Here is a 107830-nt window from a genome sequence, read left to right on the forward strand (position 1 = left end):
CGCTTTTCTGTACTTCGTTTTAACTTTCTGAGCGTATTTTTAATCCAAACATATCATATCTTATATGTTTTTGGAATCAGGAACCGACAAGGAATAAGATGAAATTGTTTTTAAATCGATTTCGGAAATTTAATTTTGATCATAATTTTTTATATTTTTAATTTTCAGAGCTTGTTTTTAATCCAAATATAACATATTCATATGTTTTTGGAATCAGGAAATGATGTAAAATAAGATGAACGTAAATTTGGATCGTTTTATATATAAAAAAATTATTACAATTTTCAGATTTTTAATGACCAAAGTCATTAATTAATGTTTTAGCCACCAAGCTGAAATGCAATACCGAAGATTGCTTTATAAAAACTGATTTCAATCAATTTGATTGAAAAATGAAGGTGTGACAGTGCCGCCTCAACTTTTACAAAAAGCCGGATATGACGTCAAAAGTATTTATCGAAAAAAAGAAAAAAACGTCCGGGGATATCATTCCCAGGAACTCTCATGTCAAATTTTATAAAGATCGGTCCAGTAGTTCGGTCTGAATCGCTCTACACACACACGCACAGACACAGACACAGACACAGACACACACACACACACACACACCACGACCCTCGTCTCGATTCCCCCTCTATGTTAAAACATTTAGTCAAAACTTGACTAAATGTAAAAACGATCGGGTTGGAAGAAGTGGCAGTTACTATTTGTGCTGGAAACGCAGACAAACAATGCAATGCTGGAAATAGTAAACCCGGAAAGTCTAAAAAAAAAAAAACCCGACCCATTTAGAATACAATAATTTTCACAGAGAATAAACACAAGTTGACGAGAGTTAGGAGCCTGTGTAGGACTGTCTGTCTTCAGAAGTCTTGCTTGTTTTTGTTTGTAACAAAACAAACCAACAAAATCAAGTCAAACAAGTAGTGGATAAATGGATACTGTCTTTGATTTCCTGTCTTCTTTTTTTCTTTCTTTCTCTCTTTTCAAACATTTGCTCCACTTTCTTTTTACATTTAGTCTTGAAGTTTAGACTAAATGTTTTAACATAGAGGGGGAATCGAGACGAGGGTCGTGGTGTATGTGTGTGTGTGTGTGTGTGTGTGTGTGTAGAGCGATTGAGAGTAAACTACTGGACCGATCTTTATGAAATTTTTCATGAGAGTTCCTGGGTATGATATCCCCAGACGTGTTTTTCAGTTTTTCGATAAATGTCTTTGATGACGTCATATCCGGCATTTTGTAAAAGTTGAGGCGGCACTGTCACACCCTCATTTTTCAATCTAATTTATTGAAATTTTGGCCAAGCATTCTTCGGCAAAGGCCGGACTTTGGTATTGCATTTCAGCTTGGAGGCTTAAAAATTAATTAATGACTTTGGTAATTAAAAATCTGAAAATTGTAATTAAAATTATATTTTTTATAAAACGATCAAAAATTACGTTTATCTTATTCTTTATCATTTTCTGATTCCAAAAACATATAATTATGTTATATTCGGATTAAAAACAAGCTCTGAAAATTAAAAATATAAAAAATTATGATTAAAATTAAATTTCCGAAATTGATTTAAAAACAATTTCATCTTATTCCTTGTCCGTTCCTGATTCCAAAAACATATATCTATATGTTTGGATTAAAAACACACTCAGAAAGTTAAAAAGAATAGAGATATAGAAAAGCGTGCTATATATCCTCCTCAGCGCAACCGCTACCGCGCTTTTCTGGATTGTTAATTTCACTGCCTTTGCCACGAGCGGTGGACAGACAATGCTGCGAGTGTACAGTCTTACGGAAAAAATGCAATGCGTTCAGTTTCATTCTGTGAGTTCGACTGAGCTTGACTAAATGTTGTATTTTTGCCTTGCGCGACTTGTTTTATCCTTCTTTTCAAAAGAAATAAGAAAGTCAGTAAAACAATAAAATTAAACTGACAGAAGGTTGATGTTAGCCTGCAGAATTAACAATAATTAATGGCTCCATTTTTGTGTCACATGTAGAGTAGAATACTTACTTACTTACTTACTGCCTTTCACGCCTGGTGGCGTGTAGGGCAGCGACAAAGGACCACATCAGTGTTGTTTTCCTTTGTCGCTGTTTCTGTAACTCACTCGGTTTTACCAGTTAGAGTTGTTGGCCCTAAGCTGAACCCCCAACCTGGAGGACCAGGGTACACATTTTAGTCTGGCCTCTACCTCACGCGGATCTGTTCGGCATGGTTGGACCTACCAGGGACACGAGGTCCCCGCCGACATAGCTCCGGAGGTTGTCAAGGCACACAAGCCCCCACACCACGATCAAGGTAAGTGCACCAGGTGGGGGTAGAGTAGAATGTACGCTGTTTAACACTCACTGCACACACAAACACACTGACACACACACACACCACCACCAACATCTTACTCATGTGTTTACCGATTTATTCCTCAATAAGCAATTTGTAAACATGATAAAAGATTAATATGTACATTCATGACATACACCAAATACAAAATGATGCATCACTTCTAATCTAGGTCATTTAATAGCATAAACATGAAATGCTGCTACAATGCAGAAAGTGACCCCCCCCCCAAAAAAAAAAAAGGGAATAAAAAAGGACAAAAGAACAGAAAAAAGAGAAACAGTATATTAACAGAATAACAAGAGTAATTCACAATAAAACCACACATATCCTCCAAAATATTGCATTGTATTTTAAACTAGAATCTCCTTACCTTATTTGGCGTTTAACGTCGTTTTCAACCACGAAGGTTATATCGCGACGGGGAAAGGGGGGAGATGGGATAGAGCCACTTGTCAATTGTTTCTTGTTCACAAAAGCACTAATCAAAAATTTGCTCCAGGGGCTTGCAACGTAGTACAATATACAGTGAAGTCCGGCTGTAGTGATAGACCCATATAGTGATAGTCCGGCTGTAGTAATAGAATTTCTGGGTCCCGGTCCCAGTTGTTCATGTTCTTTGTTAACTTAGTCCGGTTGTAGTGATATTTTTCAGTCCTGATATAGTGACAGTCCGCTTGTAGTGATACTATTTTCAAGTCCCGGGGAAGCTAAAGTCCGGCTGTAGTGATAATGTTCGAGAGTAATCTCCCTTTACCAAAATGACGAGCAAAAGCCAGCCACGCACTGTGCTTACCCTGAAGCGGAAAATTGATCTGACAATTTTTCATTTCACCCTTATTTCTAAGTGGCCCTTCTCTCTCTCTCTCTCTAAAACACACACACACGCACGCACGCACGCACGCACGCACGCACACACACACACACACACTAACACACACACACACACACACACACACACACCGGCTGTTGAACTGCCAGGACGGGGGTAGGTTAACACAGGACATTTGCAAGCCTGACAAAGACGACAGAAGAAACGTCACAAAACGAAATCAATAGTGGTTCCAAAATCACCTTGTTACTGCCTTGAGGCTAGTTTACCAAATGTGCCGCGGCATGTAGCAATAAAAGCTTTGAAGATATCACTACAACTACAAGCGATTGGCTGGATGTAGTGATAAAACCTACAAAAATATCACTATAACCGGACGTCCGGATGTAGTGATAAAACCTACAAAAATATCACTATAACCGGACGTCCGGATGTAGTGATAAAACCTACAAAAATATCACTATAACCGGACGTCCGGATGTAGTGATAAAACCTACAAAAATATCACTATAACCGGACGTCCTGGTGTAATGATAGTCCGGATGTAGTGATAAACAAATTTGGTCCCGAGGGCTATCACTACATCCGGACTTCACTGTATTACCTTACTGGGAGAATGCAAGTTTCCAGTACAAAGGACTTAACATTTCTTACATACTGCTTGACTAAAATCTTTACAAATATTGACTATATTCTATACAAGAAACACTTAACAAGGGTAAAAGGATAAACAGAATCCGTTAGTCGCCTCTTACGACATGCTGGGGAGCATCAGGTAAATTCTTCCCCCTAACCCGCGGGGGGATTTTAAACTAGAATCAAAACAAAGCGCTTTGATGATCATTCAATGATTTGGTAAAACATGTTCTAGCTCAGTACAAACCAGGGGGTGAGGTTGGAGTGGGAGGGGGGGGGGGAATGGGGCTGTGGGTGTAGCAGAAAGGAGGGAATACTATGACTGATTGCACACAATTTAACAAATCTAGAAGAAGAAAAAAATGTATATGAAGATAAACTGCAATCAATGATGTACACAAAATGAAAATGCCACCATTATACTCAAATATTGAACAAAATCATATCATGAGATGTTAAAAAATATGTTCTTTACAAAAACCTCCATTAGAAACAACAAACAAATCATAGCATCAACATTGATCATCGAATATGAAAGTTTTTAAAAAATTATTAAAAGAAAGGAACAATTCACTAGCATGAAAAAGAGGCAAATGTACCCAAAATTGCAATTATAAAACAATTTAAACAAAAGTTTAATCAAATTTGGATCTGAACTTATTTACTTCAGAATTGTTTATCTCTGGTAACTGTCATTCCCAGCCGTATGTGCTCATAAGTCTCTGCAATAAACACAGGGATGGCCAAATCGTCCACCCGGTCGCCAGGGGCGAGTACAAATTCTGCCGGGCTAGAAGAAACCGCCTGGCAAATCGCCCGGCTGACTAGTGAAAATTCTGGTCAAATGCAACACTTCTGGTTGTTACATCAAGTTTCAAAGCAATATAAACAATGCAGATGCAGCAACTGTGGTATGTATTGGGCCAGCGAAATTTCTGGCGGGCTAGTCAATTTTTTGAAATTATTCGCCTGGCTGGCGAGTTTAAATTGTAAGAATTGGCCATCCCTGTAAACACTGTACAAATGTGCTGTATTAAATGAGTGATAAGATGTTTGGAGTGAAGGTGTGTGTATACTACGCTGTGATTTTCATGGGATGTAATCTTGTGTACGAGCCAAAAGACACATTTCTGTACGTTTCACATTCAGATAATAAAGTTGTACAGCTGAAACCCCCTTTTAAGACCTGCTTTTTTTCAGATATTCTGTTCATAACCTCTGTAAATTTACCTCCATTTTAAGACTCCCTCCTTTCTTTCTTTATTTGGTGTTTAACGTCGTTTTCAACCACGAAGGTTATATCGCGACGGGGAAAGGGGGGGAGATGGGATAGAGCCACTTGTTAATTGTTTCTTGTTCACAAAAGCACTAATCAAAAATTTGCCCCAGGGGCTTACTGGGAGAATGCAAGTTTCCAGTACAAAGGACTTAACATTTCTTACATACTGCTTACTCCCTCCTTTTTAAGACCTGATTTTATCAGATTTTTGGAGGTCTTAAAAGGGGGGTTCCAGTGTATTGAACGGAATTGGATTGCATTGATAGAGCAGTGGAAAGAAAAGTTTTTCCTGGGGAAAAAGGCCATTTATTTTCCAGGAGTACTGTATACAATCCATAGTTAACGGATCACACTCTGTTTAACTGAAATGTACAAAAAAAGCACACATGTATATAATACTTAGCACTGCTGAACAGATCAAAGTAGAAATACACTCATATTAATTGCATACATTTTCAAATAAAAAAAGTTCAAATAAAGCACACTAGTATATATAAGCATTGCTGAACAGATCAAAGTAGAAATACACTCACATTAATCGCATACATTTTTAAAATAAAAAATGTTCAAATAAAGCACACAAGAATATAATACTCAGCACTGCTGAACAGATCAAAGTAGAAATACATTCACATTAATTGTATACATATTAAAATAAAAAATGTAATTCAGATTTTAGTCTTCAGTCTTTGAAGAAATACATGCTTGCTGCAGACCTGTGCACACTCAAAACGCTCATCAGTAGTAAACAAACCAAATTTCAGTAGTTTTTGAGTCACTTGAGAAAAAGTGACTCTATGTAATCGGTCAGTGTTAGTCTGTCCGGCCGGCCGTCCGTCCGTCCGTCCGGCCGGCCGTCCGTCCGTCCGTCCGGCCGGCCGTCCGTAGACACCACCTTAACCAGGCATGAAAACTGAAAAAAAAAAAATACTGAAAAAAAAATTCGAAGGCGCATAGCGCCAAGTTTTGCAGGCGCGTAGCGCCAAGTTTCGCAGGCGCGAAGCGCCAAGACTTCTAGGGGGGTCCGGGGGCATGCTCCCCCGGAAAATTTTTTTTTCAAGGGTGCAATTTGGTGCAATCTGGGGCTATCTGAGCCTTAAAATTGGATTCAAACATGGCCCCAAAACTATTTTACTATAACTGTGACTAGGAGGGGGAAAAAAAAAAAAAAAAAAAAAAAAAAAAAATTAAAAAAAAAAAAAAAAAAAAGGAAAAATACGGAAATTAAAAAAAAAATACGGTTTATTTTTTTCAAAAATACGGAAAATACGGAAAATACGGAGAATTTTCATGCCTGCTTAACGTTGGACTTTTCTCGGAAACTATCAAAGCGATCCGGCTCATATTTTGTTTAGTCGTGACCTCCAATGACCTCTACACTTTAACGATGGTTTCTTTGACCTTTTTCAAGGTCACAGGTCAGCGTCAAAGGAAAAATTAGACATTTTATATCTTTGACAAAGTTCATCGGATGTGATTGAAACTTTGTAGGATTATTCTTTACATCAAAGTATTTACATCTGTAGCCTTTTACGAACGTTATCAGAAAAACAAGGGAGATAACTAGCCTTTTCTGTTCGGCAACACACAACTTAACGTTGGGCTTTTCTCGGAAACTATAAAAGTGACCGGGCTCAAATTTTATGTGAACGTGACTCCCAGTGACCTCTACACTTTGACGTCTGCTTTGGTGACCTTTGACCTTTTTCAAGGTCACAGGTATGTCTTGAAGGAAAAAAATTGAAATATCATATCTCTGAAACTATTCATCGGATTTGATTCAAACTTTATAGGATTATTCTTTACATCAAATTATTTACATCTGTATTGTGTTGTGAATAGCAATTTCTTCCTGTCCATCTGATGCCTCATATAATATTCAGAACTGCGAAAGTGACTCGATCGAGCGTTTGCTCTTCTTGTTAAAATGTTTCAGTAGTAAGCTGTAAGCGTATTGGTCTCCTTTGCGTGATTTTACGATCTCCAGGTTGTCTTGAGAATAACTGGACTTCCAGCACTGTTGTGCCGTTTTCTTCTTCTTTGGTGACAGAGCTGGTGTCTCCTCTTCACTATGTGAATCTCGCACTATTTTTTCTTTTCCATGTTTCACTTCAATCACAGATTGCCACGAAGACGCTGGACGAACTAAGTCTAAGAACAAAGACTCAATGCTGAGAACACGCGCGCTTCCAGTAAATCGAAAAACGTCTTTTCAGCGCAACGGCCAACTAATTGGTCAAAACATCTTAAAACAGAAAAAAAGTAAAAAAACATTTTTTGTTGAATAAAACATCGGAATTTCGGAATTTTAATTAAAAATCCGTAGCACCGTATTCTGCATTATAAAAATCGGAGAAATTACGGAGAAACCGTAGATGTGCACAGGTCTGTTGCTGCAAATGCTCACACACACACAACCTACTTTCGAAGGCAATGAGCAAACTCACCCCCAAGTTGTCTTCATCCTCTGAAGACAACTGGCTTGTTTGCACGGCAATAAGCAAGCACAACTTGAATTTCTGTCTTCACCTGTATGTTTTTCAAACAGCAAAAACCTTTACTGCTATCTCTTTGAAAATCACCAGTTATAGTTTATAGAACAAAAAAGGTCAGTGTTCAGTCTTCAAACAAATAGATGCTCCCTTTGTGTCAACATCCTTTGGGGTGAGCAGAAAGTTGCAAAACTGCAGATTCCATTTCTCAGTCTTGTAAAAATGCTTCACCAGGATCAAGAAAAAATCTATTAACACTCTGTGACTTGCATGGGGACAAAGCTTGTGTCGACACCAGTTGCAGGACTGAAGTTAAGTTCAGGGTCTTTTGAATGTGAAATTCTGTCCCCAACAGTATAAAGCAATTCACAGTCACATGGTCTTTTGAACATGAAATTCTGTTCCCAACATTAAAGCAATTGCTCTTTTGAACGTGAAATTCTCTCCACAATAGAAGCAATTCACAGTCACATGGGGACAAACTTTGTCTCCGACTCCTTGGGAAAGAGCAGGAAGTTGCGGAACTGCAGGTTCCAGTTCTCAGTCTTGTGGAAATGCTCCACCAGGTGGGTGAAAGTCCTGGGGAACATCTTGTAGCTGACGCCGTCGATGACCCCGAGCCCCCCGACGGCATTGATACTGTTGACGCACACCCAGGGTCTGTTGTTCAGCATTTCCATGCTGGCGCCATAGTGCCGGAAGAAGTGCAGGCTGAGGACATTAGGGACGCTGTAGAAAAAGATGTGCAGTCGTTGCGCCAGGGAGTAGATGTTGGGAATGCCGATGAGCTGCTTGGTGATCTCGCCCCAGTTGATGTACAGCTTGTCCTTCAGCTGAAACATTACAATGTGTTGTTGTTAATTTTTGTACTTTATTTCTGTGTGTGTGTGTGTGTGTGTGTGTGTGTGTGTGTGTGTGTGTGTGTGTGTGTGTGTGTGTGTGTGTGTATGTGTGTTTGTGTGTGTGTGTGTGAAAGGTTAATATGCAAACATATTGCTTTGGGTATCGTTTTTCTTTTTTTCTTATTATAAAATATAATTCCCACAAATACATGTAATTTTTCTTTTTTCTTTTTAAATAAAAGAGAAAATATTAGTTCTTTAAACACAGGGAGTCTTAAAATTATACCATGAAGAGAAAATCTGAGGAGGGGCTGGGGGTGGGGCCAGCAAATCTAACAAAGGGTAAAAAAACTAAAAAGGATGTTCAATTGTATCCTAATAAAAGTGACCACGCTACCTGTTAAAGCAACATTCCAGTGCTACCCCCCCCCCTCCCCCCAACCAGAATTACGGTGGAACCCCCATTTAAACCCTCCAATTTTGTTTTCTTCTTCTTCTGCGTTCGTGGGCTGAAACTCCCACGTACACTCGTGTTTTTTTGCACGAGTGGAATTTTACGTGTATGACTGTTTTTTACCCCGCCATTTAGGCAGCCATATGCCGTTTTCGGGGGAAGCATGCTGGGTATTTTCGTGTTTCTATAACCCACCGAACTCTGACATGGATAATAATAATAATGAAGTGTATTTATATTGCGCCTATCCCTCACAAAACACAAAAATATTTCGTGCGCACTTGGTCTTGTGCTTGCGTGTACACACGGGGGTGTTCGGACACCGAGGAGAGTCTGCACACAAAGTTGACTCTGAGAAAAATATCTCTCGCCGAACGTGGGGACGAACTCACGCTGACAGCAGCCAACTGGATACAAATCCAGCGCGCTACCGACTGAGCTACATCCCCGCCCAGACCATCCGATTTAAGACTTCTCCCTTTTTAAGACCTGATTTTTTCAGATGTTTTTAAGTCTTAAAAGAGGGGTTCCACTGTACCTTGAAGCAGCTGAAAGTGAATGGTTGTTGGTTCTCTACGATGCCGGTAGTAAGAGTCCCGGTGAGGATCAGTTCGTGAGTGTTGGCCTTGCAACCGATCCAGCCAGAGATGGCAGCGGGGTCCAGTTCCAGAAAACCCAAACCTGTCTTCAGACAGTGGTTCTTATCCTTGAAATGCTTGGGCAGCAAGGCGCCTTCAAAAACATTATAGGGCTGCGGGATTTTCTCCCCATCAGGCTGGGACCCCCCAACCTCCCTGACTGTTTTGCGCTTGACTATGTCCACTCCCCCCTGCACATTGGGGCTACAGACGAAGAAGGTGCTGCTTTTGGTGCTGGCTGCTTCACTGTGTTCAAAGTCAGTGGGCTTGTACTTTCGCAGGTACAGTGAGCAGGCATCGGCGGGGGCGGAGAAGCGGTCCGTGTAGCGATGTGATTTGATGTACTTGGCCCCCATGATGTTCATGTACTTGGCTCCGTCCTCCACCTGTTCTGTGGCAGTCACCACCCTTTCAAACAGCCTGGAGCGGTGCTGACGGCTATAGTCCTGGCTCTCTGTGAGGGGCGGCTGGGTGCCGGCCAGTCTCCTCTCCTCTACCCCCTTGAGCTGGTTCTGCCAGTGGAAGCTCTTGGCCCAGGCCTTCATCACCTGAATAAAAAAACAAGTCGCGTAACGCGAAAATACAACATTTAGTCAAGTAGCTGTCGAACTCACAGAATGAAACTGAACGCAATGCAACGCAGCAAGACCGTATACTCGTAGCATCGTCAGTCCACCGCTTACGGGATAGGCAGTGAAATTGACAAGAAGAGCGGGGTAGTAGTTGCGCTGGGAAGGATAGCACGCTTTTCTGTACCTCTCTTCATTTTAATCCAAACATATCATATCTATATGTTTTTGGAATCAGGAACCGACAAGGAATAAGATGAAAGTGTTTTTAAATTGATTTGGAAAATTTAATTCTGATAATAATTTTTATATATTTAATTTTCAGAGCTTGTTTTTAATCCGAATATAACATATTTATATGTTTTTGGAATCAGCAAATGATGGAGAATAAGATAAAGGTAAATGTGGATCGTTTAATAAAATTTTTTTTTTTTTTACAATTTTCAGATTTTTAATGACCAAAGTCATTAATTAATTTTTAAGCCACCACGCTGAAATGCAATACCGAAGTCCGGGCTTTGTCGAACATTACCCGACCAAAATTTCAACCAATTTGGTTGAAAAATGAGGGCGTGACAGTGCCGCCTCAACTTTCACGAAAAGCCGGATATGACGTCATCAAAGACATTTATCAAAAAAAAAGAAAAAAATGTCTGGGGATTTCATACCCAGGAACTCTCATGTCAAATTTCATAAAGATCGGTCCAGTAGTTTAGTCTGAATCGCTCTACACACACACACAGACACACACACACACGCACATACACCACGACCCTCGTCTCGATTCCCCCCTCTACGTTAAAACATTTAGTCAAAACTTGACTAAATGTAACAAGAAAGGTAAGTTGTTGGAACAGTTGTTATTGACAAAAAAATACGTTACAGTCACAAATATATCGACCCAACGGTCTTTTAAGTGCATAGACAAACAATAGGTACACAAAAACTTCATCACCTGAATAAAAAAACAAGAAAGGTAAGTTTGTTACAGTGGAACCTCCCCTTTTAAGACCTCCAAAAATCGGACAAAATCAGGTCTTAAAAAGGAGAGAGTCTTAAAATGGGGGTAAATTTACAGAGGTTATGGAATAGAAAGTCTAAGAAAACAGGGTCTTAAAAGGGAGGAAGTCTTAAATTGGGGGGTCTTAAAAAGGGGGTTCCACTGTATTGACAAAACAATATGTTACAGTCACAAATATATCGACCCAACAGTCTTTTAAGTCCACAGACAAATAATTAGTACACAAAAACTTCACATCACCTGGTCGAGATTCAGCGTCTGGCCGTTCTGCAGCACGTGGCGCGCAAGGGATGAAGGCTTGGGGCAGATGTGGCCAATACGGTGCAGGATGATGTCGCTCTGTCGAATCACGCGCCTCACAAGGCATTTCTTCTCGTAGGAAAAGAAGGACAGGAGCTCGGCACTGATCATGAAGGCGCGGGTATCGGTGAGGTGGATTCGGCCGGAGGCGAGAAAGGATGCTTCGGCGTACGTGGCCTTGACCAGCCAGTTAGCAGGGCCTTGGTGCGTGAGGGTGGATCTCTTCAAGTTCTGCCGCATCAGGCCCAGGTCCTGCAGCTGCCCGATATTCATGTACAGCGTGCCGCCGCTGGCGAAGGTGAAGAGAAAGTTGGTGCCGATGACCGCCTGCCCCACGTGTCTCAGGATGCTGAGGTTGCTGCGATTGCTGAAGCTGCTCTGCATGATGGAGTGAGGCTCTAACACGCTGCTCTTAGCGTCGTCCGGACACGAGCAGGAATGTTGGTAGTCCTCCAGTTTGAAGAACACTTCTTCACCATCATCGTCATCATCCTCTCCATCCTCGTCTTCCTCCTCTTCTACTTCCTCTTCTTGTTTGATTTCACTTTCAAGTTTTATCTGAGGGACACTGCCAGTCTCCTCCTCCTCTTGTTCAACACGTGTCACAATACCAGCATCAACTCTTTCCATTCTTGCAGGATCTTCCCTGCTGCCAGAAGCGTGACTGTAAGGCGTCTGGTCAGAAGCAGCAGTGACGGGCAGAGTGGACAAGTACTCGTCTGCTTCAGTCACCTCCTGCTTGATGCTGTGAAGGCCCAGCAGATCAGCATCCACCTCTTCAAGCTTCTCCTGCTTGATCTGACTGACCTCAATGTTGCCCAACACATCTTGTGACTCCTGAGGACACCCAAGGTTATGGCCAACATGGCCAAGGTCGTTTGTTGGGAGCACTGTACCAAAGCTTCCACCAGCATTTCCAAGGTCGTGCCCCGAATGCCAAAGGTTATGAGTCACCTGAGCCGGGTCAAGGCTGCCTTCCGCACATTCCTGGTCAGTAACGTCAGTTTCCGTGTTATTCTTCTCTTGCTTAATGCTTCTGTCTAAGGCAGGCAACGTGTCTTCATCCATCCCTTCTTCTGCTCTCTCTGCACTGCTGGTTTTGTTCCTGTGCATTTGCTTCACTTGTGCGGCTGGGTTTTCAGCTCTCTGTGAAGATTCCTGTAACGTTTGCTTCAGGTTTGAAAAATAATCTTCTGCCTGATGGTTCTGAGCTATCTCGTGACCTTGACAGTCTTGACCTTGAGTTTCTTCGTTTGAAATGTCATCCTCGCCCTCAGAACTGGACTCAACAAGGTCAATAACTTCCTGCTCCTTTTCTTTGACATCTTCTAAGACCTGCACATCATCTTCCTCTGTGCCACCTGTCCACTTTTCTTCATCGTCTTCCGTGCCGTCCTGGCTTCCAGTAGCTTTGCCTTCACTCCAGCTTTCATCCTGTTCCTCATCAGTTCTTTCCTCCTCCTCTTCCTCCTCTTCTTCCTCCTCCTCCACCTCATCTGACGACTCAGACTTCCAGTCTTCCCCTTCTTCGTCTGTGTGATCCAAAGACATGTCCATGATCTCCTCATTGTCGCTTTCTTCCTTTGGGGCGACCACAACCTCTTTTTCCTCTGACTCAAAGTCTTCGTACAACGTTGGCTCCAGTGGCTCATCCTCCGCAGGGCATTTGTGGGGCCAGTGTTTGATGTAGAACTTTGCGCTCGCAAAAGGTTTGAACTCGGGCTGAGACGTGCCAAGTTCAACGTACATCTTGCGAAGGTAAGCCAGATTGATCAGAAGAATGCGTTGTTTTTTGGCGGGGGGTAAACTTTCCATCTCGCCTCTGATCTTTAAACTGCTTCTGGTCACCCTGATTGTGGGTCCTGTTTTTGAATTAGTGACCTTGCTGTCCCTGCCCTCACGCATCTTCTCCTTTTGCGCTTTTTCGTTACTTCTGATGGAAAGCCTGGCTCGAGTGATCATAGCGTCCCTAGCAGCAGAATCCGGCATTCTCTTCCCTCCTTGGGACACGCAGACGATAACATCAGCGTTCGGCAACATGCTTTTCAAGAAGTTTAACTCAAGGCTCAACATGTAGCAAAAGTCAATTCCGGCTCGGGCCGAAGCCAGGAGATCCTCCAGATCCTTGTCGCCGCTAGGAGGTAGCAATTCCCTCTGGGAAAGTTCCTCCAGGCTTGCGAAGAATCCGTTGTTCCGTTTCCAGCAGTGAAGCGGCTCTTTTGTGTCCATGAACTCCATGCGAGTGATGTGGGAGAAAGCAGTCCGATTGAACTTCAGTGACCTGAAACACAAATAGAGAATACTACATGGCTTGCTGTGTTGTACCAGATTTACACGAGTTGTTTTTTTAAATATTGAACTGCGAGCGAAAGCGAGCTGTTCACTATTTGAAAAAGCAACGAGTGTAAATCTGGTATGACACAGCAAGCCATGTAGTATTCTGTTTATCCCCGAGTACGCTAGTACAAGGGTCCAGCAGACTTTAATTGTGTGTCTGTGTGTGTGTCTCGACTTAACAGCTTATTGCTGGGAAACTACTGGGCACAGTTCGTTCAAAAGTTGATACACTAACTTGATAATAGGTCCGATTGATCGTATTAAAACTTCATAATGTTACTTGGGACCTAAATGCGAAATAAACCACAACAAGAACGACTTGGCGGTGGGAGGAATTCGCGGTGCAACAGCCAGCCAGGCAGTCTGATAGAACGGTGCAAGGTCTTGGCAAACCAAGACTATGCCATACTCGTAGCAAAGCCGCCGAATGGTACCGTAAACCAAGAATAGTGACGTAAGAAAATAGAATGTCGTCTTTTGATTTGGAACGTGACGTGTTTTAGAATGGAGATGTGGTAGTGTGTGTGTGTGTGTGTGTGTGTGTGTGTGTGTGTGTGTTTGTCTGTGAGAGAGAGAGAGAGGGAGAGAGAGAAGGAGTGAGGGAGAGAGAGTGTGTGTGTTGTGTGTGTGTGTGTGTGTGTGTGTGTGTGTGTGTGTGTGTGTGTGTGTGTGTGAATGTCTGAAGAGTACTCGGGTCCAGCGCGAGCGTTTTTTATCCTACATACTGTACTTACGTGTATTTTACTGAAAATGTCTTGCAGACGAGGCAGCTAAATTGAAGACGCTTGTTTTGGAACCGCCTTCGATCTCTTTTTAAAGCCTCGTGCAATCTATTACGTCAAAGCAAAGAAACGTCACTCTGAAAGTGTGGCGTGACGTGTTAGTTCTAAAGATTCATCGAGGGTAATTAGCGAGCGCAATTTTTTTTTCTATAATGACGTTTGTCTCGGTGACTTTGGCATCATAAGCAGTGGAAAAACAGGTCCCTGCCAGACTTGCTTGACATGACCTCATTTACATGATATACACACGTGTGATTTGAACGATTATTATCTCACGGGTGTCTCTCACGTATGTAGGATAATACAATTTACTACAGTGGAACCCCCCTTTTAAGACCTCAAAACATCTGAGAAAATCAGGTCTTAAAAAGGAGGGAGTCTTAAAACGGAGGTAAATTTATAGAGTATGAACAGAAAATCTGAGAAAACACGGCTTTAAAAAGGAGGTAGTCTTAAATTGGGTGGTCTTAAATGGGGGGGGGGGTTCCACTGCATAGTCCAGTGCAACATATTAACATGTAACTGAAAGCAGAATACAGTACAGTACAATTTTTTAAAAACACATGACTAGGTGCATGACTGAACAAACTTTCCAATTCCTTAACCTGCACCTGTAACGTTGATCATACAGTTTTGAAAAAAATAGTTTAAGCAATGATATAAAATAATACAATTATAAGAATCGTTATTTAGAAAGGGGTCCTCTTTTTGCCAATCTTAACTACACTTAAACATACTTTGAGTAGGCTCTGCTAAAATTCTTTCCCATTGAAAACATGTGTTTTAACGATACAGTGGAACCCCACTTTAAGACTCCTTCCTTTTTAAGACCCTTAAAGGGGGGTTCTACTGTATCATTTTCGTAACACGTTTAGGTTTGATACAGAAACAGCATATATCTTTAGACTAACACATGTCCTCTTCGAAAGTGCATGAAAGACAAAGAATGCACATTCAACGCATGTATTTCTTCCGGTCTATGTGAGACATAAAGTACTGCCTACCTCTGTTTAACTTCAGGATTGAGCTCACAGGAGCAGAAAGGTTCTGCAATGTCTTGAAGTTGGAAAGTCTGGATCAACGATATCAGTGCGTCACGAAGAGATGGGGTTAGCCCGTGGTACTCTATGGACGTACCCGCCCCTCCATCGCACAGCCTTATCTGCTCGTGTCTCTGAAAAGCAAAAAATAAATAAATTAATTAAATAAATTAAAAAATAAATAATTAAAAAAAACCACTGCAGCTTTTGCATCACGGTCAACAAAAGAGTTTGCTTCAAAACAACAGAATCTGGAACAACAAAACAGGCTGCTTTATTATTACAACACTACACTTTCTCCAAAGACATAGTACAGCTGCCCAAATGGTAGGGTGACTGAAAGCGGTCGTACTGCTAAGCTTCCCATTTAGATGACAAAGTCACCTACTCTGTAACAAGTAGACCCGTGTGTGTTAAGCACAAAAACACTCAATATCCAACAACAAAGATAGCACTCAGCAAGCACAAGCACTCACTCCACACAGTAACAAATGAAACAAACAAGAAAGAAATAAACCCATACATACAACAAGGCATGTTTACGGCGGAAGAAAGCATGCATCAGACTAGCAATGTGTATCTTACTACATCTGATATGTTTCCTCTGTTTTTGGCTCACGTAAGTGTAGCCTATGCGATCGTAACTTTGTCTGTCTGTGCGTGCGTGCGTATGTGCGTGCGTGCGTGCGTGTGTATGTCTGTGGTAGAAACTCTAACATTTGAAGACGTCACATTACATTGACGTCACATTATGACGTAAGAGGGTTAGACGCCACGCGAAGAAAGTACTGAAAGTCTCGGTCATTATTATTTTGAGCGGGCCGAGACTAGTTGGCAGTCGTGTCCCTGTAAGTACGCTACATGCAGACAGACAGATCTAGATCTAGTGTCTCGCTTTCTTGCACAGTTTCACCTATGCGCTTTCTGTCTCTGTCTCTGTGTGTCTGTCTGTGTGTGTGTGTGTGTGTGTGTGTGTGTGTGTGTGTGTGTGTGTGTGTGTGTGTGTGTGTCTGTGTGTCTGTGTCTCTGTGTCTGTGTGTCTGTGTGTTACTGTTTGTCGATTTCTTACGTGAGCCTTGATGGCTTCGCCTCTTGTTGATATTGTGACTGATAATTGTGGATATCACAGCCACAAATCTAACGATAACTAATATTGTAATTTCTTACACTAGCAATCTACACCTTTCCATACCTGCCTGTTGCCAGTGGATCCCAGGTGTACGCGGGTGAGCGTCTTGACCACTTTCCCAACACAGTCATTGCAGTTGGGTAGACGCTTCTTGGGCAAGTTGCTGCCTGTTGGGGGTGTCACCTGTATGAGTGAAGAAACATTTGATTCAACAGTCAGGAGTGAAACATCAGGGATAGCCAAATCGTCTGCCCGATAGCCAGGGGCGAGTAAAAAATCTGTCGGGCTAGTAGAAACCGCCTGGCAACTCGCCCGGCCGGCCAGTGAACATTCTGGTCCAATGCAACACTTTTGGTTGTAATATCAAGTTTCAAAGCCATTTAAACACTGCAGATGCAGCAATTGTGGTACGTATCGGGCCTGCGAAATTTCTGGCGGGCTAGTAACTTTCTTGAATTTACTCACCCGGTTGGCGAGTTAACATTTTGAGATTTGGTCATCCCTGAACATACAACTGAAACATACAGTTTAATCAAGGGAAATAATTTGTGAACACTTTGGTACGGCGAACACTTCTTTGGCACAGAGGGCACTCGCTTGTGTGAACAGAAAAATGCATACATTTTAATTTTTAATGAATTAGCTGAAAGTCTGAAATGACTGAAACTGAAAGTGAAACATACAAATCATACAAGTGGCATCAATTTCTGAACTCAGGGACTGCTGTGAAGAAAATGATTGATCATCATCAATCCAGTGGAACCACCAAAAAACTCCATCCTTGCTTTCAAATACAGTGGAACCCCCCTTTTAAGACCCCCCAATTTAAAGCTCCCTCCTTTTTAAGACCTTGTTCTCTCAGACTTTTTGTTCATAACATCTGTAAAATTACACCCATTTTAAGACTCCCTTCTTTTTACATTTAGTCAAGTTTTGACTAAATGTTTTAACATAGAGGGGGAATCGAGACGAGGGTCGTGGTGTGTGTGTGTGTGTGTGTGTGTGTGTGTGTGTGTGTGTGTGTGTGTGTGTGTGTGTGTGTGTGTCTGTGCGTGTGTGTGTAGAGCGATTCAGACTAAACTACTGGACCGATCTTTATGAAATTTTACATGAGAGTTCCTGGGTATGAAATCCCCAGATGATTTTTTCATTTTTTCGATAAATGTCTTTTATGACGTCATATCCGGCTTTTTGTAAAAGTTGAGGCCTTCACACCTTCATTTTTCAATCAAATTGATTGAAATTTTGGCCAAGCAATCTTCGACGAAGGCCGGACTTCGGTATTGCATTTCAGCATGGAGGCTTAAAAATTAATCAATGACTTTGGTCATTAAAAATCTGAAAATTGTAATTAACATTCTTTTTTTATAAAACGATCCAAAATTACTTTTATTTTATTCTTCATCATGTTCTGATTCCAAAAAAATATAAATATGTTATATTCGGATTAAAAACAAGCTCTGAAAATTAAAAATATAAAAATTATGATTAAAATTAAATTTCCGAAATCGTTTTAAAAACAATTTCATCTTATTCCTTGTCGGTTCCTGATTCCAAAAACATATAGATATGATATGTTTGGATTAAAAACACGCTCAGAAAGTTAAAACGAAGAGAGGTACAGTAAAGCGTGCTATGCAGCACAGCGCAACCGCTACCGCGCAGAACAGGCTCGTCACTTTCACTGCCTTTTGCACTAGCGGCGGACTACGGTCATTGTGAAAAAATGTAGTGCGTTCAGTTTCATTCTGTGAGTTCCACAGCTTGACTAAATGTAGTAATTTCGCCTTACGCGACTTGTTAAGACCTGATTTTCTCAGATTTGTCGAGGTCTTACAAGGGGGTTTCCATTGTATAAAATTTCTGTTCAACAACATATGATTAGCATTGCCACATCGCCCAGAGTCAACTGAGGACACAGTGAAAAGGCACTTTTTTTTCACTTTGAGTGAAAAATAATTGGCATAATTGATGTTTGTGAGTCACATACTATGTATCAAATAAAAAAGGAATCAATAAAGAAATGATTCAAAAACAAAGTTTACTGTATGAAATTAATAAAAGATGTGTTTTGGAATATTTTGAGTGTGAAAGTGCGTGTTCGTCTTCACTGCCTCTCGCGGCCATTTTCGCGTCGCTCTTAGCAGACGACCAGTTCATTTCAAACTGTTCGGAATACCGTAATTTTCATTGGAGGGCTGTGATATTTTGCAACCAATCAGAGAAAGCCTTACATCTTTCCCATACAAAACAAGAAGAGCAAACGCTCGATCGAGTCACTTTCGCAGTTCTGAATATTATATGAGGCATCAGATGGACAGGAAGAAATTGCTATTCACAACACAATGAGTCACGTTCACATAAAATTTGAGCCCGGTCACTTTTATAGTTTCCGAGAAAAGCCCAACGTTAAGTTGTGTGTTGCCGAACAGAAAAGGCTAGTTATCTCCCTTGTTTTTCTGATAACGTTCGTAAAAGGCTACAGATGTAAATACTTTGATGTAAAGAATAATCCTACAAAGTTTCAATCACATCCGATGAACTTTGTCAAAGATATAAAATGTCTAATTTTTCCTTTGACGCTGACCTGTGACCTTGAAAAAGGTCAAAGGTCAACGAAACCATCGTTAAAGTGTAGAGGTCATTGGAGGTCACGACTAAACAAAATATGAGCCCGATCGCTTTGATAGTTTCCGAGAAAAGTCCAACGTTAAGGTGGTGTCTACGGACGGCCGGCCGGATGGCCGGCCGGCCGGACGGCCGGCCGGCCGGACAGACTAACACTGACCGATTACATAGAGTCACTTTTTCTCAAGTGACTCAAAAACGCGAACCACCGGAAGCTACATCTCCGTCAGCATGTCGGTGAATATTACTCGTGTGAGTTTCACTAAAATTTGGTCTGAAAACTTCCATCGGCATACACGGTTAAAATGCAGTTTATAAAACATTAACTTCCGTTTCATTTAAGCCAAAAATCAAAAGAATCGAGCGAGAAATGACTTATTCCCAATGATTATGCTGCGCAAAACTGGACCCGAAAAATGCGAAACTCGGTCGATCAAAAGCCTGAAGAGGTTGCGATCTCGGCTCGCTCAAAGCAAAGTGATTTCGAACTAAAATGACCATATGAACTACTGCACCAATTTAAAAAAAACAAATTGCTATGTGCTTAGAATGTTAATCTCTTTAAAATGGTGTGTTTCTTGTCATTCAACCATTAATTTCAAAATGTCATGTGTCATTGCTAATATGATTAACCCTGTTGAAAAGCTCGCTCCAATTTATTAAGACCTTATAGTTTTAGCTGTTTAAAAAGGAGAGCAAAAGTGCATCTTCTTCTTCTTCTGCGTTTATGGGCTGAATCTCCCAACCCATGTACATCGTGTATACGAGTGTATTTTTACGCTATTTAGGCAGCCATACGCCACTTTCGGAGGAAGCATGCTAAAAACTAAAGGGGGGAGTTTACGTCCTCTCAGAAACTATTTCTTTTTGGGACAAAGGAAGCATGCTGGGTATTTTAGTGTTTTTATAACCCACCGAACTCTGACATGGATTACAGGATCTTTTCCGTGCCCACTTGGTCTTGTGCTTGCGTGTACACACAAAGGGGGATAAGGCACTAGCAGGTCTGCACAAAAGTTGACCTGTGAGATCAAAAAAATCTCCACCCTGAACCCACCGGGCGGCAGCGGCCGGGATTAAAAGTGTATCTAACCTGCAGGGTCCAAGCGCAGTGATGGCCCAGTTTCTGGGTGTAGAAGAGGGAGTTGGCATAAGGGAACCAGCGCCCGCTCTGCCAGCCGACTACCATTGAGCAGCTCAGCATCTTGTACATGGAGTGCAGGCCGAAAGGGGTGATCATCACCTTGGTCCAGGCGGGCGAAACCTTCCTCACGTAGCTGTCCACGTACAGCTGCTCCAGAAAACTTGGTCGGCGCATCTGTTCAAAGAACAAGTGAAAGTGCTTCTTCCTTCACAGAACAAAACAAGTCGCGTAAGGCGAAAATATAACATTTAGTCAAGTAGCTGTCGAAATCACAGAATGAAACTGAACGCAATGCAACGCAGCAAGACCGTATACTCGTAGCATCGTCAGTCCACCGCTCATGGCAAAGGCAGTGAAATTGACAAGAAGAGCCGGGTAGTAGTTGCGCTGCATAGCACGCTTTTCTGTACCTCTCTTCGTTTTAACTTTCTGAGCGTGTTTTCAATCCAAACATATCATATCTATATGTTTTTGGAATCTGGAACCGACAAGGAATAAGATGAAAGTGTTTTTAAATTGATTTCGAAAATTTAATTTTGATCATAATTTTTATATTTTTAATTTTCAGAGCTTGTTTTTAATCCAAATATAACATATGTATATGTTTTTGGAATCAGAAAATGATGGAAAATAAGATGAACGTAAATTTGGATCGTTTTAAAAAAAAAATATTTTTTTTTACAATTTTCAGATTTTTAATGACCAAAGTCATTAATTAATTTTTAAGCCACCAAGCTGAAATGCAATACCGAAGTCCGGGCTTCGTCGGAGATTACTTGACCAAAATTTCAACCAATTTGGTTGAAAAATGAGAGCGTGACAGTGCCGCCTCAACTTTCACGAAAAGCCGGATATGACGTCATCAAAGACATTTATCAAAAAAATGAAAAAAACGTCTGAGGATATCATACCCAGGAACTCTCATGTGAAATTTCATAAAGATCGGTCCAGTAGTTTAGTCTGAATCGCTCTACACACACACACAGACAGACACACACACACACACATACACCACGACCCTCGTCTCGATTCCCCCCTCTGTTAAAACATTTAGTTAAAACTTGACTAAATGTAAAAAGAGAGTGCTTCTATCTTCACAGAACAGAAAATGCAAAAACGCCGACAACGACACAGTGATAAATAAGCTGCACTGTGAATGATTTTAAAATGAAAAGCAGACACTGGACACCAAATTTCTTCCTTCCGAAAACATACGCACTCAAGAAACAGATCTCTTTAAAACTTAAAGTGCATAAAAAAACCAGCGGAGTAATCTTTGGAGAAAAAAACCCACAGTATCCGTAGAACCCCCCATTTAAGACTCCATCCATTTCATTTAAGGCCAGGTTTTCTCCATTTTTTCTTCAGAACCTATGTCTATTTACCCCCATTTTAAGACCCCCTCCTTTTCAAGACACGATTATTAAGAAAATATTTTTTGTGAGGTCTTAAAAAGGGATGGAGGGGGGTGGGGGGGAGATATGCAGTACCTCTTTGGTGATGAGTTTCCATTCAGATCTACTGAAGAGATAGTTTTTCTCTGCTGTGAAAATGGGCAGCATTTTTTTGGATTCGACTTCAGCCAGGTACACGTACAGCTTGCCGCTCTTAGCGAAGCTGAACAGGGGTATCTTCATGAAGTGTAGCAACCCCAGGCCGGCCATCTGAACTGACTGGAAAAAATGCAAAGGAAATGTTCGCATTTAAAGATGATAGTAGCAAAAACTGACATAGTATGAATTCATAAGTTGATGAATTCACATTCATACCCTACTGATAATGACGGCAAGTAAACTAAACATTTCACCCCTTTTAAATAAATCATGTCAAAAAACAACAACTGACTGGAAAAAATGCAAAGGAAATGTTTGCATTTAGAGATGATGGGAGCACAAACTGACAATATGAATTCATAAGTTCATGAAATCATACCCTACAAATAATGACGGCAAGTAAACTAAACATGTCACTCCTTTTAAATAAATCAGGTACAAAAAAAAACAACAGATAACTGCACCAAAAATGTCACCAGGAAAACTGGCAATTGAGAAAGTACATAAATGATAAAAGCGACAATTATGAGCAAAATACATACAGTGGAACCTCCCTTTTAAGACCCCCCCCCCCCCCCCCAATTTAAGACTTCCTCCCTTTTAAGACCTCAGGTTATTGCATTTTTTCTTTCATAACTGCTGTAAATTTACCCCCATTTTAAGACTCCCTCCTTTTCTCAGTTTTTGGAGGTTTCTTCTTCTCGTTTGGTTTAAAAAAAAAAAAAAGTCCATGGCCGAAATCGGAGGTGCAGGACCCATGCAGTGCCTAACTGCTGCCCCGCGTATTAAACGCTTTTGGAGGTCTTTAAAGTGGGGTTCCACTGTATTACAAATATCCCACTTACAGAGTCAAGGCTTTGCCCTGGCTTATGGACCTCCCTCCAGGCTCCTGCCTCTTCCAATTCAAAGGCCGACTGTTCTTCGCACAGGCACCCTTTGTAAATTACATCCTTTATGTCCAACGCCTCTTTCATGTTGTGCCTCACTTTCAGGCTAGCTTTCTCCCCCGCTTCCTCCCCCTCTCCACGTTTCGCAACTTTCCGCCACAGTTTACGCAGTATGTTTGGATGACAACTATAGCTCTCCTTTCTTGATGTAAAGGGACAGTTGGAAGATGCGCCTTCTGCTTCGCCATCTTCAGCTGGTTCCTCAACCGGCGTGTCTGGTTTCTTCGCCCATTTCCTGGATTTTCGGTCCTTTGCCTCCCCTCTCCTGCGTATTAATATTGCCTTCATCTTTTTCTCCGTTGCCTCTTGTTTTTTGTCTGTTGCTGCTTGCTTTTTGTCTGTTGGCTTTTTGTTGTTGTCTGTAGCCTCTTGTTTTTCATCTGAAGCCTCTTGTTTTTCGTCTGTTGCCTCCTGTTTTTCATCTGTTGCTTCTTGCGTTTCGTCTGTCCCCTCTTGTGTCTTATTGGTGGTTTTGCCCTTAAAGTGATTGGGCATCCACTTGGAGCGGATGTCACCGGTAGGTTCCAAAGAGACGAGATTTTTGGGCATCTTGGCCGCAGCCAATGGTCGTTCACTCGGTGTCCATATCCCCTTGTCCCTTATTTGGCCTCTTTGTGGTATAACCTTTTTTGCCTGTCGTCTTTTGAATCCGCTGGAGTCCTCCTCCGCGATGTCCATGTAGATTTCTGTGTTGTTGCTCGCTTTGAGTTTGGCAGGATTGAATCCTTTCGACTCCAGGAACTGAATTACCTGGTCTGTAGGGATCCTCACCTGCACAGCAAAGAATATTTAATTGTTCAGTATTCTCCAGGAATCCGCCTTAATGTTCTGGTAAAAAACAAACACACATGTTCTCTGTCAGACCCAAACATGCGTAAAGAGTCAATCAGATAGATCAAAACACATCGACTTTGGGGCAAACTAATACATGTATACATGGGGCAAACTAATACATGTATACATACATGTATCAAACTGATATCAAAACTGAAATATGTATTACTGAGCACTTTGCGGTATCTAGTGACATATTACCAATTACGTACTGATTTGAATTAAGCTGCTAGGCAAAAGCAAGCAGTCGATATATTTTGCATGATGAAGACTGATAACCGATGATACTGTAGTTCCACAATACCTCCTCAAACAGCAGTCCTATACATCCTTTTACTTCTTCTTCTTCTTCGTTCATGGGCGTAGACTCCCATGTTCACTCATGATTTTAGCACGAGTGGATTTTTACGTGTATGATCGTTTTACCCCGAGCCATTCAGGCAGCATACACCGATTTCGGGAGGCATGCTGGGTATTTTCGTGTTTCTATAACCAACCGAACTCTGACATGGATTACAGGATCTTTTCCGTGCGCACTTGGTCTTGTGCTTGCGTGTACACACGAAGGGGGTTAAGTCACTAGCAAGTCTGCACATAAGTTGACCTGGGAGATCGGAAAAATCTTCACTCTTAAGCCACCAGGCGGCAGCGACCGGGATTCGAACTCGACCTCCCGATTAGGAGGCCAATGTGTTACCACCATGCCACTGCGCCCGTCTACATCCCTTTAGTACTTTACTGTTACTGTTACATAAATCCTTCACTGAAAAATCCTAGACACACATCCTCCTCAAATACACACACTAAAACATGTCTCAAAAACAGACAATTCTTGAAGAAAAGCAACTCTTGTTTGATTAATAAAAGAGGACAAGTTGCCCCCCTTTGAAACAGTACGGCAAACATACGTTGCTGATCAGTGAAGGCAAGCGTTCATGACATAATATAGTGAGCTCAGTATGTTAGTTACTACGATGCTCAAATTATGCTCAGTGTAGCTTAATTACTGTACGCCGTGATTATTTCCTGCATTGACAAGTGGCCGTGTGTACTTGCATCAGTTTCAAAAGAGCGCAAATCTTTCACAATCACATGCGATAAAAATCATGCAAGATTTATTTTGACACAGAATTTGTTTATCATTACAAAATCCTCACCTGATCTTGCTGAACTCCCATAGTTGACACATAACCTACATTCATTATCTTATGTGAATCCTTGCTCACAGAAGCTGGCTGCTTATGTCCTGAAGGAACGTAGCCAGAAAACCCCTTGGAATCATACTCCAGAAGAAGGGCTTTCTTCTTCAAGGCATCCGCTGTTTCGGGCTGTGTTTGAGACAGGTCTTGTGTATGTGTATTATCAGCTGGAATGGCACCATCTGCCTTTGCAAGAGTAGTAGGTGTGACCGGGTAAAATGTTGCCAGTTGTCCTGTGGCTTTGATCAAACACACAGGGTATGGATTTGCAGTTGCATTTGTTTCTCCATCCGTTTTTTTGGCGACTTTTGCCGAGTTTGTATCGGCGTTGTCTTCCTCGTGACTTCGTTTCCCTATCCCTACAGAAGTGCCGTTCTCGTCTGAAGGTGCCGGGCCCTGCACAAAGTTCTGTTCAAAGAACACTGGCTCTGTTTTAACATCTAGTAATCCTGTGCTTCCCCGACTCCTTCTATCAACATGGCCAGAGCTTGTGGATGGCTCACCTGGGTTATCTGGTTCTTCTTCTAGCCTTTGCTTCTGCTGGACTTTTCCAGTTCCATGTCTACCAGTTATCTTTTGGCTGGAAGGAGTGAGACTGCCTCGCGAGATCCGATTTGAAGAGTCCAGTCCAGGCGGATATGACTTTGCTGGTACTTCCCACAAAACTTGCCAGTTACCCGCCAAGTTTTCTTCAGCATCTTCAGGTTCTTGCTTTACCTCAGCGTCTCTAGTTCCTGGTGCTTCATTTTCAGAACTGTTGTCTTCAAGTTCTTGTTTAATCTTTACCCCTGGTTCAGCCATCTTCAGGTTAGAATCTTCTCACTGCTTCTGATCACAGATTTGTTTTCATAAAGTCATTGACACTGGCTTCTTTCTTGATGGATGTGTTTTAGTGTGTTTGACACAACCTCTTATCCAACCACATTTCATTTGATCCTTCAAGACAGGCGGAGCTTCATTATGAATACATTTTCATTCTCTTGAATTCTCTATTCAAGTCAATAATCATTCCTACAAACCACTTGAAAATATGTAATGCCAAGCCATGAGTCAGCCGAGTTGACATTTTATTAAGTGTGTGTTTCTCTTGCTGTATTTTGTGAGTCCCGCTCAACATACTGATGAAGCCATGGTCAGTTTACAATCATGTACCATCTTGCAAACTGCAGGACCCCCTGACAGCTGAAAAAGAAAGAAAAAAAAACATAATAAATCCAGAGAGTCTTTAAAAAACGTTTCCAGTTTTCTTTCGTTCATTTTACCATCTCTCTAAATGAGACAATACTGCACAGATGAAGTGGTAGCTAGTAAGCTGGAATTAAATCAATGGTGAATAAATTAATCCAGTAACTAAACATAAGTCGTTCGCTTATTGTTGTTTCTTCTGTTGTTTATACTTTCTAAAAAGTATTTTTAAAATGTCGCCCGTTTTTTTCATTTTGTTTATTTCACTATCTCTCTAAATGAGACCATACTGTACAGATGAAGTGGTAGTATGCTAGAATGGAATCAATGGTGAATAAATTAATTCAGTACCTAAACTGGTAAAGTCATAATCACAAGTTTATTAGTTCTTGTTTCTTCTGTTGTTTACTTTGTCCTATGGTGAAATGCAACGTTAACCATGCTTAAATTAACAATCCTATTGACCTAGCAAACCTGTACTTGCAATAAGAATTTACCATTATAGTCAGCAATCTATATCCAGTATTATATGTAGGAAGTGTGGATTTATAAACTTAATTTACAGCAAAATAAAATTGAGACACACACACACACTTTATTTTGATGTAAAGTTTATAAATCCAGTGTCCTTTCCTACAAGACTCAGGATCTCTCTCTCTCTCTCTCTCTCTCTCTCTCTCACTCACAGAGAGAGAGAAAGAGAGAGATTAGGATGAGAGAGAGATTAGGATGAGAGAAAGAGAGCGAGAGAGACTCAGAGAGAATAACTTATAAGGGCTCCACTAATACTATGCAATATAGCATTAACTTTGTAACTGCAATAAATACCCACAATCCAAATGTGTCAGGGGGTGGGAGGATGCACATGTATGTTTCATTGTATGACAAAAATCAAGGACTGCAACTATTACTATTAAACTAGTATACAACTGAAGCTGACTGCAGCAAAAGTTTCTCGAACTCTTTCTGGCCATTTCGGGAACACACGCCGTCAGCGTGAGCGCATGCACAAAACACAATATCAACGACAGTGTGAGAAACACAAGCATACAGGAACAAAACACTAAACAGGAACACCAACTTACAAAATGCAACAAACTACAAAGTCAATGTTTGACATGTGGCGCGTAGCCACTGAATCAAAACACAACTAAGTTTTTGCTTTGTAAGTTACAAAAAAAGGACAGAAATGTGAAAGCTAATACAAGCCTTTAAGAGTCATATTCGAAAAGTTAGAAATCCATAAAAAGCCAAAAGCAACAAAAATACCAGCTTTCAATAGCACAATCGATTCGGTGTTATCGGAAGTGCCCCTGCCCCTGCCGCAAAATTACCTTCTCTTGTTGGAGTTGCTTCCCTTCGGCCAAGAAAACCTAACTCCCGTCAACTTGAACCAGGAAATACACTGGTTCGCTCCCTTCTTTCACGGCGTTGGCACTGAAGTCCTGAAGTTCTGGTTTAAATACAAACCTTGTAGTATTTGAGCAATCTTGACAAAACTGTGTATAAGGAGAAAATGCCCTCGTTGTTTTGTAAACGATCTAATCCAAATGAAAACGGCCAAGGTAAGTTCCTCAGCCAAGGTGAACAACTGTAAAATGAAACTGTCTGATCTTTTATACACGAGTTAGCTTTCTTATACAAGAGAGACAACTATGTTCTTTTTCGATGTGACTGACGAAGTACTTTCCTCGTGGCTCGTGCACTGTGGGTTATGTTGAACCCGTCGTTTGTTATGAACATAGGTACATACGTTATGTTTCACTAAAAAGAAATCGAAGGCAGATTCAGATGAAACTTTCGATCATGCCCATGCACTGTCGAAGCAGTCAGTTTGTAGTGCAAAGGAGAAATGTCCGCCATGACAGCTATCCCAACAATGATAGAGTAGGCCTACTGATAATCAATGTGGTATAAATTATGCCATTTTCAAGTGTGAAAGTATCCCCAAGATTACCAAAATTATGAATATGATATGAAAATGGTAAATACATTTCTGTGGTTTCTTCATTCCTGTCATTTGCAATCACATTGATGTAATAAAGTGGGTAGTGCATGAGGAACTGCTGTGAGTGTGATTGTTACTGTTTTTATATTACTCTGACAAGCGCTTGCACATTACTTTAAAACATATGTTCCCAGTTTGTTGTGTTTGAATTAACATCTAGTTAACTAGTCTTGCTTATCTGACAGGCCTAATTATGCTATTTTTGATAAATCATATTAGTTTACAGCAGCATATTCTATCCTGTATTAATTAAGATAATTTGATACAAAGTGGTTGCATTTCCTTGTGTCGGGAGTGAGACTGCCACATATATATCTGAGTTCATTAATTCTAGCTTTTGACCTTTTCTGCTGTTTTCTATCTTCCAGATGGATATGAACAAATCTTGTGCCATGTCACCAGATCATATACCTTGGACGTTTTAAGTCAAGATGAGGCAGCAGTTGCCGGACACCATTCTCTCTTGTGTGTATAAATAGCATCAGAACATTAACATCACCAGGTCTTTCTTTACAAATGATTCTGGGATGAGCGCTTTCAATTGACTTAGACTTGGATTCATAATTGTTAGGCAGTAGCCATGGATGATGATAGTGACTCAGATTATGTTGCCATTGTGGAGCAGCCATCTCCTACTGTTGTGGATGTCAGCGATGATGAAGACCCCGTTGCAAGTAACGACAACTTTGGAACCTATGCAAAGCAGGGATCTGTCAGCGCTCCAGTATCTGAATCGTCTACACGCTGTGACAAGAGCAAAACAGACAGCGACACAATCCATGATGTGTTCCATTCCAGAATGGAGCAGTTCTTGTCCAGCAGCAAGAGCCATCAGAGCGTCTCGGACATTGTTGTGTCGGGCAGGGTCATGAAGAAAAAGGTGGTGTCATACCTGATTTTAGACTCGGATTCAGACTTCAGTGATGTAGAGGTCTGTGATGGGACTTCGGAGATAGATACTAACAAAGGAGCAAAGATTTCTGAATCAGCATCAGAGCCTGCTAGTAACATACTAAGAACGCTAGCTAATAATGTTACTCCTGGACCAGCTTCTGTAGCAGGGAAACCACAAGAAAGCAGCAAGAAAAGTCTCTCTACAGAAAGTAGTTCTGTTGAGGAAACAGTGGCACCTCACAAGGAAATAGTGCGCTATTCTGCTGATCATTCAGCTCGTAGAGGTCATCAGAATGATGGCTATTGCATTAGAATGGGTAGTGATGAAGAAACAGTTTTTTCCTCAAATTTAGCGAAAGAATCGGATGATGAGCATCGACCGCAAGAACAATCAGGAGAATTGTTGGATCTGGAGTTTGATGTTGAAGTGGCTGAGGATTTTTCTGAACATGAAGCTGAAGAGAGCAACAGTTGTGATACATCTTCCAGAGGGGGACATTGTGATTATGAAGGTGATGTCCTGGATTCAGAAGAGCTAGCCTGTTTAGCTTACACTGCTGGCCATTCCCCAAACTTTGATGGCGTTACTGGCTCATCAGGCATCCAACCGCTTGCTATCAGTATCACTGAGAAATCCAATAAAGATCTCCAAGCTCAGTCTTTCCGAGGCTGTAGAACTGTAGCCTCAAAAGAACTCGGCCAGGCTGTGGCAGGTCAGAAGAGACGTTCAAATGTCAAGACACATCCAGTATCGTGCCAACCACCCACAAAGTTCTCTAGAACCGGTTTCACAGACATTGACAGAGATTTCACAAAGCTTCCTGCTGTGGCAACAGACACCGCCGGAAGACCTTCACATGCATGTCAAGAAGGGACTGTACGCCTGAGCAGTAGCCTGATTGCCACATCTGCCACGTTTGTCTTGGAAGGTCTGTCATCCCCCAGTGCACTGACAAACACAGGTTGGGAGGCGCAGCATCCTGTTAGACCTATGCTTCTTGTCAAGTCTTCAGACAAGGGAGTGATCTCCATCAACAACGTCAGCGAAGCATTTAAATTAAATCCAGCCATACCGCAGACAAATGTGTATACTGAGGGGGTTGTCTTCTCATCCAGTATCCACAAGGCAGAAAGCCAGGGTCCTCAGCTCCAGTTAAGCCCACACCTGCTGCAAAGCCAGACGAATGCTCCAACTGACTTGGTTGACGGTCCGCCTGACACTGATTGCATCATCAGACTTGGAGTTGACAAGGTGCAAAGTCCAGCGTCAGAGTTAATTGATGATGGTGCTTCAAACAATAATGCTGTTGATCATGCATGGCATCTTGGCATTTCCCCAGGGGGAGATCAGGAAGAGGGTGCTTTTGACCAGACGGATGAAGTGGCAGTTGACACTGTGGTGAAAAGGAAGCCTCAGAGTTTTGACTGTGCATTTCACATGCAGGATGAGCTGGTGGATGCAGAATCAGAGATGCCTGAAACTTTCTCATTGGACGTGACAACGTTGAATGACCCAGAATTCCAGAGATGCCTAACAGAGCCAGTACCTTCTAAGAAGATGTCGTCTTTTCTGCTCAGGGCTCAGAATGCCAAGTTCAAAGTGTGTCACGATTGTGGAGAGGAAGTTCTGAATAAACCCTGCTTGCTCTGGGGGAAAAATAAAGTGGTGACTACCAATGTCAATGGAGTTCTCATGGTTACGATAGCCGAGCTGGCAAGGATGGGTTTCATTGACTATCACATCGCCAAACACAAGCTCCTGGACAAGAAAGAGTTCCCTGCTGTGTGGAGTTACGTCATAGACAAGAGCAACGAAAGAAAGGCTGTCCTTGGGGTCAGTCTGGTGTTTGTGGTGTTGGTTGTCAATGATACTCTCACCTTACATCAGTACCTTCCCAAGAGGAGGAGAATGCTCATGAAGAAAGGCCTTAAGACTCCATTCAAGCTTGTTGGCAAGCTTTACCTACCCTTTCATTTAGAAGAACCTCAGAAAACACATTTACTCACCAACTCCACGTACACCTGCAGTTACATCACATGCACAGCTGTCAGAGCCAAACGGATGAGCTCAAGAACGGCCAGTTTCCAATTCCCCTTGTTCACCAATTCAAGCCTGAACCGTGACCGGAATGAGTGCTTATTTCTCCATGCTATGGATCGGGTGTTGTACAACAGTGAAACTAGGCTGATCAGGAAGGGCTCATTTGTGCCCTCGCTGGGGTTGATGTACCCTCCTTGTCCATGTCAAGAAGTCTCCAAGCTGGATGTTACGGAGAGAGAAGCCTGGAAATCTGTGAGTTGCGTGTCTGCGTATTATGTATCTGTATGGTTAAATTTATACATTGATGGCAAAAGATAATACAGTGAAACCGCCCCATCCGCCCCGCCCCGCCCCGCCCCCCCCCCCTCCCCCGCCCACACACACCTTTTTACGACCTTCAAAAATTTGAGAAAAACAGAGGTAGTCTTAAAATGGCAGTACATTTTCAGAGAAAGTCTGAAATTGGGGGTCTTAAAAGGGAGTTCCACTGTGGACATTTTTGAAAAGGTTAAATAGCATTGCAGAAAGCTCATGACCTTTGTGATATATATATATTGCACAAAAAGAGCTCAACATGGGCATTCATGTCCAATAATTGAAAAGGCTATCAACAAAAGAATTTTTTTTCCTGGATGGAGATTTTTTTTTATCTTGGGCTATGCTTCTTTGAGTACTGTAGAAGTCCCCCTCGCCCCCCCCCCCCCCCCCCGCGCTTCCTTTTAAGACCCCCCCGATGAAAAACTCCCTGTCGGCTTTTAAGACCCCCTCTTCTCAGATGTTCTGTTCATAATTAACCTCTGTAAATTTAATCCCCATTGTTAAAGGTCCTTGTCTACATTTTTATACCGAAATCGCCATTTGACCATTAAAATGCAGAGTCTATTATCTACAAATATCAACAATACACCCCCTTTCGATCAGGAAAGACGAAGCCAGTGTAGCCGTTTGAAAATTCATTGTAGTATTCCAGCGTAGTACTCAATACTCATAGTAGGATATCCTTATTTGGAAAATGCCAAGCGCAAAGCTCCTCTCAAATCCCGTGCATTTCGTGCGTTTAGAAAAAACCGTGGACAGCGCTCCAGTGTCAAACTGTTGCTGCACTTGTTTGGGTGTGGCTATAAGCATAGTGACATGAATTTGATTGGTCAGTATTTTTAGGCAAAGCACATGTTCTCAGCAAACAGAAAACAAAATATTGAAAGCGTGAGTCACGCTACCCAAAAATAAAATCTTTTTTTTACATATTTTTTTTCTATAATTTTTTTTTCCATGGTTCATTCATCATTTGACATAATTTTGTATCGAAATCTAACCGTAAGATTATTGAAAAAAAAAGCAAAAATGTAGACGACCACCTTTAAGACTCCCTCCTTTTTAAGACCGGATCTTCTGAAATTTGTGGAGGTTTCAGCCAGTGGACTAGGCAGTAGGGTGTGTGAGGTATGGTTACCCGAGACTATCTGAATGTAGTGTGGGCGATGATTGGTTTGTGGTGTTGATCTTGACTAAATGTTTTTATATCGCTTCATGCGACTCGTTTTTGTTTTGTTTTGCCAAATGTATAAACTTATCTCGCACCATGTTTTGCAGCTGGATGTTATAGCCAGTGGACTATAGTATAAGGTGTGTGAGGGTAAAACACTGAGGTTCATTTACATGTTAGTTTCAGAGTGGATGGCCGCCTATGTCAAGCCTGCAAGTGTTGCGATTCATGGGATGCAATGTCTTCTGCTTCAACGAGGACGATGCTGGGTCGCAGTACATGCATGTCAGTGTGGCAGAGTTACAGCACAGAGAACTTCTGCCTGCACAGTTGGGAACCAACTTCTTCCAAGATTCAAATCTCCTCCATGAAACTGGTGACGTAAGTCTTTGGTTTAAACAAGATTTTATCCCCGAGTACGCTAGTACAAGGGCTCAGCAGACTTTAATTGTGTGTCTGTGTGTCTGTGTCTTTCTCCACTTAACAGCTTATTGCTGGGAAACTACTGGGCGCAGTTCGTTCAAAAGTTGATACACTAACTTGATAATAGGTCCGATTGATCGTATTAAAACTTCATAATGTTACCTGGGACCTAAATGCGAAATAAACCACAAAAAACCGACTTGGCGGTGGGAGGAATTCGCGGAGCCACAGCCAGCCAGGCAGTCCGATAGAACAGCCGAACTCGTCACACATTGACGAGAAATATAGCGTCATAAAAAGATTACGTCACGGTCAAAAGTCTTTGACGTCTTTTTCTCTCGCGCGGTGTGTGTGTGTTCATTTTGTGCACATGTGTTAGTGGTACTGTTTGTGTGTGTGTGTGTGTGTGTTTTTGTGTGTGTTTTTGTGTGTGTTTGTGTGTGTGTGTGTGTGTGAGTGTGCGCGTGCATGAGTCTGTACTCGTGTGTGTGTGTGTGTGTGTGTGTGTGTGTGTGTGTGTGTGTGTGTGTGTGTGTGTGTGTAAGAAAGAGAGGGAGTGAGGGAGAGAGAGTGTGTGTGTGTGTGAATATGTGTGTGCATTTTCACTGTGATCAAATAAAAGAGAAAGGCCAGTCACCACGCACATCCTCGGCTCGCATGCAATGTATTTATATAGCAAAGGGAATACCTGTAATTCACACAGATCAATCATTTGGTCTTAAACGTGCACAAGACAAAAACGTTCATACTGGGGGAGCGAGCCAGTCTGAAGAGTACTCGGGTCCAGCGCGAGCGTTTTTTATTCCAAAAAGAAATCTCCCAAAATTCCAAACAAAACAAAATAAAAAAGCCACATTTTATTCCGAGAACATGGGGTTGCCAATACAACAAGAACAATTGGGACCATACAACAAGCTAAGCTTATACAAAGTGTGGTTACAATTATTTACATCTAATTGGAAATTATTTTTAAATAAGTCTTTGCATTTGATCTGTTTGGTGTAATGCAGGGTCCCGACAGATAGTCTACCTAGGGAAGGTCTGTGAGACTTAATTCACAAGAACGTTATTTGTCACGTGGGTAAAGATTAACTGTTAATTACCATTACAGATAAATTTACTGAGCCAAAGAATGTTTGACCTCAATCAAATTGCTGAAACAAATTAGGTCACCACAGGGTGTCCTCAACGTTTGCAAAAAACCTGATATGACGTCATCAAAGACATTTATATAAAAAAAATATGAACAATTGTGTCGGGGTAGTATATATATATATCCCATGAGCTGCTTCTTTGTCTCTGTAATGCCACTATGGGTATATATGTTGTATTTTTCGGCTTCAATAAATACATAATGGGCTAAAAAAAAAAAATCATAGTACCGATTCCGGTTTGGCCGAGGAACTATACTTCTGCCTACCCTTGACACTGCACCGAACATGTTTCAGTGGATTGATGAAGAGCATTGCTCACATGGCTAAACAAAAGAAAACACAACATTCACAGAGGACAAAACCATGATACGTATCTGTGGTATGCGATTCAGTAAACAAAGCGTTTATCTTTACACTTTGGGTGCAGGTCGAGTAAAAAAAAAGAACAAAAGCGAAGAATCAACTGATAGTGACAGCAAACGAACCTCGCTGTTCATTTGAGGTGAAGCTAGAGTAACCTCCCTTACACGAACACTGCACCGCTGATCTAAAAATGCACAGCTGATCTAACAAAACAAAAATTAAATGGCACATTGCACTGACACAAAGTGAATCAATTAAACACTATGCAAGACTGAAAATGAAGTGGATACAACTCTTAACTGCACAGTGGGTCAAGTTCTCCAAGCACAGTTTCATCTAACCTTACCGGCGACACACACAGTTCAGTTTGAACAGAAGCACGATGATCGACAGACAAAACCAGAGCAATTACAAGGTAAATAAGCTTTCCTTGTGTAGCGAGCAGCGTCTGCAGTTAAAACGCACTCACACAAATGTCAACAGCACTGATTCTAAATCTACATTGCAACCTTCAATTAAACAATGATTGAACCATGTAAACAAACAACATGGTGCAAACATTCAATCATGATTCACCCATCAATAGCAACAACCTCAATGCAGAACTCAAGAAGTCTGCAGCAAGCACTTCCATTCCTTTTTTCTTTAAAAGGCCCACTATCCAACTATACAGCATCAACATCAATATCTTTCCCACACAAGCAAGCTCCACAGCTACAATCAACAGCAGACAGCGTAAGCTTACCATTATTCAACACAGATTCCCCAACCTTCCAAAAGGTGTGTGTGTGTGTGTGTGTGTGTGTGTGTGTGTGTGTGCAAGCTATTTCTGAGCGTTCAATGGCACGGGCACTGTCGGTGTTACCCAAAGGCAAAGGGGAAGAACCCTATTAAGCTTAGCACTGACCGTATTACCTTGAAGCTTGATTAGACTTTAGATCTGCAGCCAGAACACTGAGACTAACTTCTGCAAAGTTAAAAATTTAAACAGATGATGTATGCTCAAAATCAAATAAGTTGTTTCAGATCTTTTTAATTTGACATCCAACCTAAGCAATTCACTCGCGCGCACGCGCGTGTGTCTGTGTGTGTTTGCGTACGGTCGGGTGTCTGTGTGTTCGTGTCTCTCTGTGTGTTCAACAAGCAAAGATGCACTGCGTCAGTGTTACGAGTGTACCTTTTTCGCTGGCCAGTTCGCTTCGTCATCCAGCACAGGCTGTTTCATCCATTTTTCGAGCATGTCCAACTGTTTTGCTTTACACTGACGTAAGTTCATTGTTATATGAAAGTATCCAAGAGCTCGGCAAACGTGTATTTCATCCTGATGGAGTAAAATCAGTCCAAACGGTATTCAACACGCAGTTTCAAGGAGCGGCCATTACACCGTTTTAGACAGAATTGACGCTACCAGTATGGGTTGATTAACACAAGCATGACCGAACAAATTAACTCAGATATATATTTCACGTACATGAAATGACTGGTTAAATCTAAAGAAAGTTATTCAGTAAAATGTTAGTTTATTTTCGTATTTCTACACTCCAACACAAAAATTAAACTAGAATTGGGATCCGAGTTAACCAAACCGGTTTTGGCAACCGTAGCCTGGAACTGTGACCTTGGATGGACTCAGAACCTAAATCTAAACCTAAACCTAAATGTCTTTGATTCAATGAAAACTTTCATTGTGTGTGCTTTCTTTACTATCTTGAAACTAAAATGCATTCAAAAGCAAATCGAACAGTGGTTTGAATGCAGATTTAACACACATTTACGGATGCACTTGTTTGCACTTCATTTCTTCAGCGACGTGGCTGTAGTGAAGAGGAACACACCTCGCTGGCTCACCTATTTTACACACCACAGACAACTACAGTGCTTTGTTGTGGTCCACGTTGTCTTTGGTGTACGCATGGGATATACAGCTTACAACACTCGTGTGTTTTTTATATGGCCACTCGCCAGAGGCTCGTAGATCCCTATGATATTCATCCGCTGGGTCTTGACTGAAAATTACAAGCCATATAAAAAACCACTCGTAACCTATACATATATATATTATGATATATATGACGAAGGCCACGAGGCCGAAATATTGGTGAAAACGTGAAGGCTTGTTTTGGTTATTTTTTCCATATTTGTTTGTATATATATATATATATATATATATATAGTATCATAAAGATTTGTCCTGTAGTGTTCCGGCAATTGCTTTTAACGCACACACGCACAAACGCACAAACACACAAACACGAACAATGTGACACACAAACACGAACAATGTGACACACACACACACACACACACACACACACACACACACACACACACAAACACACACCACCTCCACCACCACCAACGTCTCAATTCCTTGTCTATATTAAAACAAGAAAGAAGGAAGAAGAAAGAGAAAGAGTGAGAAGACCTGTTATGACATTATCCCTTTTGTTATTTCTTCCAGATTCGCTTTCTGAATGAAAAGGAGCGAATGTTTTTGACCCAATACTTCAACATGACTTGTGACAACAGCATTCCGCAAGGCAACAAGTTGTGGTATGCCTGTACACCCTTTGCCTTGCAGCAGCTCTATCAAGAGCTGAGCAAGACACACTACAAGTACGACCAGCACAGCAAGGCCCTCTTCTACATCATGACTCTGGGGCATCAGTGCTACTGGAGCTTACAGGTACAGTGGAACCCCCCTTTTAAGACCCCCAATTAAATTTCATATTCTTACTCCGAATCACATTAGCATTGAGTCACATGAGATGCTTAGCACTGAAAAATGCTTACCTATCTAAGGGAAGCAACCCCATCACCAAAACGAAAGCGAAAGTAGCTTTGGTAATGAGCAGTCACACTGGGAGTTACCTCCCATATTGGTGTGCACACGTCACTTCCCATAACTCCACGTGTCTACCTACCCTCATACGATCTTTTCACCTCTGAGGGAAAGGTCACTGAAATTTTTCGCTCCTATGGTCTGCTCTTGTGTTGTGTGACACCTGCCGGCCATGTTACCTGTCTGTCTGCTCGTCACTACTGCTGTTTGGTGAGCCCGTTCCTGTCATTGTGTTCTCTTTCTCGCTTTGTTGCTGAACTTTCGTCCGTGTTCGGACTTGTTTGTCAGTGACTTGTTGCGTTGTCGCCATTGTTAGTGTGTTCAGTTAGCTTGCTAACTTCCATAATAATGGTATTTAGCCGTGCGGGCCTCCTTTGGGTTCGGCAAGCATGGTTATTTTGGGTGTTTCTCTAGAGAATTATTTTGTTTACTGACTTGGCGGGCCGTTGCGGCTTGCGTGTTTCAGTAATTTTAGCCGTATGTTTTTTCGCCATTTGCATCTTGTTAGCTTTGCTGACTTTAATGTTTTTGGTAGGTCGCCTTTGCTTGTTTACTCGGGTAGTTTACAAGCTTGGTTAGTTGTTGTTCTTTGAACTTTTTTAATTACTGAAGTTTTCTGTCCGTTGGACTTACGTGCTTACAGTAATTTGTGCGAAGTTTTTCGTATTTTCTTAGCGTCTGATAGTTCGTCCGTCGTTTCGGTTATCAGTAGCTATGTTTGGTTTTAGCTTTTTGGCTAGGCTGACGTTTAAGGCTAGTTTAGCTTTCGTCCGCCGTCGCCTTTTTTAGCTTGGGGTTGCGGTTTAGGCTGCAATCCCCGCTTTTGTCCGTGCATGTTTCTGCTTCTAGCACTTGTGCTTTGCGCAGTCGTTCACGTCCGTTGTTTCTGTGCTCCCTTCTTGTTGGAGGGGGGTTTTTGGTGTCCTCTCTCGTGTTATCTTTGTCCCAGAGTTCGGCATTGAGGAGAGAGGAGATGCAGCGTTCCACGGCGGTCGGCAGTGTCTTGCTCCCTTCCGTGGTGGTTGTTCGGTTCCTGGCTTCCTTGCTGGATGCTTCCGTTTCCGGGAAGCAGGTTCCTGCCTTGTCGGTGGCCGCTTCTGTGGTGGCATTACCGGTAAGTTGAACTGGTCCTACAGTCCTCGTGAGACGTCTGGACACTCCCTTAGGGGAGACAGTTCTTTGGGGCAGGGTCACTCCTTGCATTCTCCTGTTGTTGCCAATACCGATATTTCCCCAGAGGGCACGGACTGCGGCATAACAGTAGCAGCAGCCGTTTACGGCTACTGTGTTTCCGGTTTTCAACCGGAAGCATAACCCCCGTTCTGATACTTCCGTCACCCACGATGGTCACGGACTATACAGAACGGTAGCGGCAGCCGTTTACGGCTACTGCGTTTCCGGTTTTCAACCGGAAGCATAACCCCCGTTCTGATACTTCCGTCACCCACCGTGGTCACGGACTATACAGAACGGTAGCGGCAGCCGTTTACGGCTACTGCGTTTCCGGTTTTCAACCGGAAGCATAACCACTGTTCTGATACTTCCGTCACCCTCCGTGGTCACGGACTATACAGAACGGTAGCGGCAGCCGTTTACGGCTACTGCGTTTCCGGTTTTCAACCGGAAGCATAACCGCTGTTCTGATACTTCTGTCTTACCCACCGTGGTCACGGACTATACAGAACAGTAGCGGCAGCCGTTTATGGCTACTGCGTTTCCGGTTCTCCACCGGAAGCATAACCCCTGTTCTGATACTTCCGTCTTACCCACCGTGGTCACGGTCTATACAGAACAGTAGCGGCAGCCGTTTACGGCCACTGCATTTCCGGTTTTACCGGAAGTATAGGTCCTCTCTCATGCGTTCGCTCTGACAACGGTGACGGGATGGACTGGATGTGGCTGCCGGTTACGGCCGCTGCATTTCCGGTTTTGGTCGGAAGTATAGGTCCTCCCTCATGCGTTCTCTCTGCCGCCGGTGATGGGATGGACTGCAGACTGGCCTCCGGGCTTGATGGCTTCTGGCCTCAGTCTATGCAGCCTTCATTTCCGCTGTTGTTGTTGCGACGGCTGCGTTTTTTCCGGTCCTCACCGGATTAGGGGGTCCTACTGCACGCGTACGCTAAGGCGACGGGGAAGTGCTGGACCGCCGACTGGCCTCCGGTCTTTTATGGCTTCGGCCTCAGTCTATTCAGTCCTCGTTTCCGCATTCTGTGGTTTCAGGGGCTGCTTTTCTGGCTTTGGCTGGATACGCTGTCTCTTTTTCTGGCTTCTTACAGCCAGAGAGAGAGCAACAGCGGTCGGCATTGTCGCACTCTGTGCTTCAGCCGGGGCAGTTTTTGCTTCACCCCGAGGGTGTTGTGACTTCCGCTTTTCCAGACACGGTGGTTGGATGGCCTCTCCGCTTACCCTTTTCCTCTGAGTCAAGGGATGAGCAGGTGATTTCCAGAGACACGGGTTCCGGTCTCCGGTTATTGCGTGTTTCCTTCCGCCTCTGGGCCCTCCGTGGTATAGGCCTTCGGGCTTTCTTCACTTGGCTTTCTTTACTCTCACTCCAGTCAGAGTATAAGTCAAAGTGATACGCTGGTACGCGAGTTTCCGGTTTTTGGGTTACTCGTGCATCGTTTTTTATGCCACTGGTCTGTGACCTTGGTCTTTGTCGTCTGCTTGTCCACTCCGACTGTGGGTCTGAGGCTAGCGAACAGACTTGTTTTCCGGAAGGACGTCAGCTGTTTTGGCACACTCTTTGGGTGCCTGTACGGCGATGACAACTTCCGTTTGGTTGGGAAGAGGGAGTTTTTCCTACTTCGGTTTGGAGATTCCTCTTCTGTGGCATACCATTTTTTACAGGTTCTTGGGCTATTTCATCCCATACCTGAAGTGGTACTCCTGCCGTTTCTGTTCCTTTTTCCTGTCCCTCAAGACAAGTTACGGAACAGTTTTAGCCTTAGCTTGTTTTGGCTACTTGGGCTTCGTCTGACACTCGTCCTCTGCTTCTCCGCGGTCGCCTTGTCTGGGGACCCGGATTTGGCTCCCTCTACTGGTTTCCAGTTATGAGAGACTCGGTTGTGGCTGTTTCAAGACGCATCCTTCTCTCTTAGGAGGAGATGGGACGTCCGTGTTAGATCTGGCATCTTTAGGAGACTTTCATCATATTTTTCGGTCTAGGACGGATTATATTGATTTGTTTACACTTGGTGTAGATCAATACGATGATGTCGTCTTCATTCTTTGTTCAACCTTTCCTAGGGTGAACGAAGATCAGGTGCTTTTATCCTCTCTTCACCTCGCTCACGCGTTTGGGTGTCGACGGGATTTGATTTCGCTCTTTAGTGATGTTCACACAGCGAGTTAGGTCCACCGGCTTGAGCATCCTCTAGGATCTCTTCCGGTGGGTTTCGGGCTGACCTTCGGGTATGCTGGCTTCTGGCGGTCAGGGTGACAGTCGTTTCAGCCACAGTTTGCTGTTCCGGTCACATTTCCGGTTAGCCGGAGAGTTGTTCTCTTACTGACGTCATGGTTACGTCGGCGCTTTAGGAACAATGACTGACTTATGCGGCCGGTGTTGGTCTTTCGCTGGGTCAGGCTCTGCCTTTCTCGAGCAAGGACTGGTTCTGATGTTTCGTCCAAACTTAAGTTTCACTTAAGTCGTCCTCGGAGGTGACATACAGATTTTCTGAGGGGGCATTGTCTTCGGCAATATCAGTTCTAAAGATCATCCTTTGTGGCTGACCTTCTCTCTCAGTTTTTTGATTGGTCCTCTCCTCTCGGCAGAGGGCTAACTAATGTTCCGAAACCTTTGAGTCATTCCTTTGCCGGTGTTCAGCGGGTATTTTGGAATCGCGTCTGGGTTACGGGCTCTGTGGCTCTTAGCCTTAGTCTGTGCGTTGTTCGGCAGCGTTTAGCTGCTTGACTTCGTTTTTTCGGGTGCCTATGTCTGTGGACCCGATGCTTTCTTCATCCTCATTCTAAAATGAGGAGAGTTAGAGCGACTGCCGTTGGGTTGGGTTTCCTTTTACGGTCACCTTTCTACCACAGGCAACAATGGCTAAAGGGTTTTGCCTTTTGTCTGGCCTTCCGTCTCTCAGAGACGGACAGACATTTTCTGGTTGGTTCGTCCAAGTTTCAGCTTTCTCTCGATTTGGCTACGAACGTATCTTCCAGCTTTTCCGGAGAACTTTTTCTCGGGAATTTCCTCGACTGCTTGGCGCCACGGTTTTTGGCTCACGTAAGTGTAGCCTATGCGATCGTAACTTTGTCTGTCTGTGCGTTTGTGCGTGTGTGTGTGTGTGTGTTTGTGCGTGCGTGTGTGTGTATGTCTGTGGTAGAAACTCTAACATTTGAAGACGTCACATTACATTGACGTCACATTATGACGTAAGAGGGTTAGACGTCACGCGAAGGAAGTACTGAAAGTCTCGGTCATTATTATTTTGAGCGCGCCGAGACTAGTTGGCAGTCGTGTCCTGTAAGTAGGCTACATGCAGACAGACAGATCTAGATCTAGTGTCTCGCTTTCTTGCACAGTTTCACCTATGCTCTTTCTGTGTGTGTGTGTGTGTGTGTGTGTGTGTATGTGTGACGGAGTGATTGAGTTTGTGTTACTGTTTGTCGATTTCTTACGTGAGCCTTGATGGCTTCGCCTCTTGTTTTTTATGCTTATCAGTCTCGCTTTCAGTCTGGGGTTTGGATTCTCTTTCGATTTTCCTACAAGCAGACTGAATTGCGTACTCTTTTGTTCTTGGAACTTATGTACGCTGACGCTCTTTGTGAGTTTTCGTCATCAAGTTGGACTCGGGTACCTGGTACTCGGACGTCTCTCTCTTTCCTTTACGTGGTGATTGGTCGCCCTTCTTTTTGAGCTGCCTCTCTTTGTCCACGCTTCTTGTTGGGTTGAACTTTCCTTCCTAGAAGAAGAAAGGGGGGGGGGGGGGGGTGGCAGATTGTCTTTCCCCCTCTACTCAGCTCGGGTTAATTTAATCCAGAGCTTTGGTCTCTCTGTGTGCCTTTTCCCTTTTTTGTCCGTGGGATTGATCGAAGGTTTGGGCACAGCTTACCAGCCCTCTGAGGTTTTCCTTTGGCTAGTTTTGATTAGAGACTCCTTGGCTGTCAATCAGGTTTGTTTCTCCGATCCCTTCCTGATTTGTTGGCAGCGTGCCAGTTCCTGGCTAAGGATTAGTGTGAGTTAGAATTTTCTTTCCACCGAGCCCTCCCTGCCTTGTTGGCATGGGGCTACTTCCTGGCAAGGTTTTTAGAGTGAGTTAGATTTTTCTTTCCCACCGCCTTCTTGATGATTATCTGCTAATGTGATTCGGAGTAAGAATATGAAATTTAATGAAAAATTTCTAAAGTAAATTTTGATTTAATTAATATACTTATCCGAATCACATATTGGATGCCCTCCCGCCTGCCCCGCGTATGGTTTTGATGTTTGTGTAAAAGCCGTATGAGGGTAGGTAGACACGTGGAGTTATGGGAAGTGACGTGTGCACACCAATATGGGAGGTAACTCCCAGTGTGACTGCTCATTACCAAAGCTACTTTCGCTTTCGTTTTGGTGATGGGGTTGCTTCCCTTAGATAGGTAAGCGTTTTTCAGTGCTAAGCATCTCATGTGACTCAATGCTAATGTGATTCGGGTAAGTATATTAATTAAATCAAAATTTACTTTAGAAATTTTTCATTTAAGACTTCTTACATTTTAAGACCTTGTTTTGTCTGACTTTATGTTCATAATATCTGTAAATTAACCCCTGTTTATTAGACTCCCTCCTTTTTAAGACCTAATTTTCTTGGATTTGTGAAGGTCTTACAAAGGGGGGTTCCACTGCTTCATTGGTGTCAATGGCAGACACATGCTTGCCTATACACTCGCACACACAAACACACACCAACAAACACATTTTTTACTCAAATTCTTCAACACATTGACACAAATTAAGTATGTGATGACTCTGGGGCATCACTGCTATACTGGAGCTTACAGGTACTTGATTTGTGTCAATGGCAGACACATGCTTGCCTATACACTCGCACACACAAACACACACCAACAAACACATTTTTTACTCAAATTCTTCAACACATTGACACAAATTAAGTATGTGATGACTCTGGGGCATCACTGCTATACTGGAGCTTACAGGTACTTGATTTGTGTCAATGGCAGACACATGCTTGCCTATATACACTCGCACACACAAACATACACCAACAAACACATTTTTCTCAATTTCTTCTTCCATTTCAACGCATTAACCCATGCATGTATGAGCTGGCCAGAAGATTTGTATGTGAGAGTTGTGTGGCAGTTGACACCGCTGACGTGCCTGTTGCATGAGGTGCCTGGCTATGTGTGCGTGTATGTGTGTGTGAGTGATTGTGTTTGATTGGCTGTGTCAGTGGTTGAGTTTTTGAATGCATGCATGTGTGTGTGTGTGTGCCTGCCAACATCCATGTATGTGTGTGTTGGCTAGACTTCTATGTGAGAGTTATTGTGGCAGGTGACGCCGCCGACCTGCCAGTTGCATGGGGTGCCTGGCTATGAGGAGGTGGTCGCTGACGAGCGTCCAGCAGCCATTGTTTTCAATACAGCCTCTGAGGACGAAACCAAAACACAACGCCTCAAGGTAGCATTTTCTTAAGTTATTGAGGTATAGGCTCCTTTTAAAACCTTCAGAAATTTAAGTAAATAGGATCTTAAAAGGTAGGCACAGTTACCCCCCGCGGGTTAGGGGGAAGAATTTACCCGATGCTCCCCAGCATGTCGTAAGAGAGAGACCCCCCGCGGGTTAGGGGGAAGAATTTACCCAATGCTCCCCAGCATGTCGTAAGAGGCGACTAACGGATTCTGTTTCTCCTTTTACCCTTGTTAAGTGTTTCTTGTATAGAATATAGTCAATGTTTGTAAAGATTTTAGTCAAGCAGTATGTAAGAAATGTTAAGTCCTTTGTACTGGAAACTTGCATTCTCCCAGTAAGGTCATATATTGTACTACGTTGCAAGCCCCTGGAGCAATTTTTTGATTAGTGCTTTTGTGAACAAGAAACAATTAGCAAGTGGCTCTATCCCATCCCCCCCCTTTCCCCGTCGCGATATAACCTTGAACGGTTGAAAACGACGTTAAACACCAAATAAAGAAAGAAAGAAAGGCACAGTTGAACCCCCTTAAAGGCACAGTACGCCTCCCGTAAACCATCACAGATACTGTCAGGCTTTTACACACAGTACAAACACCCTTCCATTTGAACGCCCACCGAACGGGAACATCCTAGGCGCCCTACGTAAAGAGCGAGCAATTTTCAAAGAATTAATTTTGCGGATTGTCTGATAACAAAATCGGACCGTGGTGCGTTTTGGCGTTAGACCTAACTCAGACCTGGGAACCAATACGATTTCGTCGTATTTTGTACGCATGATTGTCGAGAATACGCTCAGTACGGTCACTGGGAAAAAAATAGGACGAGAAAAATTCCTAGACTACTTTTCTTTACAAGCCCATCCTGAAGCCGATCCAGTATTTTGGCACATGATTACGTCACTATATTAGCCGCCGTCGAAAAAAATATAATCGGATCGTGTCAATCAATCAAAACAACCAGGCAAACGAAAGTACGGTATTTGGCTAAATCGGCTCCGAGAATATAAACAAGTGAAACAAAAAAGAAAAGTGAAAAAGTTTGAAGAAAAATATCACACACACACAATTTGTAACCAACACACACATGTAGTCCCGCCCGGAATAAGCTTTTTTGGGATGATTTACAACTTTTGCGCACATTTCGAGCAGACGAAAACACAACATGGCGGCTCTCGCTCCTCCAACTATCGCGAGACACAAAAAAACGAAATCTCGCAAGCGCGAGATCCTGATACATCCGGTGGTTCTCTGTACGCTTGTCACGACGACTTGTTGACAAACGAAGATTCGTGAAAGAAAGAGAAAAGTGCCGAGCCTTGAGTAGAGAGCTAATAAAGTACCGGTAATCGCTAATCGAGCGAAATGAAAATCCGCGGCGACTTCCATTAGGTGAATGCTATTCAAGTTTAGATAACGTTTTAGCCGCATCTTTTTATAAGCCGCAATGCAATTTTTTTTTTAGTCCGTCAAATACGGTACAGTTTTTGTCAGTAAAAATTGAAAAAAGCATTTTTTTTAAAAATGTATAGGTAAACTTAATTGACGGTGTGACGGACGCGCATGAGGCATGTTTTAATCATGGATGTGCAAACGCTGTGTGGAGTACGCTCAGTTTTTTGAAAATACACCAAGTTTGTTTGAGAATACTCAAAGTGCAAAACAGGGGTTCCCAGGTCTGCTAACTTTTAAAATCTAAATAATAAATTGACAGCTTGTTACACAAACATTCTTAAATCATAAAAGAATTCTTTTTTCATCAAGACAAGGTCAGTACAATTCGAAGTTTTGAAAGTTTGAAAAAAGAAAAGCCCGGAAGCAGGGTCACGCAAGGTCGTGGTTCTCGTAGCAGACGACGGTTTATGCCTATCGCCAGTTCCTCTGAACAGTCAAAAGCCATAGCTAGAGTTCTTGTGAATCACAGCCGTGTGTTTCGTTTAGATTCAGAGGTACATAATAACGTGCTATTGCAGATAAGCTTACAGCGAGTCGCATTCAAATTACAAACTGACGACTACATTGTGAAAAAAGGAAACTGGATCACACGGGTTCACGATGGCTCAGGGGTAAGATAAACCAGGCAAAAATAAATTCTTTGAAAATTGCTCGCTCTTTACGGAGGGCAGCAAGGATGTTCTCAAGCAGTGAGTGTTTAAATGAAAGGGTGTTTGTACTGTGTGTAAACAGTAAAAGCCTGACAGTATCTGTGATGGTTTCTGGGAGGCGTACTGTGCTATGTGACCTCTAAAAATCTGAGAAAATCAGGTCTTCAGAGGAGGGAGTCTTACAAAAGAGGTAATTTTACAGATGTGGTAACAGGAAATCTTTAAACCTTGGGTTTGAAATTAGGCACAACCCAATTTTCTGTCCATATGTTGTAAATTTGAGGTGATTCCACAGATTTTATGGACAGAAAATTGGGAAAAAGAGGGTTTGCAAAGGGGATAGTTTTCAATTGCGACATTTTAAAGAGGAGGTTCTACATTCATTGGAATATATAGCATGAGATTTCTTTAAAAAGTGTATATTCATTTTGTATGAATAGATTTTTCTTGACATTTGACACTGGTTGGGAGAATTATTGTTCACTGAAGGCTGAGGCATGTTGTGTTCAGTCTAGAGGCAAAAATCTACTCAACTTATTGTTCAAAAGTGTTTTTGAATTATTCAACGTTTTTGTTGGTTTTAATTTACCTCAATTCTGTCATTACTGTTTTGTGACTTGAATGGTAAAAATATTGCATAGTGGTTTCAAAATTAGTTCAGTGTAAAACCATTTCTTTGCTATAGTTTATAGGTGCAGAGAAGTTTTGCACCACAGTCAATCAGCATAATGAACCTTTCTACCCTGGTGAGAAGCATCAATAATTTGAATAAAGAAACAGACCTGTTTACCAGTACGATTTGGGCGTATTTTGTACGCCAAATTATTATCGGTACGCAAATACTCGACAGACGCACAAAATACGCATAAGAAAAAGTCTAGAATACGTTTTCCGGTGTTGGTGTGCTGATTACGGGATGGTACAACTGATACCGGTTTCGGTCGAAGGGAGATAACCATGACAGCGAGTCTTCAGCTGTGGAAACCTTGTTCAGTTGTTGGCACGTGCGATCGTCTGGACAATTGTGGCAAAATGAAGCGGTAAAATGTGCCAGTTTCGGATGACTGTGCCAAGTCTAAACAGCAGAAGCAGCAGATTTTCTTGGAGAAATATAAGAAAGAGCCAGGAATTGTGGAGTCTACTATGAAAAAAAGTCATGCACACTGCAAGTATTGTAAATCAGATTTCTCCGTTGCCCATGCTGGGAAATATGACATCGAACGACACTGCAGTTCAAAAACTCACCTGGACAAGGTTGCTGCAAAGAAATCCGCTGAAAGCTGACAAGGAATTATGAAGTTCGCATCATTCCCGCAAAGCAAATCCTGCCAGAAGAAAAGGCTGTAGTCCGTACGTGCTGAAGCAATGTTTTCTGAGATGATTGTAAAAATGAACTTGCCACTGTCAACCGCAGATGTTATTTCACGAACTTCATCTTTTCATAATCAATCTGTTTAGAAGACACTGGTTATAATGCTATAAACTGACAGGTAAATAAAATTGTTTTATCCCTGTTGTATTGGAAGGAGTTAAATTCTGAATGTGTTCACAAGACATGCTATTCTTACACAAACACATCTGCACCCACGCGTACATTTTCCCTAGCCCATATGGCTTTGCTTGCAAAGTACACCAACTTTTTGAAAAATACACTCGACTTTTTGGGAAAGTACTCTTGCCTCGGGTTTAGGGTAAACAGGTCTGAAGAAAGTTATGATTTAATTTTTCCTTTCTTTGGCATAGCTGCGATAATGCATTCAGTTACCTAGCAGCAAGAATATTGATTGTATTTAGGTCTGGCACACAAACACACATGGCCATTACTGCCATTGATTCTCTTAGTTATACGGTTTTGATAAATTCTTTACGTCAAATTGAGCAAGTCCAGAATGCGGCAAACATGCGGCTACAGACAATGAAAACAAGGATGAAAAAGTTTGTTCTATCAAAATGATGCTATAATTTTTAGGCCGTCTTCACTTGAACTGGAAAATGTCCGTTAAATTGAGTGACAGATCCAAAATTGCAGCAAACATGATGCTTAAGATGCTGCAAACAGTGATTAAAAAAAAAAATTTCAATCCAACTGCATGCATGCTATCAGCCCATTTTCATTTGAGCTGGGAACGTTTTTGACCAAGAGGGGAGGAGCAATAACTAGATAGGTCTATTCTCTCACATAGTTATTCAGTGCAAACACGAGCTTGTGGTCTAGTCTCCCCCGTAGTTATTCAGTACAAGCACTAGCTTATGATCTATTCTCTCCCATAGTTATTCAGTACAAGCACAAGCTTATTGTCTATTCTCTCCCGTACTTATTCAGTACAAGCACGATCTTATGGTCTATTCTCTCCTGTAGTTATTCAGTACAAGCACTAGCTTATGATCTATTCTCTCCCATAGTTATTCAGAACAAGCACAAGCTTATTGTCTATTCTCTCCCGTAGTTATTCAGTACAAGCACGATCTTATGGTCTAGTCTCTCCCGTAGTTATTCAGTGCAAGCACGTGCTTATGGTCTATTCTCTCCCGTAGATATTTAGTGCAAACACGATTGAGCTTATGATCTATTCTCCCGCATAGTATTTAGTGCAAGCAGAAGCTTATAGTCTATTCGTGAACAAAAGTAGTCTTGGAAATTTTCTTGTTGTATTTTGTCCCCACTGACAGTACTGATTGTATTCTAGACAATCATGCGTGCAAAATAGGGTGAAATCTAATGGGTTCCCAGGTCTGGACAAGCCTGTGGTCTATTTTCTCCCCTAGTTATTCAATGCAAGCTCTGGTTTGTTTTCAGGAGGCGTATTATGACGGGGGAGGAGGGACGGCCCCAGCGTTGAAGAGGCTGACACAGACGCTGAACGTGGCTCTGCAGAAAACCATCAAGGCTTTCCAGCTGCAGGACATCGCCCAACCCTTCTGTCAGTGCCGGGTCCTGGCCACCAGTCTCCACAAGTACAGGTCAGATTACCTTTGTGGGCAGCGTTCTTGGTGAAGGTGGAACCCCCCTTTAAAGACCCCCCAATTTAGGACTCCCTCCTTTTTAAGACCCTGTTTTCTCAGACTTTCTGTTCATAACCTCTGTAAATATACCCCATTTTAAGACTCCCTCCTTTTTAAGACCCTGTTTTCTCAGACTTTCTGTTCATAACCTCTGTAAATATACCCCATTTTAAGACTCCCTCCTTTTTAAGACCCTGTTTTCTCAGACTTTCTGTTCATAACCTCTGTAAATATACCCCATTTTAAGACTCCCTCCTTTTTAAGACCCTGTTTTCTCAGACTTTCTGTTCATAACCTCTGTAAATATACCCCATTTTAAGACTCCCTCCTTTTTAAGACCCTGTTTTCTCAGACTTTCTGTTCATAACCTCTGTAAATATACCCCATTTTAAGACTCCCTCCTTTTTAAGACCCTGTTTTCTCAGACTTTCTGTTCATAACCTCTGTAAATATACCCCATTTTAAGGCTCCCTCCTTTTTAAGACCCTGTTTTCTCAGACTTTCTGTTCATAACCTCTGTAAATATACCCCATTTTAAGACTCCCTCCTTTTTAAGACCTGATTTTCTTAGATTTTATGGGGGTTTCACAGTATATGTGCGCATTCGCCTGTGGATGTAGAGGTTACACGCCGAGTCTCAGTGATTATTAAAAATAATGGTCGAAGTTTGCGGATCATGAAAAATGCGAGCTTTAGCGAGCTTTTTCATGACCGCGAACTGAGACCATTATTTTTTATAATCACTAAGACGAGGTGTGTAACCTCTTTATTCCTCCTTTCTTCAGTTTTTCAAAGAAAAGAGGAGGTTTTTTGCGAAAGTTTGATCGAATCCTATTCACTCAACCAGTCAACCTGCGCAGGCGATCGATTAATGCGCGGTTGTATAGTTCCGTGCAAATCATTCCATTCTGTTAACACTTCTTGTCAGTTTTCCTATTTTGAACTAAAATCAAGTACACAGATATGCTGTTATTCTGCTGTGGCGGCAAAGGCAGATATTGTGTGTTCTGTATATGTTTTGGTATCGCTTAGGATAATGTTCTTTCGTCAAATGGGACTAGCAGACGAACTTTTGCACCCGTGTTCCAACGTTAAAAACTGTATGAAGTTCAGTTTTCTGGGGAAAATCGTGTATGAAACCGCTTTATGTTGTTTAAATTGATGAGATGTGTGCATTTGGTTGCGTGTGATCTGTTTATTAAATGAAATATTGTTGAAAACTGACCGTCGGATTGCAGTCTGTTGTCGAAGAAACTGAGTGAAAAGAAGGGGAACTACTCTTGTCGCTAGACAAAGTATGAGTTACTTGCCTTGCGGGAAATTGCTTGTGATGAACGTTTGAGCACGGCAAAGCTAGATTCAGAAAACAACCGAACTCATGGATTTTATATGAAGATTCATGTGTTCAGGCCTGTAGTTGTTAATTTAAATGCGGTATGTTTGTATTGTTTGCTCCAGAGATGTATACTTCGTACGTTACAGCGTTCGGAACTTTTCAGTCGCAAAAAGTAGTACCGAAACAGAACAACTTCTCAACCCATTGCACTATCGAGGATTCAGGCTGTTGCTGGGTCGTTATTTGTTTGGTTGCTGGGTCATTATCGAAAAATAACTACCCCTACAAGTTTACAGAGGTAAAGAAGCAGAGGGGGAATAAAAGACATATAGACCTCCCAATCCAAAGGTCGTTGGTTCAAATCCCGGCCGCGCCTTGTGGGTTAAAGGCATACTAACGCACTCCCGTGTTTACAAAGTGTAGTTTGCCCACAATCGATGTCAAACGCACCATAAGACCATATAATGACGATATGTCACCATGCGCGGACCATAATACATGCATTACAGCTTGTTCTAGCCTCTGAAAAAGTGAGGATGTCAACAACGACACGGAGTTCTCTCCCTTGCATCAACGTTACATGTGTTGCCAAATCTATAAATAGGACGATCCAGATCAAAATAAAAATTCAAATATCTCAACATTGAAGGGGTCCTAGACCACAATATTTTGCAGGGAACTTAATTTAGCATGTCTCCAGCTGTTGGTAAAGCAATTAGCGTGTATAGTCATCGAGTACATATGGCTTTAAGGGTGGACATTTTTCCAATCTTCCGGGTCAACTTATGTGCAGATCTGCTAGTGTCTTATCCCCCTTGGTGTGTACACGCAAGCACAAGACAAAGTGTGCACGGAAAATATCCTGTACTCGGTGTCAGAGTGCGGTGGGTTACAGAAACACAAAAATACCCAGCATGCCTCCCCTGAAAGCGGTGTATGGCTGCCTTAATGTTGGGGTAAAAACGGTCATACACGTAAAAGGTGTGGGAGTTTCAGTCCATGAACAAAGAAGAAGAACTTTTTGGATAGCGTCAGACCTGATTACCACTAAAATGTCCTGGTGTACAAATGAGGCTAAAAATGTGTACAATCAGAATTTTAAGGTGTACAATTCATTCTCGCGGTACACACTGTGCTTTATTCCCCCCTCAAACCCCGTTATTTAAAGACTGTAAATACATGTAAGAAAGAATTTGTGCTGAAAGTAAATTAAAACATTTTTGTTGAAAAAAAAAACCCATACACTATTAGATATTTGAAAATATGACACAAAACGAATGATAGAAAAACATAATTTTTATTTTTGACCTCTGAGGAAAATTTGCATCAGCTGCTGTCAGCAGTATTGAGTCAGCCCTTCATTTCTGTCACTGCACTGGTCAGTATTTTCTGGTCTCATACAGTCCTCTTTACACATTGCTTTCTAGGCTCACACAGTCCTCTTCAGACTTATATTTTTAACTCCTGAAGAACCCCATAATTAAGGTAGTCATGTTCCATCTTCACACCAAAAACCCTTCAGTGATGTACAGGAATATTCTCGATTGATTTTATTTTTTTTGCGTATGATTTTAATGTCTGGCGTATAATCGTACAGCGGTCTTCAATTTCGTAAGATTGTACGCAAATTTCGTACAGTAACCAGGTCTGTAGCGTACTTGGTGTTAGAAACTGTGAGCTGCTACATACTGTCCCAGTAAACCCAAGTCTGAAATACATCATAATTTCAGAAGCAATGAATTATTGATAATCAGGCATTTAGAAACACCTTTTTTCCATTTCATGTTTCATACTCTGTAAGAATGTTATTTACTGTGATGTTATTTACTGTGTCATTTACTCATGTTATTTACTCTGATGTTCAGTCACAGGTATAGTGTATACCTGCTGGATTTTGTTTTTCATTTTTTTTCTCAGGAGGTATATATATGATACACCTTGGTATTCTCACCAAGAGGTACGATACCTCTAAATGTTTCAACGACGTGAAACTGTGACTTATATGGTCAATGTCTTTCAAAAGGGATTGGTTGATCAATCGATATATATCTGGCTAGATTCCTGATACCTAGTGGTGATCTTTGGCCAGACAATTACCTGATTGACATACTTGACTGATTGACTGACTGATTGATTGATATACAGTGGAACCCCCCTTTTAAGACCTCCCAATTTAAGACTCACTCCTTTTTAAGACCTTGTGTTCTCACATTTTCTGCTCATAACGTCTATATAATTACCCCCATTTTAAAACTCTGTACTTTTTAAGACCCAATTTTGAGGTCTTAAAAGGGGTGTTCCACTGTACTTGTCTGATTGACTGTCTGACAATGATGGCGCTAGTATTTTTTCAAACCAGTACGCAAACTTTTATGATGTAAACAGTCAAGAAAAAAACCGGTAGGCGGGTCATTGGAACCAGTTAGAGTCCAACTCAGAGTACTGGTTTTAGTGTTCTGCCAGCAAAAAAAAAATCCCGGTAGTTCTAAAAAAACAACCGGTAGGTCAAACCGGCAGCCAATTTTGTTCCAGTAATTTCTTGTTTCAACCGGTAAAATACCGGTAATTACCGGTTAACGCCAATACTGGTCTGATGGATAGATATTGTTCTATTGTCAATAGGTTCCTGACGTTTGATGACGTGGAGCTGAATCATGTGACCCACATGATCTTTGACGGACAGGTGCTGCACTGCTGGAAGCGAAACTACGGCTTCTTCGTCAGCTGGGCTGAGCTCGAAGCGAAAGACCTGCTGCCAAGAAAACGCTTCGGCTCCGCAGTGGCACAGTTTCCTGAGCAGCCTTGGTGCAGCTTCATGCTACCCAGCGAGCTCAAGTTCCTGTCCTGCCTCCCCCTTGAGGCACAGAATGGGAAGAACAGTCACGTCCTGATCAATATCAAGTTCCTGCACCTGTGGTACGGCCTCTTTCCCCAGAGCGAGTGGCCATGGTGCTGGCTGGCTGAACAGAGGTTCTACGTCAAACTGTGGAAGCATTCCTGCCGTACGAAAACAGAGTCCTTGGAGGATGCTGTGCAGGTGGTGGACTTGACTGATGATGAGCAGAAAGCTGGGATCACATCTTCGGGGTCTCTTTCTGAAGGCAATGTTGCTTCGCTGAAAGCTGGGATCACATCTTCGGGGTCTTTTTCTGAAGGCAATGTTGCTTCGCTGAAAGCTGGGATCACATCTTCGGGGTCTCTTTTTGAAGGCAACATCACTCAGAACAAGGCAAGAGAGCGAATAGTAAGAATAAGTGACTCTGAGCTCCTTCTGCTGGTGCCTTCAGTTACTCCCACCAGCCAGCCTTTGAGAGGCAGCGACTCTACCTCTATCACAGGTCTGCAGAGTACAGTAGAGAGAGAAAACGAGGCCACCTTCCATCTGACTGGAGTGACCAGTGATCAAGACCGCAGCCAAGAAATTCAGCCAACTACAGCGAAAAATGAAGAATCTGAAACTGAGGGAGGTGAACACCTTACTAGGGTCAGCAGCAGAGCAGTGTGTGATTGTGGAGGTCATCAGATAGCAGTTGAAGGGTTTGTGAAAGAAGAAACTGAAGCTGACCAGAGCATGCACTGTAACCGAGACAGTGAGCGGACTCAAGATGCTGAAGATGCGGATCATCCAGCGAAGCGAGAGTCAGTCGAGCAATCAGTTTGTGAGGGGATGTCTGTTAGTTCGCATCCCTCAACTCAAGCCGATGACAGTGCAAAAAATCAGCAAGCTAGGCATCCGTCAGTCCAGCAGGAAACGTCAGTCAGCCCACATCTGACAACTCGAGATGGTGACAGTGCAAATCAACCAGCTAGACCGCCATCAGTCCAGCCATCAGTCCAGCCATCAACCCAGCCATCAACCCAGCCTTCATTCCAGCAGGCAACATCAGTCAGCCCTCATCCCACAACTCAGGGCGGTGAAGCAGTCTGTGAGTCGTACTTAAAGACTTCTGTGCTGAGCGACGATCTGCATCTGCTGCCAGCCTGCCCCTGCCCTGCACGCCCGCCCGGCCCCTTCCCCAGGTTCTCCTTCCTACAGTGCATGTGCACCACTCACTCCCAGTTCACCATCCTCAAGGACGTTAGGCAGGCCGTCATCCACAACAGGTTGGTCTACTACTTCAAAGCGGGCTATGCCATATACTTCAGCTTGGATTACGTGAAAAATGCCAAGGTGCTCAATTTCTCTCCTAAACTGTCCGTCCTTAGGTCTGCCTGGAAGAAAGGATCAAAGAACGAAAGCTCGGTGGTGAAATCGTTCCTGCGTGAAAATGGAGAGGTAGAGGACGGCAGCGAGGCCAACGATGATCTGTTGATCCGTCCGGATCAGCTGCGACAGATCATGGCGTCCTGCGGGAGGAGTATGGACCCTCTGTACCTGCATCAGGTGGGCCACATCTGCCCCAAACCCCGCTCCATTGCCCACAGGGCACAGAGGTCGGACCCACACATGAAGCATGTGCAGTCAGCGTGGACAAGGGCCTTCTACTGGCATCAGGACTTCCTCAAACAGCTGGCGGCTGTTGTGCATGACTATAATTCCACACAGCAAAGGAAAGATGTTCCTTCCGCACAGGAAAGGAAAGATGTTCCTTCCGCACAAGAAAGGAAAGAAGTTCCTTCCACACAGCAAAGGAAAGATGCTCCTTCCGCAGAGCAAATGAAAGACGCTCCTTCCACACAGCAAAGGAAAGATGTTCCTTCAGCAGAGCAAAGAAAAGATGTACCTTCCACACAGCAGAGGCCAACTATGGACAGCACAACAGGAGAGGAAAGAGAGGGTGTGGTGTGCGTCAGGACTGTACGGCAGACAGAGGACGGAGCAGTGGGTGGTCAACAGAGCATGGACTTTGTCAGCATTTTTCCCATCCCATGGAAAGACTTTCACCTCAACAAAGTCAAACAGGAACCTTCCACGGAACATCAGGGTTCTCACACATCAGACCTGCAGCGGGATCCCGCTGTCAGAGACACTCAAGAAAATTCTGAAGAAAATCAACAGGGTTGTCTTTTACCACAAGGGCATTCTGACTGTGCTGGTGTGAAACGAGAGCGTGAGGAAGAGCGCGTTCATGCTAGCACTCCCAGTCACGTCCCGAAACATCCTGAGCAAACACACATTTGTGTTAACCTGAAGATGTCTGAAAGCTCTGCTGTCCCAGAAATTTCGTGGGATGAAAAGAACCCGGGCATCACACCGGTGGCAGCGGACCAAGACAGATTCACAGAAGCTACGACTCCTTCAACGTTAGAAGGCATTGTTCTACACTCTTCTTGCAAGGGAGTGAAGATTTTACACAGTGAGGAGCAAGTGCGGAAACTGTTGGTGGACAACGAAAAGGGCGCCATGTTCTCGGGGCACCACATTCTGCTGACAGGAACACTCACCGCTGCCGACTGCCGCTACGTGTGCTTCAGTGTGGGAGGAATTCTGTACGTCAACTGGCAGGAGGTAGTCAACCAGGTGGAAGAGCCGAATGACAAGAAGGCGCTGTTCAAACAGGCTCAACAGCTTCACGCCTTTCTCTACCAACCTCCGCTCTACATCGTCCAGCTCTTCAGCTGTCGCTATGGCGTTGACCTTGACCTTCTGATGAGTGCCCCTTGGGTGGCCTTGAACACCCTGGTGGCCATCTACAACCTGGGGTCTGGCATTCTGGTCAGGGAGAAGATGCTGAAAAGGTTTGTGGACATTACGCCAAGCTCTGTTCGGTTTGGTATGTTCCTGCTCTTGAGGAAAGATACTGGCTAGTGACAGAGAAAGGGTTCATTGACTGTATTGAGGACATGGGATCAAGCTCTGTATATGATTTTGGTATGTTCCTGCTCTTGAGGAAAGATGTTGGCTAGTGACAGAGAAAGGGTTCATTGAATGTATTGAGGACATGGGATCAAGCTTTGTGTATGATTTTGGTATGTTCCTGCTCTTGAAGAAAGATGCTGGCTAGTGACAGAGAAAAATGAAGGGTTCATGACTGTAGAATCAAGCTTGATCTGTACATTATGGAATGTTACTGCTCTTGAGAAAAGATTGAGACAGAGGGTTGATTGACGGTGACTGTATTGATAATTGTTGACATTGCATCAAGTTCTGTCCAGTTTGGGATGTTCCTGCTGTTCAGGACAGATTCTGCCTTGTGACAAGAAAACAGTTGCAGCGCTGAGAGTCCAACAAAATTAATGGTGTACATGTACTCGCCTTTGGCTAGTGATTCTGAAAATTTACTAGCCAGAGAGCAAACTTTACTCACCAAACCAACAATTTGTTTCCGCAGCTTTACTCGCATTTGGCGAGTAGATGAACATTTCTACTCCCCAGTTACATGTTTCTACTCGCCATGGCGAGTGAAATACTCGCCACTTTCCTGCCTGAGTTGATGAACTGTATTTTGTATATATATATATATGTTTGTATTTTTGTGAATGTTTGATACTGCATGCTTTCCTGCTTGTCTTGTTTAATGAGGTTTGATCTGTTTAAAAAAAAAAGCATTTGAATCCCAGTGCTGCAACTGGAAGATATGTTGCATGGTGCTAATTTGAATGGAATCTGTCATTCTGATGATATGAGTATGACATGTGGCAATCAAACATTTTAAATCTTGATGCTAATGACCTGAATTATGTAACATTTTACACTTTGGCAGTATGCAGTATAAATTTGCAACATTATGTAATTGTGTTATACATATTGTTGAAGATACGATTTGTAGCTACTTTTCTGTTAAGTTTAGTCTAGTTTGTGGGGACAAAGAAGCCTTGAGGCCCATATAAAGCATCCCATCAGTCTTTGGGTCTGCTTTAGCCCCTTTTCCTTCTGTGGCATGACAAGTAACTCCGTCATTTTCAAACTTTAACAAATCTTAGCACAGTAACTTAACTGCTAGTTTTCGACGGGGGCAGTGGCCTAGTGGATAAGACATCGGCCTCCTATTCGGAAAATTGTGTGTTCAAATCCCGGCCGCGGCCGCCAGATCGGTTAAGGGTCGAGATTTTTCCTGTCTCCCAGGTCATTACTTATGTGCAGACCTGCTAGTGCCTTATCCCCCTTTGTTTTGTGTACACGCAAGCACAAGACAAGTGCGCATGGAAAAGATCCTATAATCCATGTCAGAGTTTGGTGGGTTATAGAAACACGAAAATACCCAGCATGCTTCCCCCAAAATCTGCGTATGCAGCCTGAATGGCGGGGTAAAAACGGTCATACATGTAAAAATCCACTCGTGCAATAACATGAGTGAAAGTGGGAGTTTCAGCCCATCAATGAAAAGGACTGCCGGTTTTCAGAAATTATAACCGCTCAAACCTCACAAGCAACACTAGAAATGGAAACGGATAATGCATGATCCGTAACTTTGTGTATAGCAGGTGTTTCAGGATCTACATATGGGAGCTGGAGCTATTGGGTGCTCTGGGGGAAGGGTTAAACTAATTTAGGATACAGTAAATAATATATGTGCATTCAGATTTGGCAAGAAGTTTACATGTGACCCTTTTTTTTTAAACAGTTAAGGCTGTAAATTCAAGCTTATTTTAATATCCTGAACTCTTTATGTCCGTTTTGGAATAATTGTTTTATTCTGGTTTGCTTTGGAAGGACACCCCCCGCGGGTTAGGCGGAAGAATTTACACGATGCTCCCCAGAATGTCGTAAGAGGCGACTAACGGATTCTGTTTCTCTTTTTACCCTTGTTAAGTGTTTCTTTTATAGAATATAGTCAATTTTTGTAAAGATTTTAGTCAAGCAGTATGTAAGAAATGTTAAGTCCTTTGTACTGGAAACTTGCACTCTCCGAGTAAGGTAATACATTGTACTACGTTGCAAGCCCCTGGAGCAAATTTTTGATTAGTGCTTTTGTGAACAATTGACAAGTGGCTCTATCCCATCTCCCCCCTTTCCCCGTCGCGATATAACCTTCGTGGTTGATAACGACGTTAAACACCAAATAAAGAAAGAAAGATCTAGAAGGACATTTTTAAGTTTCTCAGTCTCGGAGCAAATAAAAATCAAGCATTATAATGCCTTACGCTTTGAGTTCCTTGTACATGTATTCAGAACAAACAGATGTGTGGTGTGTGTGTGTAATGTATGCGAGAATTTGTGCATGTGTGTGTGTGTGCTACACATGCACACACTGATACACACATGCACGCCTGCATTTTAATCAACACCAAACAGGATGACACAAAATCTTGGAAAGGAAATATGTAGTGTAATTAAACTGACATTCTCACACCTTTTCACACATTGAATAATATTGTCACACATAAACTGTGTAAAAAGTTTTATTAAACAAAAACATCATTGAATGGAATTCCCATTAGAAATATGTAAGTTCTGCAAGAATGAGGATACATATATAATATATATATACGACTAGTGTCTGTGTGTCTGTGTGTCTGTGTGTGTGTCTGTCTGTGCGCGATGCACGGCCAAAGTTCTCGATGGATCTGCTTCAAATTTGGTGGGCTTATTCAGAGAGACCCCGGACACAACCTCATTGATGAGATATTTCAACACGTGCTCTCAGCGCGCAGCGCTGAACCGATTTTGGTTCCACCTCAGCTATTTTGGTTCCACCTCAGCTACCCGGGCCCCCATACCGACACACCATAGCCGCTACACCACATCACAACGCCAAAGTTCTCGGTGGATCTTTTTCAAATTTGGACACCGTATTCAGCTACACCCCGGACACAATATCATCGATGAGATATTTCAACACGTGCTCTCAGCGCGCAGCGCTGAACTGATTTGGGTTTTTGTGTTCATTTCACCATTATAAGTAACTCTTCCTTATCTTCTCCAGTGTTTGGCGTTTATCTCCCTTCCTTCGTGTGGCTTTCCCGTTTGTAACTTACTATTACTATTTTTAGAATGTCACTGCGCTGTCCACAACGCTTCCCTTGCACCCGTAAGTTGTTCTTACTGTCAAAGTGAAAAGGTCCAATCAATTTATAGCCACGCGAAAAATACACTCTCACCTATCTCTATATATTTATAGATACAGATATGCATATATATATACGGCTTCTCTGTGTTTGTGTGTGTGTGTGGGCAAAAACCTGTGTATTGTAGAGTTCTGTTTGTGATGTGGTCTAGCGGCTATTGTCTGTTTGTATGTTCTGGCATGTGAGAAGCCACAGCAGATAATATAGGGCTAAGAAATAAGCTCTAAAATTCTCAATCCCGTTTGACAGGACTTCGCCTTCAAAGGTGATTGTGGTGAACCGCCACGCTGTCTGTCTCTGTCTCGCGCCGTTCACCTCAAATTCCCCTTTCTGAGTAACTATTTTTGAGTCACTTGAGAAAAAGTGACTCTATGTAATCGGTCAGTGTTAGTCTGTCCGGCCGGCCGTCCGGCCGGCCGTCCGGCCGGCCGTCCGGCCGGCCGTCCGTAGACACCACCTTAACGTTGGACTTTTCTCGGAAACTATCAAAGCGATCGGGCTCATATTTTGTTTAGTCGTGACCTCCAATGACCTCTACACTTTAACGATGGTTTCGTTGACCTTTGACCTTTTTCAAGGTCACAGGTCAGCGTCAAAGGAAAAATTAGACATTTTATATCTTTGACAAAGTTCATCGGATGTGATTGAAACTTTGTAGGATTATTCTTTACATCAAAGTATTTACATCTGTAGCCTTTTACGAACGTTATCAGAAAAACAAGGGAGATAACTAGCCTTTTCTGTTCGGCAACACACAACTTAACGTTGGGCTTTTCTCGGAAACTATAAAAGTGACCGGGCTCAAATTTTATGTGAACGTGACTCCCAGTGACCTCTACACTTTGACGTCTGCTTTGGTGACCTTTGACCTTTTTCAAGGTCACAGGTATGCTTCAGGTATGCATTGTGTTGTGAATAGCAATTTCTTCCTGTCCATCTGATGCCTCATATAATATTCAGAACTGCGAAAGTGACTCGATCGAGCGTTTGCTCTTCTTGTTAGAATGTCACTGCGCTGTCCAGAACGCTTCCCTTGCACCCGTAAGTTGTTCTTACTGTCAAAGTGAAAAGGTCGAATCAATTTATAGCCACGCGAAAAATACACTGTCACCTATCTCTATATATTTACAGATATAGATATACATATATATATACGGCTTCTCTCTGTGTGTGTGTGTGTGTGTTTGTGTGGGCAAAAACCTGTGGATTGTAGAGTTCTGTTTGTGATGGGGTCTAGCGGCTTTTGTCTGTCTGTATGTTCAGGCATTTGATAAGCCACAACAGATAATAATTATAGGGCTAAGAAATAAGCTCTAAAATTCTCAATCCCGTTTGACAGGACTTCGCCTGCAGAGGTGATTGTGATGAACCGCCACGCTGTCTGTCTCTGTCTCGCGATTCACCCCGGCGAAGCCGGGTATTCCTCTAGTAATAATATATATTTGTCATCATTTTCACGAGTTTTCATTCAAAAGCACCTGGGAAATAAATCTCATGTTCCCCAGGCAATAAATCCCCGGTTACCATAGTTGCAGGAAGCAGGTTATACATGGATAATCAAAAGCAAACCCAATAGAAATGCTCGGGGATTCTTCGGCTCTTTTCATTGGTGTTTCCCCAGACCTAAACAGACGACACGACACTGCTTTGCAAAGTTCCAAAAACGAACTGGCAAACTGGCAAAAGTAAACAAAAAACAAAACTACTTCAAAACCACAAATGAAACCTAGCGATATGTTTTGTCTTCTTACAGAGTCATGGAGTGCGTGTATCTGGGTTTCGTTCGGAGAAACACGAACGTCAAGTTCAAGTAAAAGGACCCCTGACACACACATTTTGACCCGTGCACAAGACGTTGTATCGATAAACGAAGCACAAATACGAAACAATAATAAAAGCAAAGAAAATAGCAACAAGATATGCAAACATCTAACAAAGCCGAGCAAGCAGAATGACAAAACAAAGAGGTACTGATTGATTGATTGATATAAGCTTCCTATTGATTGATAGAGTCCGAAACAAGATCGCGATTCTTTCCTTCGCTGCACGACGCAAATCTTCTGTGACCTTTGACCAAACGTAGCTTCCACATTCGATCACTCAGCTTAATATTTACAACAGAAAGCCGAGGGGGTGGAATACCGAGATGAACCTACAGAACTGTGCATCCTCAAACCTGACATATTCATCCAAACATTTAATGAACTCAAAAACACAGAAAGTTGCTTTCACACGCCAGCTTTGATTGCCAGTGGTTATCAAACCGGGACTCGTGTGGTTATCAGCACGGAACCCGTGTTTCAAAGCATGGCTCCCTGGGTTGATTGTGCACTTATTTTCTCACTACCAAAATGATGACAAAAACGATGTTTGGTGGTTTGTTGACAGACCAGCTTTTTTATCGGTCCTCGGGGGGCATATCGACTTTTGTTTCATATTTATTGACCGCGGCCTTCGGCCTTGGCAATAAATATGAAACAAAAGACGATAATGCTCCCCCGAGGACCGACAAAAAAGCTGGTCTGTCAACAATCCAAACATCTTATAATATTACATTCTGCGTCATACCTTTATAAAGTGGAGAAAAATCTCTCACAAGCACATTTTGTGTAAACATTATTGATGGATCTTCAAACCTTGTATCATGTACAACAACAATACATGCAACAGCAACATGAAACCAAAATAAGTACAGGGTTCGTACAGGTCATGGAAAACCTGGAAAGTCATGGAATTTGATTTTTAATTTTCCAGGCCTGGAAAGTCATGGAATTTCAATTCAAGTCATGGAAAGTCATGGAATTTAACAAAAATAAGAAAGAAAAAAAAATTAACCTTTCGCACGCCAGCGGCGATTTTCGTTGCCCAGCCATTCCCCGATTTGCGTCGCCAGCACAAGGCTTGTTCGTATGACCAACTTCTCGTTCGTATTTGCATACGAGAATAACGGTATTTTTAACGGCACTTGAGCCAAAGCGAGGCTTACTTTCTTCCGGTATCTCCTCGTGTCGTCTGCGCTGCATTTGAGTCGGTTTCGTCGAAGTTTTCTGCTTTTGTTTTTGCATCGATAAAGTACTTTAGCGCTTCGATAAGCAAGATGGAGGATGATGAGTTTGAAACTTTCTTTCGAGTTGTTTCTTGACAACAAAAAGTATGCGGAATTGGAACGAATTACCGAGGAAGATCTTCGCAATGAACTGTGTATCGCGGTGAAAAAAATGACAGTTCGTCAAGTCACAGTGACGGTTACGAAACGGAATTTACGAAAGTGCAGATGGATACAAACAGTGGCTGGTCCAGTTTAGTGAAATGACAGGACCAGCAAACATTACCGATAATCTGATTGCGTAGCAAATGCTTGACTTGCTTGTCGAAGAGACACTGCGTAGAAACTGACTCAAATTCAGTGCAAAGCAAGCCAGTGTCAAAACTGGCAGTGACAAGACGTAAAAAGTTTGCGTGTTCGGAAATGGCGACCTGTGGATCTAGTCATGGAAAATGTTATTGGGGCTCATGGAAAGTCATGGAAAAGTCATGGAATTTTGTTTCTAAAAACCAGTGGGGACCCTGCAAGTACCCTTTTGTTTTATGTACCATAAACAAGTCACCACATTAATGTAGATATGTACTTTGATACAAAAAAACACTTCACAACAAAACCAACTGCCATTTCCATAAAGAACCTTTCAGAAAGCTTTCGCAAACAAACTTCAGATCTACAATTAATGGAAATACGCAAAAGTGTTTGTGAAAAACGTGGTATTTTCATGAAACACTGAAAACCAACAGTATTTTGAATTTTTGGGGCTCAGTCAATGTAAACACCAAATTTTCCTGAGTAAACATAACCTATCTTTATATTTTTGGATTCAGGCAACGATACAAATGCAATACCTTTTTGACTCACATGCGAAGCAAAAGTGAGTCTATGTACTCACCCGAGTCGTCCGTCCGTCCGTCCCCCCCGTCCGTCCGTCCGTCCATCCGGAAAACTTTAACGTTGGATATTTCTTGGACACTATTCAGTCTATCAGTACCAAATTTGGCAAGATGGTGTATGATGACAAGGCCCCCAAAAACATACATAGCATCTTGACCTTGCTTCAAGGTCAAGGTCGCAGGGGCCATAAATGTTGTCTAAAAAACAGCTATTTTTCCCATTTTTGACTCACATGCAAAGCAAAAGTGAGTCTATGTACTCACCCGAGTCGTCCGTCCGTCCGGACGTCCGTCCGGAAAACTTTAACGTTGGATATTTCATGGACACTATTCAGTCTATCAGTACCAAATTTGGCAAGATGGTGTATGATGACAAGGCCCCAAAAAACATACATAGCATCTTGACCTTGCTTCAAGGTCAAGGTCGCAGGGGCCATAAATGTTGCCTAAAAAACAGCTATTTTTCACATTTTTCCCATTTTCTCTGAAGTTTTTGAGATTCAATACCTCACCTATATATGATATATAGGGCAAAGTAAGCCCCATCTTTTGATACCAGTTTGGTTTACCTTGCTTCAAGGTGAAGGTCACAGGAGCTCTTCAAAGTTGGATTGTATACATATTTTGAAGTGACCTTGACCCTGAACTATGGAAGATAACTGTTTCAAACTTAAAAATTATGTGGGGCACGTGTTATGCTTTCATCATGAGACACATTTGGTCACATATGATCAAGGTCAAGGTCACTTTGACCCTTATGAAATGTGACCAAAATAAGGTAGTGAACCACTAAAAGTGACCATATCTCATGGTAGAAAGAGCCAATAAGCACCATTGTACTTCCTATGTCTTGAATTAACAGCTTTGTGTTGCATGACCTTGGATGACCTTGACCTTGGGTCAAGGTCACATGTATTTTGGTAGGAAAAATGTGTAAAGCATGTGAGTCGTATGGGCTTTGCCCTTCTTGTTCCCATTTTCTCTGAAGTTTTTGAGATTTAATACCTCACTTATATATGATATATAGGGCAAAGTAAGCCCCATCTTTTGATACAGCAGTCCCTGCAATGTACGGCCCCCGGCGTGAGCGGACACCTGACATGTACGGACACATTTGCTCGGCACGGAGTGTTTTCCTTCTATATTTGCCCCCCCTTAAACGGACACCTGCAAAACGTGGACGCGGACACTCATTTTCGGTCCCAACAGCAGGTCATACCTCCAATGTACGGACAGACCATCGTCAAATTTTCACCACAACAAAATCGATAACAGAGCAGTCCGGCTCTTGGTACAAAGATCACAGCCGTAATGGTGTGATGACAGTCGCTGATAACTTGAGTGCACGTGTACCCATCGTGTGTCTGTGTGTAACCTCTTTCATTGACAAGATACTCTTGTTTCCCCTCAGCCTTGACCAGTGAGTCGGTTGCCTAATCTATGAACCCTTCAGTTGTCTTGCTTTGTCAAAAGTTACGACACAGTCAACTGGTTTTGCTCTGAGTGAACAGTGCAGCTGGCCTCTCTGGCCACAGCCCCCAACAGTACATGGCTGGAGGGAGTGAGAGAGAGAAAGGGGGGGGGGGGGGGAGGGGGTGGAGGGTTAGCTGGCTAAACTCTGTGGGGTGTCCGGTGTCACCGCATGTCAGCAGGAAGAGCATTGGAGAGAAATAGAGAGGTGTACTCTTCCACACAATTTCCAAGCATCAGTTGCCGCGGCTTGGGGTAGGCATTAGTGAGGGAGAGTGGGAGCTGTGTTATGTACAGTGTATTTCCGACTGAAGAGTGAAAAGTCACTGCCATGCCACATGATCGGCATGCAGTCAATAAAGCCAGACAAGAAACAAATAAATTACTTGATTATGACATGCAGCTCTATCTGCTGCTATTTATTCAAACTGGTTTTCAAGCTTATTCTTGCAAAGCATCTGCACACGCTCCTCTGTGCTGTGTTTGTGTGGCTGCTTTCGTATGTCAGTGCATGGTGAGTGTGTTCACTGCCTTGAGGATTTATTTTATCTCTTCTTTTCAACACTTTCATACAAATCCTTTTTACATAACGTTTAAAGAAGTATTAGGAGTTAATTGTTATTGTTTAATAGCCACAAGAAGTGATTAGCATAGACTCAATCCTGTTGTTTGTGTGTCTCTGTGTGAGTGTATGGGGGAGGGGGTGGTGTGGTCACCCCTCCCGTGACCGGACACCTGCAATGTACGGACAGTTTTGCTATGGCCCAAGGGTGTCTGTTCATGAGAGGGACTGCTGTACCTTGCTTCAAGGTCAAGGTCACAGGAGCTCTTCAAAGTTGGATTGTATACATATTTTGAAGTGACCTTGACCCTGAACTATGGAAGATAACTGTTTCAAACTTAAAAATTATGTGGGGCACATGTTATGCTTTCATCATGAGACACATTTGGTCACATATGATCAAGGTCAAGGTCACTTTGACCCTTATGAAATGTGACCAAAATAAGGTAGTGAACCACTAAAAGTGACCATATCTCATGGTAGAAAGAGCCAATAAGCACCATTGTACTTCCTATGTCTTGAATTAACAGCTTTGTGTTGCATGACCTTGGATGACCTTGACCTTGGGTCAAGGTCACATGTATTTTGGTAGGAAAAATGTGTAAAGCAGTTCTTAGTGTATGATGTCATTGCTAGGTTTAGCTGAAGGTCAAGGTCATGTAAAGGTCAAGGTCAAGCATGTGAGTCGTATGGGCTTTGCCCTTGTTTAATCATTTTTGTAATTTTGATTTTAAGCAAAATTTTAATGCACAAACTTGTCAATTAAGTTTTAAGCTTCCAAACTGAAATATTTTACAATTCCCACAGTCCGTACCAGCTATATATTATGTCAAAGAATAAAAACAACTTTTTTGGATATTATATTCACTGATGAAACAACTTCTCTTTAGGTGCTAAGACGTTGAAAGTACTGAACCCTGGTAAATATCTCATTCAGTGACAATAATGGCATAACAAAATTTATCAAAAGACCTTTTTCAACACAAAGAGAAACTCCCAAAGACAGGAGATTTCTCCATGTTACAACAAAATCAAAAGATGCATGTTCCTCAGCTCAAAGACCAAAGCCCTACAACAGGGAGTCTTGTTCTCCAACAGCGGGGTAACAAGTTGGAGTAAGAATATGTAATATTAACAGCTATTGTGTTTTCAGCGTAGCAATAGGGTCCGATATTTAGACGAGACAAGTATAATGCCGACGAGTATAATACTTGTTCGAGTCTAAATATCGGACCCTATTGCTACGCTGAAAACACAATAGCGATTATATAGCTGTTCTGACCTGGATTTGTTGGTCCAAACTTACAAAATGACAGTTTTTGCGTCGATGCGTTGATTTCAGGGTTTGATAGCAGACGCCGTTTCTTATGCGCATTAGTTTTGCGCAGGCGCCACACTGACTTGGAAAAAAACTCGATTTGACAACACAGCTGTTAAACAGCTTTTTATTAGTTCATTCGAATACAACAACAAAAAGTTTGAGTTTTTTAAATTTTGAACAAGACTACTTATGAAGAAGACCAAAACACAACATAAACAGAAAACTAGAAACAACTGAAGAACTAGGATGCAACAAGGGGAGGAGAAGAGAACAGCTAATCGCGAGCAGACGGCAGCATTTTTACTTGTCTCGTCATGAAGCGAATTTTTCAACCTCAGTTATAAACGACTACATGAATGTTAATGCCATGGGTTGTACATCAATACTTCAGAGGGGAAGTGGGGTATTTAGTGTGGAGTTACGAGATAAGAAAAGCTGAATGTGAAAGTTTGTGTCAGTCGGCAACTGACACAGGCACACAAAAACGGCTGTTCCGTTTTACTCCCCTGTTTGTACTACAGTCAAACTCGCTTAAGACGAATCACTGGGGATCGGAAAAAAAGTTCGTCTTAACCAAAATTCGTATTTTTTAAGTCTTGTACATTTTATGGTGTTTCAATTTGTTTCTTTCGCAACTTTCATGCTGCTTCACGTTTGGACAATAAAGTGACATATTCAGTTACATGTTCATGTGTGTCTCATGTTGAGTGATGATTGTTGAGTTTGAGTGAGAGTGAGCACACAGATGTTTCATCCAGTTGTTACGTTTTTGGTCACACACACACACACACTGACACTGTCCACATTCGCGGTGTTCCTATCATTTGTCCGGAATCACTTACCTTGGCGACGGGTAGCAAACCTTGGCCAATTTAGATTTTTTTTGTGTGGTTGCAACATGATGTTCAAATCCAGATCGAAAGCACTGACTGACTGATAAACTATCGCAAACCGGCGAACGCAAACGTTGAGAGTGTGGTTTCCCTTGTCCAAGGGAAACCACTCTGGCATCTATATTTTTTTGGCAATGGCTTCCGTTCAAAACATTGATGTTTCGTTTTTGGTATTCGCGAAGGAAATAAACGTCAGTCAGTCATTCATGTTCAGTGTCTGAGCTATCAATCACTTTGATTCTAAATTTGAAATTGTTTTGTGAGTACAGTGTAATCAGTTTAACTTTATTCAGTGATCGGTTGAGCAATGGTTCAAGCCGTCGACGCAAGGGAAGACTTTGACACATGTATTCAAACTTCTCAAATTCCCATGATATGTCGATCTCGGGACGAGTTTAAAGATTTCGTCATAAGCGTGAGTAAATTACAGACATTATGCATGCTTGGGAATCCAAAAAGTGCTCGTTATAAGCATAAATTCGTTACAAAGAATTTGTTTCAAGCATTTTTTTTAAGCATGAAGAAAGAGGTATTCAGTTGGGAACTTAAAACTAATACGTTATAAGTCAAAATTCGTAACTAGCGTGTTCGTTTTAAGTGGGTTCGACTGTACATCTTTCGACTTTGGGCATTTTGTGGTGTTTGGGGACAGAAAATAATTGATTTAGTCCTGTTTCATCGGGAAGTTAGCAGAAAAGGGTATGCTATCAACATTTTTAAAGCTGAAAAACATTCCCGAGAAGAATTTCAAGTTGTCAGGATTAAAACATTGTGTGGTACAGATGGGTAAACCGGAACCATGCGTCTTTGTTATTGCCAATATGCTTTTGGATATTGGCAAAAATGGCCGACTTCCGTAGCATTATACTTTGATGATCGAAAGAGACCATCCAATCACAGCCCCCGAATTCCCTCACGTGTCCATCAGAATAGCTATATAATGAGATATTATGCTTGATGACCTAGATCTTTGAAATGAGGAACATCTTTGATTTCCTTGGTGTCACAATATCAAAGCTCATTGTCCCTCCCAGTTGGGCACTTTTTTTGTGCACTCCTCCCCTGGATAAGGTTGATGATTGTTTGTCTGTTCGAAGAGCTCAATTGCATCATTCTAAAGATGAATCTGGACCTTGTAACCCATTTTGGGAGGGTATCTTACATACATCATAACATGTACTTGTTTACTCAGAAATATATCCATTTTGACTTATTTTTTAACCCATCCCCCGAACAAATATCTGGCAGCATTGATGTCGACTACAGTTGTTAAATCAATGTACCATTTTCAGAGAATCTTCAGTGACTCACATGCAATTTGTTTCTGGTTTTTTTTGTGTGTGTGGTTAGTTTGCTTATTTTTGTGCAATACATTTATATGCTTTTTACATTTAGTAAAGTTTTGACTAAATGTTTTAACGTAGTGGGGGGAATCGAGACGAGGGTCGTGGTGTATGTGTGTGTGTGTGTGTGTGTGTGTGTGTGTGTATGTGTGTCTGTCTGTGTGTAGAGCGATTCAGACCAAACTACTGGACCGATCTTTATGAAATTTGACGTGAGAGTTCCTGGGAATGATATCCCCGGACGTTTTTTTCTTTTTTTCGATAAATATCTTTGATGACGTCATATCCGGCTTTTTGTAAAAGTTGAGGCGGCACTGTCACACCCTCATTTTTCAATCAAATTGATTGAAACTTTGGCCCAGCAATCTTCGACGACTGACGATGCTACGAGTATACGCTCTTGCTGTAAAAATGCAGTGAGTTCAGTTTCATTCTGTTAGTTCGACAGCTTGACTAAATGTTGTAATTTCGCCTTACGCGACTTGTTTTATGTTTGCATGGTAGTTATGCTTTCACACAGGGGTTATTTTTGCACATTTTGCAGAACTGTATCAATTTATACATCATTTTGCCTTTTGCATAATCCACTTTAGTAGGTGTCACTTGTGTTTCACTATTTTTTTCTGAATGAACGCTCAAAACCATCCAGTATTATCTCCGGTCTACATTCCAAATTCTGACAAATCTGAGAAAATGCAGGCCTTAAAAAGGAGGGAGTCTTGATATGGGGGTAAATTTACAGATGCTTTGAACAAAAATCTGAAAAATTAAGGTCTTCAAAAGGGAGAAGTCTTAAAATTGGGGGGTCTTAAAAAGGGGGGGGGGGGGGGGGGGGGGGTGTTCCACTGTATCTTTTTCTGCCCTAAAAGTCAACCCCCCAAAAAAACAGAACTTCCTCAAACAAAATCAAAAGACATTCCTCAGCTCAAAGACCCACGCCCAAAGACAGGGAATGTCGTTCACCGACAGTGAAGGAACGTCAATGACCATTCCAACAGATGCTGGGGCTGTCCAATTGAAAGGCTTGTCATAACCAAGCAGCGTGACGGACGTTTGAGAGTTGACCATTGGCGCTCCCAGTACCAGCTGACCCTTCGGCCATTTCAGTGACATTGCGTACACGACGTGAGGAGCATCTGATCTTGTGGTGTACCTGTAACACGAAAAAGGAAATATTTTGTGACACAATTTCTGACCGCTACACGGAGTGAGAATCAGAAATGAGTACCAGGACTCACAAGAAAGAGCAAACTGTTGCATGTTTGTCATTATTTGTTTGAGAATCTATACATATAAATAAAAGAGAGTGTCTGTCTGTCTTCTATACATAAAAGAGAGTGTCTGTCTGTCTGTGTGTGTGTGTGTCTGTGGTCGCCATACCTCAGAGATGGCAAAAGATAAGCACAAGATATTTTGCATGCACACTGCCCTGGACCCACAAATGTGCACCTGGCTTTTAGTTTCTCCAGACATTGTTTCCTTCCTCGGATAATTACCCTCCCCTTCTATCAATACAGTCTATATAGTGCAAGGGAGGTAAGTCATGGTTTGTCACCCACGGAAGGGAGGTAACTCTCATCAAACCAGTATACCGTGTCATTCTCAAGGGTTACCCCCCGCCCGCTATCATCCCGCCGCCCCCCCCCCCCCCCCCCCACACACACACACACACTAACCCTGCCCCCTGCCTTCCAGATCATCGCGAATAATGTTTACGAAACGATCGCCTCAGTGAAAGATCACGAGAATTTACAGATTTCTCTCCCCTGTTCAAAAAGGTATGACGCGCTCACTCATGAGGTATGCGTGCTTTGATCAGACGGTAACTACAGTGGGTGTGAGAAGGAGTAAACAAATCACGAAGAACACGTTGAACCAAATAGAAACTTGCCTTGCCTATACATCCAAATGTATGAGCTCACACTGTCATTTTTCTTATCCACATTGGAATAAGATTCGAGAGGTTTCTGAGAGAGGGGAGAGCAGAAACACCCGGGCGAAGCCGGGCCTGACTGCTAGTAGCAATTATAAACTTTGCGTCAAAGCGTAGTAATTTGTCTTAAAACGTAGTATGTTGGTAGCTCTGCAGTTTACCAGTCTTTGGGAAAAATGAACACTTACCACACATCAGAATTGGTTGTGTCGTTCTGTTTTCTCCATGGCTTTGTCCCATAGATGGCGTCTCCGTTAACCTTGAGCCAGCTGCCCATCTGACGCAGTCGCTCCTCGTAGATGGGAGTTATGGTCCCTTCTTTTGTCGGCCCCACGTTGATCAGGACATTCCCACCACAGCTGCAGGACCACGACAAATTACTCAGGTAATGTACAGGTAAATCTAATAATGCTGCGTAGCTCACAAGAAATAACGGTTTTAGGTGTGACGAAAAAAAGAACAGGGCCTGAGTACGGTGATAAATACAAGACTTATTATACAACCATTTGAAAAATACATACATCCCCCGTGGCTGCCCGCATAACGAAATCGTTTTTCTCGTGTTTTGAACTTGCCAGTGTTACAGCACAGAGCAGAGTCCGCCCCGCACTTTGCTTTGTGTACATCACATGGCCACCCAAACACCCGCACAACGCATGACACATTTTCACAAGAAAAACACGTTTATTTGTTTGCTTTGTCTGTATTCTATTTACATTTACCACTAACACACCAAATTGTATACTTTAAATGGACGGGCGCTGTGGCGGGGTGGTAAGACGTCGGCCTCGTAATCGGAAGGTCGAGGGTTCGAATCCCGGCCGCGGCCGCCTGGTAGGTTAAGAGTGGAGATTTTTCTGATCTCCCAGGTCAACTTGTGTGCAGACCTGCTAGTGACTTATCCCCCTTCGTGTGTACACGCAACCACAAGACCAAGTGCGCACGGAAAAGATCCTGTCATCCATGTCAGAGTTCGGTGGGTTATGGAAACACGAAAATACCCAGCATGCTTCCTCCGAAAGCGGCGTGTGGCTGCCTAAATGGCGGGGTAAAAACGGTCATACACGTAAAATTCCACTCGTGTAAAAACACGAGTGTACATGGGAGTTTCAGCCCACGAACGCAAAAGAAGAAGAAGAAGTATACTTTAAATTGCAAGTGAATCGTTATCATACAAAATAATGTTATCACAAGACGAACAGAGATCTCAGAGATCGTCTGCTTCTCAACTGTTTCGCGCAAATCGTGTAATATCTATTTTTGCGGACACCTCCCAAAGCAATGCAATCTCAGCGGCTTCTACCTGCAACATAGTCGTGCTTAATTGGAATGTGACGTCCTGTTCTTCGTCAGTCACACCTATCTCGAAAACTAAGCGTCGCACAGAACCAGCGCCCTTCCATTATAAGAGCACATCTCATCTGACATACAAGATGTTACTTATCATACAATGGAACCCTCCTTTTAAGACTACCTGATTTTCTTCTTCTGCGTTCTTGGGCTGAAACTCCCACGTACACTCGTGGTTTTTGCACGAGTGGAATTTTACGTGTATGACCGTTTTTTACCCCGCCATTTAGGCAGCCATACGCCGTTTTCGGAGGAAGCATGCTGGGTATTTTCGTGTTTCTATAACCCACCGAACTCTGACATGGATTACAGGATCTTTTTCGTGCGCACTTGGTCTTGTGCTTGCGTGTACACACGGGGGGTGTTCGGACACCGAGGAGTCAGTCTGCACACAAAGTTGACTCTGAGAAATAAATCTCTCGCCGAACGTGGGGACGAACTCACGCTGACAGCGGCCAACTGGATACAAATCCAGCACGCTACCGACTGAGCTACAACCCCGCCCAGACCCCCCGATTTAAGACTTTTCCCCTTTAGAGATCCTCCTGCTTGTTCAGATTTTTTGTTCATGACCTCTGTAAATTTACCTCCATTTCAAGACTCCCTCCTTTCAAAGACCTATAATTTCTCAGATTTGTTGAGGTCTTAAAAGAGGGTTCCACTGTGGTACAGTGCGGGGCCCCGGTAGCTCAGTTGGTAGAGCAATGGACTTGTGATCGGAAGGTCGCAGGTTCGAATTCGGGCCGGGACGGACACGGGTCAACTTTATGTGCAGACCCAGAGACGGAAGCCATGTCCCACCCCCGTGTCATCACAATGGCACGTAAAAGACCTTGGTCATTCTGCCATAAGTGCAGGTGGCTGAATATACCTAAACACGCAGACACCTGGGTAGCGCGACTCTGTTGCTGCTAGCTTTCCACTGGGAGGAAGCGACCCGAATTTCCCAGCGATGGGACAATAAAGTAATGAAAATGAAATGAAATGAAATGAAATGAAATGAAAAATGAAAATGAAAATACAATAGCTAACTACCAGGCCTCTCTGTGGTACAGTACTTATAATACAATAGCTAACTACCAGGCCTCTCTGTGGTACAGTACTTATAATACAATAGCTAACTACCAGGCCTCTCTGTGGTACAGTACTTATAATACAATAGCTAACTACCAGGCCTCTCTGTGGTACAGTACTTATAATACAATAGCTAACTACCAGGCCTCTCTGTGGTACAGTACTTATAATACAATAGCTAACTACCAGGCCTCTCTGTGGTACAGTACTTATAATACAATAGCTAACTACCAGGCCTCTCTGTGGTACAGTACTTATAATACAATAGCTAACTACCAGGCCTCTCTGTGGTACAGTACTTACAATACAATAGCTAACTACCAGGCCTCTCTGTGGTACAGTACGTATAATACAATAGCTAACTACCAGGCCTCTCTGTGGTACAGTACTTATAATACAATAGCTAACTACCAGGCCTCTCTGTGGTACAGTACTTATAATACAATAGCTAACAACCAGGCCTCTCTGTGGTACAGTACTTACAATACAATAGCTAACTACCAGGCCTCTCTGTGGTACAGTACTTATAATACAATAGCTAACTACCAGGCCTCTCTGTGGTACAGTACGTATAATACAATTAGCTAACTACAAGGCCTCTCTGTGGTACAGTACTTATAATACAATAGCTAACTACCAGGCCTCTCTGTGGTACAGTACTTATAATACAATAGCTAACTACCAGGCCTCTCTGTGGTACAGTACTTACAATACAATAGCTAACTACCAGGCCTCTCTGTGGTACAGTACTTATAATACAATAGCTAACTACAAGGCCTCTCTGTGGTACAGTACTTATAATACAATAGCTAACTACCAGGCCTCTCTGTGGTACAGTACTTACAATACAATAGCTAACTACCAGGCCTCTCTGTGGTACAGTACTTATAATACAATGGCTAACTACCAGGCCTCTCTGTGGTACAGTACTTACAATACAATAGCTAACTACCAGGCCTCTCTGTGGTACAGTACTTATAATACAATGGCTAACTACCAGGCCTCTCTGTGGTACAGTACTTATAATACAATAGCTAACAACCAGGCCTCTCTGTGGTACAGTACTTATAATACAATAGCTAACTACCAGGCCTCTCTGTGGTACAGTACGTATAATACAATTAGCTAACTACAAGGCCTCTCTGTGGTACAGTACTTATAATACAATAGCTAACTACCAGGCCTCTCTGTGGTACAGTACTTATAATACAATAGCTAACTACCAGGCCTCTCTGTGGTACAGTACTTATAATACAATAGCTAACTACCAGGCCTCTCTGTGGTACAGTACTTATAATACAATAGCTAACTACCAGGCTTCTCTGTGGTACAGTACTTATAATACAATAGCTAACTACCAGGCCTCTCTGTGGTACAGTACTTATAATACAATAGCTAACTACCAGGCCTCTCTGTGGTACAGTACTTACAATACAATAGCTAACTACCAGGCCTCTCTGTGGTACAGTACTTATAATACAATAGCTAACTACCAGGCCTCTCTGTGGTACAGTACTTATAATACAATAGCTAACTACCAGGCCTCTCTGTGGTACAGTACTTATAATACAATAGCTAACAACCAGGCCTCTCTGTGGTACAGTACTTATAATACAATAGCTAACTACCAGGCCTCTCTGTGGTACAGTACTTATAATACAATAGCTAACTACCAGGCCTCTCTGTGGTACAGTACGTATAATACAATTAGCTAACTACAAGGCCTCTCTGTGGTACAGTACTTATAATACAATAGCTAACTACCAGGCCTCTCTGCTGTACGTGAGGGGTAGCATTCACCAAAGAGGTACCGTATTAGCCCAAACAAATTCTCAAAATACTTGAAATACATAATGGGAAGTGTTCGCACATATCAGATGTTTGTTGCTTCACTGGTTTCTTCCTGACAAAATATAATGCAATGACTGCGTTTTTAGACTTTGACTGGTTAGCATAATAACTGCTTGGAAGTTTGAAACAGTGAAGATTTACACAGCAGCTTTAACAGAATGCCATCAGAATTAATTTTCAGCTATATATGGGTAAAACCAACAACAACATTTGAGGTACCTAACAGTCTGTATGATGGCTGTAATGAGCGTTTCAACGGGCAGGTAACCAGACAGCTGCGCATTCCGCACAAAGCCCCATGAGCTTCCGTAGATGGTCAAGGCGTCCTCAAATTTGCGCTTCTGCAGGGTCTCTGCAACATTGCAACATATGTCACGTCAGATTTTGTATACATTACAGGGATGGCCAAATCGTCCGCCCGATCGCCAGGGGCAAGTAAAAAATCTGCCGGGCTAGTAGAAACCACCTGGCAACTCGCCCGACTGGCCAGTGAAAATTCTGGTTCAATGCAACACTTTTGGTTGTAATATCGAGTTTTAAAGCCATATAAACACTGCAGATGCAGCAAATGTGGTACATGTACCGGGCCAGCACAATTTCTGTCGGGCTAGTAACTTTCTTGAAGTTACTTCGCCTGGTAGGGGCGGGGGATGTAGCTCAGTCGGTATCGCGCTTGATTTGTATCCAGTTGGCCGCTGTCAGCGTGAGTTCGTCCCCACGTTCGGTGAGAGATTTATTTCTCAGAGTCAACTTTGTGTGCAGACTCTCCTCGGTGTCCGAACACCCCCGTGTGTACACGCAAGCACAAGACCAAGTGCGCACGAAAAAGATCCTGTAATCCATGTCAGAGTTCGGTGGGTTATAGAAACACGAAAATACCCAGCATGCTTCCTCCGAAAGCGGCGTATGGCTGCCTAAATGGCGGGGTAAAAACGGTCATTCACGTAAAAGCCGTGGGAATTTCAGCCCATGAACGAACAAACAAACTTCGCATGGTTGGAGAGTTAAAATGTTGAGATTTGGCCATCCCTGCATTATAAAGCAGAAGATTTCATATAGTCCTGTGAGATTTACCCTCAAGGAAATTCAGGCTGCTTTCTCACTAACGAAAGCGATTGAGCTGCAATACAGTACGGCGTTACCCAATTTTTCTTTTCTTTTTCCTGCATGCATGTATATATGTTTCCAGGCCCTGAGACTTTTGCTGTGAGCTTGGGTTCTTTATCGTGCGCATGCATGGGGTGTTTGCACACCAAAGCTAGTCTGCACCAAGTTGACTCTGGGAAATAAATCTCTTGCTGAACGTGGGAATCGCACGCACGCCGAAAGTGACAACTGGTTTTGAAGGTAATCGAGTTATTTCCAGCCCCATCCCAGATTAATAGCCAATCAAACAGGTCTTGAAAGAAAAAGGACACAGCATAGAGCATGAGTCCATCTTTGACTAGCCTGGATAGTGTCTTTTGATATATATATGTGATCCTCCACCTCGAAATGAGTCGCATGTCACCTCGTGCGGTTCTGCGCTAGGCTTAATGTAAGTCCGCTGAGTGTATGGTAACAGTGTGAGGGTCACCTTAGTCACAGGCTTATAACTCACAGTTTTCACTCTTTTCTAAAACGGGTTTCACCACTGGATAGAGCATACAAAACTCTTTAGGAAAATGTTAAAATATGAAAATCATGCAAAGGTGACATGCAACTCATTTCGTGGTGGAGGGTCACATATGTGTTAGACAAAAAACTCACTTGGATTGTAGCGATCTGTACAGGTGAGGAATCCTCCGTGACGACAGATTGTGTTGTTTCCCCAGCGATCGTTCACAACCACCTTGTCCTTCACTGGACTTTTAAACAAAAACAATTAAAGAAAAAGTAAGTGAATGAAGAAAAGTCTAATCCGTATTACAGTACAGTAAAACCTGTCAAATAAGGACACCCTTGGGACCAGACAAAAGTGTCCTTATTCTGCAGGTGTCCTTATTAGACAGGTGCAAGTAAACGCGACAAAGTCAAGTTGAGAGAGAGAGAGAGAGAGTACTGCACATGTACATGTACATTTATAAGAAAAACAGAAGCTGTTTAGATTAAATAGAGAAACATTTAATATTGACTGTTGTAAAACAAGTTTAAAAACTTGTGATAATGCATGTTTCAGCTACTAGGTACTGCCCTGCCTTTGATCTGGCCGCACACACACATTTCCACTCTGTTAAACTCGGTCACTGACCGGTCACTGACCCCGAAGCAGGAAGTGTTTCCTCTCTCAGATTTGACAGGGGAACCACCTCTCATGGCAAAAACTGGGTCATTGACCCCTGGGAAGAAGGTCGTGTCTTTTAACAAGGCCACCCAGCTATCACAATGCCTTTGATCTGGCCGCACACACTTATTATGGACCCAAAATATGTGTCCGCGTCCGTAATGCCGAGGTGGCCGTAACGTACAGGTGTTTTACAGTGTAAAGCAGTCCGTGCCGAGACTGACTGTCCGTATTCTGCGAGTGTCCGCTAAGTCCAGTGACCGTATTTGACAGTTTTCACTGTACATACACATGGGTGTTACTGGGAAAAATCAAAAAACCTGAAAGGCAGGGGTCCAAAATGCTCAAGTTTGAAAGAAAGTTTCTGGACACCGACGAAACCAAATCATAATAAGCAAGATGGCGGCAAATCCAAGGGAGCGAACCGAGAAAGCACGCGAACCGGTGTCAAAAGTCGGATCGGAACCGCTGCTCGTTATTTCAACTTAGCGAAACGAAGCTTATTTTTTTTGTTTTTTTGTTGAAAACCCGGAAAACCGGAATTTCCGGCTTCAGATTTTTTCAAAAACCGAAAATCCGGCAAAAGCCGGAAGAGTAACACCCATGCATACACCTTTAGGAGACATACATAAACAGATGATGAGACAGAGACACAAATTAACACACTCACATACATCAGGAAGTATTTCATACATATGACCGCTGGTAAAACACCATAAGTCATTTTTCTGTACAAATAGCTACCAGCAGTAAGACTGTATATAATACAAGTGATGCTCTAGCTTTGAAACAGATTTTTTCATTCTGAAACGGTTTTTACGACATTCACATTGACACACACATGCACTGCTTCGAATATATATATATATTCATCCTGGTCCACCAAAAGTTTTACACATGAGTTAAAAAATAAATGGGGGCAAAAAGACTTAAAATAAAAGGTACTGCAGTCAAATCTGCCTAGAACGACCATAATAGATGTGGGTTCACTATGGAAAGGTGAAATATATAGGGACAACTCTCATTGGGGATATCTTTTAGGGTAGTCTCTTCCGTTCTTTGTTCACCGGATGAAACTCCCACGGCTTTTACGTGTATGACCGTTTTTACCCGCCATTTAAGCAGCCATACGCCGCTTTCGGGGGAAGGGTGGTCTTATGGGAAGGTGATCACGATTGAGAAAAGGTGGCCAGGGCAGGTTCAACTGTACCTGTCATTGTAGAGCCAGGTGAGAAACTCCTTGGACTGCCAGTATGTGTCGGGTGCCCCCATTGGTCCGTCAGACCATATGAGGTCCGGCTCGTACCTGTTGACCAGCTCGTACAGCTCTGGCATGGTCTTGGTCTGCAACACACACACACACACACACACACACACACACACACACACGCACGCACGCACACACACACACACACACCGCACTGCCTGTCAACTAGCATTGATTTGTCATTATCACTTCGATGACAGACGCAATAGCCTAGCTGTTAAGATGTTGGCCTTCCATGAGCGGTTATCCACATAAAAACACGCTTGTGCAAGAACACAAGTGCATGTGGGAGTTGCAGCCAAAGAACACAGAAGAAGAAGAAGAAGAATTTGACAGGGATCAGAGATCATCTTCCTCCTTTTTAACGCTGCCTCAGGTACTCAGTTTCGAATGAAAAGGTGGACAAGTTTCATTCATTGTGAAGAGGTAATTAAACACCACTATGTTCATGTGTCTTTATTTAGTGAGAAGAAATGTATGCAAAATATTAATCTTGATACTTGTGTTTCATTTTGATACATGTACTTGCAAACCCCTTTTCTTCCCGTTTGACCAATTTCCATTCTCATCTTCTTCTTCTTTTCGATCGCCGATCACACTTGGAGTCCAGATCTTGAGATATAATTAGTGGTCCTCTGCAGCGCAGCCACTGGCCCGTACAGCTTGTTGTGCAGGGACTCCGGCATTGGCCAGATTTCCTCTCTCAGCACCTGGTGGTTCCTGCAGTCTCGTAGGATGTGGGCCGTGTCCTGCTCTGCTTCCCCACAAGAACACATGGGGGAGGGCACAACATGCAGCTTCTTGTGGAGATGCTGGTTAAGTCTGTTGTGTCCCGTTCTCAGGCGGAAGATGACCACCTGCTGTGGTCTGGATAGCAGGTGGTAGCTGTCCTGTGGCTGGGGCGTCCTGTGCAGAGACTTAATGATGGTCTTCATCTCTGTCAGGCTCACAGGGTTGTTCTCTTGCTCATCTTCTGCACCCAGCTTTGCCATCCTGTCCGCCTCTTCGTTTCCTTGTACACCACAGTGGGAGGGGATCCATTGCAGTACTGTCCTCAGGCTTTTGATGTTGTGTAGAGCGTGTTCCAGCTGAGGCAGTTTGCTACTGGTCATTGCTTGTAGTACTGACAGAGCGTCAGTCAGGAAGACCACCTGGTTGTCATGGTTGACTCTGTCGTTGATGGTGTACGCTGCATGGATCAGTGCCTGTACCTCAGCTCTGTAGTTTGTACAGTGGAGGCCTGTTGGTATAGCCTCTGCTTGCCTCTCTCCACTGGGGTACTGGACATACACCCCCGCTCCTCCATTTTTGACGGCCTCTGTGGCTGACCCATCAGTATACACCCGTATCCATGCTTCTTGGGGGTACCTTTCTTCAAGCATGGCAAGAGTCAGGGCTTTTTTCGTCACATTGCTCTGCTCGTCCTTTGTTGTGAGGTAGGGGACACTGGTCTGTATGTCCAGGTTTCCTTGTCTGTCTTCCCAGGGTGGGGCGTCAAGGGAGAAAGATGGTGGCTCCACTAGCTCTGGCATCTCTGTCTGATGTTTCTTCTGCAAAGCCCTTGCCTCAAGAGCGAAGTTTGATCTTTTCAGCCTGCCTGAGGACATCTTCTTGAGTCTGTCACTCATTGGATGGTCATTCCATTCTCATCTCGAGCGATGTCGTTTGACTATGGAAGTCCGAGAATGCAGGAATTTCTTTCAAATCACCAAACACTTTGATGTCAGACCGGCTTAATTTTTTTCTCAGTTTGGAAAAGTTTGCCAATGACTGCCTTAAATTATTTGACGAAACTTTAATGGCCAATAATTCCTGGAAATATTCCTGTATGGTGAATATAAAGTGCACATTATAGAAAAAACAAACATCAAAATTAATGCACATACACTTGCTGGTGATCAAAATACGTATGCAGATCCCACGACGTGTAGAACTTGACAAACGTGACAAACGTGTGACATAAAAGTTACATTTGATGACGTTATCACTTATACATGAATACCCGTACACCATGCTGTACACATTCTGAAAAGATCCATCTTCTAGAACACTCTATTGTTTATCATGTGCTTTACATGCAGTACTCACTGTGACAAATTCTTGTGTTTTGAAGTTGTTTGCCTTGTCTTGCAAGTACAGGGGGTTGAACCACTCAAACAATGAATGGTACACTCCATAGTGGAGACTGGTTTTCTTGCGAATTGCAGTGGCAAGTTCACCTGTCAATTAACAGCATATAATTTAGATAAGATGCAATTCTCACACAGCTTCTAATAATGAGTTTGTGACACGTACAAATCATAAACCAGAGGATGAATGTCGTTGCATCTTAGTCACACATTATAGACACAACTGCATAACCACATACATACGTATAAGACACAGTGGTCAGAATCTAGGCCCAAAAAAATGGTCTTGTAGTAAAAAAATTATGACACTGTACAGTGTACACACAAAATTTACACATTGAGACCCCCCCCCCCCCCCCCCCCCCCCAACAAAAAAAAACAAAACAAAAAAAAAGCTGACTAAAACAAACAAACAAAAAAACACCCCCAAAACACAATCACTATTTTTTCCTGTCGAAATATATTAGGGTTAGTGGTACATTTCTTCTGATTTTTACATTTAGGCAATTTTTTACCAGTCTGTTTGGTCTCAGTCGAAAGGTTTTGGCCCGCCCAGGCCTTGCTAGTCTCCATGCATGAAAAAAATAATTAAATCTGTTCACTTTCATTCTTCTAGGCTGATGTAGATTGACTAAATGTTTGATATCGCTTACTGTGACTATTGTTTGTTTTGTTTTGTTGTTAACCCCTTGACTGCCTTAGGACGGGTATACCCGTCCTGCACTTGTGCATTATTTCCATGATTAGATACTAAAACCAGATTCTTGGTTGAATTTCTTTTAAAAATAACATAGGTTTTACTTTCCTACCTACTGCCAGTTTGGAGCTAGAATTTTTTGTGAATTATTACACCCCGAACTCCAATATTCCCTGGCAGTCAGGAAGTTTTGATTGGCAGCGAAAGGGTTAATAATTGTTTTGAAAGCTCAAAAAAAGAAGAAAAAAAGAAAATGTGGTACCTGTCAGTGACGCTGTTGGGGTCTATGTCGACCAAAAGAATGGGATTCACTGTAGGTCGAGTTCCTGTAGGTGGATTCTCTGTATACCTAAGACTTTAAAATTGGCAATCTTGTATACAGGGAATACCACAGGGTGTAGTTCCTGTAGCGTTTTGCTAATATCAATGAAAGTCACGTGATGCTTAGCGACATCGTTAGAATTTGATGTTTTTCGATCTTTTTTTGATATTTCTTAGAAATTCGAGAATATCAATGAAAGTCACGTGATGCTTAGCGACATCGTTAGAATTTGATGTTTTTCGATCTTTTTTTGATATTTCTTAGAAATTCGAGTATGGTTTGCAAGTTTTATTGAAAAACTGCACCCTGTGGGATTCCCTGTATACTAGATTGCCAATTTTAAAGTCTTAGGTATACAGGGAATCCACCTACAGGAACTCGACCTACAGAGAATCCCACTCTTTTGGTCGACATAGACCCCATCAGCGTCAGTGTCAGGATAAAAAATTAGGATTGGCAAGGAAACTGAAAACTTAATCTTAATACACCAGAGAAACTTTCCAGTGATTTAAAAAGCAGCGGGCTCACCAACAAGATCTCTGTGGGGGCCCACAGAACCAGCGTTCCAGTTCCAGGAATACTTGGAGGGCCAGCTTGTGAATCCTTCATGGTGTTTAGTCACCTGCACCACGTACCTGTCACATCAAATCAATAAGTCAATCAAATGTGAAATAACAATCATTACTACCAATAAAGCATTTCAAAGCTTAACACAAACTCTGTGCATGAAAATTATGTCATTTGATGTAATCTGTCAAACAATGCCTGAATCTGACAATATGATCCCGAACAACAGACAGTCAAAGGTAAAAATATGAAGAAGAAAAACAGGGAACAACACATGGGGAAAAAGAGGGGGGGGGGGGTTGGATAGGTTATCAGTACATGTAGGCCTAACACATTTTCTGAGGCCTTAATATCAGCTGAAAGAGCCCAAAAAATGAGGCCATTGGCATTACAAACTTACACACTGACATACACACACACACAAACACACACACACACACAAACACACAAACTTACACCACTACCACTAGCACCACCTCAACCAACAACAACACTACCACCAACAATTAAACTGCATCATACCTGGCTCCAGATGCTTTGAAAATCTCTGCCCACTGATCCGGGTTGTAGAACTCTGCGGTGAAGTCTCTGGCAAAGTCAGCGTACGTCCAGTCAGGCTTGTAGTTGTCTCGGACAAACTGCGCATAATTTGGGTACGGTTTACTCCCTTGCCAGTACCACCAAAACCACTCGGAGCCATAGCTTGGAACAGAAAACACTCCCCAGTGAATGAAGATGCCGATTTTGGATTGGTCGTACCAGGCCGGGAGTGGGCGGGAGTCCAGCGACTCCCACGTTGGCTGATAATGCACGCTGTCAGCACAGGCTATAAGGCTCATCAGGGCGACGCATACCTTAATTGACATCGGAATCATCATTGTGTTTGTGTAATGTCACCTGTGGTAATGTATAATTTTCGTGTTCCCCTATATGATCGATTTTAGGACTAAGTCCACACGTACTGTTCTTTCTTGAAAGATGGTTGTCAGAATTGACAATGGCAGTCAAAGCCACGACACCTTAGTCTATGCAAAAAAAAGATTGTTGCTTCTACTTTCACTTTTGCTTGTTGCTATAAGTAATGTGTATTATAGCTATTCAACTTTTCGGGTTCTCCAAACTATCAAAGGCACAGAGGATATTGCACCGCTCAATTTACGTTCAACACTGAAACCAGCTTCGCATGTTTACTGTTCATATTCCCTGCTTGAAGGAAGCCGAGTAGCAGTCAATAAATGACATCACAACCACAACAAATGAACATGTTGGAACACAACTAAGCTTACTTCCTTCTTACTCTTTACTTAGTTCGTAGAGAATGATCTCCCTTACTTCGACTTCCTGTCAACATGGCCGCGTCCTTGTCTGCACGACCTCCTCGAGGTTTCGTCCAGTTTTTGTTTAATCGCAAAGCTTTCTGCACCTCCCACGACCTGCAACAGCTGTCGTCGGTATCAGCTTCTACAGAGAGAAGTGTCTCGGTGAATGACAAGGGGCAGGAGATCGTCATTCCCAGAAAGAAAAAGCGCGATTCGCTATCCGTTTTACGAGCTCTAGCCTCCACGGTGAAGCGAGATCCTGACTCGCCTCACTACAAGTATGTGGACGACCCCTTCCTTATTCCCACGTCAAGTTTGGCGAAGAGAAGCAACGCTCTGTCAAGAGAGTCAGGTAGAAAGGCAGCGCGCTACATACTGGAAAATTACTCCCAGTGGTTCAATGAAAACCCCGCGGAACCCCCTGTGGATGATTTCATGCCTCCAAAACTCGCATACACTCACACAGAACCAACCGAAGCCGCCTTGATTGAGCGTATTGAGAAGCGCAGAGTGAACGATGCTATTGAAGTGTACAAGAAAGCCAAGCAAGGAAACGTGGAATTTTCAGACAGCACATGTCGTCAGTTTTTAGAGCTTCTGTGTGTATACAATGCCCAAGACCCACCAGTGACAATGATGCCAGAAGAGTTTTACTTCCGTAAGGACCTTGGTCATGAGACGAAACGACCAAGCAAGACCTGGAAAGATGACGGCATGGCCGAACGAGTCTTTGATGAGCTGCAAGAGAAGTCCATTGAAGATCAGCAAAATCTCATTCGGGGCATGGCAAGGTAGGAGCTAGTGCAGTATGCACCTGTTTAAATCAGTAAGTATAGTTAACAAAATGTTGAAACCAAGTAGATTGTATCATTAGGTCAAATGATAAACATGTTGACATTGATTACAAAGAACTTTCTTAGACTGTTAGAGTTTGCGATTTTTCAATAAAACCAACTCGATCTCATGAGAGAGAAAACAAATTGGAGATGACAGCAATTTCTTGGGAGAAATACATAGATTAATTGGCACGTGGACCTCGGGCCAGATTTCACATTTTCAGATTCTTTTACCCTCAGCTGCATGTTCACTAACTGAAATTTTAAATAACACTAGACGTATAAATGATTTCTACGACAGCTACCTACAGGCTGACAAGTCGTTTGCCATGTACGATGATTAAATGATACTTGGTGTGTAAATGTATTTCTACGACAGGTACCTACAGACGGACAAGGCGTTTGCAATGTACGATGAAATGATGGAGAAAAAATTGCCAGTCCACCTCCTGACATTCAATGAACTGATTCGAGTGGCAACATTCCATCATGACACCTATGAAACAAAATGGAAACAGGTACTTCAAACGCATGATGCATCATTGCATATTCGCAATCATATGCAAAATGAGACAGACAAACACACAGACATATCATGGGCACACACATTCACACACATGAAAACGCACATGTGAAGAGAGGGGCACTCTCCAAGATAAGCTACATGGTAGTGACACCTTAGTGTAAGAAGATAAAATGGTATGTGGGTAAGGCAGACACACACACTGACAGCGACAGGCACATACACACTGACAGACACACACACTGACAGTACAGGCACATACACACTGACAGGCACACCTACTGACAGCGACAGGCACATACACACTGACAGGCACACCTACTGACAGCGACATACACACTGACAGACACACCTACTGACAGCGACAGGCACATACACACTGACAGGCACACACACTGACAGTGACAGGCACATACACACTGACAGGCACACACACTGACAGCGACAGGCACATACACACTGACAGACACACACACTGACAGCGACAGGCACATACACACTGACAGACACACCTACTGACAGCGACAGGCACATACACACTGACAGGCACACACACTGACAGCGACAGGCACATACACACTGACAGCGACAGGCACATATACACTGACAGACACACACTTACACACACACGCACAGACGTATGCAGGCACGCACACACACTCACGTGCACACAAATAGAAATGAAATTATGAGAACTGTTTGGGAACTTATTTTCAGTACTTATTAGAGGGTATGTGGACTTTGCTTCAGTAGTATTATGGATGTCATATTCACAAACTTCATGCGTTTGTTTCCAGGTTGAGTCGCTGTTGATGGACATGCAGCTTTGCGGTGTCGAGCCTGACCTCACGACCTTCAACAATGTCCTCTTCTCCCTCAGTCGCGTCCCTTACTTCCGCCTAGCCCCCTCTCTTCTCCTACAGACGCTGAACGAAATGAAGAAACTTGGCATCGAGCCCAGCCTGACATCTTGGAAGCATTCCCTGGTTGTCTACTACCCCAATGATAATGCAGACTCCAACTTGCTGTACAAAATCATGGACTATTTGGAAGGTAGGACTGGGCAGGGAGGGTTTGTGTCTGAGGACGGGACTGTCTCAGTGTTCAACGTCCAAAAAAGAATTGATAGGATTTTGTTTGCTTTTTTTGTGTGTGATAAGCTTAGCGAGAAACAGATTTTTGTGTTTCAATGATGAATTTGTATGGTTTTTGTTTACAGGGTTTGGTAAGGTATTGTTTTTTTGTTTTGTTTGTTTTTTTATATTTCAGGGGTGGGGTGGAGTGGGAACAGTATTGTTTGCTGGCATGGTTATTTGAGAATTCTCACTTTGTAATGATTTGTGTTCAGGAAAGGAGCTCACGTTGCAGCAGCCAGAAGATGCCGAGTTTTTTGTCACTGCCATGAAGCGCTGCTGTGTCAACCACCATGATGTAGAGCTGGCGTTTCGCATCGACCGTCTGCTGAACACGGGCAAGAACGCAGAGTTGATCGGCGACAGTCGGCTGGAGAACATGTACTACTCCTTCTTCCTCCGTCTGGTCTGCATGCTGGAGACCATGGACAGAATCATGGAGGTGAGTGCAGTGGGGAAGTACAGTGGAACTCCTCTGTTAAGACCTCCAAAAATCTGAGAAAATCAGGTCTTAAAAAGGAGGGAGTCTCAAAATGGGGGTAAATTTACAGAGGTTATCAACCGAATGTCTGAGAAAACATGCCATTTATCTCTGTAAATTGCCTTCATGTTTGCTTCTACTTCAACAAGTATATCGACAAGAGACATCACCCCTATGACGACCCAGTGTAAGTTTGCCAAGTGTGTAAACCACTGTGTTTCGTCTGTAATGTGTTAAAAAAAACAATAAATAAATAAAAGAAAAATTTATAAAAGAAAATCTGTTGTGAATTTATTTCTGTTACTTTCACCTGCGTGTGCTTCCTCAGGTGTACCAGCGAGTGACACCCCACCTGTGGACGCCCAACCTGAGCGTGCTGGACGAGCTTCTCAAGGCGGTGGAACTGCAGGACGGCTTCCAGTACCTCCCCCTCATCTGGACCGACCTCCTTCTCTTCGATTTCCAGCGGCGAGCAGAACTGCTGGAGAAATTGCTCTCCCTCATGGCGAAACAGAAACAAGAGGTTAGTGTGTCTGAGAAAAATGTTTTGTTGTTGTTGTGTGAGGCAGCCGTTCTGTGTCCAACATGTATTAACATTGTGGTACATGTGAAATATTCATGCTTACTTTTTAATGCACAATGCCCGTTTGCCCAGCCGTTCTGATATATTACAGTGAATTTGTTTAATTTTGTGTTCATATGAAATACATTGTATGTGTATTAATTATCAATATATAGCATTGATGAAAGAACTCTTCAGGATGGAAGAGCACAAATTATAGGCTTAGATGTTCGGGTAGGGATGGGTGTATTTTTGTTTGTTTATTTGTTTTTGCAGAGTCATTATTCTTCTCTTCTTCTTCTGCGTTCGTGGGCTGAAACTCCCACGTACACGACGTGTATTTTTTGCACGAGTGGAATTTTACGTGTATGACCGTTTTTACCCCGCCATTTAGGCAGCCATACGCCGCTTTCGGGGGAAGCATGCTGGGTATTTTCGTGTTTCTATAACCCACCGAACTCTGACATGGATTACAGGATCTTTTTCGTGCGCACTTGGTCTTGTGCTTGCGTGTACACACGGGGGGTGTTCGGACACCGAGGAGAGTCTGCACACAAAGTTGACTGAGAAATAAATCTCTCGCCGAACGTGGGGACGAACTCACGCTGACAGCGGCCAACTGGATATAAATCCTGCGCGCTACCGACTGAGCTACATCCCCGCCCGCAGAGTCATTATTTAGTGGGAAATTAGATTCATGACTAGACAGTAACTGTAACCCCTTTGTGTATTTTCAGGACACCCTGCAGTCACAGTACAGTCACATTGCCGGTCAGCTGCTAGAGCGCTTTAAGGACGAACATGGCGACCAGAGACCCACACCCCTGTCCACCGGACCCATGGTCGGTCACCTCATCACCATCGCAGAAAACTCAACTGACCATGACCTTGCTTGGGACGTCTTTGACACATACTGCAACAACAAAAACGCATTCAGTGGCCCACCGAGTGACGATGCCATGAAATCTTTGGTGGCTGGTTGCTTGGAACGCGGCGATTCTGAAAAAGCCATGGCCGTTGTGTCCTTTATGGAGTCGGTGGAAATGGCCGGAACTGGAGAGGCCGTGCAGATGATTTTGGACAGCGATCAAGTTTTGTTGAGTCAATCCCAGAGAGACATGTTAGCAAACATCTGAATCAGTGACTGCCAAAGATGGGTTGAGTCAATTTCGGGGGAAGAAAATGGTGTTTGAGATAGTTCTGGGCTGGTCAGATGAGTCCAGGCAAAGATAAGGCTGCGTTCTTCAATTGTTGAGAGAAATGTTAGCTAATATCTGAATGCTAATGTTGTGTTGATTGAGTCAGTCTCAGAAAGACATAAGCCAACATCGGACTGCCATAATTATGCTGCTGAGTCCTTGAAAATGGTGTTTGGATGGTTCTGAGCCCATGCAAGTTTGTAACAAAACAGTGCAGTTAATTTACCAAAAAATGGCGTTGCTGTAATGTTCACACCATTTTTCAGTTGTTGCCAAGATTGGTTAGTTTGTCTATTTGTGCGTATGTTTGTTTTGGTGTTTTTGACGTAGGATTTCTGTGTGTGAAAGAAGTGCTTGGTTGACAATAAATGTTTGTTTAAAATATCTGTCAGCAAAAACTTGTGGTTTGTGAACACCCTCTCCTCTCTTCCTGCTATTATTACTTTGTCACTCTTCATCTGTTTGGAATGATGTGATATTTGTTTTTGTGTTGTGCTTCTTCATGTTTTGCATTTCTTTGAGTGTGTGAATGTGGACACATGAATGAGTGTGTGTGTGTGTGTGTGTGTGTGTGTGTGTGTGTGTGTGTGTGTGTGTGTGTGTACATATAAATTTATACATAATGATAATCAGTCTATAATTAAAACAAGAGGCGAAGCCTTCAAGGCTCACGTAAGAAATCGACAAACAGTAACACAAACTCAATCACTCCGTCACACATACACACACACACACACACACACACACACACACACACACACACACACACACACACACACACACACACACACACAGAGTAAGCATAGGTGTGCAAGAAAGCGAGACCCTGGATCTGCCAAGTAGTCTCGGCCCGCTCACAATAACAATGACCGAGACTTTCAGTAATTCCTTTGCGTGACGTCTAACCCTCTTACGTCATAATGTGACGTCTTCAAATAGTTTCTATCACACACGTCAAACACTTTTGACCGAGACGTAATCTTCTTATGCGAGCTTTATCCATAGACTCGGAAATGTTAAAGTTTCTATCACACACACACACACACACACGCACGCACGCACGCACGCACGCACGCACGCACAGACAGACAAAGTTTATCATCGCATAGGCTACACTTACGTGAGCCAACTAGACTTAGCACACACAAACACTGACACATGCCTACACACTCACACTGACACACACACACACACACAAACAAATATTGTATCATTTCTTGTTGCACAACTAAAAAACAAAGAATTTGCTAATTATTCCATTCAAACTCTATGCTGCAAAAAATAATTGTTTCTGATATTTTAGGTAGTTTGTTTTGTTTCTCTCTCTTTAGTATTTGACTGTTGGGGGTTAATCTCCATGCATGTTCGACTCAGCAAGTGCTCGAATTTGCAAGTAAATGAACACATTTCTGGATGAAAGATTAACCCTTTACACACCCACACAACTATATAATTATTACAGATGAGGCATAGGCACATGACATTTTAATGTTTTGCAAATAATTTATCATTTATGAGTGAAAACCATTTGCAAGTCAATGGGCCAGTTAATTTGATTCTGTATCTAATAATGACTAAAAGAAACAAGAGGCGAAGCCTTCAAGGCTCACGTAAGAAATCGACAAACAGTAACACAAACTCAATCACTCCGTCACACATACACACACACACACACACACACACACACACACACACACACACACACACACACACACACACACACACACACACAGTAAGCATAGGTGAAACTATGCAAGAAAGCGAGACCCTGGATCTGCCAAGAAGTCTCGGCCCGCTCACAATAACAATGACCGAGACTTTCAGTAATTCCTTTGCGTGACGTCTAACCCTCTTACGTCATAATGTGACGTCTTCAAATAGTTTCTATCACACACGTCGAACACTTTTGACCGAGACTGACGTAATCCATAGACTCGGAAATGTTAAAGTTTCTACCACAGACATACACACATACATACATACATACGTAGGGAGGCCCACAAAGAAAATCCAAAATGGCGGCCACAGCCGTGATTTTTTTTTACTTTTCTCTGAAGATTTAAAAGGCTAAATAAATATTTTAAAAACGTCAAACAACTTGCAAGGGTTTCTCCAGTTGTTGTTCTTTTGAATGATTGTTGGTATGTGAACGTGCTGTTTTTGGTTCATGAGTAAATCAAGTCCCGAACTTGCCCCAAAACGCTATCTCTCGCTTCGGACTTAGCCGCAGACGCGGTGTACAGGGAAAAAGCTATTTGACGTCGCGGCAAGCGGAACACTCGAAATCGTCACCCAAGTTCCAAGAGCGCGCGAAGAAAAACTGTTTAAAGTACAATACTGAAATTTAGTGTGGCATAAGATCAACCCTTTGTTATGATGTATGTGAAAGAGCGACTTATCAAAATGTTATTAACGTCTTGAAAAAGGGTGGGTTCTGAACACAGTGTTTTACTTTTTACACAGATGTTTCTGGAAATCGCTCTTTTCTGTCAATAATTTTAAAAGGCCAATCTACCAGGACAATGTCTTATCTAATCAATGTGTGCATTACTTTAACCGGGCCAACCGATTGAAGTGAAGCAATATTTCAACTTTTGCGCCGTCCAAGGCCGAATCGCGTATGTTCTGAGATCTCGCAAGAAAAAAGTATTAGACGCAGTTTAATGACATTTTGCATACCATCAGATCAATCCTTTGTAATTATATATTCCGCAGAGCGACTCATAATTATTATTAATATGTTGTGAATATAGTTGATTCTGAACACAGTGTTTTTGTTTTGACACAGGCGTTTTTGGAAATCGCTCTTTTCTCTCATTAATCTTAAAAGGCTAATCTACAAGAAGAACATCATTTCTCATCAATACGGGCTATACTTTGACCGGGCCAATCGATTGAAGTGAAGCGATTATCCAACGGCTGCGCCGCCGAAGGCTGAATCTAGTCATTTACAGAGTGATACAACTATTTGCATGACGTCGCGGCAAGCTGAAACACTCCAAATTATCGCCCCAGTTCCAAAGACTCGCAAAGGAAAGATATGCTAACCAGATTCATGAAATTTTGCGTGCGATACAATCAACTTTCTGTTATTATATGTTCAAAGGAGCAACTTACAAAATATATCATTACGTCGTTGAAAGGGTTTATTCTGAACACAGTGTTTTCTTTTAAACACATGCGTTTTAGGAAGTCGCTCGATCTTTCTTCTCAGTGATCTCAAGAGATAGATCTACCAGTAAGTTTAGTACATTTGTTCTCATCAGTATATGCTTTGGCTTGACCTTGACAAGCGATTGAAGTGAAAAAACCCAAAGCTGATCAACTCTCGCAGTCATACAAAAGCTGAATCAGTTACGCAGTGTTCAGTAGCGGGACGCACCGGTATCAGAGTATGCACAGTGAAAAACTTGACGTCGCGACAAGCCGAAATTCGAAATTATCGCCTATTTTCCACGAGCTCGCAAAGAAAACTTATTTTAAACAGAAAATATATTGTGTAGTGAAAGATCTCTGCAAAAGATCTATCCAGAAGTCTGTTCTCATCCTGATGTAGATTTGTTGGACTTCGCCTAGCGATTAAATTAAAACGCTTTTCAACTGTTTCACCGCCGAAGGCTGAATCAAGGCATGCCGTGAAATGTCACAGGAAAATATGTTATAATTTTAGGTTTGTCAACTCCCCACCAAAGTTAGATCAACGAATTAGCAACATCTTTAAAAAGAATAACCGAGCCTTCCAGCTGTGGTAATGATTTTTTTTCTCCGCGACGCGGCCTTGAATAGATCCATCAGTTATAGTGAACAGATCTAACAAGAACAGCAATTTTGCTTACATATATGACTCGCCTTCGCCACAAGTATTATTATCAGAAACAGGCTATTCACGACACGCAGGACCCCGTGACCCAGCAAAATTAACAGACCCAAGGAGAAGGTTTGTTGGGGGACAATGAAATTCCGGTTTAAAACACGTGGACAAAACACGTAGCTACCTCACTGCAACATGGATTGCTTCACAGGACCGATCAGCACACAGAAGCCCTTTTCGCAGTAACCTAGCTGTAGATACTCGCTTTGCAAAGTAAATTCTCGGTAAAACGTTCTCTCACAAAACACACACACACACAAACACACACACACACACACACACACACACAAACTCAAACACATACATTTTGATCCAGAATCACAAAGACAGACAGACACATACACACATGCATACATACTCACGCACACACGAACACAAACATACACACACACATGAATACAGACAGACACACGTGCACATAGACACATATGTCTTCGCTCTCATTCCGTTAGTGCGAATTTGTTAATCGCTGTTGCCTCTGTGGCTGCAATATGTGGCTTCTTCCAAGTCAAGCGTGCATCTTGGGTTACTCCAACAAAAGGTAGCGTTTCAACCTTAATCGGAAGGTCGAGGGTTCGAATCCCGGTCGCGGCCGCCTGGTGGGTTAAGTGTGGAGATGTTTTCCATCTCCCAGGTCAACTTATGTGCAGACCTGCTAATGGCTTATTGTTTAAGACTTCAAAATATTATCAAAGATCACTTTGACAGTGTTACAAAGGGTTGTTTGGCAAAAGCTCATTCGCACGGAATCGACGTGATGATTTCTTTGAAAAACAGGTGCTATTTGTGGCCAAATGTCTAAGTGATCTTTGCTAAAAAAAATTTAGTCTTAAACGCTTTGGCGAATAATTCTAATTAAATTGTGTTGTTGAGAAATGAATTTCCTCCAAAAATGTCTTTACCTTGTTAAAAAAAATATTCATTTTTACGATTTGTGTAGCATGTTGAAGAGACACGTTTGCCTGCAATCACGACTCGCTTGACCCCTACCCTGTATAACACAATTTATGAACAAGTAAAAGATAAAAACGATTAAATACTATGCATTTGTCGTAGAGCCAGTAAAATATCCTCTACGAATCTGTTTTTCGTTTTGATTTATCTTATCTGGTTCACATTTTACGACAATTTGAAAATGAAAAAAAATCACTCGGAACAATGGGCGCGAATGCGTTGCGTTTCTTTCGCCGGGGATTGTACACGCAAGCACAAGACTAAGTGCGCACGGAAAAGATCCTGTAATCCATGTCAGAAGTTCGGTGGGTTATAGGAACACGAAAATACCTAGCATGCTTCCCTCGAAAGCGGCGTATGGCTGCCGAAATGGCGGGGTAAAAACGGACATTCACGTAAAAACCCACTTGTCTAAAAACATTAGTGAACGTGGGAGTTTTAGTCCATGAACGAAGAAGAAGAAGAAGAGAAGTATGGCGCTGAAGTACTGTATAATTTAGTAATATTTCGATGTCTTTTAGACTATGATCCGCACTGGGTTTTGTAGGTACATCTCATTGAATGTGTAATGTCTGTTTAACGATAGCTTTAATACACTTAGTCACCTGGTGTTCTTCTTTGATCGCGATATGTTTGCAGAATTCAATTCTGTGCTACTATTTCGGTCTGTTCTGTTTCATCTTCATGCTTGTGTGTTTATTGATGGTATTGTTATAATGCTGAATTCATTTCCCGACGATTTTTGAAATTCAGTAAAGTGTGACTGATGACTTCAAATGACTTTTATGGCGCTGAATTGTTTATTGTTCTTAATTGCTTCTCATAACTAATGATCTGACTTTTTGGCGCTAAATACCTGATGTTATATTTTAAATGTTTCTTTGTTCTGTTCTGCAATTGTATTTGTTACATTTCATTGATTAGACAATTTCTGTTTTGCTGTGAAAGTTTTTTTGTTGAAAATCTGTTGTTTGTGTCATTATTGCATTGCTGGGGATTTTGTCATGCTGGATACCTAACCTTAATTGCACCGCAACAAGGATAACAGATATTGTGTGTGTGGGGGTGTATGAGAGAGAGAGAGAGAGAGAGAGAGAGAGAGAGAGAGAGAGAGAGAGAGAGAGAGAGAGAGAGAGAGAGAGAGAGAGAGAGAGAAAGAGAGAGATATTCACATACACACATAAGCATACATACATACATACACACATACATACCTGCATACATGGATATATACACACTTACATACACATAATTTGCTATATAATCGCGGATATACAGGTTAAGGAAGAAACGCACACATTTTCAGTCAGGCAGATTAAAATATAACGCATAACTGCAAACTTGTGCTGTAGTTAGTGTTTTCTTGTTTGGAAGTAAAATTATTATCATTCAATGTGTGGAAATATGCTAAAATGTGAGGTTACAAATGTTTTTAAAGATTGACATTGCGGAACATTAATACATTTTATAGTTTTTATTTTAAATTTATTATTTTTGAAAATATTGATTTTCAAGCTTAAGTTGTAAAGTTTTGATTATACAGCATCAAAAGTATGACAGCTAGATTGTACACAAAGAGATCTTCAATTTGATATATCGTATGACATATTTACCTGTAAAACCACTGAAGATTTGCTTGTTCGCGTTTTTTAAATTTCGTGTGATGACGTCAATATAGCCTAAAATTGCAATCGGCTATAAAACCCTTTTTATTGCATTTATTGGTTCAACTGTGATACATTTGTGGTTGCTGCAATCTGTTTCATAAAATAAAACCGAAAAGGTCATTTCTTTTTGCTTTTTTTAATTTGTCGCCCTGTACAGAACTTCCCAGTTGTGAAAAAATCGCATATTTGCCTGACTTTACAGTCCAATACCTCCAAATGTATAATTCTAACAGGTTTCAAACTTTGCACAGCAATTCTATAAGTACTTTTACATTTCAAACCTGAACTATAAGAACATTGCTTAATTTTGAAGCTGTTTACAGCTCTCTAAAAAAATGCCTTCTGTGCACTATTCACGCTTAGGACAGTGGGCCTCCCTAACATACGCACGCACAGACAGACAAAGTTTATCATCGCATAGGCTACACTTACGTGAGCCAAAAACAACTAATAAGTAGTTTGCTGGACCACTTCGGCACTTGAGCTAGGAGGATAATCATGTATGGCTTACTGGCAACCATAGGCACGTGACACTGGACGGGGCTGAGGGTGGGTGGGAGGTGGTGAGTTTGTTTGAGCTCCACTCTTGTCTACTTCTACTCTTTAGTAGTACATAGTATTAGGCAGACTGGTACCCCAGACCCCACCCACCCAGAATGCTGCAAGTCAGAGGTAGATTGCGTCCCTTGATCTATGACCTTGCCAGAAAGAGTTACCTCCCATGGTTGTTTACAAATGGACGCAGGGTGTTATATATGAAGTCTACTCAAGGCGCAGGGATCTATTTATGGTGGAAACGGAAGAACGTACTTTGCAAAAGGTTGGAGCAAATATTTGAGTGAGTGGATTAAAAACGAACAGACTCTTTGTGATGCTTTCTTGACAACAAGAGACTGCAGACTGGTTTGCATTTTATTTAGCGATGTGTAGCTTTCGGGTACTACTTGTAGCTTTCTTGCCATTCACTTTTCACACGGGGGTGTGTCAGCTGGGGTGCCGATCGATCGAATCACGCGACTGCCATTATTCATTCTATTCGCCTTATATAATACAGTTTATGGATACATATATATATTTTTTACTATGAATATTAGTTGGGACACCATGACACAAGAGATTTTGGAGTCATGTTGAACCACAGGCGTTGTAAATTGGAAAGATTGATAACATTTAACTGTGTGTCACTGTGTGTGTGTGTGCCGTGGATAATTCTTTGCTGATGAAGCTAATGATGTGAGCAAGAACAGGTGTTTTTCTTTACAATCAGTCCTGGCCCGAAAATGAACGTCTAACTATCATGATATTACCTGCTATTCAGACTTGGTCGTGTGACAGACGTTTTAATCTTCCACACGAGATTACTTTGATTGTCTAATGAAGCTGTCAGGCTGAGTTTGACATCAACTAATCGAGTGTGGAAGAAAAATCTGCCACACGACCAAGTCTGAATAGCATTTGAGACAGTGACAAAAGGTCAGGTGTCATGTCTACTGTCCCGAATGACACACGATTGCTGACACTTCACCATTGCCAACAGAATAAACAAATAAGAAATAGGTAGAAAATGAATGTGAAAACTGACTTTAATTGTTGATCAGTATTTTCTATATCATTAACAAATAATCTACTTACACATAGCTGTTTGGCAAATGTATGTTGCATGGGACACACTGACATGAAAGTGGAAGATGTTTTCCCCTCCAGAGAAACTACATATCAAGTTACACTTTTTGTGCTCTTCCATTCCAGTTGGCAATCAATTGTTAACGCATGTTATTAGAAAAAATAGAACGAAAACAGATTACCGTAAAAGTCGACCTATAAGCCGCGACTTTTTTCTAATGAACAGACCCCTGCGGCTTATAACCCAGTGCAGAATAAGTAGGAATTTCTTCTTTTTTCTGAAATTTTGTTAAAAATCAGGGGGTGCGGCTTGTATTCAGGTGCGTCTTATAGGCCAACTTTTACGGTAGATAGAATGAAAAATGTACTGGTGATGTCATTTGGGACATACTGACATGAAAACGTCACCTTTTGTCATTGTCTCATTTATGTTTCACAGCTTCAACAGAGGAGAGAACAAACACGTTTTGAGTACTCACGCTTTGACAGCCTAGCTAACCCACCAGCCATGATTGAAGAGAGATCTACTTTCATGGAAGTGAATGAACAACTATGAATGACGTCTAGGTATGTGTGAATGACGTCACAGTCACCGTCACAGTCTGTATCTTTTGAAGCATCGCATTCTTTATGATTCTGTGTCTGCATGCACGAAATGTTTGTTCTTTTCCGTATGTTTGTCTTCTATGTTCAGAACTCTGTTCTTAATAATTCAGACTGACAGGCCCCATGAGTGAGCCGATTTCCAATGGCAACTAAACTCGCGTATGAAACGAGTACTGTCGGGTTGGATTTCGTTTGCAGTATTCTCGGTGTTGTCGAATTTTTGAAGAGAAGAAACAATAAAAGCTGGAGAAATGAAAGCTACTTTTGGGGGTATGATCGCGAGTTTGACTCCGTTCTTGCCATACTTTAAAGTGTGTAACATACAATCTTGCACACGTTTGCTTTAATAGTGGCAAAGAAGGAAAGCGTGTGACATATCCCTTTTTTTTATTATTACATTTCAGGTTTTGATCTCAGGGACATAACATAACAGACTTTAATACCATTTCAGAACACATGCAGGCAAAACCAGACCCTGAAAGTACATTCATCAGCAGCTCAAGTACTAGAGTTTTCCTTTACAGCACCAGTGAACTTTTTCCAACATCATTGACCTAAAGTGATGGAGCTGTCCCCTCTACTTTCCGACAAAAGTATTCTCGCAGTCTTCATAGCTGTGCTGCTGCTTGCACAAGCGTCATTCGCAGGTAGTGTTCGTTACACACCCGACTGGGAATCGCTGGACTCCAGACCTCTACCCGCGTGGTACGACCAGGACAAAATCGGCATCTTCCTCCACTGGGGGGTGTTCTCCGTGCCGAGTTTCGTCAATGCCTGGTTCTGGTACTGGTGGAAGGGGCCTCAGCCTCACCTGGACATCGTAACGTACATGAAGCAGAACTACAGGCCTGACTTCACCTACGCTGACTTTGCCAAGGAGTTCACCACAGAGTTCTTTGACCCTTACCGCTGGGCAGAGATCTTCAATGCTTCTGGTGCAAGGTAGGTCGGGTTCTCTCTTCTGTGAGAATTGAGGTGTAGAATGTTAAAAACCCTGGCTGAATCATGATTTTATGAGATGGAATCAACCGTCACAGTATGATTATGAACAGTTAAACTTACAGTATTTAGCTAATTAGTCATATGGGGGACTTACAGTTAAACGTACAGTTGCTTATTTGCTCTCAGAGTCATTATTTAGTTACAATAATTCTTTGATCAGCGGGAATAATGATTAATCATCAATGTAAGGTACAAATTAGTGTAGTTGTGAGCATATTTATTTGAAAAGCAAACATAAAACATGCCAACATAGATAATGGAAGCGTTTGATTAAACAATAACATAACAAAAAATATTTTGATAACAATTTAAAAGGTACGTGTCTTTGTTGTAGTACTCGTATTAGAGGGGTCTCAAGTTGCGAGTACCAATGTAATTGCCCCTTTACCTTTGTCCAGGTACGTGGTGCAGGTGACTAAGCACCATGAAGGATTCACAAGCTGGCCATCCAAGTATTCCTGGAACTGGAACGCCGGTGACGTCGGGCCCAACAGAGATCTGGTTGGTGAGTGCGCTTCGATTTTTCTCCGCTGACGCTATATTGACCTCCCAGTTTTGTTATCCTAAACTTGTCAGATCTGATACACAAAGGGAAGTAAGCGCTCTAAATGCATATGACATGTGTAATAGAGTAAGCGAGAGTTATACGGAACCAGTCTCCTGGCACCTGAGAGAATAACAAGCATTGAAATGAACAACAACTTTCATCCTCAAAACTGTCATCGTAAACTTAATTGTCAGTTTAATCATCTTTTGCTAACCTGTGTGTGACTTTGCAAAGTCTAATTACCGAAAAATTAGTGCTAACAGAACAAGTCACAAGGTTATGTGAGGTGAAGTTTTTCTGACAGAATTAATGCAAGAACATTTTTTATGAAGAAATCACTCTGAATAAAGACAGCAGCAGTCAGTGTTCATAGGACTAAACCAGTAACAGTAAGTGTTGCTGTCTTATAGCACTTACCGTATTTGACGGACTACAAGCCGCGACTTTAAAAAAAAAAATCGCATCGCGGCTTATAAAAAGATACGGCTAAAACGTTACCTAAACTTGAATAGCATTCACCTAATGGAAGTCGCCGCGGATTTTCATTTCGCTCGATTAGCGATTACCGGTACTTTATTAGCTCTCTACTCAAGACTCGGCGCTTTTCTCTTTCTTTTGCGAATCTTCGTTTGTCAACAAGTCGTCGTGACAAGATAGCGTACAGAGAAACACCGGATGTATCAGGATCTCGCGCAGGCGAAATTTCGTTTTTTTTGTGTCTCGCGATAGTTGGAGGTGCGAGAGCCGCCATGTTGCGGTTTCGTCCGCTCGAAACGTGCGCAAAAGTCGTAAATCATCCCAAAAAAGTTTATTCCGGGCGAGACTACATGTGTGTGTTGGTTACAAATTGTGTGTGTGATATTTTTCTTCAAATTTTTTCACTTTTCTTCTTTGTTTCACTTGTTTATTCTTGGAGCCGATTACACCAAATACCGTACTTTCGATTGCCTGGTTGTTTTGATTGATTGACACGATCTGATTATATTTTTTTCGACGGCGGCTAATATAGTGCGGCCTATACCGGGCTCGTCACAATTTTTTTTTTAAATCGAGGGTGCGGCTTATAAAACGATGCGGCTTGTAATCCGTCAAATACGGTACATCCTTTTGTTTCTTAGATCTTTTCAGTAGCGATCTGCATCATTTGGTTATGATTTTGACTTTTGTGTGATTTTTCAGAGGAGCTCTCCACAGCAATAAGGAAGAAGACAAATCTTCGTTATGGCGTGTACCACTCGCTGTTTGAGTGGTTCAACCCTCTCTTCCTCAAAGATAAAGCCAACAACTTCACTACACAAGACTTTGTTTTAGTAAGGCCAAGAAAACAATTAAATGTTTTATTAAATTCATATTTTTTATTCTTCCGGCCGAGACAAAAAATGGAAAATGGATTTATCATACTTCACACTTTCTACCCCACCTATGTTGACCAATTTGTTTTTCGCCGAGACCAGCTGTGCTGCAGCAGGTCACTCAGAATTGTAGTAACTGTGTAGAAACTGTGTATCAACATGCTGGAATGCAGGCATTAGATCGACGTTACAGGAAGTGACTGAAGTGACTGTGTGTATGGATATATCCGTACCAGGTCAGATAGAGCCATATGAGTGGGTACGGATATATCCGTACCTGGGAGACAATGAGTTAACACGAAAAGATTTTATGTCATAACTACTAACACCGGGGCAAACAATATAATATCAGTTCAGAAAAAAATTCCCCATCCTGCACAGGATCGAAGAAGCACACATGAGTGTTGATTTGGATTGTGCATCAGTGCAAGTGAAACATGCAGACATTGAGGCATCTGCTTCTTCTTCTTTTTTAGCGTTCTACAGTAAATGTGTCACTCATAGTCTGAGGCCTGCTGATGTTATGAACTGGCACGTTCGGCGTAGGACTTCCACAGTTCCCCACAGTTTTGCATCTGGAGCTCTCTGGTGAAATGCATCTGGAGCTCTCTGGTGAAATGCATCTTGAGCTCTCTGGTGAAATGCATCTGCAAGACACAGGCCACTGTAACATTTGACTCGTGTTACAAGATCATTTGCGAGGTAAATGCATGTAGACACATGCAGTCCACTGTATAGTGTTTGATTGGTTGTGTGCAGAGCAAGACGCTGCCGGAGCTGTATGAACTGGTGAACAAGTACAAGCCGGACGTGGTGTGGTCTGACGGAAGCGGCAACACCATCGACACGTACTGGAACTCCAAACAGTTCATCGCTTGGCTCTACAATGACAGGTGACTGGTTGCTCTTAGTAATGTAGTAGTTGTAGTAGTAGTCGGTATCCGTCTGTCTCAGGAGACCATGGATTTTTTGACTCACATGCGAAGCAAAAGTGAGTCTATGTACTCACCCGAGTCGTCCGTCCGTCCGTCCGTCTGTCCGGACGTCCGTCCGTCCGGACGTCCGGAAAACTTTAACGTTGGATATTTCTTGGACACTATTCAGTCTATCAGTACCAAATTTGGCAAGATGGTGTATGATGACAAGGCCCCAAAAAACATACATAGCATCTTGACCTTGCTTCAAGGTCAAGGTCGCAGGGGCCATAAATGTTGCCTAAAAAACAGCTATTTTTCACATTTTCCCCATTTTCTCTGAAGTTTTTGAGATTGAATACCTCACCTATATATGATATATAGGGCAAAGTAAGCCCCATCTTTTGATACCAGTTTGGTTTACCTTGCTTCAAGGTCAAGGTCACAGGAGCTCTTCAAAGTTGGATTGTATACATATTTTGAAGTGACCTTGACCCTGAACTATGGAAGATAACTGTTTCAAACTTAAAAATTATGTGGGGCACATGTTATGCTTTCATCATGAGACACATTTGGTCACATATGATCAAGGTCAAGGTCACTTTGACCCTTATGAAATGTGACCAAAATAAGGTAGTGAACCACTAAAAGTGACCATATCTCATGGTAGAAAGAGCCAATAAGCACCATTGTACTTCCTATGTCTTGAATTAACAGCTTTGTGTTGCATGACCTTGGATGACCTTGACCTTGGGTCAAGGTCACGTGGATTTTGGTAGGAAAAATGTGTAAAGCATGTGAGTCGTATGGGCTTTGCCCTTCTTGTTTCTGCTGTAGCGTCGGGTGTGGCTGGACTGGCGGATATGGGAGGGACAGTCCCTTGCACACTGAGCACTCATGTACACACACACACACACACACACACGCACGCACGCACGCACGCATGCATGCACGCACGCACGAACTCACGCACGCATGCAAACACACATACACACACACACACGCACGTACACACAGACACACACACACACACACACACAGTATAGCCTAAGACACAGACACATGCACATGCAAAGACACAGCACATACAATTAAAAGAAGCTCTGTAAGAAAGGAAGGTCACAGGTTAAGCCATAAGAAAAATCAAATGTTTGTTGTTAATTACAGCCCAGTGAAGGACACAGTGGTGACAAATGACAGGTGGGGGACCAACTGTGGCTGTAAACACGGCGGCTTTCTCACCTGTGGCGACAGGTACAATCCAAGTAAGTTCACACCCGCTAATGTATTTTTATTTAGTTATTCATTTATTTCTCTGATTGTCTTAGTCTTAAATGGTTATGCTAAGTATTGGCAGTAATACAGTATTACCTGTGATAAAAAGACATGTTTGGGATCAGCCGGAAGAGCCCCCACCCTGTTACCCTTTCAGACAGGTAGATTTTAGTGAATTTTACATTTTTAAGAGACAACAGGCGTCCTTTCTATTGAGGTGTCCTTTCACCGAAGGGACCTTACACTGTAGGGAGCACTGGACCTGCTAATCACACCTTGCAGGTGTGAGGATACTTAACATTTTACAAATAATATGCAGCCAGTAATTGCAAATGTAGTAACATCTTCTGCTTGCTGTTGGTGTACCAGAGTTATTAACCTGAACATATCTGACACAACGGTGCACTTTTGTCAGCTTCCAAAGGTGATAGGTGTTGCTTGTATATTGATTATGATTGTTTCTGAATCAAAAGTGAGAGGTTTTGTTTGTAGCTTGCTTATTGATGGCTTCTTGACTGTCGAAAGTAGTATCAGGTAGATTAGTTCCTCTTTAGGGCGAGGGCCAGATGTAAAAAAGAAGATCACTGCTTACTCTATTACCCTCGTTAAATAAAGAATCGTCACTGTCAGGTAGATATTGCAGGCAACTTGAAAAAAATCAACACTGGGACAAGGGAGACAACGGATGTAAATCATATCTTGACTTGCAGCAAGTAGCTTGTCTCCCATGGAGACTCTTTTTCTCAGATTTTGTCTGGCTTCTAAGACTTTTTTGGTTACGATTTTCTATCTGATTTTAAGTACATGTAAAACATTTTCATCAGTCAAGGGTTCAGATCCCTGATGTACAAAGTATTTTCACTTTATTTTGTAACATTGCCATTATTGCTTTCTTTCATGCAGCAATTTTTGTTCTGGACAAAGCCGCTGTGCTCACTTTGTTAAATTATACTTCTGCGTTCGTGGGCTGAAACTCCCACGTACACTCGTGTTTTAACACGAGTGGAATTTTACGTGTATGACCGTTTTTACCCCGCCATTTAGGCAGCCACACGCCGCTTTCGGAAGAAGCATGCTGGGTATTTTTGTGTTTCCATAACCCACCGAACTCTGACATGGCTTACAGGATCTTTTCCGTGCGTACTTGTCTTATGATTGCGTGAACACACAAAGGTGGATAAGACACTAACAGGTTTGCACATACGTTGATCTGGGAGATCGGAAAAATCTTCACTCTTAACCCACCAGGCGGCCGCGGCCGGGATTCGAACACTTGACCTTCCGATTACGAGGCCGACGTCTTACCACCCCGCCACAGCGCCCGTCACTTTGTTAAATTATACTTCACCTCCCCATTATGTGTTTCAGTAGTTTATAATAAGAAAAAAAGAAAAGAAAAGAAGATGCCAGACCTTCCAGCACATTTAAGTGCCAACTCAGTCCTTTGTTCCTGAACAGTTTAAGGGGGGACAGGGTAGGCAAGCACTTTTTTTTTTTATTTTGGAAACAGCTTGCTGCTTGTTTGATTTTTGCAAGCAGAATAACCTAATTAAGGGAAACCATTTTAAATTTTGAGTGAAAAGCAATTTTTGGGGGTTTTATTCACCAAAATGTGAGAAAAACGTTATAAAATGTGCTTATTTTAAAATGTTGCAGTTTGTGAACCAGTGCATGTTTTGATCCAATTTTTCTTCTTTGCAGCAATATGTGTGTGTTTAATAATTCTGTGTATCGAAAAGCATTTCTAAGCAATATATTATTTTAATTTAGCATTTTCAGTTACCGGTTCAGTTCTGATAAGAAAAATACATGAAATCCTAACTGTCAGACTCATAAAAACCCAACCAATGCACTGAACTCTTATTCCATACACAGAACTGATGCTGTACAACTCATAAACAACATATACAAAAACTGAACAAATCCATCAAGCCTTTCAAAAGTTGCAACATTTTAATTGTAGCGTTTTGTCTGAAAATTACATTCAGAGAAAACAGCATTTTAAAGATTTGAACCAGTACATAAAAAAACCAGTAGCACAGTGCACCCTGAATTCATATGTTTTTATCAGAATGACCACTTTACTATGTAGGGAAAAGGATTTGACAATCAAATTATCAGGATTTTTTTTATATACATCATATGAAAACAGCCATCTTTGCTTGTACCGATATGAAAACATGAATCAGAACCAAACTGTCAGACTCATAAAAACCCAACCAATGCACTTAACTCTTATTCCATACACAAAACTGACGCTTTACAAATCATAAACAACATAAACAAAAATGAAACAAATCCATCAAGCCATTCAAAAGTTGCAACATTTTAATTACAGATGTTTGTCTGAAAATTACATTCAGAGAAAACAGCATTTGAAAGATTCCAACCAGTACCTCAAACTAGTAGCACAGTGCAGCCTGAATTGATATGTTTTTATAAGAATAACCACTTTACTATGATGGGGAAATGAGTTGACAATCAAATTATCCAGACTTTTTTTAAAAAATCATTTGAAAACTCATCTATGTTAGTGCAGATATGAATCAAAACGAAACTGTCGGACTCATAAAAACACAAGGAATCCACTGTATTCTTATTCCATGCACAGAAATGGTGCTTCACAAATCATAAACAACATATACAAAATTGGAACAAATCCATCTTGCCATTCAATAGTTACAACATTTTAATTACCACATTTTGTCTCAAATTACATGTAGAGAAAACAGCATGTAAAAGAGTCTCACTAGTACCCCGGTAAACTAGTACCACAGTAGAGCTTGAATTAATGGGGTGGTTTTTTTTTTAACCAGAATAACACTTTAACTATGAAGGGGAAATGATTTGATAATCAAATTATCAGATTTTTTTGATTTAAAAAAAAAATCATATGAAAACATTAAAAAAGTCAATTATCTGTGTTTGTGCTGATATGAAAATATTGATCAGAACCAAACTGTCAGACTCATAAAAACCCAACGGATGCACTGATTTCTTATTCCATTGCATAGAAATGATGCTTCACAAATCATCAACAACATTACATAATTATATATACACAAATGGAACAAAGCTATCAAGCCATTCAAAAGTTGCAACATTTTAATTACAGTATTTCTGTGCTCAATCCTAACACTACAGCAAATTTCTGTAAAGCTGAATGTCCCTTTCCATGTACCAACATGGTCATACGCGGATTATTTAAAATGCAACTTTACCACCCGAAGCGTTGCAAACACCGGGAGAAGAGTAAACAACTGCAGACTTGAATGGACACTCATATGCACTCCAGATGCAGGGCCTGTGCAAATCCTTGGGATGATGCATCACCTTCTTTCATAATCAGACTGCTATCAGACAAGCATTCAGTACAGGATATAAACCTTTCAGCAATAGATTGAGCTGATCAATGTTGACAAAAGCCCAACACATGTCAGCGGAGTGACGTTGCACAGTACCAGTATCCATATCTGCTTGTGATGGGTCAGAAGATGGCAAAGTATCTGTATCTTCTTATGGTTGGTCAGAAGATGGCAAAGCTGATGTTTCTGCTGTGGAAGAGGGTAGTTCCGGTTTAGCAAACTTTTCCATCAGGTCAATCTTTCTCCTCGCTGCCACCACAGGAGGACTGGCTCTCCCCTTGCTCCAACCTAATAAATACACAAACACTGATTTAATATTTGATACAACTGTCCATGGTTTTTGTTTGTAATAAGCTGCAAATTTTAAGATTCAATATAAACGTCAACAAGTGCTTGTACTTTATTTTGCAAATGACCATGTTACATGGGGTGTACCTCAACTTTTTGGCTAGGCTGGTAAATCAGAAATCCCAATCAGCCCCCAACCACTGAACAGGCGGGTTTTCTTACAACCACCTCAGCGGCTCGTACCCACATATGTCGGTTGACAAACACACACACACACACACACACAAAAGACATTCATTAATTGGCCCCTATCACAAAATGTACATGTCAAGTTTACTATGGGATTTGAGTAACCACACAATCACATACACACAGGAACTAATACTGAAACTAGCTGAATTATTTTCTTTCTTTCTTTCTTTCTTTTCATATTTTTCTTTTAAAATTAATTTCTTTCATCACACTTGCTATGTATTTGCTTGTTTCTTGTCTGTTGTCTGTTTTGTGTGTGTGTGTGTGTGTGTTCTGTGTGTGTGTATACATTTTCAGATTTCCTAAACCTAGCACTGTTTGCAGGTGATCTTTATGCTTTTGATTCATGAGTTGCATCCCCAGTCCTTTAGTTTAACTCTTTTTTTTTCTTTGGTGAAGTAAATTGGATCTATTTTTTTTATTCCTTAGTTAATGGAAAAGATTTGACAACAATATTGCTGTCAATGATAGGTTGGTCAGCCATGCTGGTGTAAACCAATCCTTTAGAATTAGAGAACGCTCTCTAGTAGGGTACTTATTTTCCTACGGTCAATGACCAGAAACAGAAACTGTGTCAGTCGTACATCGCTCAGATGCTGCTTCTCAGTTTGACCCCAGACAAAGAATACTGATGACATGTTACACCATAGTAAGCTCTCAAGGACTGGCCAGCGAAGAACAATAAAATAGGGGTTGTGAAGACGATATCACAGAGATGATCGAGGGGGGGGGGGGGGGGGGGGGGGATGCGGCGGCGGCATGGTCAGTAAATTGGATCAAGAAACCCGCAAAATACTTCAGACACAAACTGTTTATCATTTACCTGCAAACCCTAACACATTCTTACAACAACAACAACATAACGATGTGCAATAAATCACGTTGTCAAACAAACAAGATCGAAAAGAGAAAGAAGCAAAACCCACCTCGTCGAGTCAAGAATCTTAGAATCAGAATGTCGTCTGCTTAAATACGATCATGTTGGTTCATTTCGGAGTGTTGTTACTTCCTTCTACTGTTCGCTGCTGCTGGTTCATCTTTCTCTGATATTTCTTGACACTATGCCGAACATTTCCAATGTTAGGGTTGTTCTCCGCAGCTCAAAACTTTGAAAAATGCTGCTGAATCGGTGAAAACGTCATGGATTTGTTGACACCGGGGGACTGATAAGTTGTCTACTGCGCTTGCGCCAAATGCCTTTGACCTACATATATTTGCATATATTAATTCCGGGGTTTCGGTTGGAACGGATTCTCTCTCTTTGTGCCTATGTCAACGGAAATTCCCCAACGGTGATGACGTCATCTTGAAGAACGGAAATTTCCACACAGTTTGAACAGCGAAGGGTCATGTCATGTGCGCACATTTACCAGCACGGAGTATCCAAAGTTGACCATTTTTTCGATTTTTTTGATAAAACACAGACAAAAACAACAAAACATCGGTTTGAAAATGGTTTTATTTACATGAATACATGTCTAAAATGACAAAAGCAGATTATTGAATGCATTCCAGGATGTTCAAAGGTGTGAAAAATGCAACAACCCCAAAAAGGTGTATGAGACCAAAAATAACTCATTTTGCCTACCCGGTCTGCCCTTAAGTGCAATGACCATAACAATAATCATAACAATAACATTTTATTGTGCATTAAAATT

General features: G+C 42.2%; 5 protein-coding genes and 1 long non-coding RNA gene across 7 annotated transcripts in view; 3 read left to right on the forward strand and 3 right to left on the reverse strand.

Moving 5' to 3' along the window:
• Positions 1 to 6261: 6261 nt before the first annotated feature.
• Positions 6262 to 27519, reverse strand: LOC138945970 (uncharacterized). The gene is made up of 10 exons (XM_070317500.1): positions 27455 to 27519; positions 24959 to 26182; positions 22866 to 23738; positions 21958 to 22140; positions 20417 to 20641; positions 16759 to 16878; positions 15531 to 15700; positions 11348 to 13688; positions 9418 to 10065; positions 6262 to 8416 (listed from the first exon to the last, which is right to left on the reverse strand). The coding sequence occupies exons 2-10, from the start codon at positions 25799 to 25801 to the stop codon at positions 8051 to 8053; spliced, it is 5769 nt and encodes a 1922-aa protein (XP_070173601.1). The 5' UTR covers positions 25802 to 26182; positions 27455 to 27519; the 3' UTR covers positions 6262 to 8050.
• Positions 27520 to 27604: 85 nt separating this feature from the next.
• Positions 27605 to 58838, forward strand: LOC138945969 (uncharacterized). The gene is made up of 7 exons (XM_070317499.1): positions 27605 to 27750; positions 28562 to 31380; positions 32795 to 32995; positions 37016 to 37240; positions 43896 to 44021; positions 48932 to 49095; positions 53096 to 58838. Exons 2-7 carry the CDS (start codon positions 28774 to 28776, stop codon positions 56220 to 56222), a joined length of 6450 nt encoding a protein of 2149 aa, XP_070173600.1. The 5' UTR covers positions 27605 to 27750; positions 28562 to 28773; the 3' UTR covers positions 56223 to 58838.
• A 9293-nt stretch (positions 58839 to 68131) lies between these two features.
• Positions 68132 to 83666, reverse strand: LOC138945990 (alpha-L-fucosidase-like). The gene is made up of 8 exons (XM_070317525.1): positions 82926 to 83666; positions 82365 to 82471; positions 80777 to 80907; positions 78632 to 78765; positions 76908 to 77005; positions 75378 to 75510; positions 71072 to 71242; positions 68132 to 70103 (listed from the first exon to the last, which is right to left on the reverse strand). Exons 1-8 carry the CDS (start codon positions 83279 to 83281, stop codon positions 69857 to 69859), a joined length of 1377 nt encoding a protein of 458 aa, XP_070173626.1. The 5' UTR covers positions 83282 to 83666; the 3' UTR covers positions 68132 to 69856.
• A 34-nt stretch (positions 83667 to 83700) lies between these two features.
• LOC138945978 (small ribosomal subunit protein mS39-like) lies at positions 83701 to 88842 on the forward strand. The gene is made up of 6 exons (XM_070317512.1): positions 83701 to 84513; positions 84938 to 85076; positions 85879 to 86134; positions 86430 to 86656; positions 87024 to 87218; positions 87995 to 88842. The coding sequence occupies exons 1-6, from the start codon at positions 83753 to 83755 to the stop codon at positions 88391 to 88393; spliced, it is 1977 nt and encodes a 658-aa protein (XP_070173613.1). The 5' UTR covers positions 83701 to 83752; the 3' UTR covers positions 88394 to 88842.
• A 6847-nt stretch (positions 88843 to 95689) lies between these two features.
• The window catches only part of LOC138945988 (alpha-L-fucosidase-like), a 16276-nt gene continuing 4135 nt past the window's right edge, over positions 95690 to 107830 (forward strand). Inside the window, exons 1-6 of one of the 2 annotated variants that reach the window (XM_070317524.1) lie at positions 95690 to 95768; positions 97702 to 98119; positions 98578 to 98684; positions 99906 to 100036; positions 100838 to 100971; positions 102160 to 102257. In XM_070317524.1, the coding sequence (XP_070173625.1) occupies positions 97740 to 98119; positions 98578 to 98684; positions 99906 to 100036; positions 100838 to 100971; positions 102160 to 102257 (850 nt within the window). In that variant the 5' untranslated portion in view covers positions 95690 to 95768; positions 97702 to 97739. Of the gene's footprint in view, positions 95852 to 97701; positions 98120 to 98577; positions 98685 to 99905; positions 100037 to 100837; positions 100972 to 102159; positions 102258 to 107830 lie in introns of both variants that reach the window. The other variant, XM_070317523.1, reaches the window with a different exon arrangement.
• On the reverse strand, positions 104195 to 107782 carry LOC138946020 (uncharacterized). Its single transcript, XR_011449170.1, has 2 exons — positions 107099 to 107782; positions 104195 to 105920 (listed from the first exon to the last, which is right to left on the reverse strand). It is a non-coding gene; the product is annotated as an uncharacterized lncRNA (long non-coding RNA).

Source organism: Littorina saxatilis, linkage group LG13, assembly GCF_037325665.1.
Source record: "Littorina saxatilis isolate snail1 linkage group LG13, US_GU_Lsax_2.0, whole genome shotgun sequence".
Classification (NCBI taxonomy): domain Eukaryota; kingdom Metazoa; phylum Mollusca; class Gastropoda; order Littorinimorpha; family Littorinidae; genus Littorina; species Littorina saxatilis.

Bases quoted from the DNA above. Each gene is read 5' to 3' on its own strand.
- LOC138945990 (XM_070317525.1), bottom strand. From the start codon at position 83,281: ATGATGATTCCGATGTCAATTAAGGTATGCGTCGCCCTGATGAGCCTT. The intron at 75,511-76,907 runs GTGAGTTTTTTG...GCAATGTTGCAG, and splicing joins TACAGATCGCTACAATCCAA to AGACCCTGCAGAAGCGCAAA. The intron at 71,243-75,377 runs GTACCTCAAATG...GTGGTCCTGCAG, and splicing joins GCCATCATACAGACTGTTAG to CTGTGGTGGGAATGTCCTGA.
- LOC138945969 (XM_070317499.1), top strand. From the start codon at position 28,774: ATGGATGATGATAGTGACTCAGATTATGTTGCCATTGTGGAGCAGCCA. The intron at 31,381-32,794 runs GTGAGTTGCGTG...TTTACATGTTAG, and splicing joins AGAGAGAAGCCTGGAAATCT to TTTCAGAGTGGATGGCCGCC. The intron at 44,022-48,931 runs GTAGCATTTTCT...GTTTGTTTTCAG, and splicing joins CCAAAACACAACGCCTCAAG to GAGGCGTATTATGACGGGGG.
- LOC138945970 (XM_070317500.1), bottom strand. From the start codon at position 25,801: ATGGCTGAACCAGGGGTAAAGATTAAACAAGAACTTGAAGACAACAGT. The intron at 23,739-24,958 runs GTGAGGATTTTG...TTTGCTGTGCAG, and splicing joins TGGGAGTTCAGCAAGATCAG to GTGAGGATCCCTACAGACCA. The intron at 13,689-15,530 runs GTAGGCAGTACT...TTTGTGTTTCAG, and splicing joins AATCCTGAAGTTAAACAGAG to GTCACTGAAGTTCAATCGGA.
- LOC138945978 (XM_070317512.1), top strand. From the start codon at position 83,753: ATGGCCGCGTCCTTGTCTGCACGACCTCCTCGAGGTTTCGTCCAGTTT. The intron at 84,514-84,937 runs GTAGGAGCTAGT...TTTCTACGACAG, and splicing joins CTCATTCGGGGCATGGCAAG to GTACCTACAGACGGACAAGG. The intron at 86,135-86,429 runs GTAGGACTGGGC...ATTTGTGTTCAG, and splicing joins AATCATGGACTATTTGGAAG to GAAAGGAGCTCACGTTGCAG.